Genomic DNA, 141672 nt, shown 5'->3' with positions numbered 1-141672 from the left:
GTGGGATCACGCAGCAAGGTGGGACATTCTGCATAGGGGCTGTGATATCCCCTGGCCCTCCATTAACCCCAGCACAACTGTCTGTCCTGCACCCCATGGACATGGCTGCAGTTCCTAAACCCCAGAGGGGGGAAAAACATCATCAACCTGCTCCTGTGTCTGGCTGGATGCAGCAAGATCCTGCCTCCTCTCACACAGCCTGCTCCCAGCGTCCTATATCACTACCAGGACCTGGTTCCAATGCTGGAGACTCTGACTCTAATTCATGTATGCTAGGGGAGGGCTCTCAAGCCATACTTCGCACCTTGCTTGCCCAACTACCTTCTAAGAATGACTTTTTCTCCTTACTCACTGAAGTTAAGGAAGCTTGCAGGGCAGAAATCTCTGCAGTACGAAAAGATATTCAACACATGGCTAACCGAGTGGATTCCCTGGAAGAGGAGCATGACTCCACTCGTTCCTATATTGCTCAACTACAACAAACGGTCACCTCACAATCCTCAGCCTTAAGCGAGATGCAACGTCACATGGAGGACCTTGATAATCGTGGTCGCCGCAACAACATACGGGTGCGGGGTCTTCCCGAAGCCACACATGATGAGGACCTCCATGAAACTCTTGAAGCTATTTTTAATAACATTCTGGGTGAACCCTCCTCTCATCATATTAAGTTGGACAGAGCTCACGAGCCCTAAGGCCGAAAATTTACTTCTGGCACTCCTCGGGACGTTATTTGTTGTGTGCACGATTTTGCCCTAAAAGAACGAATTATGTCTAAAGCAAGGAACCTCAGGAACTTCGACTTCGATGGCGCCCCGATCCAGCTCTTCCCCGACCTTTCGTGGATTACCTTGCAGAAAAGGCGCCTTCTACGCCCATTGCTGTCAGTGCTTAAGGATCATCAGGTGGCTTATAGGTGGAATTTCCCATTTGCTCTAAATGCTCGTAGAGACGGACGCTCTGCAGTTCTTAGAGATATTGCGGACCTTCCTGGTTTCTGCGAGGCTCTAGAAATCCCTACTCCACATATAACTGACTGGACGGTGGCTCCTCCACCTCCGCCGCCTCCTACAGTCTGGCAACAGGTTTCCCAGAAGAGACGCCGAAAGGGCCCGCAAGGACCATCACCTGCATCCTCCTCGAGATCCTCGCCTCGTCCTCCGACTTGAGCCGTGAGCTCCTGTGATGGCTGAAGCTCTAACATTACCTTGTTTCCCCAATATTAGCTAGGGTTCTCTTTTCTATTTTCTTTATAGTTATGTCTTGCTACACTTTTTCTATATACCCTCACTTATTTTACGCTATATATTACTGTGTGGACCGGTCTCTTGTTCTGGTCTTTACCTATGTTCTCTCTCGTCTTGGCTCTGTCCTGCCTCTTCCTCCCCCTACGGGACTCAGTTTCTGTACTTGAAGCTCAGATTGATCTGCATATTATGTGTGTTGATCTGCCTCTCCCAGTTCGCAGTCCTCACCCATACTATGGTAGTATGGGTTTACGGCCTTGTGCCGCAGTGCTGTCTTATGTCTCTCTGTGTAGTTTGTTTTGTCCATGTCTTCCCCCCCCCTTCCCCCTCCCCTCTTTCCGCGGTTTATCTCCTGGTTCTTTTAGATCGAGCATGGGTGAGCTGTCGTGGACTCGGCCAGTATGGGACGGTGATCATACCGAAATGAGTGAGTATATACATACTATAGGTTCTCTTCTTATTCGCCCTAATGGTTAAGTGTATTTCTCTTAATGTTAATGGCCTCAATTCTAATGTCAAAAGACGTCTGGCACTGAGAGAATTGAGATCATTACAGGCTGATGTAGCGTTTCTTCAGGAGACGCATTTTGATACATCTGCTACCTTCCGATTTGCCCGTCACTCCTTTCCCCAAGCCTTCTCGTCCTCCTCGGGTCATAAACGTGCTGGTGTCGCCATACTCATCTCCCGTCATTGCCCCCTGCAAGTTACTTCGTCCTACTCAGATCCTGGGGGGCGGTTTGTCATAGTGGAGGGTTCTTTACAGGGTAACCCACTTCTCTTATGCAATGTCTACGCGCCCAATTCCTCCCAAATTCCTTTTCTCCGTAGGGTCCTCAAGCGTTTGGCAGCGTATCCAGCTGCGCCCCGAATTTTGGGGGGCGATTTTAACCTCCCCTTTTCGGGCACTCTAGATAGACAGTCGGCCGCTGGACAGCCCCCGGCTCCTAGCTTGTTACGACTCTCCACAGAGTTCCGCAAACTTATCCGCCAATACCAACTCTATGATTTATGGCGTATTGGACACCCTACGGAGAAAATGTTTACATTCTATTCCCACCCACACAAAACGCACACCCGTATAGACTATCTATTTGGCAATATCCCCGCGGTCCGCCTCCTACGAGACACTACTATTGAACAGATCTCCTGGTCTGACCATAGCCCGATCACGGCCTCGCTGGCTTCCCTAACCACTCCTATACGTCAATGCCACTGGCGTCTTAATGAGTCGCTATTGAAGCACCAGGTTACGAGAGATTCTATCAAAGACTGCATCTCTAAATATTTCCTAGAAAATGAGGGAACAGTAGACTCTCATTCCTTGTTGTGGGAGGCTCACAAGGCCGTGATTCGAGGGCATTGTATTTCCATAAGCTCCAAAAAAAAACGGGACACCTTAGCCAGAATCACTGAGACTAAAGCTATTATCCGTACATTAGAACAACAATTGGCTGTCCGGGCAACCTTGGGGGTCCTGCGCAGACTGGTAGCCGCCAGAGCCCAGCTAAAGGACTTGCTACTACACAAAGTGGAGCGCTCGCTGCTGTATTCTAGGCAGCGCTTCTATGAAAAAGGAAACAAGGCTCACACACTTTTGGCCCGGATGCTTAGAGATCGGGTGGCGGCGCAGTCTCCACAGGCCCTGAGGGACCATTTAGGTACTACTAAATTTCACCCCAAGGACATAGCCTCGATCTTTCTTAAGTACTTTTCTCGGCTGTATTCTCTTCCCTCATCCCTACCCTCGGACCCGGGGGCTCGCACTCGGAAACTGAGGAGCTTCCTGGAATCCTGTAACCTGCCCACTTTATCTGCGGAGGCCTTAGAGTCCCTGAATGCCCCCATCTCGGCTGAGGAACTTCAGGAGGTTCTTAAATTCTTGCCGGCTGGGAAGTCCCCGGGTCCCGATGGTTTTACTTATCTCTACTATAAAACTTTTGCTCTTGAACTTTCTCCTAAGCTACTTGATCTCTTCAACTCTTTTCTCACCGGGGAGGCTGTTCCCTCTTCCATGCTCCACTCTTTTATCACACTCATTCCTAAACCTCATAAGGACCCGCTTGAGTGCTCCAACTATAGACCGATAGCGCTGCTTAATGCGGACCTTAAACTTTTCACCAAAATATTGGCCAATCGTTTGGGCTTCTGGCTACCCTCCCTGATAGACAAGGATCAGGTTGGCTTTGTTCTGGGGCGGCAGGGCGGTGACAACACTAGAAGGGCTATAGATATTATAGACGCAGTGAATAAACAATCTGACCAGGCTCTCTTACTTAGTCTGGATGCTGAAAAGGCTTTCGACCGCCTGGGTTGGCCTTTCCTATTCGAAACATTGAGGACTTATGGGGTGTCGGGGCCTTTTTTGACAGCGATTGGGAGTCTTTATTCCAATCCCACTGCGGCTATAAAACTGCCTCACCAGTTATCGGAGCGCTTTGCCTTGCATAATGGCACCCGCCAGGGCTGTCCGCTGTCTCCCCTGCTTTTTGTCATGTGCATTGAACCCCTGGCGGCGGCCATTAGGTTGAACCCGAACCCGGGGGTAAACATCCGGGGTCGAGAGTTCAAAGTCATGCTCTTTGCGGACCATGTCCTCCTCACCCTGTCGGAGGCCCTTAATTCCCCAAAAGTAGTTAGGAGACTTTGCAGGTTTGGCAGGGAAGTATCGGGGTATAAGGTTAATGCCACAAAAACTGAAGCAATGGCCTTAAACATCCCCGACCAGTTCAAAGCCCACCTCAAGACTACTTTCAATTATAAGTGGACCACAGACCATATCAAATATTTGGGGATCCGCCTCACACCCACATACCCATCGCTATATACTGCCAACTTTGTCCCTCTATTTCGGGAAATCAGGGCGCTGCTATCCAGGTGGGAATCGCATTATATTTCCCTTTTGGGCCGCATCGCCTCGGTCAAAATGACCATCTTGCCAAAAATCCTGTATCATTTTGAGACACTCCCTGTGAGGGTCCCCGTGAAAGAAATTAAGTCTATTCAAACTGCTATATTCCGATTCATATGGGGGGGTAAGAGGCACAGGATCCCCAAATCGGTGATGATGAGCGGAAGGTCTCGGGGTGGTATGGCGACACCAAATCTAATGCATTACTATTGGGCAGCTCATCTCCGTCATATCCCTTGTTGGGCGACGCACCACGCCTATAAAAAATGGACCTAGATTGAAAAACTCTGGCTAGCTCCCTTTCACCCTAATTCTTACTTGTGGAGTTCTTCCCCTCCTGCTTGGCCGACAGGTCCCCTGTTAGGGCCGATCCTATTTACAAAACAGATCTGGTCTTCCTGCGCAGACAAATTTAAGTTATATTCTAAGAATTCCCCATTGACCTCCTTTCTCCTGACCCCATTGTTCACTGCCAGCCTAGACTCCCATGTAGTTCGAACATGGGGAGACAAGGGATTGTTTCAGTTTGCAGATGTGGTGGACCCCTTGACGCGCACTTTACTCCCCTTTCCTAGACTCTCAGATAGATCTCACCTTCCTAGGACTGAGCTCTTCACGCACACTTGTTTACAGCATTTTATGACGTCCGCCATGGGAACCACCACAGTCTCTAAACCTACGGCCTTTGAGCAACTATGCAGGGCGGGCACCTCTACAAAGGGCCTGATCTCTGATATTTACAAAATTCTAAGTACTGAAGGCAGGGAGGAGGCGGTCAGGCATAAATATATGGATACGTGGGAAAGGACGTTATCTAAGTCCATTTCCCCTGAGTTATGGGAAATTATCTGGAGTAGAGCAGCCAAGTCCTCGATATGCACCACCTATAAGGAGGTACACTATAAGCTACTAATGCACTGGTACCACACCCCTGAATTACTAAACAGGCTCAATGGGTCGATCTCCCCACTCTGCTGGAGATGCCAGAGTGCCATTGGCTCTCTCTTTCACATTTTCTGGTCCTGTACAGGCATCTGTGGATACTGGTCGACCGTCCACACTCTGCTTACCGATCTCCTGGGCGTCCAGATTCCGTTAGACCCTATGGCTTATTTGCTCAACCTCACTCCTAAGACTTTAGGGAAAAAGCACACTAAGCTGGCACTTCAGGTCTTGACTGCTGCTAAGACCCTGATCGCCCGAAACTGGAAAAAAACTACGCCACCTTCAACCCTTGAGCTTGTTTCCAGGGTGAAGGAGATAAGGTCTCTGGAACATCTAACAGCGTCCCTGAATAATACGCTCCCCATGTTCGATTCTGTGTGGTCACCATGGGACGCCTATTGCTTGAGATCTGGTTACTCATGTTGAATGTAGACCCGACAGTCTCACCTACATGCGGCTTATCTATTCTCACCCCCCCTTCCCTCCCCGTTTCCCCTCCTTCCCTGAGTGTCAACTCCTATGTCCTTGTTATGTGTGGCTAGTGTTACCTTAGACTGAAGGTTATAGCATAAACTGTTGAACTTCAATTTGGTTTGCTACTGATTTCCTCATACTGATGGCTGTGTTCTAACCTGTGAAACTGTTCACGATATACTGTTTTCCTGCACTGAACACCTTCCATATGCTCTTCATTTTATATCCTTTCCTGCTAAGTTCCTCTTGCTGTCTCTGTATTGTTGAGGAAACTGCATTGTTGTTTCTGTTTTGATTTGTATTGTGTTGTCCATTTGTTCTCTGTTACTATAATGGAAAACTACTTAATAAAAATTACAATTTAAAAAAAAAAAAAAGTCTGTAGAGTCAAGATGGGTCTCCTGCAGGAGAGCCAGATCAGGCTTTAGTTTTTTCAGATGGCGCAGTATTGCAACCCTTTTGTGAGGAGACCTGAGGCCTTTGACATTCCATGTCACTATCTGAAACATGGTAAGGCCAGCAGCGAGGTATGCAGCCCCAGGGATTTCAGAAGGAGGAACCCACTTTGCAGGAAGACCCACCCACCCCTCCCTAACCCAACCCACCCCCCTCCCAACAGAATAACCAAAGTAAACAACATTTCACCCCCTCTAGAACTTTAGAAACCCAACGACTAGTTACCGAGAGGCTGCTATCAACGTTCCGAAACCCTGTCTCTAACTTCTCTTTTTTCCACACAGTAAAGGCAGAAGAACTCTTACTGCTCGTCAGTTCCTAACTTAGACCTGACTCCTGTGAGAGCACATTAGATTATAACTTATGTATATTCAATAAGCTAGCTATGTGCAGCATAACAGTAAAGAACCCAGAGCACGCCCTTCATATATGTAGGAGGGTAACGGCCCTCAGATCCCAACATCTGGCAGAGAGGATCGTCGTTTTCGCTGAGGCTGTTCTCTCGGTGTCGCAGCCCAGTCCAAGTCCCGCTGTGATGCCGGTCTTGAGATGCGTTCTCCCGGGCGATCTGGTTGGTAAGGGCGACGATTCCTATTATTTTGAGGAGGCTAGACAGTATCATCAAAATATTCTTGCAGTCCGACCTTAGCGTCTTCAGGGGTACGATAGTTAGACATCGAGCCATCCGGATGGAACACTCGCAGCACGGCCGGGTGGAGGAGAGCAAAACGGATTTGTTTCTCGAACAGCATGGTGCAGTATGGGGAAAATAGCTTGCGTCGCCTAGTAGTATCAGCGGAGTAATCCCCGAACATTAGCAATTTAGCTCCTTGAAGCATAAGATCCAAGCCCTTCCGTCTAAAGGCCTTCATAATGTCCAGGTAATCTACATAGTCCAGGTATCGTACAATTACTTGCATCGGACGTATTCTTTGCTGAAGTGCCGGGTGGGATACCTCTATGGGAGCTTCCGGTCTGGGCCTAAACGATGTGCCCGTTCCACCTTGCAGACACGGTCCAAGCCCAACAGTTTAGGAATGGTAGACTCACAGAGTACTGCAAGGTCTCGTTGTGCCACCGATTCAGGGAGCCCGATCACACGCAAATTATTTCTCCTGGATCGGTCTTCTAAGTCCTGGAGTTTGTCCCATAATCTGCGATTTTCTTCAGTAAGGTCAGACAGTTTAGTCTCCACCGAGGGTGACACTTCCTCCAGCGCCACGATTTGCATCTCGGCTTCATCGAGGCGGCGGCCATGATGGGCTATCTCCGTCTGCATCTGTTGCAAGGAGGAGGATACAGTAGCCACTAAGGTATCCTGAATATCGGGCGCTATTCTTTTGGCCACCTCGAGTGCCAACTTCTTGTAGTCAATCCTCACCGAATCTTGTTCCTCATCCGAATAGCATACGGAAGAGTGGGAGGGAGAGTTAGCCCGCGATTCTGGAGCGGAGGCTGGAGCAGCCATCTTAGTTCCCTGCGCCGCCTCCTTCTCGGACTTGCTTTGCCCTTTTCCTCGGACTTTCCCCATGGTCAGGACGAATCGGTCCATCCAACTTCTCACCCGGGTGAGAGTCTGGCGTTAAGGGTGCCTTTAGTCTTCCGTTGTGCGGGTCTAAAGCTAGGATATGTGAGGTCTCTCACGGAGCTCCGGTCCTGCACGTCTTTACAGTATGGCGCCGGAACCGGAAGTAAATCTCTATGTTTTGTTCCCTGAGCCATTTAGTTATCACCTTTTGCTTTATGGCAAGGTGCTCCATCATGCTGGAAAAGCCATTGTTGATCGCCAAACTGCTCTTGGACGGTTGGGAGAAGTTGCTCTTGGAGGACATTCTGGTACCATTCTTTATTCATATCTGTGTTTTTAGGCAAGACTGTGAGAGAGCCGATTCCCTTGGCTGAGAAGCAACCCTACACATGAATGGTTTCAGGATGCTTTACAGTTGGCATGAGAAAAGGCTGGTGGTAGCGCTCACCTCGTCTTCTCCGAATAAGCTGTTTTCCAGATGTCCCAAACTATCGGAAAGGGGATTCATCAGAGAAAATGACTTTCCCCCAGTCCTCAGCAGTCCACTCCCTGTACCTTTTGCAGAATATCAGTCTGTCCCTGATGTTTTTTCTGGAGAGAAGTGACTTTTTTGCTGCCCTCCTTGAGACCAGGCCTTGCTCCAAGAGTCTCAGCCTCACAGTGCGTGCAGATGCCCTCACACCTGCCTGCTGCCATTCCTGAGCAAGCTCTGCACTGCTGGTAGCCCGATCCGGCAGCTGAAACACTTTTAAGAGACGGTCCTGGCACTTGCTGGTCTTGGGCGCCCTGGAGCCTTTTTGGCAACAATGGAACCTCTCTCCTTAAAGTTCTTGATGATGCGATAGATTGTTGACTGAGGTGCAATCTTTCTAGCTGCGATAGTCTTCCCTGTTAGGCCATTTTTGTGCAGTGCAATGATGACTGCACGTGTTTCTTTAGAGATAACTATGGTTAACAGAAGAGAAACAATGATGCCAAGCACCAGCCTCCTTTTAAAGTGTCCAGTGGTGTCATTCTTACTTAATCATGACAGATTGATCATCAACACCCACACCTGTGTTAATGGAGCAATCACTGAAACGATGTTAGCTGGTCCTTTTAAGGCAGGGCTGCAATGATGTTGAAATGTGTTTTGGGGGATAAAGTTCATTTTCTAGGCAAATATTGACTTTGCAAGTACTTGCTGTTAAGCTGATCACTCTTTATAACATTCTGGAGTATATGCAAATTGCCATTTTAAAAACTGAAGCAGTAGACTTTGTAAAATTTAATATTTGTATCATTCTCAAAACTTTTGGCCATGACTGTATATTATTAGTAAGTGTACTCACTGCACTTACTGACCGCAGCTCCCTGTGTACCCTATAGAGCTATAATCAGCCCCCCCTCTGCCCATGGTGAGACTAACAATTCCCTCCATAGTGTTATTATCTATTCAGTCTCCTTCCCCCAGTACAAAATAACATGAAAAAAAATGTGAAAAAATGCATTTTTCCAACTTTGAAACTTTTCTGCTTATACAGAAAATGGTTATACCACATAAATTATATATTAAATAGCATTAGCAACATGTCTACTTTATGTTGGCGGCATTTATTAAACTATCTTTCTTTTTTTTTTTTTTTAGACAATAAAAAACTTAAAACATTAGCAGCAATTTTCCAAATTTTTAGTAAAATTTCAAAATCAGATATTTTTAGAGACCTGTTCAGATTTAGGCTGGGTTCACACTATGTATATTTGAGGCTGTATTTGGTCCTCATGTCAGGTCCTCATAGCAACCAAAACCAGGAGTGGATTGAAAACACAGAAAGGATCTGTTCACATAATGTTGTAATTGAGTGGATGGCTGCCATATAACGGTAATAAACTTCCATTATTTCAATACAACAGCCGTTGTTTTAAAATAACAGAAAATATTTGCCATTTAACGACGGACATCCACTCAATTACAGCATTATGTGAACAGATCCTTTCTGTGTTTTCAATCCACTCCTGGTTTTGGTTACTATACAGCCTCAAATATACAGCCTCAAATATACGTAGTGTGAACATAGCCTTAAAGTGTATTTGAGGGGACTGTATGTTAGAAAGCACCACAAAGCACCCCATTTCAGAAACTGCACCCCCCCCCCAAACTCTGCAAAAGCACATCCAAAAAGTTTTTTAACCCTTTAGGGGAATCACAGAAATTAACGCTAAGTGTGTAAGAAATTAGAAAATTTTAATTGTCTGTGCAGAGATTTTATTGTAATCCAATATTTTTCATAATTATAAACTTACCAGAGAAATGCACCCCAATATTTATTGCCCCATTTCTGCAGTTTATAGAAATACCCCATATGTGGCCCTATTGCGCTATTTGACGCAACCACAAGCCTCAGATATAAAGGAGCGCCTAGTGAATTTCAACGCCTCCGTTATACAGTATTTGGTTATTTTTGACTGTACCACTTCAGGCTGGCAGAGGCTCTGAAGTGCCAAAACACAAAAAACACCCCTAAAGGGACACCATTTAGAAAACTACACCCCTCAAGGAATGTAACAAGGGGTGCGGTGAGCATTTGGACCCCACAGGTGCTTCACAGATTTTCAGAACAATATGGTGTAAAAAAGGAAAAATTCTATTTTTTACACTAAAACGTTGTTCTAGCCTTTAATTTTCATTTTTACAAGGGGATAAAAGAAAAAAAAATACAAAACGTGTAGCGCAGTTTCTCCCGAATACGGAAATACCCCACATGTGGACATAAGGTGCCAAGCGGGCGCAGGATGAGCCTCCAAAGGGAAGAAGCCCAATTGGCTTTTGGAAGCTGGATTTCACTGGAATAGATTTCAAGGGCCATGTCGCATTTACAGAGCCCTCATGCTGCCAAAACACTGGAAACCCCCCACAAGTCACCCCATTCTGGAAAATACACCCCTCAAGGAATCTAACAAGGGGTGCAGTGAGCATATGGACCCCACTGGTGACGGGCACAAATGTGGAACAATGTGACGTGAAAGGGAAAATTTTCAATTTTTCACTTTCACGGCACAAATGTGCCCGTTATCAAGGGGTCCATATCCTCACTGCACCCCTTGTTACATTCCCTGAGGGGTGTAGTTTCCAGAATGGGGTCACTTGTGGGGGGTTCAACTGTCTTGGCAACACAGAGGCCTTTTAAATACAACAAGGCCCTTGAAATCTATTCCAGCCAAATCCAGCCTTCAAAAACCAAATGGCGCTCCTTCCCTTCGGAGGCTTACCCTGCACCCGCATGGCGCTTTATGTCCACATGTGGGGTATTTCTGTACTCAGGGGAAATTGCTCTACACATTTTGGGTTTTTATTTTATCCCCTTGTGAAAATGAAAAAAATCAAGATAAGATTAATTAAAATGAATTAATTAAAAAAATTTTACACTAAATGTTGTTCCAGCCTTTATTTTTTCTATTTCTACAAGGGCTTTAAAAGAAAATGAACACAAAACGTGTAGGGTAATTTCCCCTGAGTACGAAAATACCCCACATGTGGGCATAATATGCCATATGGGCACAGGGCGAGCCACCAAAGGGACAGAGCGCCATTTAGAGGCTGGAATGGAGGATGGAGGCCATGTCGCAATTACAAAGCTCCTGTGCTGCCAGGACAGTAGAAACCCCCCACAAGTGACCCCATTCTGGTACGTACACCCCTCAAGGAATCTAACAAGGGGTGCAGTGAGCATATTGACCCCACTGGTGACTAGCACATATGTAGGACATGTGGTGTGAAAATAAAAAATATTTTTTTTTCCATTTTCACAGCACAAATGTGCCCGTCACCAGGGGGCCATATCCCCGCTGCCCCCCTTGTTACAGTGCTGGCCAAAAGTATTGGGACCCCTGCAATTCTGTCAGATAATATTTAGTTTCTTCCAGAAAATAATTGCAATCACAAAGGCTTTGGTAATAATATCTTCATTTATTTTGCTTGCAATGAAAAAACACAAAAGAGAATGAAAAAAAAAAGTAAAATCATTTTACACAAAACTCCAAAAATGGGCCGGACAAAAGTATTGGCACCCTCAGCCTAATACTTGGTAGCACAACCTTTAGACAAAATAACTGCAAACCCCCCCCCCCCCCCCGCTTCTGGTGATTATCAATGAGTCTCTTACAATGCTCGGCTGGAATTTTAGACCATTCTTCTTTGGCAGATTGCTCGCGGTCCCTGAGATTTGAAGGGCGCCTTCTCCACGCGGCCATTGTGAGATCTCTCCACAGGTGTCTGTGGGATTCTGGTCTGGACTCATCGCTGGCCACTTTAGAAGGCTCCAGTGCTTTCTCTCAAACTGTTTTCTAGTGCTTTCTGAAGTGTGTTTTGGGTCATTGTCCTGCTGGAAGACCCATGACCTCTGAGGGAGACCCATGACCTCTGACCTCAGCTTTCTCACACTGGGCCCTACATTATGCTGCACAATGTGTTGGTAGTCTTCAGACTTCATAATGCCATGCACACGGTCAAGCAGTCCAGTGCCAAAGACAGCAAAGCAACCCCAAAACATCAGGGAACCTCCGCCATGTGTGACTGTAGGGACCGGGTTCTTTTCTTTAAAAGCCTCTTTTTTCCCTGTAAACTCTATGTTGATGCCTTTTCACAAAAAACTCTACTTTTGTCTCATCTGACCAGAAAACATTCTTCCAGGCTTTCTCGGGTAAGTTTTGGCAAACTCCAACTTTTTTATGTCTCTGGGTCAGAAGTGGGGTCTTCCTGGGTCTCCTACCATAGAGTCCCTTTACATTCAGACGCTGACGGATAGTACGGGGTGACACTGTTGTACCCTCGGACTGCAGGGCAGCTAGAACTTGTTTGGATGTTAGTCGAGGTTCTTTAGCCACCATCCGCACAATCTTTTGTTGAGATCTCTTGTCAATTTTTCTTTTCTGTCCACATCTCGGGAGGTTAGCCACAGTGCCCACATCTAGGGAGGTTAGCCACAGTGCCCACATCTCGGGAGGTTAGCCAATGTGCCCACATCTCGGAAGGTTAGCCAATGTGCCCACATCTCGGGAGGTTAGCCGCAGTGCCCACATCTAGGGAGGTTAGCCACAGTGCCCACATCTAGGGAGGTTAGCCACAGTGCCCACATCTCGGGAGGTTAGCCACAGTGCCCACATCTCGGGAGGTTAGCCACAGTGCCCACATCTCGGGAGGTTAGCCACAGTGCCCACATCTCGGGAGGTTAGCCACAGTGCCCACATCTCGGGAGGTTAGCCACAGTGCCCACATCTCGGGAGGTTAGCCACAGTGCCCACATCTAGGGAGGTTAGCCACAGTGCCCACATATCAGGAGGTTAGCCACAGTGCCCACATCTAGGGAGGTTAGCCACAGTGTCCACATCTCGGGAGGTTAGCCACAGTGTCCACATCTCGGGAGGTTAGCCACAGTGTCCACATCTCGGGAGGTTAGCCGCAGTGCCCACATCTCGGGAGGTTAGCCGCAGTGCCCACATCTAGGGAGGTTAGCCACAGTGCCCACATCTCGGGAGGTTAGCCACAGTGCCCACATCTCGGGAGGTTAGCCACAGTGCCCACATCTAGGGAGGTTAGCCACAGTGCCCACATCTAGGGAGGTTAGCCACAGTGCCCACATCTCGGGAGGTTAGCCACAGTGCCCACATCTCGGGAGGTTAGCCACAGTGCCCACATCTAGGGAGGTTAGCCACAGTGCCCACATCTAGGGAGGTTAGCCACAGTGCCCACATCTAGGGAGGTTAGCCACAGTGCCCACATCTCGGGAGGTTAGCCACAGTGCCCACATCTCGGGAGGTTAGCCACAGTGCCCACATCTAGGGAGGTTAGCCACAGTGCCCACATCTCGGGAGGTTAGCCAATGTGCCCACATCTAGGGAGGTTAGCCATAGTGCCCACATCTCGGGAGGTTAGCCACAGTGCCCACATCTCGGGAGGTTAGCCACAGTGCCCACATCTCGGGAGGTTAGCCGCAGTGCCCACATCTCGGGAGGTTAGCCGCAGTGCCCACATCTCGGGAGGTTAGCCGCAGTGCCCACATCTCGGGAGGTTAGTCATAGTGCCCACATCTCGGGAGGTTAGCCGCAGTGCCCACATCTCGGGAGGTTAGCCGCAGTGCCCACATCTCGGGAGGTTAGCCACAGTGCCATGGGCTTTACACTCCTTGATGACACTGCGCACGGTAGACACAGGAACATTCAGGTCTTTGGAGATGGACTTGTAGCCCTGACATTGCTCATGCTTCCTCACAATTTGGCTTCTCAAGTCCTCAGACAGTTCTTTGGTCTTCTTTCTTTTCTCCATACTCAATGTGGTCATACAAGGACACAGGACAGAGGTTGAGTCCACTTAAATCCATTTCAACTGGCTGCAAGTGTGATTTAGTTATTGCCACCACCTGTTATGTGCCACAGGTAAGTAACAGGCGCTGTTAACCCCTTAGGGACCAAGCCTGTTTGGGCCTTAATGACCAGGCTCATTTTTCAAAATCTGACCTGTCTCACTTTATGCGCTTATAGCTCAGTGATGCTTTAACGTATGCTAGCGATTCTGAGATTGTTTTTTCGTAACATATGGTACTTTATGTTAGTGGCAAAATTTGGTCACTGTCTTGTGTGTTTTTTGTGAAAAACATCAAAATATAATGAAAAATTTGAAAATTTTGCACTTTACGAACTTTGAAATTCTTTGCTTCTAAAAAAAAAAGGCACATGACAAAAATTAGTTAGTAAGTCACATTATCAATATGTCCTCTTTATTCTGGCTTCATTTCGTAAACATATTTAACTTTTTTAGGCTGTTATGGGGCTTAGAAATGTATCAGCAAATTATCAAATTTTCATGAAATTTCCAAAACTGATTTCTTTAGGGACCAGTTCTTTTTTTAAGTTGATTTAGGAGGCTTGTATACTGGAAACCCCCATAAGTGACCCCATTTTGGAAACTAGACACCTTAAAGAATTAATCTAGGGGTATAATGAGCATTTTAACCCTACAGGGGCTGGAGGAAAGTATTCACAATTAGGCCGGAAAAAAATGGAAAATAGAAATTTTCCAATAATATATTTGTTAAGATTAAAGTATCTCATTTTCATAATAAACATGAGAGAAAATGCACCCCAAATTTTGTAATGCAGGTTCTCCTGAGTAGAACGGTACCCCATATGTGGGCGTAAACCACTGTATGGGCACACAGCAGGCCTCAGAAGGAAGGGAGCACCTATTAGCATTTCCAGTTCAGATTTTGCTGAAGAAATTTCTGAGCGCCAGGTGCGTTTGCAGAGCCCCTGTAGTGTCAGCAGAATAGAACCCCCCCAAAAGTCACCCCATTTTGGAAAGTACACCCATCAAAGAATACATCTTGGGGTGTGGTGACCATTTTGACCCCACAGGTATTAGAGGAAAGTATTCAAAAGAAGACAGTAAAAATGAAAAAATAGAATTTTTCCAATAACATGTTTGTTTAGTTTGAAATTTCTCAATTTTACGAGAAACAGGGGAGAAAACTCACCCCAATATATGTAAGGCAGGTACTCCTGAGTAGAACAGTACCCCATATGTGGGCATAAACCACTGTGTGGGCACACAGCAGGGCTCAGTAGGGAGGGAGCGCCAAGCATTTTCAGTGCATGATTTTCCTGAAGAAGTTTCTGAGCGCCAGGTGCGTTTGCAGTGCCCCTGTAATGTCTACAGAATAGAACCCTCCCCCCCAAAATCACCCCATTTTGGAAAGTACACCCCTCAAGGAATTTATCTTGGGGTGTGGTGACCATTTTGACCCCACAGTTATTGGAGGAAAGTATTCAAAACTAGACCGTAAAAATGAAAAAAAATGAATTTTTTCAATAACATGTTTGTTTAGTTTGAAATTTCTCAATTTCACTAGGAACAAGGGAGAAAAAGCACCCCAAAACTTGTAATGGAGGTTCTCCTGAGTACAATGGTACCCCATATGTGGGCATAAACCACTGTATGGGCACACAGCAGGGCTCAGAAGAGAAGGAGTGTCATTTTAGTTACAGGCAATATGTGGGTGTTTACTGGTTATCTGGGGTGGTAATAGACAATCTCAGGGTGTTTACTGGCTATCTGAGGTGGCAGCAGGCAATCTGGTGGGGTTATGGGCAATCTGGGGTGGTTACGAGCAGTCTGTGCCAATCTGGGGTGGTTACGGTCAATCTGGGGTGGTTACGGTCAATCTGGGGTGGTTACGGTCAATCTGGGGTGGTCACAGGCAATCTGGGGTGGTTACGGGCAATCTGGGGTGGTTACTGGCTGTATGGGGTGGTTATGGGCAATCTTGGGGTGTTTACTGGCTATCTAGGGGTGGTTACTGGCTATCTGGGGAGGTGACGGGCAATCTGGTGGTGTTCACTGACTATCTGGGGATGCAACTGGCAATCTGGGGTGGTGACGGAAAATCTGGGGTGGTGACGGGAAATCTGGGGTGGTTGCGAGCAATCTGTGGTGGTTACAGGCAATTTGGGGTAGTTACAGGCAGTCTGTGGCAATCTGGGGTGGTTACGGGCTGTCTGGAATGGTTATGGGCTATGGGTGGGGATACGGGCAGTCTGTGGAGATTACGGGCAATCTGTGGAGATTACGGGCATTCTGGGGTGGTGACAGGCAATCTGGGGTGGTTATGGGCTGTCTGGGATGGTTATGGGCTGTCTGGGGTGGATACGGGCAATCTGGGGTGGATACGGACAATCTGGGGAGGTTACAGACAATCTGGGGAGGTTACAGGCAATCTAGGGTGGTTACAGGCAATCTGGGGTGGTTACGGGCAATCTGGGGTGGTTATGGGCAATCTGGGGTGGTTACGGGCAATCTGGGGTGGTTACGGGTAATCTGGGGTGGTTACGGGTAATCTGGGGTGGTTACGGGTAATCTGGGGTGGTGATGGGTAATCTGGGGTGGTTACAGGTAATCTGGGGTGGTTACAAGTAATCCAGGGTGGTTACGGGTAATCCAGGGCACTTGACTTTGGTGACAGGCGTAAAAAAGTGCCGGCACCATTTGGAACAAGCGATCAGTGGTATATAGTATATACCGCTGATCACTTGTACTGGGACCACATCGGGTGGTCACCGATCATTGCCCCATGCTCTCCGCCACCTCCTGTGGTGGAAAGAATGAAGCTTGGATCATTTTTAGGAATCCATCACTGTGAACAGAGTCTGTTCACAGTGATGACGGCGGCCATCTTGGATCAGATGGCCGCCCAGGGAGGGGAGGGTCAGTGGCCAGGTCACTAGGGTTAATTCTGGGGATGGGGGGGACATGTTTTCATCTCCTCTCACTGTGGATTCACGGTGAGAAGAGATGAAAGCGTTCAGCTGCGCTGGCAATGCCCGTTACCGGTAGCCGCCTTTATACTGATAATAACGGCGATCACCGGTGAGGGTACTGGCCGGGACTGACCCCACACTCTCCCCCAACCCCTCAGCGACCTCCGATAGCTGAGAGGAGGAGGCTGCGGGCATTACCGGCGCCGCTGCACTATTCTGCACCATCGCCATAAAGAGCTGATGGCAGAAGAATAGAGCCCATTAGTGATCGCCGTAAAAATCCGTATCGGCGGTCACTAATAACATAGCACATGTATTCTCTGGGTCGCTACGGTTACGGCGATACCACATTTGTATAGTTTTTTTTAACTATTACCGCTTTGGCGCAATAGAAACTATCTTCCTAGCCAAAACCCACAAAAACTGTCCCTGCATTGCAAGATCCATAGCGTTCTCATCTTTTGCGCGACAGAGCTGGTTTTGGGCTTATTTTTTGCGGGAAGATCTGTAGTTTCTATTGATACCAAGTTTTATATGTATATGACTTTTTGATCTCTTTTATGACGTATTTTCTAAAGTGGATTGATAAAATACAGCTATTCTAGTACTGTTTTTTTTATTTTTTTTTACAGCGTGTGTCGTGCAATATAATTATTGATATAGTTTTATAGATTGGGTCGTTACGGACGTAACGATACCAAATATGTATAGGATTTGTGTTTTTGATCACTTTTATGTAATGTTTTATAGTGTATGGGGAATGTAATGCATCTTTATTATTGGGGGGGCTGGGGGGGGGGCTGTGTTGTGTTTGGTGCACACTTTTTTTCACTTTTTTTTTACTTTTACACTAGTGTACATTACTGTACACTAGTGTAAAATACTTTGATCACTGATACAATACATTGCAGTACCTGATGTACTGCAATGTATTGTATCATGCCTCATGCTGACAGGCAATAGCCGCGGCCACCCCTGTCAGCATCAGGCATCTCCATGGTGACCCCGGGGACCTTCATTAGGACCCCGGAATCACCATGGAGACATCGGGACCCCGGACGGCGCCGCGGGACATCGCGATCATGTAAGTGAACCACGGCGCCGTCCGGGATCCACCGGGACCCGTTAGATGCCGCTGTCATGGTTTGACAGCGGCATTTAACAGGTTAAACTGCCCGGAGCGGAGAATCCTCCGCTCCGGGCAGTTATAGGAGGGTGTCAGCGGTCACACTGACCGCTGATCACCCGTCCTGCAGCCGCCGCCGGGCGGTAATTTATTCCGATGCGCCCGCCGTTAAAAGGCATACGCATCGGAATAAAGCCCATTAGTGGCCGCCGTGAAAAGGCAGCATGGCGGTCACTAAGGGGTTAAAGGGGATGTTTCACCTTTTTTTTTTTTTTTTTTTTTTCAAATCAACTGGTCCCAGCAAGTGCCAGAGATTTGTAATTTACTTCTATTAGAAAATCTCAAGTCTTCCAGTACTTATCAGCTGCCGTATGTCCCACAGGAAGTTGAATTATTTCCAGTCTGGAGAGCAGGAGAGAGGTTTTCTATGGATATTAGTCCTGTTCTTGACATTTCCTGACATGGACAGAGGTGGCAGCAGAGAGCACTGTGTCAGACTGAAAAGAATACCACTACTTCCTGCAAAACATACAGCAGCTGATAAGTACTGGAAGACATGAGATTTTTTTTAATAGAAGTACATTACAAATCTCTGGCACTTTCTGGGACCAGTTAATTCGAAAGAAAAAAAAATATGGTGAACAACCCCTTTAATTACACAAATTAGAAAAGCATCACATGATTTTTCTAAGGATGCCAATACCTTTTTTATGTTTGGTGTGGAATTATATCCAATTTGGCTTTTTGACAATTCTTTTTGTGGTTTTCCATTCAAGACAAATTAAATGAATAGATTAATACCAAAGCATTTGTGATTTCAATCATATTCTGGAAGAAATTGAGTAGTATCTGACAGAATTGCAGGGGTGCCAATACTTTTGGCCAGCACTGTAAATTCCTTATGGGGTGTAGTTTCCAGAATGGGGTCACTTGTGGGGGGTTTCTACTGTCCTGGAAGCACAGAGGCTTTGTAATTGCATCATGGCATCCTCTAATGGGAATGGCGGCCATACCTACTTAGCTGGGGAAAAGGGACAATTCTAATTTATTTGGGGGTATTAGGCCAATTATTAGTTTATAAGGTTGGAAATGACAGGTGTCCATCAAACTCAATCTGTGTTGATCCAGAGGAAGGCAAAAAAAAAACCTCATAAGGCAGACGACCGTAGCCTCATCACTGGGGAAAAATTCCTTCCCGACTCCATAATGGCGATCAGAATAATCCCTGGATCAACGTGACCCCTGAAATAGGAATAATGGACAGAATTTAGATAATGTAGAACCCCAGTGACGTGTGGTGCGCCTTGGAGCGATCCAGTATGCAGAGGCCGGGGGGATCAGGACAGGTGTCACACTGGAAAATGGCGTCCTTCCTGATCCCCCTATTACCTCACATTCTGCACTTCTTCTGGGGTCTCCCGTTCTCCAGTGTGGGGGACGTCACCTGGAAAATGTTGTCCTGGTGCGATACGGGGTCCTTCATATCCAGAAGTGCTGGGTCCGCTCCATGGCTGCTAAATATTAGGGCTCTATTACTACTTCTGATATGTTCGGATCGTGCCGCAAGCTACAGGGCAGCGAGGGACCGGAAGAGGGGGCGCTGGTATAAAAGTTATCCCCGTACAGGTGGTGACCTTTATCCAGCAGTGGGAAGATCAGTTCCCGGACGATGTCCCCACTAACTCCGAGGATGGGGGACGGGACGGGGGTCTCCACCCGTGTCCATGACTCCATTTTATGCACGGGCGGATTCCGCCCTCTGTCCAAAGAATGAACGTGTTCATTCTTTGGACGGAGGATGGAATCCGCAGGTGTTTAGAATAAGAGATCACGGTATGGCACAATACAGACGTTCTAGTGTAACTTTACTAATACTGAGCTGGTGTTGTGTATTATACATTACTAGGAGACCTCCAAGTATAATATATATAGATATATATATAGAGAGAGAGCTACATGTACATTACACACATACAGCTCAGCTACATGTACATTACACACACACAGCTCAGCTACATGTACATTACACACACACAGCTCAGCTACATGTACATTACACACATACAGCTCAGCTACATGTACATTACACACATACAGCTCAGCTACATGTACATTACACACATACAGCTCAGCTACATGTACATTACACACATATACAGCTCAGCTACATGTACATTACACACATACAGCTCAGCTACATGTACATTACACACATACAGCTCAGCTACATGTACATTACACATATACAGCTCAGCTACATGTACATTACACATATACAGCTCAGCTACATGTACATTACACATATACAGCTCAGCTACATGTATATTACACACAGGGCTCTGCTGCAGGCATATATAACACACACATACACAGCTCTGCTCCACACACATCACACACACACAGCTCTGCTGCATACACACAGCTCATCCAGCACAGCAGAGTCCTGCATACACTGAGCAGCAGCCCCTGATCATGTGACTCCTCCTCCATGTGACTGATCACATGACTGTGACATCATGGCAGGTCCTGAAAGCACACGGCTCCTGTACAGCTCTGCAGGCTGCTTCCTGACTTATCAGCTGCTGCTGGACTGCCCCGCCCCCTGCCTCCTGAGCACCAATCACTGGAGAGGAGGAGGGGCCAGACACAAGGTACATGTGGAAATACTCCCTGCCCCTCCCCCTCCTCCTGCTAGTGTGCTCTGCTGCTGCCTCCTGGGATCTGCCCACTGGCTGCCAGACAGGTAGGAGATTTACAGTGTTCAGGGGAGAGGGGGCATCTAGCTGTGCTAAGGGGGAGGGGGGCAGTATGGGGGGATCACATTGGATAATCCCTTTAAGCGCTCCCAGAGTTATATTTGTTAATTTCCTTTCTCTGACATCACAGGAGCTCAAACATCTTACACATTCATAACTTGTTTCTTTCTATCGCTGTGCCGGGTTTGTTGTACTTTTTCTTCCCATTCTTTATTATACATTGTATCCTCTACTTTCTATTCATCTCTCCAGGATCCTCTGCTGATATCTTCTATATAAGAGACCGACCCATCAACCATGGAGAGAGACAGAGACAAGATGGCCGAGAGGATAATAACCCTCACCCTACACATACTCTTCCTGCTTACTGGGGAGGTGAGGGATTCTGGGAGTGATGTCATCATGACATCATTCTTATCTATGGAATAACAGATGGATAGGACTGGAGAGGTGAGGGATTCTGGGAGTGATGTCATCATGACATCATTCTTATCTATGGAATAACAGATGGATAGGACTGGAGAGGTGAGGGATTCTGGGAATGGATGGAGTGATAGTAATGTGTCTCTCCATACACAGGATTACACAGTAGTGAAGAAGTCCTCTAGTGGGCGCTGTGGGGCCCCTGGGTGTGAAGGATGGGGAAGAACCCTGAGCCCAATCCCGGGGCCCCTGATACATGAGGAAATGGAGGAAGAGAAGATCCTAGAAGTCACCAACAAGATGGTGGAGCTGCTGAGTGGAGAGGTGAGACTGTGGCTGCTGGGAATGCTGGGACATTATACAGTAACACCACTGGAGGGGTGGGGGGGATGACTGTGTGACCATTGTGTGTGTCAGGTTCCTATAAGGTGTCAGGACGTGGCGGTCTATTTCTCCATGGAGGAGTGGGAGTATGTAGAAGGACACAAGGATCAGTACAAGGATGTGATGCTGGAGGATCAGCAGCCCCTCCCATCAGCAGGTAATAGACAGGACTATATACACACCTCCTCTCTGTATTATCTGGATGGAAAGAATGAATTCAGTCTCTGTATGTGTTCCCTCCAGTCAGATCCAGTAAGAGAACAGCACCAGAGAGATGTCCCCATCCTCTTCTTCCACAGGATCAGGATCAGGTAGATGGAGATGTTCCCTATGATCTGTACATCCCACCTGACTTCTCCTACTGTCTGATGACTTTTACAATATTTCTCTCACATCTTATGAATCAGGGGGGAGATCTAATTAAGATCAATGCTACAGATATGACCATGAAAGAAGAAGAAGAGACAGATGACAGCAGTGATAAGCAGTATAAGGAGAACATTACTACAGGGAAGGATCTGAATTCTATTAATGCTAAAAACATGATGATAAAAGAAGATGAAGAGACATACGTAAGCTGTAATGAGCAGTATAAGGAGGAAGTTACTAGAGGGAATAATCTGAACTGTTTTAATGCTGCCGACATAAGGGTAAAAAAAGAGGCAGAAGAAGAAGAGACAGATGTGAGGAGTAATGAGCAGTATAAGGAGGACATTACTACAGGTAACCGCCCAGGTGAGTAGTGACCACTAAATGCAGAGAACAGTCACACATTCTCCTCAGTCACCGGCTGTAACTATTCTGTGTGGAATATTATAAGCTCTGTGTCCTGTCAGTTTTGGCATATGAGAGGGATTCATTGGGAGGGTCAAGATATTGTATACAAATGCAAAAGCCGTGGTGAGCGTCAATGGAACTCATTCTAGGATGTTTAACTTGTACCGTGGAACTCTGCAGGGTTGTCCTCTCTCCCCTCTATGTATTGAGCCTTTGGCAATACTGGTTAGATCCTGTCCAGAGTTGGAGGGGTTTGGGGCGAGGGGGGGAGGGGACAGAATCTCTTTATATGCAGATCCGCTGGTAGCAATTCCCAGAGTAATTGATATAATCCAGGAGTTGGGCTCATTCTGAGGCCTTAAAATAAATTGGGCCAAATCGGTACTGTTGCCTCTAGAAGTAAATGAGGGGTTATCCTTCCCGCCCTTACGTGTGGTGGAAGAAGGGGGTAGCTTCTCATACTTGGGTATTCATGTCTGCAGAAATATTGCTGACTATAATATGTTGAATGTTAAAGAAACGATACTTACCTTAGAAAGAAAGGCCAGAATTTGGTAGAGATTGTGGCTTTCTAGAGCGGACAGAATAGTCCTGATAACGGCCATAATCCTTCCGAAATTGCTGTATGTTTTCGGAGCGGCTCCAGTGTGGTTGGAGAATAAATACTTTAAACAGATTGGAGCTTTGTTTAACTCTTTAATTTGGGGCAGGAAGAGAGTAAGGATGAAACTTGGGGGATTGTTTGTCCCAACGGCTAAAGGAGGGTTGAGGGTTCCCGAAGTTGTTCCCCTACTGGCAGGGGATGGTGATATCTTTTATATATTGGAGGGGGGTTGGCTAGAAGGAGATGAAGGGAGGAAGTTGGTGATGGCCAAGGCTATGGTTAAAGGGGTTATCCAGCGCTACAAAAACATGGCCACTTTTCCCCCTCTCGTCTCCATGTCAGGTGCGGTTTGCAATTAAGCTCCATTTACTTAAATGGAACTGAGATTGAAAGCCCACCCAATGTGGAGAAAAGAGAGGGGGAAAAGTGGCCATGTTTTTGTAGCACTGGATAACCTTTTTAAGTTCTGGAAAGAATTGAAGTAAAAATTTAAACTAGAAGGGGTTATGGGCTTTGCACCGTTACGGAATAATAATAACTTGTTGGAAGTAATGAAACTGGGATATTTGAAGACATTACAGGGAGCTGGGATAACTGGTATAAGAGACATATGGGCGGGTAATAAATAGAAAAATTGGGAACAAGCCCGAGTAGAATTTGAACTAGCAGGGAGCGCTTGGATTTACTATGGGCGCTTGGGGCATGCAATTCAAACTACTCTGAGGTAAAGAAAAATCTAGATTTGGGCGCTGAGAAGGTATACATTGTACAGATAAGAAAGCATACTATTAGGAAAAAAAAGGTCTCCGTGATATATAAATACTTGAACAGCTTCACAGTGGTCGGAACTAAAAGGAAGCAGAAGTGGCAAGAAGAATTAGGGGATATCCGCGAAGAAAGTTGGGAGAAGATCTATGGAAATATGAAAAAAGTCTCGATGCGGGGGACATCAAATTGCAATTTAATATTCTACAACGTTTGTATTATTCCCCTAGATTCTTATTCTCCATTATTATGAGCCATAGTACCTGCCCGGGATGTAGTGTAGAGGATGCAGGGGTAAAGCCAACTTAGCTAAAGGGAAGCAACCGATCACTAACATAGCCCAATTGCGTGACTCCGCCGGCTCTCTGGTCTCACACCCCGTTCGGATAAACAATTATCCAAATTGTATGCTGAGCCTAGGGCAAGGGTACATTCCTCGGGCTTCCTGTTGACACCCATTTCACTCCAAAGGGGCACGCGACAGGGGTGCCCACTGTGACCCCTTGTAACGGTCTAGTCTGGGTTGGAGCCCAATAGCAATAACAACGCTGGATGTCGACAAAAGTACAAGAGACTAACCTTGGTCAGTAGTTAGTTGGAGGTCGGTAGACAGGTTGCAGTGACGTGGTGGAGACAAGCGTGGTCTGCAATCAGCCAGAAGTCCATACACGAGTAGCAGCAATGTGTTTGGAGGTTTATACAAAAGCGTAGTCAGATACTTAGCCAGAGTCCGGTGCACAGAGAGCAGCAATATAGTTGGAAGATAAGGCAGAATCGTAGTCAGATAACTAGCCAGAGTTCGGTACACAGATAAGTAATAATAGCAGCAAAGCAGGGGAAGGAGTAGCTTGATTAAGGGCAAAGCACAATAATCTCACAAGGAGGAAGTAGAAAGGCGGGGCTTATATAGGAAGTCCAGGGGTGGAGCCAATTAAGGATTCAAGACTGGAAACTAAAGAGACATGATCTTGTCCAATATATTCAGAACTGGAGCAAGGTTCAGTGGCTCAGTGAGTAGAGCTGCAGCCTTGAGTGCAGGAGTCACTAGGTTCAAATCCTGACAGTAGTCCCCTCCTTCCAAGATGGCCTCCGGACATCCTTGGAGCTGGTTTTTCAGGATGCTGTTGGTGAAATGCTTTTGTTAACGTAGGAGCATGGACATTTTCCTCTGGCTCCCAAGAATTTTCTTCTGGCTCATATCCCTTCCATTAAATGAGATATTGCAATTTGTTTCTAAAAATTCTAGAGTCCAGAATCTTTTGAACAATAAATTCTTCCTCACCTTAAATATTTACAGGTGGAGGAGGTGGCTGGTTTCTTCCTGGAAAAGGATTTTCATTATATGGTTTGAGCAGAGATACATGAAATACAGGATGAATTTTCAGTTTGTTTGGAAGCTCTAAACGAAAAGCAACTTGATTGATTTTTGCAGAAATCTTAAAAGGACCGATGAATTTTTGCCCCAATTTAGGAGATGGTACATGAGCCTTCAAATTCTTTGTGGACAACCAGACCTGATCACCAACCTGAAATGTAGGTGGAGCTTTCCAATGTTTATCTGCTGCTATCCTGTAGTCCTTTTGGGCTTCTTGTAATATCTCTACTAGTTTTTTGTGAGATTTTTGCAACATTGATAGTCTTTCAGTAACAGCAGGGATTGGAGTATTGAGTGGGAGGTTAGGAATGAACACAGGATGCAAACCATAATTAGCATAGAATGGACTTTGAGAGGTAGAACTATGTTCAGAGTTGTATGCAAATTCTGCTGTAGGTAGATAATCTACCCAATCATCTTGAAGATATGAAATAAAGCAGCGAAGGTACTGTTCAAGAGTCTGGTTGGTCCTTTCAGTCTGACCATTAGATTGTGGATGAAAGGCCGAAGACAAATTAACAGTTACTCCTAAGGCTGTACAGAAACTTTTCCAAAATCTTGAAGTAAATTGTACACCTCTGTCTGAAACCACATTGTCAGGAATTCCATGTAGTCTAAATATTTCTTTGGTTATTAATTCTGCTGTTTGCTCAGCAGTTGGAATCCCTTTAGTTGGAATAAAATGGGCCATTTTTGTAAGTCGGTACACTATCACGAGGACAGCAGTCATTTCTTTAGAAGAGGGGAGATCAACAATAAAATCCATGGAAATTGAGCCCCAAGGCCTGGATGGAATTGGAAGTGGTTGAAGAAGTCCTAAACGGGGGTATCGTGGGGTCTTGTTTCATGCACATGTCAAACAAGAGGATACATATTTTTTAACATCTTTTTTGCAATTAGGCCACCAAAATGAACGGAGTAGTAATTCATTAGTTTTATTGATTCCAAGATGTCCAGCAAGTTTGGAATCATGGACTAACTTGAGGATTTCAAGTCGAGCAGATTCGGGGACATATAACCTATGTTCTTGCATCCAAAACCCCTCCTTAAAAAAGAGATCCACATCATTAGGAGGATGATTAAGGAAAAAAATCATCTTGGTAGCCATCTTTAAGGATTTTCAAAAATTCTTTGAAGTCAAGTATTCCTAGAAAGTTTTTAGGAGACAAAATGGTACCCTCTGACTTGTATCTCTCTTGAGACTCAGTAAAAGTCCTGGACAAGGCGTCGGCTTTGCCATTTCTTGAACCTGGACGATAAGAGATGATGAAGTTAAATCTAGAGAAGAATAAGGCCCATCGTGCTTGTCTTGCAGATAGCCTTTTTGCAGTACGTATGAATTCTAAATTTTTGTGGTCTGTAAGGACTGTTACTGGATGATTGGCTCCCTCCAAGAGATGTCTCCATTCTGAGAATGCAACCTTTATGGCTAAAAGTTCTTTATTTCCAATGTCATAGTTTCTTTCTGCAGATGACATTTTATGAGAAAGAAATGCACACGGGTGAAGCTGCATCTTGTCACCGATTCGTTGGGATAATACTGCTCCCACTGCAGATTCTGAGGCATCAACCTCAACAATAAAAGGTAATTCCGAATTTGGATGAACTAGTAAGGGTGCAGAAGTGAAAAGAGTCTTTAGTTTCTCAGATGCAACCTGTGCTTCTGGAGACCAATTAAATTTTTTTGCTTTCTTTGTGAGATGAGTGATTGGCAAAATGACTTTTGAAAATTGTTTTACAAATTTTCAGTAAAAATTTGCAAATCCAATAAAACGCTGAACTTCTTTTAAATTGCTTGGAGTAGGCCAATCAACGACAGCCTTGATTTTACTGGGATCCATAGTCAGACCTTCTGGAGAAATTATATATCCAAGAAACTGAATCTGAGTTTGTTCAAATTCACATTTTTCCAGTTTGATATAAAGGTGATTTTTCTGTAGACGTTCCAAGACTAAATTTACATGTCTACGATGCTCATCCATGCTATCAGAAAATATGAGGACGTCGTCAAGATAAGCAATAACAAATTGATCCAAGAAATCGCGAAACACATCATTGATGAAATGCTGAAAAGTGGCGGGAGCATTACAGAGGCCAAATGGCATTACCAGATATTCATAATGTCCATATTTACTTGGAAAAGCTGTTTTCCACTCATCCCCTGGGCGAACGCGTAGTTTGGTCTAGTTTGGTAAAGATCTTGGCAGAGCGAAGGCTTTCCAACAGCTCAGGAATTAAGGGGAGAGGGTAGCGATCTCAGACACTTTAATGAATTCAGAAACATTTTTCTGACAACTGCTCTTACAGTACTCAGAGGGAAAAGAGATTGTCCTTGATTCCCAGTTGATAGATGGGTTGTGGATGGAAAACCAGGGAATTCCTGGAATAACTGGAAATTTAGGAAAATAAATCAGATGGAAACTAACGGTTTCTTTATGGTCTGAAGTTCAACAGTCTCATGGGTTACAGGCCCAGATGATAAGGGTGATCCATCTACGGTTTCCATATCAACAGGCATGGATTTATTTCTCCTCTCAATGCTATGATTAAGTGCAAATTCCAAGTCCATGAAATTTCCTCCTGCACCAGAATCCAACATGGCTGAAGAATGCACCTTATGATTTCCAATGGTGATTTGTATGGGAATGATGAAGTGAGAGATGGTGAACATGCCTTTACATTATCTAGAGTTATAGAGGAAATAGGATATGTAATATAGTCCAGATGTTTAAGATCAGAGTTACTTACAGACTTGGCACCAGTAAAGGCTATGGTCCTTTGAACTTTGTTAGGACAGTTGATTGCATAATGACCTTTACTCCCACAATAGAGGCACAAGTTTTCGGTACGACGCCTCTCTTTTTCTGCTATAGAAAGGGGCTTCCGTATGGCATCAATTTGCATGGGTTCAGGTGCACTTTCTGAATCTTTCTGGGTGTTTAATGGTAGTTGATTAAAAGAGAAAGTAAGATTGTTTCCAAATACCTGCAGTTTTTCCTTTCTTCTGTCTGGTCAATTCGAATACACAGTTGAATAAAGGCTTCCAAATCATCTGGGGTTTCAACTCTGGCAAGCTCATCCTCCACTTGCTCGGATAGTCCTCGGCGAAACTGGCTTCTTTGTGCTGCTGGATTCCATGTAGTATCAGTCACCCAGCGTCAAAATTCGGCTGTATATTCAGCAACGGAGCGTCTACCCTGACGTAGATTGTGCAATTTACTCTCAGCAGTGGCACAACGATTTGGATCATAAAAAACTTGATTCATAGCAATAATAAAGATTTTAAGGTCATTGAGAATATCACAGTCCTTTTCCACCTATGGAGAAGCCCATGCAAGAGCTTCATCTGTCAAGAGATTAATGATAAACAGAACTTTTTTCTTGGCACTAGAAAATGAGGCAGGTTGCATTTGAAAATAAATAGGGCATTGGTTAAGGAATCCTCGGTAACGTTGACGGTCACCATTGAATTTTGATGGTAGTGGCATGCGTGGATTTGAGTCAGAGCCACGTATCTCCAGAAGTTGTCTTTGTAGCTCTATAATGTCCTTTTGTTGATCCAGTACAACAGTTTGTAATTTAGAAATTTTTTCTTGATAGGTAGCACCAAATGCTTGTAATTCAGCAACTTGTTCCCTCAACGTTGTCAGAGCAGACTCCATATTTTGGGTCAGATTATTCTGTAACGGCCTAGTCTGGGTTGGAGCCCAATTGCAATAACAACACTGGATGTAGACAAAAGTACAAGAGACTAACCTTGGTCAGTAGTTAGTTGGAGGTCGGTAGACAGGTTGCAGTGACGTGGTGTAGACAAGCGTGGTCAGCAATCAGCCAGAAGTCCATACACAAGTAGCAGCAATGTGTTTGGAGGTTTATACAAAAGCGTAGTCAGATACTTAGCCAGAGTCCGGTGCACAGAGAGCAGCAATATAGTTGGAGGATAAGGCAGAATCGAAGTCAGATAACTAGCCAGAGTTCGGTACACAGATAAGTAATAACAGCAGCAAAGCAGAGGAAGGAGTAGCTTGATTAAGCCCTTAGCGACCCATGACGTATCTGATACGTCATGGTGCCGCAGGGGGTGTTCAGAGCGGGGTCCCGCCGGGACCCCGCTCTGAACGGCACCGATCCCGGCTGCAATCTGCAGCCGGGCAGTGCCTCTATTAGCCGGCGCGGGTCCCGTTGCCGCGCAGGCTAATTAAGCCCTTCAATGCAGCTGTCAAACCTGACAGCTGCATTGAAGTGCTTTCCTCCGTGCATCCCTGGTGTCTAGTGGCACGGATCTCCGTTCTTCTGCCCGTGCCGGGCCTCAGCGTCGGAATGACGCTGATCCCGGCTCGGCAATAGATTGCTATGGCCTGCAGCAGGCCATAGCAATCTATGACCGATCTAATGGATCTTTGCTGTGTATATACACAGCATTGATCTCTATGAGAGAACAGTGCTATGTATATACAAGCCCCCCAGGGGGGCTTCTAGTTAATGTAAAAAAAAAAGTAAAAAAGTGTTTTTATTAATAAAAAATCCCCTCCCCTAATAAAAGTCCAAATCACCCCCCTTTTCCCATTTTATAAATATAAATTAATAAATAAATAAATTAATAAACATATTTAGTATCGCCGCGCGCGTAATCGCCCGAACTATTAATTAATCACATTCCTGATCTCGCACGGTAAACGGCGTCAGCGCAAAAAAATCCCAAAGTGTAAAATTGTGCATTTTTGGTCGCATCAAATCCAGAAAAAATGTAATAAAAAGCGATCAAAAAGTCGTATATGCACAATCAAGGTACCGGTAGAAAGAACACATCATGGCGCAAAAAATGACACCTGACACAGCCCCATAGACCGAAGGATAAAAGCGCTATAAGCCTGGGAATGGAGCGATTTTAAGTGACGTATATTTGTTAACAATGGTTTGAATTTTTTATAGGCCATCAGATACAATATAAGTTATACATGTTATATATCGTTGTAATCGTAACGACTTGAGGAACATGCATAATAAGTCAGTTTTACCATAGGGCGAACGGCGTAAATGCAAAACTCCCCGAAATCAAAACAAATTCGTTTTTTTTTTCAATTTGACAGCGCAAATGATTTTTTTCCGGTTTCACAACATATTTTATGGAAAAATTATGCCTGTAATTGCAAAGTACAATTGGTTTCGCAAATAATAAGCACTCATATGTCTCTAGGTGAAAAAATGCAAGCGCTATGGACTTTTAAACATAAAATGGAAAAAGCAAAAGCGCAAAAACGAAAATTGGCTTTGACCTTAAGGGGTTAAGGGCAAAGCACAATAATCACACAAGGAGGAAGTGGAAAGGCGGGGCTTATATAGGAAGTCCAGGGGTGGAGCCAATTAAGGATTCAAGACTGGAAACTAAAGAGACTCAGAAGTGGAGCCGTCCAGCAAGGTTCAGTGGCTCAGTGAGTAGAGCTGCAGCCTCGTGTGCAGGAGTCACTAGGTTCATATACTGACACCCCTGCTGTTCAATATCGCATTGGAACCCTTCTTGAGATGGCTGGCGACTAGTGAGATACGGAGAATCAAAGTGGGACGTGTAGAGACGAAAATTACAGTATTCGCAGACGACCTCATGTTGTTCTTGGCCTCGCCAAAATCGGATCTACCAATTAGATTTCAGATGTTGGAATCCTTTGGGGAGTTCTCGGGTTTTAAAATTAATCTATCTAAAAGTGAATTCGACTAGAATAACCACTAAACCGATTAAATATCTAGGGATAACCATCGGTCACACCCAGAATCATTATATCACTTAAACTACCCCCCGCTTTTTCAAAAAATATTAACCAAACTTAAGAGATGGGAGGGACTACCCCTTTCTTTTTTGGGATAATGCTATTTAATTAGAATGCTTAGCTTTTCCAAACTACTCTATCATCTACAAGCCATACCACTACTGCTGCGTCATCAGGACGTTGCGAGGATCCAGTCTGCCTTCTCGAGATATATATGGTCAGGTAAGAGACCTCGGATAGCATTGGCCAAATTGCAACTCCCCAGATCCAAAGGGGGGCTGAACTTCCCGGATTTGCGGAGATACAATGTAGCTTGTTTGTTAAGACACTGCATTGATTGGATACAGGGCTCTAACTTTTATTCTAATGTTGCCTTGGAAACGGAACTTGCCGCCCCTTGGTCATTAATAGCTTTGTTGCACACCAAGTACGCGGCGCTACCATCTCTGATTAAACAACATCTCATTCTAAAAGATACCATAGCGACTTGGAAGATTGTGAGAAAGTTGTATGGTCTTCCACAATTATTTTCTAGATGGGGACACCCCGACTTTAGTCAGGGTAGAGAGAATCTGATGTTCAGGAAGTGGCATCCATTCATTACACCAGTTGTTTCACCACCAAGAACATAGATTTCTCACCTTTTCTGAACTCTGTGCCAGGTTTTCATTACCACCATCCCAGTTTCTGGCCTACTCTCAATTCATGGGGTTTCTGACTTCACGACTAAGAGATATATCCCCCTTGACTAAGTCTACGGAGATGCACGTAATGATTACTGAGCCCCCAGCTAACCCATCTGTATCTTATTTATACTATAAGTTGGGAACCCGACCTAAGACCCCCTTAGTTGGGAACCCGACATAAGACCCCCTTTTAAAGATACTGACTTACCGAAAAATTTTTAGAGGGATGGGCAGCTATACGAAAAGCGGTTCCTAGTGAGTGATTGCGCGATACACAGTACAAGCTCATGTATAGGGCAATATATGGCTTTAATATACCTCCACATCCCTTAGCGCCAGACAGACTACTGACATGCCCGAAGTCTTAGCCTTGTTTGCCTTCCTACTTGTTGCCAAACGGTGTATCTTACAAAAGATGGTTACAACCAACATTGCCTAATATAATGGAAGTGTTGGGGCAGATGAAACACTGTCTATTCCTTGATAGAGTGGAATGTGAGAGAGTGAAAGAGGCAAACACCACAAAATTCTTTAAGAAATAGAAGCACTGTATTGGAAAATTTCTTTCTGACCTGGAAATAAGAGAATTGATGGCACCATGTGTGGGCACGAAATGGTACTTAATGTCCGAGCTGACAGGGTCTCTGGGTCGCCTGAAAATCTCAGGTTGTCAGGGGTAGATGTCAATTCTGAACCATACCGACTTCCTATAATCCTAATTATGGTATTTAGTCCACCGCTGCACCTGTGAAGGGGGGGAGGGGGGTAAATGGGTTTAGTTGGTACGGTTACTGAAAGGTTTCTTATATCTTATGTATTATATCACTTTGGACTTATGATGTCCAAATGCTGTTTTGCATTGTCTTGTACCATTTTCTAAAGGAAAAATTAATTGAAAAAAGTATTTAAAAAAAAAAGAGTAACTTTCCATGTCTGCAATATGTTTAAGCTTCTATTACTGGGAAATAAGAGAAATGGTGTTTTCTCCTTTGCAGATGATTCTACCAGGAGCTCAGGGGGACATCAGATCTCCTCAGAGGATCATATCACACAAGATACATATGAGGAGCCGTCCACTATCCCAGATACACCCTCAGCCCCTCACAGCAAAGATCTCTCATCTCATCCTGTTATACAAGTCCCATCTTCTGATCCATCACAGCAAGCTGACATTTACAGAGAAGGCGATGGACATCAAAGAGAAAATACAGTAAAGTCTCAGTTTTCAGATTTACAACATGAAAAATGCTTTACTCACAAAAAATATCTTACAGGGAAAAAGGCATTATCATGTTCAGAATGTGGGAAATGTTTTGCTGAGGAATCATGTCTTGTTAAGCATCAGAAAACTCACACAGGGGAGAAGCCATTTTCATGTTCAGAATGTGGAAAACAGTTTCTTAATAAATCATATTTTGTTAAGCATCAGAGAACTCACACAGGGGAGAAGCTATTTTCATGTTCGGAATGTGGGAAATGTTATATTCACAAATCAGATTTTGTTATGCATCAGAGAACTCACACAGGGGAGAAACCATTCTCATGTTCAGAATGTGGGAAATGTTTTAGTAATAAATCATATCTTGTTAAGCATCATAGAATTCACACAGGGGAGAAGCCATTTTCATGTTCGGAATGTGGGAAATGTTTTATTCAGAAATCAGATCTTGTTGTGCATCAGAGAACTCACACAGGGGTGAAGCCATTTTTATGTTCGGAATGTGGGAAGTGTTTTGCTCTGAAAAAAAATCTTCTTTACCATAAAAACACACACACAGGCGAGAGGCCATTTTCATGTTCAGATTGTGAAAAATGTTTTTATTCTAAACCAAATCTTGTGATCCATCAAAGAATTCACAAAAGGGAGAAGCCATTTTCCTCTTCACAATGAGGTTAATGAAAATAAAGAATTCTAAAGAATGATGAAGGAAAATTCTATAGTGAAAAATACAGATGAGTGAATTTACAGTAGGAAGGAAGAGAATGGCTTCTTTCCTATCTGCATTCTGCTCATCAGACTGTCGGCTTTGCAGTCTGCTTAAAAAGATGGATCCAGTCCTGGGAAACTTCTCCCACTTTCATAGGACTGGATCCATCTTTTCCCAGCACTTGGGGAGGAGCGGAGTAGACTTAAAAAGGGAAGTCCGGCCAGAAGTATTTTTTGATATGTTATTACTTATGGAAAGTTAGACAAATTTCTAATGTACATTAATTATGGGAAATGCACATATAGGGCTATTTCCCGTTATTTAGTAGATCAGGGAGACTTCAGATTCTCTGAAATACTGTGACGTCACAAACCAGAGGTGTAATTCCAATGGAGTGTCCAGCAGGGGGCGCACTATATATATAGAAGTCAATGAGTATCCGCCACCACTCACCGCTCCCACATACCGCCTCCCGGTCCGCACTGCATGCCAGCCGGGGACAGGAAGCACCCCCACCCCGCAGGGTGCACAGCACTCCCGGTGTTTCCTGTCCCCGGCCGACATGCAGTGCGGACCGGGAGGCGGTATGTGGGAGCAGAGAGCTGCGGCGATGAGCGTCGGTGAGGATAGTTAGAAATTGTTAGCTAGGAGGGGGAGTGGTGGAGGAGGCATGCTGAAGTCCTTGTGAGGAGCAGCTGTGCTTCCCAAAGTATTCCATAAATGTATTCAATCAAAAACATACTGTATATTACATTTACATACACATCCATTGTAATTCCAATGGAGTGTCCAGCAGGAGCGCACTATATATAGAAGTCACTCATTGACTTCTATATATAGTGCGCCCCCTGCTGGACACTCCATTGTGATTACACCCCCGGTTCGTGACATCACAGTATTTCAGAGAATCTAAAGTCTCCCTGATCTAGTAAATAAAGGGAAATATACCTATATGTGCATTTCCCATAATTAATGCACATTAGAAATTTGTCTAACTTTCCATAAGTAATAACATATTAAAAAATAGTTTGGGCCGGAATTCGCCTTTAAAAGATTGCAGCCTGATGAGCAGATGTCAGATAGTGATTCCCTTCCTGCCTACTGTAAATTCGCTCATGTCTAGTAGAATAGTTCTGTGTATAGTATTAGTAACTGTACTCACTGGACTTACTGACAGCAGCTCCCTGTGTACCCCATAGAGCTATAATCAGCCTCCCCTCTGCCCATGATGAGACTAATAATTCCTTCCATACTTGATATTATCTATTCAGTCTCTTTCCCCCAGTTCTCAGCTGCTGCTTTCTGCTGAAGACACAAAAATCTGTGTGTGAGCTTTTCTCTCCGTCTCCCCCTCCCTTCTATGACGGCTGATGTAAACAAGTCCCTATCTGCAACTTCTGCATTACAAAGAAGCTACAGAGTTGCAGATAAAGGCTATGTTCACAACAAGTAAAAATGAGAGAAAATGTGTCTACTTTTTTATTTTATTCGCTGACGTCTTTTGCAAACAACGGACAGCTCACACTCAGATTTTTGTGTCTTCAGCAGAAAGCAGCAGCTGAGAACTGGGGAAAGGAGACTGAATGGATAATAAGTATGGAAGGAATTGTTAGTCTCACCATGGGCAGCAACATATGAAAAGTTATGTATCATCGGAATACCCCTTTATGTATGAATTACGATAAATATTTCTTTCCTCTTGTGTTTTATCCCCTACAGGTTTTTTGTGTAAGTCCAATTGGGGGAAAAATAATCCAAAAAAACACCAATATGTATATAGAAATGGCGTTTTATCCCCTTTGTATTATTCTATGGGGAAAAAGGAAAAATGTGGAAAATGCAGCGTAGTCTGTCTATATCTGCATGTGGTGCGATGCTAAAAATAATAATAAAAAAGACTTTGGGAGCGGTAACGTCTTCTGTGTGAACTAGTCTTTAGAAATGGTAAATTACACTTGGTGAGAGGTGAGGATTTCGTCACTCCTCAATGTAACACGTCCAAAGAGACCTCTGCCCGGCTCGCTGCCATCCTCCCGGGGTGATCTCCCACTTCCCCGAGCTCCGAAATACCAAACAATGGAGAGCGAAGGTGACATCAGATGAAACCGTAAGTAAGTATCATTATAGAAGGAAGCGCGGAGGTTACACTCAGGAGGGGAGTTCTGGAACGCTCCCCCTCCCCCCCCACCTCCAGGTTCTCGTTCTGATCCCAGCGGACGTCCATATCAGTCTCTGCTCCCTGTAACATCTTTCAGCATCTGGAGAGAAACACTGGGACATCCGAATCAGTAACTGGTTCAGTATATTCTTCACTAGGTTCTATTCATATCCCAACACGTATCAAGATATCACATCACTTTCTCAAGGACAAACAACGGCCGAAGGCGACACAGAGGGACCTCGATCTCCACCATCTACTTTACACACATACAGCTCAGCTACATGTACATTACACATATACAGCTCAGCTACATGTACATTACACACATACAGCTCAGCTACATGTACATTACACACATACAGCTCAGCTACATGTACATTACACACATACAGCTCAGCTACATGTACATTACACATATACAGCTCAGCTACATGTACATTACACACATACAGCTCAGCTACATGTACATTACACACATACAGCTCAGCTACATGTACATTACACACATACAGCTCAGCTACATGTACATTACACACATACATCTCAGCTACATGTACATTACACACATACATCTCAGCTACATGTACATTACACACACATATACAGCTCAGCTACATGTACATTACATATATACAGCTCAGCTACATGTACATTACACACATATACAGCTCTACTGTGTACACATACAGCTCAGCTACATGTACATTACACATATACAGCTCAGCTACATGTACATTACACATATACAGCTCAGCTACATGTACATTACACATATACAACTCAGCTACATGTACATTACACACAGCTCAGCTACATGTACATTACACACATACAGCTCAGCTACATGTACATTACACATATACAGCTCAGCTACATGTACATTACACACATACAGCTCAGCTACATGTACATTACACACATACAGCTCAGCTACATGTACATTACACATATACAGCTCAGCTACATGTACATTACACACATATACAGCTCAGCTACATGTACATTACACACATATACAGCTCAGCTACATGTACATTACACATATACAGCTCAGCTACATGTACATTACACATATACAGCTCAGCTACATGTACATTACACATATACAGCTCAGCTACATGTACATTACACACATACAGCTCAGCTTCATGTACATTACACACATATACAGCTCAGCTACATGTACATTACACATATACAGCTCAGCTACATGTACATTACACACATACAGCTCAGCTACATGTACATTACACACAGGGCTCTGCTGCATGTACATTACACACATACAGCTCAGCTACATGTACATTACACATATACAGCTCAGCTACATGTACATTATACACATATACAGCTCAGCTACATGTACATTACACATATACAGCTCTAGGCTATGTTCACACTACATATATTTCCGTCCGTAGTGCGAACCGCAAATATACGCACGTAGTTTTGAGGTTGATGCGTTCGCTTAAAAGTATACGATATACGGCCACACAGTTCACACTACGTATGAGCTTACGGCCGTATCGTATACGGCGCCGTGAAAAATGAACAAGACCATTGTTTGAGGATGGAAATGTTGTAACTCACGGCCGTGGATTTCCATGCGGTCCCGTACAAAGTACTTATTTCAGCCAAATTGGACTTGACTTTTCGATCCAAAAGGTTCTGTGTGTTTTATTGGGCTGTCCCAAATGGCGCTCCTTCCCTTCGGAGGCTTGCCCTGCACCCACATGGCGCTTTATGTCCACATGTGGGGTATTTACAGACTCAGGGCGAATTGCTCTACACATTTTGTGTTTTTTTTTCTCTTTTAACCCCTTGTGAAAATGATAAATTCAAGGCTAGACCAACATTATAGTGTAAAAAATGTAATATTTAATTTTCACGCCACATTGTTCCACAAATGTGCCCGTCACCAGTGGGGTCCATATGCTCACTACACCCCTTGTTACATTCCTTGAGGGGTGTAGTTTCCATAATGGGGTCACTTGTGGGGGGTTCAACTGTCTTGGCAACACAGGGGCCTTTTGAATGCAACATGGCCCCTTGAAACCCATTCCATCCAAATCCAGCCTCCAAAAACCAAATGGCGCTCCTTCCCTTTGGAGGCTTACCCTGCACCCGCATGGCGCTTTATGTCCACATGTGGGGTATTTCCGTACTCAGGGGAAATTGCTCTACACATTTTGTGTTTTTTTTTTTTTTTTATCTTTTAGCCCCTTGTGAAAATGAAAAAATCAAGACAAGATCAATGATTTAGAGTAAAAATTTTTAAAAAATTACACTAAATGTTGGTCTAGCCTTGATTTTTTTCCATTTCCACAAGGTGTTAAAAAAGAAAATAAGGCAAAACGTGTAGGGTAATTTCCCCATAGTACGGAAATACCCCACATGTGGGCATAATTTGCCATATGGGCACAGGGCAAGTCACCAAAGGGACAGAGCGCCATTTAGAGGCTGGAATGGAGGATGGAGGCCATGTCGCAATTACAAAGCTCCTGTGCTGCCAGAACAGTAGAAACCCCCCATAAGTGACCCCATTCTGGAAACTACACCCCATAAGGAATCTAACAAGGGGTGCAGTGAGCATATGGACCCCACTGGTAACAGGCACATATGTAGAACATGTGCCGTGAAAATAAAAAATACCATTTTCATGTCCCAAATGTGGCCGTCACCAGGGGGCCATATACCCGCTGCCCCCCTTGTTAGATAACTTATGGGGTGTAGTTTCCAGAATGGGGTCACTTGTGGGGGGTTTCTACTGTCCTGGCCGCACAGAGGCTTTATAATTGCATCATGGCATCCTCTAATGGGAATGGCGGCCATACCTACTTAGCTGGGGAAAAGGGACCATTCTAATTTATTTGGGGGTATTAGGCCAATTATTAGTTTATAAGGTTGAAAATGACAGGTGTCCATCAAACTCAACCTGTGTTGATCCAGAGGAAGGCAAAAACCCCTCGTGAGGCAGACGACAGTAGCCTCATCACAGGGGAAAAATTCCTTCCCGACTCCATAATGGCGATCAGAATAATCCCTGGACCAACGTGACCCCTGAAATAGGAATAAGGGACAGAATTTAGATAATGTAGAACCCCAGTGACGTGTGGTGCGCCTTGGAGCGATCCAGTATGCAGAGGCCGGGGTGATCAGGACAGGTGTCACACTGGAAAATGGTGTCCTTCCTGATCCCCCTGTTACCCCACACTCTGCACTTCTTCTGGGGTCTCCTGTTTTCCAGTGTGGGGGACGTCACCTGGAAAATGTTGTCCTGGTTCGATACGGGGTCCTTCATATCCAGAAGCGCTGGGTCCGCTCCATGGCTGCTAAATATTAGGGACCTATTACGGCTTCTGATATTTTCGGATCGTGCCGCAAGCTACAGTAGCTTGGGCAGCGAGGGACCAGAAGAGGGGGTGCTGGTATAAATGTTATCCCCGTACAGGTGGTGACCTTTACCCAGCAGTGGGAAGATCAGTTCCCGAACGATCTCCCCACTAACTCCGAGGATGGGGGGGGGGGGGCATCTGGGGTCTGGATTCGGGTGTCCCTTCCTTCATACACTCTAAGGGTACGTGCACACTGTGGAATGGCGAAGGATAACCCTTTGTGCATTCCGCAGCTGGCACCCACCGGCGGACTGATGCAGGCGCACGTCTCCGTCCGTGTCGTAGACTCCATTCTATGCACGGGCGGATTCCACTCTCCGTCCAATGTGTTCATTCTTTGGATGGACGACGGAATCCGCCCGTGCATAGGATAGAGTCTATGACACGGGCGGAGACGCGCCCCTGCATCAGTCCGCCGGCGGGTGCCAGCTGCGGAATGCACAAAGGGTTATCCTTCGCCATTCCGCAGTGTGCACGTACCCTAAATCTGTAAGTGTACCCAGAGGTACTCTCACAGAGTTTGTAGATTTTCACGCCATACCGTCATCTCTTATTGGGACGGTACTGGCGGAAAAGACGTGTCTGGGGGGCAGTGTACGCTACGCTACCCCCAGACACGTCACTGGATGATGAGGAGGATGATGAGGATGAATGGAGGAAAGAAGGATCCCCCCCATTCATCCTCACTGGCTGTTTCGGTGTCGGAGGCAATAATAACGTATGCGTCTAAAACCAAAAACACGCCGGGGGCCACTTTTATACGGGGACTAGTATATGGGGTATGTAGTGGTGTAGTGTCAAACTTTATTCAATGTAGTGTGGTGTAATGTAGTGTTTTTTACGTGTTTTTTTACAGTAAGTATGAAAAAAAAAAAAGCTACGCCAAAAATGGTGTTGCTGATAAATGCCGCACTTATGTGCGACACTTATCAGCAGACCGTGGCAGTAGAATATAGGGAAAAAAACACCCTACGCCAAAAAGGAGGAGTTGCTGATTAGCAGCGCACTTTCGAAAATAGAAAAAAAAATTGGAAAAAAAACACAAAACTTTTACTACATACTGATCATCCCTATAGCTGATGATAAGTGTATTACACTTATCAGCCGCTAGAGGGCAGCAGAGCGCAAAATCCGGAAAAAGACGACGCTGGAGCTGAAAAAAGCCGAAGGGGACAGCATGGAAGAAGCCAAAGACCCGAAGAGAAGACGAGGACGCCGCGAACCCGGAAGGCGCCGATCAGGACCCCGGGACAAGTGAGTAATGTACAAATACCTGCTCTGGACCCCTCAGCTAGGTAGCTGAGGGGTCCAGAGCAGGTATTTATTACTTTTGGGGACTTTGATCGCCGTGAACGGCCGGCCGGTACCGGATGGCCGTTCACGGCGATCGGGCCGGTGGCACCGTGGCCACCATTACTTTTTACAGTAATGGCGGTCGGTGCCGTCCTCGGACAGCACCAACCGCCATTTTTTCCGGGTCACCGATGGCCCGAAAAGGTTCCGATCGAAACTATTGGCTGATCTGAACTGATCAGCCAATAGCAGCGATCGTCGGCATGGGGGGGTTAACAACCCCCCATGCCGACAGGGAGAGATGGCCTGCAGTGTATTTCAGCAGGCCATCTCTCCCGATCGTATGCGGCCGGTCCACGGCGCCCTCTGAAAGGTCATGGGTCCTTAAGAGGTTAAAGGGGAACTCCGGATAAGAAAAACTTGTTTTCTATTAAAAGTACATTAAAAGTTATATAGATGTGTCTATACAATGTATTACCGTATCTGTACGGTTCTGCCACACTGGTAGCTGACAGAAATCCAGGAAGTGAAGAAAAATGGCCTCTGTGCCAATTCACATTGTCTCCTGCTCCTTCTGCTCTCCAACCTTAGGAGACAAATATTCCATGCCTCTGTCTCACATTGTGTGTGTTTGCTGAGCACAGGCTGATTTTTGGTAGTTTCAAAACTAGGATAGACAGGTAAGTAATGCCATATGCTTCTGCAGAACTTTCATTTTTTTAAAAAAGTTCCCCTGGAGTTCCTTTTTAACCCTTTGAGGACCAGGCCCAAAATGACCCAGTGGACCGCGCAAATTTAGATCTTAGTGTTTCCGTTTTTCCCTCCTTCCCTTCTAAGAGCTCCAGCACTCTCAGTTTTCTATCTACAGGGCCATGTAAGTGCTTGTTTTTTACAGGAATAGTTGTACTGTGTAATGGCATCTTTCATTTTACCATAACATGTATGATGGAATCCCAAATATATTATTTATGAAGATATAAATAGGTGAAATCGTGAAATAGAATGCAATATGGTAAGGTTTGGGTGGTTCCTGTGTCTACGTAATGCACTATATGGTAACAGCGACATGACACCATTATTCTATAGGTCAGTCCGAACACAACCATATGCAGGTTACACAGATTCTCTAATGTTATTTATATTTTTTTAATGCCATGATCTCTAGTTTTTATTAATACCATATTTGTGAAGATCGGACGTTTTGATCACTTTTTATTGATTTTTTTTTAATATAATGTAACATAAAATCGGTAATCCGCGCACTTTTTTCCCTCTTTTCGTGTACGCCGTTCACCGATCACAATGACGCTTGTTATATTTTCATAGATCGGACAATTACGCACGCTACGGTATATTATATGTTTATCTATTTATTTATTTTTATATGTTTTATTTATATAATGTGATAGGGGGGGTGATTCCAACTTTTATTGGGGGAGGGGCTTTGGGGTAGTGTGTTAGTGTTTTGAACTTTTTTTTTTACACATTTGAAGTCCCTTTGGGGGACTTGTACATACACTACTTGGATTTTTACACTGATCATTGCTATGTCATAGGCATAGCATTGATCAGTGTTATCGGCGATCTGCTCATTGAGCCTGCCTGTGCAGGCTCAGTGTAGCAGATCGCCGATCGGACCGCGCGGAGGCAGGTGAGAGACCTCCGGCGGTCCGTTTGAACGATTGGGACCGATCGGTAAGTGACAGGGGACTCCCCCTGTCACACTTAAACGTCGCGGTGGCGCGGCGTTTAAGGGGTTAATGACAGCGCGATCGCTGCAGCGTGTCATTACCGGTGAGGTCCCGGCTGCTCACTGCAGCCGGCCCCCACCTGCTATGAAGCGCGCTCCGCTCCGGAGCACACTTCATAGCGGGAGAAACACCCAGGGCGTACAGTTACGCCCTAGGTCGTCTGGGGACAGACTTCCATGACGTAACTCTACGTCCAGGGTCGTCTAGGGGTTAAGCTCCATTTACTTCAAGGGAACTGAGTTTGAAACCCCACCCAATATGGACACAAGAGAGGGGGAAAAGTGGCCATGTTTTTGTAGCGCTGGATAACCCCTTTAAAAGCATCATTGTGATCAAGTTAACACAGTCTACATCTGTTCACAGCTCCTGCATACACTGAGCAGCATTGCCTGATCATGTGACTCCTCCAACTCCATGCGACTGATCACATGACTGTGACATCATGGCAGGTCCTGGAAGCACACGGCTCCTGTACAGCTCTGCAGGTGGAGGAAAGGAGCTGGGGGACAGCGGGAGGATTAACCCCTTCAGGACTGGGTAGTTTTTTTGCCCTGTCTTGAAAGATATATATATATGAAGTTTTACTTTTTGGCTCACATTTGTGATGAGTTGTGTTTACATTGTCTGCTCTTTTATCCAGATTCTTACACTCCAGGATCCTCTGCTGATATCTTCTATATAAGAGACCGACCCATCAACCATGGAGAGAGACAGAGACAAGATGGCCGAGAGGATAATAACCCTCACCCTACACATACTCTTCCTGCTTACTGGGGAGGTGAGGGATTCTGGGAGTGATGTCATCATGACATCATTCTTATCTATGGAATAACAGATGGATAGGACTGGAGAGGTGAGGGATTCTGGGAGTGATGTCATCATGACATCATTCTTATCTATGGAATAACAGATGGATAGGACTGGGGAGGTGAGGGATTCTGGGAGTGATGTCATCATGACATCATTCTTATCTATGGAATAACAGATGGATAGGACTGGGGAGGTGAGGGATTCTGGGAATGGATGGAGTGATAGTAATGTGTCTCTCCATACACAGGATTACACAGTAGTGAAGAAGTCCTCTAGTGGGCGCTGTGGGGCCCCTGGGTGTGAAGGATGGGGAAGAACCCTGAGCCCAATCCCGGGGCCCCTGATACATGAGGAAATGGAGGAAGAGAAGATCCTAGAAGTCACCAACAAGATGGTGGAGCTGCTGAGTGGAGAGGTGAGACTGTGGCTGCTGGGAATGCTGGGACATTATACAGTAACACCACTGGAGGGGTGGGGGGGATGACTGTGTGATCATTGTGTGTGTCAGGTTCCTATAAGGTGTCAGGACGTGGCGGTCTATTTTTCCATGGAGGAGTGGGAGTATGTAGAAGGACACAAGGATCAGTACAAGGATGTGATGCTGGAGGATCAGCAGCCCCTCCCATCAGCAGGTAATAGACAGGACTATATACACACCTCCTCTCTGTATTATCTGGATGGAAAGAATGAATTCAGTCTCTGTATGTGTTCCCTCCAGTCAGATCCAGTAAGAGAACAGCACCAGAGAGATGTCCCCGTCCTCTTCTTCCACAGGATCAGGATCAGGTAGATGGAGATGTTCCCTATGATCTGTACATCCCACCTGACTTCTCCTCCTGTCTGATGACTTTTACAATATTTCTCTCACATCTTATTAATCAGGGGGAAGATCTAATTGAGATCAATGCTACAGATATGACCATTAAAGAAGAAGAAGAGACAGATGTGAGCAGTGATGAGCAGTATAAGGAGGACATGACTACAGGGAAGGATCTGAATTCTATTAATGCTACAAATATGATGTTTACAGAAGAAAAGGAGACATACGTGAGCGGTGATGAGCAGTATAAGGAGGAAGTTACTAGAGGGAATAATCTGAACTGTTTTAATGTCACAGACATAAGCGTAAAAGAAGAGGCAGAAGAAGAGACAAATGACAGCAGTGATGAGCAGTATAAGGAGGACATCACTACAGGTAACCCCACAGGTGAGTAGTGAACACTAAATGCAGAGAACAGTCACACATTCTCCTCAGTCACCGGCTGTAACTATTCTGTGTGGAATATTATAAGCTCGGTGTCCTGTCAGTTTTCCAGCTATATAATCATTCATGGGAGGTAATGAAACGGTTTGGCATAGGGGAGGGATTCATTGGGAGGGTCAAGTTATTGTATACAAATGCAAAAGCCGTGGTGAGCGTCAATGGAATTTATTCTAGGATGTGTAACTTGTCCTGTGGAACTCGGCAGGGTTGTCCTCTCTCCCCTCTATGTATTGAGCCTTTGGCAATACTGGTTAGATCCTGTCCAGAGTTGGAGGGGTTTGGGGCGAGGGGGGGGGGGGGGGGGGAGGGGACAGAATCTCTTTATATGCAGATGACCTGTTGATGTTTTTGAAAAATCCGCTGGTAGCAAATCCCAGAGTAGTTGATAGAACGACTTCACATCGGTCGGAACTAAAAGTAACCAGAAGTGGCAAGAAGAATTAGAGGATAGTTGGGAGGAGATCTATGGAAATATGAAAAAAGTCTCAAGATCCGGGGGACATCAAATTACAATTTAATATTCTACAATGTTTGTATTATTCCCCCAGATTCTTATTCTCCATTATTAGGAGAAGCCATAGTACCTGCCCGGGATGTAGTGTAGGGGATGCAGGGGTAATGCAGAGGTTGTGCTCCTGTGGTGAGAGAGAAGAATTCTGGAAATTCTTGTTAAATTAAGTGGGTACTAAGGAGATTGGCAGGAGAAGTGTGTGGGGTGTTATACACAGAGTTAGTAAGTAGCCGGGGACTCATGGTGCTACTGTATTTTTGCGGTGACTTTAGGGAAGTGTATTGGCCCACACATCACATGAATAATTTATGTAATAATGTAATGGACATAGGGCTGGGAGACATGGCCAAAAAATAAAATCTTGGATGATTCTTAAATCTCGATTTAAATCTCGTTTTTTTTTCCTCTTTTGCTAAATAAACATTTTTCTCCTTGCAGCGTCAGATACTATTCTAATGACGTTTGAGACGACTGTATTGCTTCCCAGTGTAGCAGGGCTCCCTCTCTGCCCCCATGTAGTAGACAAGCCCCCTCTGTGCCTCATATAAGTAGGTTTGCCAAATATGCGCCACTCTGTGCCCCCATATAGTATAGGAGATCTTATTTGTGCCTTGATCTAGGTAGGGGGTAGTAGTGGAGGTATAGTGGATAAGGGTGTAGTAGTACAGGTATAGATGAGGGGTGTAGTAGTACAGGTATAGATGAGGGGTGTAGTAGTAGTAGTACAGGTATAGATGAGGGGAGACTGGGGCAGCTGGGGATGACTGAAGGGGAGTAGGGGTGACTGGGGCAGATTTGGGCGACAAGGGCAGACTGGGGGTGACTAAGGGGGACTGGGGGGAACTGGGACAGACTGGTGGTGACTAAGGGGGGACTATGGCAGACTGGGGGTGACTGAGGGGGACTGTTACAGACTGGCGGTAACTGAGGGGGAATGGGGCAGCTGGGAGTGACTAAAGGGAACTGGGGGTGACTGAAAGGGATTGGAGCAGACTGAGGGGGACTGGGGTTAACTAAGCAGACTGGGGATGACTGAGGGGGACTGGGGCAGCTGGAAGTGATTAAGGGGGACTGGGGCAGACTGGCAGTGACTGAGGGGGACTGGGGCAGCTGGAAGTGACTAAGGGGGACTGAGGGGGACTGGGGCAGCTGAGCACATCCCCCCCCTTCCTCCTCCTCCTCCTCCTCTCACTGGAGTCTCTGGAAGACTGCAGGATAAGGTGATCAGGAGCTGTACAGTGGTAACGCGAGTCTGCACTGCACCCACCAATCCCGCTGTACAGCTCCAGCACCCACAGCAGCGCTATCAATCACCTTATCCTGCAGTCTCATCCAGAGACAGGGGAGCGGGACGCAACGTGTAAGGGGCAGGTCAGCGGCGGCTCTGCTACCTTATGCAGCTAAACACCGCCCGACCGCCGGTACACCTCACGTCCTTCTCACTGGCACACTCCTGACCGCTCGTCGCTGCCACACACAGCACCACCCGCCCACTACAGCCCCACAGAGCGCCGCACACCACACTGCCCGCCTGCTACAGCCACACGGCGCGGCGCCCCACCGCCTGCCCACCGCACATGGCACTGCCCACCTGCACACCCATCGCACACCGCACCGCCCACTGTGGTTTTATGTGAAAATCGAATTTATGATTTTCACAAAAAAATCTAATCTAGTTCTGGCCAAATTAATCGAATTAATTAAATTAAATCTCTGGTTGCACCCGTTCTGTATGGGTTTAACTGTTATTACTTACACTACCGTTCAAAAGTTTGGGGTCCCCCAAACAATTTTGTGTTTTCCATGAAAAGTCACACTTCTTCACCACCATACGTTGTGAAATGAATAGAAAATAGAGCCAAGACATTGACAAGGTTAGAAATACTGATTTGTATGTGAAATAACATTGTTCTTCCATCACACTTTCCTTTGTCCCAGAATCCTCCTTTTGCAGCAATTCCAGCATTGCACACCTTTGGCATTCTAGCTATTAATCTGTTGGGGTAAGCTGGAGAAATTGCCCCCCACGCTTCTAGAAGCAGCTCCCACAAGTTGGATTGGTTGGATGGGCACTTCTGGCGTACCATACGGTCCAGCTGCTCCCACAACAGCTCAATGGGGTGGTGATCTGGTGACTGCGCTGGCCACTCCATAACCTATGATAGAATACCAGCTGCTGCTTCTGCTGGAAATAGTTCTTGCACAATTTGGAGGTGTGTTTAGGGTCATTGTCCTGTTGTAGGATGAAATTGGCTCCAATCAAGCGCTGTCCACTGGGTACGGCATGGCGTCTGGGCAAAATTGAGGGATAGCCTTCCTTATTCTTTTTTTTATTTTTTTTTATGGGTATATATCTACTTTATAGCTATATATACACCATGTCAGTACTTTTTTTTTCTTCTTTTTTTCTTTCCCCTTTTTCTTTCAAAATATAACATATATTTACTTCATCCAAGATATCAGTACATAGAAAGAAAATAAAAAAAATAAACACCAATATCATCCAGATTTATATAATCCCCCATTACCCCCCTGCCCCCCCCCCCCCACGCTTCACCCCAGGGGGTTGATGACTTAAACTAAGAGACACCTCCCTACAATTACGTACGACATGTACCCATTCTTCTACCGAGATAGGACCTATTTCTATCTCCCATTTCTTTTTGGTTTCTTGTATCCTTCCTAATTCTTCAATTATTGCCATGTAAATTTTTTTAATATCCCCTTTCCCACCCCCCGTGAGCTTATCCAACAGTAGAACTATTCTGCAATCTTAAATAACTAATTTGTCTTTATTCCCTATTTTTTTGTGACAGATGTGACAATTTTATATAGTGCAACCAATTTTCTTTTTTCAAGTTATATTGTGTCTGCAGGTCTTTGAAAGCTTTAAGCACTCCATTCTCATACATGTGACTAATTCTATATATACCCAAATCCTTCCAAATACTTTTTCCCTGAAAGGAGTCCATTTCCTTTAAATATTGATTCTCCCATAGTGGTGCGTATAGTAAACTATGTGTAATTTTAAACCAACTCTTCCATTTTTCCCACACCCTGTGCCACATCCCAAAGATAGGGAGATGTCTCAAGGCCAAGTTCTCCCCATTCCCAGCTTCCAAGGCCTCAAACAGTGTACAGAAATGTCCCCCCAGAGTCTCCAAGATATACTCTCCAAGCCATGTCATAGACACAGAAGTTTGGCAAACCCATCCCTCCCAAGTGCGGCGGTACTGCGAATCTCCCGCATCTAGCCCTCACTCTCCGATTACCCCATAACAGCCTACCCAGAATACCTTCCAACTGTCGAAAATACTTTTCGGGAATCCAGATAGGAGATGCCCGCAAGAAATATAACACTTGTGGTTGTAACACAATTTTAATAAGAGCAGCCCTGTCTGCCATGGAGATTTCCAGTCTAGACCATATCACCACCTGTTTTTCCAGCTTCTTCAAATAAGGTCAACTCCTTATTTTCTCTGGCCTTTTTTAACATAACATCTCTGTCCCTAGATAATGTAATCTTCGAAAGAATTGTCCTTGGTGGTGCACCCGGAGGAGGTCTCTTCCTGGGGACCCTATGTGCTCTTTCAATATCCCATTGAGGAGACAATACCGCTTCTGAAATATTTTCTTTGATCCAATTTTGGCAGAATTTAAGAGTGTCTTTCCCTTCCACACCCTCAGGGAACCCAACCCATCTAATATTAGATCTCCTCATTCTATCCTCTAGATCGTTCACCTTATCCTGTAAGGGAACAGTAGTTCTTCTCTAAGGCTTTAATTGAAGCGCAGGATAATTTCACTTGGTGGAGATCTGGGACCACTTTTTCAATATCTGTAACTCTGTCCCTTATTTTGTTACAGTCTTCCCTTATTAGTGTTATATCGCAGGCAAGTCCCCCAATCTGCGTTTTAACATCCAGCAGACCTTTATTGCATTTCTGAACTTCAGCTAATATCTGGTCTAACGTCGGGTTATTATTCTCCTCTTCCTCACCCTCCTCGACAGCCGTACCTTCCGGGTCCAATATAGCAAATCTCGACCCCTTATTTGATTCAGTTCTCGTGTTAGGGGATACATTTTTATTATTACTGCGAGATTTCGTTTGTACATTCGGAGATTTTAAATATTTTTCTATTTTCAGAGGGTGTCCTAACTCAGCACTCCCCCCAGATTTCCTATTGACAGCTTTAGGCGGCATGCTGGTCAGCTACAGTTCAGTTACAGACAGTACAGAAGATTGAAATGGCTTTTACTGGCCACGCAGCTCTGCTCGTCCTTCCCGTGCCCCTGCACACTGTTTGCACCGCTCTGATGATATATATCTTAATTACATGTCACTCTTAACAATACTCGTTCCTTCTGAGTGTCCCGGGGCCTGGGCTATCTCCAGGTGATCAGTTCAACAGCTATTATTACCACTGTCGAGTGCGCTTCTCCCGTTCATTTAAGAAAATTTAAGGTATACCGGCTGGCAGATGTCTTTCTCGCAGCCCCGGCCAGTCTCTGTTCATATGTGGAGTCGGCTCCCACAGTAATGGTGCCCGCTCCCACCAGACGCTGGAGGTCTCCAGCTCCTGCCAAATAGTGCTTTCTCCACCCGCGGTCCGGGCTTCCAAAGGTGGCACATCCCTCTCTTGCTCGCCATCCTCCGACATACCGAGGCCGCAGATCACCTCACCCACCTCTCCTCCCCAACTCGTCCATCCATTGCCGCGCCGCATCACTATCACTCCATCCGCAGCTTTCCACCGGCGCATGCATCCTGCGCTCCGCTTCCGACCAGGACTTCCCCATTGCTGAGGCCGCTCACCAGCACCACCACCCCTTTCCTGGGCATTAGACCGGCTATCACCCGCTGAACTTGGGCCACATGGAGAGACGGAGGTACAGAGCACCGGCGGCTAGCACATCCTGCCGCGTGGCCACGCCCCCATCCCCAATAGCCTTCCTTATTCAGAATCCCTTTTACCCTGTACAAATCTCCCACCTTACCAGCACCAAAGCAACCCCAGACCATCACATCACCTCCACCATGCCTAACAGATGGCGTCAGGCATCTTCCAGCATCTTTTCATTTGTTCTGCGTCTCACAAACGTTCTTCTTTGTGATCCAAACACCTCAAACGGATTCATCTGTCCACAACACTTTTTTCCAGTCTTCCTCTGTCCAATGTCTGTGTTCTTTTGCTCATCTTAATCTTCTTCTTTTATTGGCCAGTCTCAGATATGGCTTTTTTTTTGCCACTCTGCCCTGAAGGGCAAAATCCCGCAGCCGCCTCTTCACTGTAGATGTTGACACTGGTGCTTTGCGGGTACTATTCAGTGAAGATGCCAGTTGGGGACCTGTGAGGCGTCTGTTTCTCAAACTAGAGACTCTAATGTGCTTATCTTCTTACTTAGTTGTGCAATGCGGCCTCCCACTTCTTTTTCTACTCTGGTTAGAGCCTGTTTGTGCTGTCCTCTGAATGGAGTAGTACACACCGTTGTAGGAAATCTTCAATTTTTTAGCAATTTCTCGCATGGAATAGCCTTCATTTCTAAGAACAAGAATAGACTGTCGAGTTTCAGATGAAAGTTCTCTTTTTCTGGCCATTTTGAGTGTTTAATTGACCCCACAAATGTGATACTCCAGAAACACAATCTGCTCAAAGGAAGGTCAGTTTTGTAGCTTCTGTAACGAGCTAGAGTGTTTTCAGATGTGTGAACATGATTGCACAAGGGTTTTCTAATCATCAATTAGCCTTCTGAGCCAATGAGCAAACACATTGTACCATTAGAACACTGGAGTGATAGTTGCTGGAAATGGGCCTCTATACACCTATGTAGATATTGCACCAAAAACCAGACATTTGCAGCTAGAATAGTCATTTACCACATTAGCAATGTATTGAGTGTATTCGTTTAAAGTTAGGACTAGTTTAAAGTTATCTTCATTGAAAAGTACAGTGCTTTTACTTAAAAAAAAATAAGGACATTTTAATGTGACCCCAAACTTTTGAACGGTAGTGTATATTTATATAATACGTATTTATAAATCTGAGATATGCCTTATATAAAATTAATAAAGAAGAAATAACTGATAGGACGTCATCTCCCCGGCCTCCAGTTTCTAGATTCTTCTCCCTGACACTTCCTGTGGATGGGAACAGATCTGATCATTCTTATTATGTTACATAAAAAAGAGTAACTTTCCATGTCTGCAATATGTTTAAGCTTCTATTACTGGGAAATCAGAGAAATGGTGTTTTCTCCTTTGCAGATGATTCTACCAGGAGCTCAGGGGGACATCAGATCTCCTCAGAGGATCATATCACACAAGATACATATGAGGAGCCGTCCACTATCCCAGATACACCCTCAGCCCCTCACAGCAAAGATCTCTCATCTCATCCTGTTATACAAGTCCCATCTTCTGCTCCATCACAGCAAGCTGACATTTACAGAGAAGACGATGAACATCAAAGAGAAAATACAGGAAAGACTCAGTTTTCATCTTTACTGCGTGAACAATGCTTTAGTCACAAAACATATCTTACAGGGGAGAAGGCATTATCATGTTCAGAATGTGGGAAATGTTTTACTCGGAAATCAAAACTTGTTGAACATCAAAGAATTCACACAGGAGAGAAGCCATTTTCATGTTCAGAATGTGGAAAATGTTTTACTCGAAAATCAAATCTTGTTACCCATCAAAGAATTCATACAGGAGGGAAGCCTTTTTCTTGCCCAAAATGTGGAAGATGTTTTGATCAGAAATCAGTTTTTGATAGACATCAAAGATCTCACAAAAGCGAGAAGCCATTTTCATGTTCAGAATGTGGGAAATGTTTTAATAAGAGATCAAAGCTTGTTACCCATCAAAGAATTCACACTGGGGAGAAGCCATTTTCATGTTCAAAGTGTGGAAAATGTTTTACTCGGAAATCGGGTCTTGTTATCCATCAAACAATTCACACTGGGGAGAAGCCATTTTCATGTTCAAAGTGTGGAAAATGTTTTACTCGGAAATCGGGCGTTGTTATCCATCAAAGAATTCACACTGGGGAGAAGCCATTTTCATGTTCAGAGTGTGGAAAATGTTTTACTCGGAAATCGGATCTTGTTATCCATCAAAGAATTCACACTGGGGAGAAGCCATATTCATGTTCAGAATGTGGGAAATGTTTTAGTGATAAATCATGTCTTGTTAACCATCAGAAAATTCACACAGGGGAGAAGCCATTTTCATGTTCAGAATGTAGAAAATGTTTTATTAGTAAATCAGATCTTGTTAAGCATCAGAGAACTCACACAGGGGAGAAGCCATTTTCATGTTCAGAATGTGGAAAATGTTTTACTGGGAAATCGTATCTTCTTAAGCATCAGAGAACTCACACAGGGGAGAAGCCATTTTTATGTTCAGAATGTGGGAAGTGTTTTATTCAGAAATCAGATCTTGTTACGCATCAAAGAACGCACACAGGGGAGAAGCCATTTTTTTGTTCGGACTGTGGGAGGTGTTTTGCTCAGATATCAAGTCTTCTTTACCATAAAAGATTTCACACAGGGGAGAAGCCATTTTCATGTTTGGATTGTGAAAAATGTTTTAATTCGAAACCACATCTTGTAGTCCATCAAAGAACTCACAACAGGGAGAAGCAGTTTTCGTCTTCACAATGAGGTTGATGAATATAAAGAATTTTAAAGGATGATGAAGGAAAATCTGCATTTTATAGTTAGAAATAGAGATGAGTGAATTTTCAGTAGGAAGGAAGGGAATGGCTTCTTTCCTATCTGTATTCTGCTCATCAGACTGCCGGCTTTGAAGTCTGCTTGAAAAGATGGATCTAGTCCTGGGGAACTTCTCCCAGTTTCGTAGCACTGGATCCATCTTTTCCCAGCACTCGGTGAGGAGCGGCATGGAGCGGAGCAGACATAAAAGATTGCAGCCTGATGAGCAGATGTCAGATAAGAACAATGTGATTCCCTTCATTTCTACTGTAAATTCGCTCATGTCTAGTAGAATAGTTCTGTGTATAGTATTAGTAACTGTACTCACTGCACTTACTGACCGCAGCTCCGTGTGTACCCCATAGAGCTATAATCAGCCCCCCCTCTGCCCATGGTGAGACTAACAATTCCTCCCATACTTGTTATTATCTATTCAGTCTCTTTCCCCCAGTTCTCAGCTGCTGCTTTCTGCTGAAGACACAAAAATCTGTGTGTGAGCTTTTCTCTCTGTCTCCCCCTCCTCCCCCTCCCTTCTGAGACGGCTGATGTAAACAAGTCCCTCTCTGCAACATCTGCATTATAAAGAAGCTACAGAGTTGCAGATAACGGCTATGTTCACACCAAGTAAAAATAAGAGAAAAGGTGTCTGCTTTTTTTTTTTATTCGCGGTCGTCTTTTTCAAACGGACGTTATTTTTTAGTTGTTCACACACAGTTTTTCACCGTCCTTCCTCTTAAATTTAATTATAGAAAAAACAAAGGGCGACAGCGCTCCATGGCGAGGATCAGAAGGGCAAGGTGAAAAAGGGATAGGGGTGCACGGCAACCCTCACCTGATGTGGTTGTGCAAAGGGAGGCACAACACTCTGCAGCGTATATATCAAGGACCGCAGCCACTCCCGATATCCAACAGGAAACAATGATGCAAACAACCTCCAACTCCAGACTACACGGATTATGGGGCGCAGGTCCAACTTGAGATCGAGGCACAGTGAGTAATAAAAATATATATTTTATTGTGGAGACTCAACACGTTTCGGAACCGCACCGGTTCCTTTCTCAAGAGTCATGATACTGATAAAACAGAACAGCACTATATATCACAAACCAAGATGACATTAAAAGGGGAGGAGGACTCAGAACCTCCCACTTCAATCAACACAGACACCTGTAACACCAATAAAGAAAGGCATATGGCTATATACTACATTGCATTAAAATACAATAATATATAAGAAGAGTATATAAAACGAATATGTATATAAATAAAAATAATAATATGTGTAGAAAATGTATAAAAAAAAAAATAAAAAAAAAATTTCCTTTTTTCTTTTCTTTTTCTTTTTTTCTCTTTTCTCCTCTCTTTTTCTTTCTCCTCCCCTTTCTTTCCCCCTTTTTTCTCTTCCTTTTTATATATTTATATATATATATATTTAAAAATAAGTATATAAAGTTAAAAAATTATACCTTCGTATTTTCTAGTGTCTCATTTAAGCCATCTGGTGACAAAGAGCAAAGTTTAAAAATCCAGTATGATTCCCTATTAGTGAGCTGCTTGTATCTATTGGGAACATTCTCTCCTATACGTTCCAAAATAGTGAGTCTCAAACTACTAGGGTCAGAATTATGCTTAAGAAAAAAGTGTCGAGAGACACTATGCAATAAAAATGAATTTTTAATATTAGCTCGATGCTTGTTCATGCGGCACCGCACCGTCTGAATGGTGCGTCCCACATACTGCAGGTGACATGGGCATTCTAGGAGATAAATAACGTACTGTGATGAACAAGAATACATTTCACGGACAAAAAATATCTCATTGGTGACTATAGAGGTAAATGTTGATGCTGGGGTATCTGTTATCCAATTGCAGCATAAGCACCTCGCTACATTGCAGCGTACGGTGCCCACAGCTCTAGTTTTTGTATTATTATTTTTGTTTGTATTATTACTATTTTCCATATCTGAAGTAATTTTACGGAGTTTGCTAGGTGCTAGATGGCTACGTAATGTTTTAGTTCTACGGAAAATAACATTAGGTTGTTTGGGAAGAATTGATTTTAGAATAGGATCACTGAGAATAATACCCCAATGTTTCGTTAAGACCCTTTTAATTTCCTGTGTACCACAATTATATTCTGTAACCATAGAAATGCCATATTTATTGAGATCTTCAGAAGTAGTTTCATGTTTGTGGTTATTAGTCATCTCATCTAAAATCTTTTTTTGTGTGGTACATTTATTTTTACTGTAAGCATTGGATAGTAATCGTTTGGGATAGCCTTTGTTGGTGAAACGATCATATAAAATTTTTGATTGTTCCTGGTAATCAGTATCAAAAGTACAATTTTTTCTTATACGTTGGTATTGCCCGCATGGTATATTTTTTATCCAATTCGGAAGATGGCAACTCTTATAATCTAGGAAGCTGTTAACGTCCACTTTTTTTAAAAAATTAGAGGTGATGATACTGTTAGATGGAATATCTTTCTTAATTAAAAGATCCAAAAATTCTATACTAGTTTCACTATAGTTAAGGGTAAATTTAATGCCCCATTCATTCTGGTTTAGAAGATGCACAAACAGAAGCGCATCATCATTAGTCCCCGTCCACACCATGAATAAATCGTCGATATACCGACGGTAAAAAAACACAAATTTACTGTACAATTCAGAGACTTGGGACTGTGCGATGAGCTCTGCCTCAAAACGACCCATGAAAAGGTTGGCAAAACTTGGGGAGAAACGAGAGCCCATCGCACAGCCCTTTATTTGACGAAATATATTATCTTCAAAAGAAAAAGCATTATGTTCCAAAATAAAACGTATATCCTGTAATATAAAAGTGGACTGAGCTGACGGTAAAGAAATATCATTGGTGAGATAATATTGTGTAGAATTTAAACCTAATTCAATGTCAATGTTGGAATAGAGTGCTCCTACATCTAAAGTGATAAAGGAAAAATTAGAAGGTAAAGAAAGTGACTGTAATTCAGTAATCAATTGTGAAGAATCTTTAAGAAAAGACGGTAGTGTCCAAACATATTTTTGAAGAAATAAATCAATATAATGGGAAAGATTAGATGTGAGGGATCCCACCCCCGAAATAATAGGTCTCCCTGGTGGTTTCTTCTCACATTTGTGCACTTTAGGAAGATAATAAAAATAAGGAAAATTAGTATTAATAATAGACAAAAAAATCTTTCTCATTTTTGTTCAGAAAACCTTCATTCATCGCTTCTTGTATTAGAATATTGTAAGCAATAGTGTATTCATGGTTAGGATTAGTATCTAATTTAATATATTAATCAGTGTCAGATAATATTCTGTATGCCTCCTCAAGATAATCCGTCCTGTTCAAAAGAACAGTGCCCCCCCCCCCCTTATCAGCCGGGCGTATTACTAATTGAGTATTGGATCTCAGAGAGTCTAAAGCATTTCTCTCACCTCTTGTTAGATTATCCCTATGAGTATCATTGTAAACTGTGCTATTAATATCTCGTAGCTCATTAAGAACTAGTGATTGGAAAGTTTCAATAAAGTGACCCTTATTGTGTGCTGGATAAAAATTGGATTTATTTTTAACCGGGACATGGTGGTATATATCAGGCGGGGCATCAACACTACCACTAGAGAGAGTGGGCAGTAGATCATCAGATTCTTTTAATTTAAAATGCCGCTTGAGAGTCAATTTGCGTATAAACTCATTTATATCCAAAAAATTTGTAAAATTATCGGGATATGACACTGGACAAAAAGAAAGACCCTTACTAAGTAAGCTAATTTCGTTCTCCCTTAAATTATGTGTAGATAAATTAAATAGTTTAACAGTTTGTGATTGTGTTAACAGAGGTCTATTTTTCCTTTTTTGTCCTTTTTGTCTAACCCCTCCTCTGCAGCCTCTAGGTATGTTTTTCTTTTTCTTTTTGCTTCTGACTGGGGGGACGATGTTGGATTCGGAATTTTCTGAAAATATTTCAGTATGTTCTGTGTGTTGTTGTTCACAATTTGTGGAGCATGTATTGCAGCCTCTACTATTACAGGTCGGGAGTCTAAAAAAATAGATGTATCAGATAAATTGGAAGAAGTAGTACTAATTCCTGCGGCATTATCTATATCTGATCCCTGGAAAGGCAATGTCAACGGATTTTGTGACGGTGTGCCATATATGGAAAAATCAAAAACAGTATCTGCCTCAGATATTGTCTCAGAGTCAGACATCGAGGAGTTCGGCAATGCATCGCAATTGGAAACAAACGCATCGGACAAAATAATACCAGTTGAAGCTGTAAGTACCGCATGGTGTGAACAGTCTCCCACCGATTCAACTGGGGCAGCAGTCACAAGGGGTTCCATATTAGTAGTAACAGTAGGGTTAGAAGGTAACTTTTTTTTTTTTTTTTTTTTATACATTTTCTACACATATTATTATTTTTATTTATATACATATTCGTTTTATATACTCTTCTTATATATTATTGTATTTTAATGCAATGTAGTATATAGCCATATGCCTTTCTTTATTGGTGTTACAGGTGTCTGTGTTGATTGAAGTGGGAGGGTCTGAGTCCTCCTCCCCTTTTAATGTCATCTTGGTTTGTGATATATAGTGCTGTTCTGTTTTATCAGTATCATGACTCTTGAGAAAGGAATCGGTGCGGTTCCGAAACGCGTTGAGTCTCCACAATAAAATATATATTTTTATTACTCACTGTGCCTCGATCTCAAGTTGGACCTGCGCCCCATAATCCGTGTAGTCTGGAGTTGGAGGTTGTTTGCATCATCTTAAATTTAATTGTCTTTTTAATTAAAGACTCATCCAATGAGCGATCAGTCCACCTGAACTGGAATAATGTACTAATAGCCGTCATTGCACTGACAGGCGGCCAAACCGCAAAATAACAGATGTAATTTTAAAAAATTTGGACAGGAGGGGGCGTGGCTTGCTGATGGAGGAGTGAGGACGCACTGAAACTTAGCTCCGGGCCCGACTTCCTCCCTGCAGCTCCGGGCCCGACTTCCTCCCTGCACCCCCTTTCAGCTTAACCAGCACTATTTTCTCACCCCCATGACTCGGGAGAGACGGAGGGGAACCCGTACAACTTCTTCTGCCTCAAATCCGGGCTCGATTAAGAACTTTTTTGGCGATCAGAAGAAAGCCGCGCAGAGGAGCTCCGGACCTAAAATGGCCGCCGACACCCGTGCAGTCCCAGGACCACACAGGGGCTGTGTCCCCGGTCCCCTCAAGCCGCTCTTGCCACTCTGAGTTGGAGGAATCGGATGAGGAGTGGGACCTCAAAACTTATCTTAAAGCGTTACCCACAAAGACAGACTTTGAGAACTGTGTCACGCGCCTGAAGAACAGCTATAAGAAGGAGGTGGACGCCATTAGAGGGGAGATACGCTATATAGACCAGCAGGTGTTGGAACTAGATAAACAACAGGAAGATATCCATGACAGACCTGCATACCCAGATCCTGCAGGACCACTCTGCCAAGATCCTAGACCTCCTCACCATGCAGAAGGATATCGAGAACTGCCACAGGCGGAATAATATACGCCTGAGGGGAATCCCTGAATCCGTGTTACCGCCGGACCTAGAGTCTACAGTGCAGCGTCTTTTTACCATGCTTCTGGGGCCTGACAACGTTGAACTGGTGGAAATGGACAGAGTCCACCGCTCCCTGGGCGCCAAACCTCCGGACAAGGCACCACCCCGTGATGTGATCTGCAGGGTCCATTTTTACAAGGTGAAGGACAGGCTCATGGCGGCTGCCAGAGGTAAGGGCCCCTTAGACCTTGATGGCGCAACAGTCATTCTGCCCGATTTGGCTCCGAAGGGCCCTGAAATTCTACTCACTGTCCTGAAAGAGAAAGAAATCCCTTACCGCTGGGGATACCCCTTCCAACTGATTGTGAGGTTTAAGGGCAAATCTGCTGTGTTCTGACACCTGGGGGACCTCCCTGCATTTCTTGGAGCGCTGGACCTGCCGATGATTGCATTGCCAGACTGGCCACCGGTAGACCCCCCAAGACGTGAGAGATGGCAGACAGTTGCCCTCAAGAACCGTTCCTCAGGCTCGTCGTCTTCCAGGAGCCCGGTCACCTGAACTGGTGTAATTGACTGCGAGTGAATCCTTACCCTGCAGCCCGAGATACGGGTCCTTGACTTTTCTTCCTTTGTCTAGCATGGTTATGATTACTGCCATGCTTACCTGAATGCTGGTTGAGTATTACATGTGTTTTAAGTTGGTGTCAGTTGGGGGGGGGATGGGCAGGTGGCTGGGGTTGGGTTCCTATGGTTTTTCTCATAACTGTGTTGGCTCTAATTGCCGGCTGACCACATACTAACAGCCTTTGATTGCTTTAGGCCGCAAGTGTTAGGCACCACTCTGCAGCTGTTGTGTGCTATGTATTGTTTGGAAAACAAAGGCTGGAGATGCACTGCTCTAGACATTCAAAGTATATGTAAATAACTGTAAAAAAATGGGTGCACAGAGCCCGCATACCACACAAAATACTGAGCACAAGAACACTAGTAAGTATGCAAATAGGGGCAATGGCACACCGATGTAGAGAGGATAAATATCTTTATTTAACAAATCACAAAATATAAAGGGAAAACACTTGAAAAAAGTTTAAAAACACTTAAAAAACATAAGAGACCATGATTGTAATCATGTGCTCAGAGCCAATAATGGAGAGTAATCTACTCCAGATACAAGTCTCCAACCCCATCCAACAACAATATGTAGTTCCCTAATTACCACAAAAAAGTCGATCTCAAAAAAACACACATATACGTACAAGTAAGGTGCACATGCATGAAAAGATGATGAGAACTATGTGACAAGCACAACAAAACAAAAAGGACTACCATGCGACACCTGGATAAAGTAAGAAATTTCGGCGATCTTCTCCTTATGTCCCAGCACGGACAAGCGCTCTATATTGTGTTTGCGCATGCGCATCCTTTTGATCAGCGTCTCGTTTGTGAATAGTGCATTTCGCGCATGCGCAGTGCGATATACCACACATATTCTAGCGCCTGCGCATTACTAAGTGGCTTGTGTCATGCTAGCGCACGCGTATATGGTGTGATTGATACCGTGGTGGCCTTTGATTACTCTGAATCACTGCGCATGCGCACGCTTTTGATCAGCGTTTTCTTTGTGAATAATGTATCCCGCGCACGCGCAGTGCTGACTACTGCACGCCGAGTCGGCCATTGTCTGCACAGCATGTTCTACTGAGTCCTCCCCCGGTCAGCAACAGGTCTGTTAGCTTATTTCCTGTTTTACTCAGGTATTTTTTGTATGCTGATTATTGTATATGTATATAAGGAACACTTGTAAGGTACTCATCCCTGAGGAAGTCCTGGGAGCAGGACGGAACGCATGGGACGTCACTGAGCCATAGATACTGGTTACTTGCCTCTTCCCCCCCCTTGTCCCATACCACATCCTGTCTTGATCTCTCGCACCTTACTTTATCCAGGTGTCGCATGGTAGTCCTTTTTGTTTTGTTGTGCTTGTCACATAGTTCTCATCATCTTTTCATGCATGTGCACCTTACTTGTACGTATATGTGTGTTTTTTTGAGATCGACTTTTTTGTGGTAATTAGGGAACTACATATTGTTGTTGGATGGGGTTGGAGACTTGTATCTGGAGTAGATTACTCTCCATTATTGGCTCTGAGCACATGATTACAATCATGGTCTCTTGTTATGTTTTTTAAGTGTTTTTAAACTTTTTTCAAGTGTTTTCCCTTTATATTTTGTGATTTGTTAAATAAAGATATTTATCCTCTCTACATCGGTGTGCCATTGCCCCTATTTGCATACTTACTAGTGTTCTTGTGCTATGTATTGTTTGGCACACCTTTCTCTGTGCCTCCTTTTTTCTTCTCTCTTCTCTTCCCCCCTGTTTCTACTCCCCTCTTCGCCTCCCTCGGCTTTCCTTTCCCCCCCCTTTTCTTTTCCCCATCCCCTCCCCCCACGCAGTAAAGGACTATGGATACTTTTTCTGTATGCACCTTTAATGTAAAAGGCTTAAATGTGCCCCAGAAACGCAGCCAAATACTTTACTACCTTCAGAAGCGTCGAGTCTCTATTGCTCTCTTTCAGGAGACGCATTTTCAGACCTCTGCATGCCCTAAGCTACTAAATAAATGGTACCCAACTTGGTATCACTCTACTAACGATGAGGCTAAAATTAAGGGATTATCCATAGCCTTTCATAGATCCTTCCAACCTGAGGTTCTTAAAATTCAGAGAGACCAGTCTGGTCGCTACGTGTTGCTCCAATGTATGTACGCTGGCCAGCAGCTCACCCTTGCATCTGTTTATTTTCCTAACCAGGGGCAGGTGTCTTTTGCCCTCGACTTCCTGCAACAACTTGATGAGTTTGCTGGGACATCTCAGGTGATATTGGGAGGCGACTTCAACTGGATCTGGGACCCGAATAACGATTCCTTAAGTGGTAGGTCCTCTCTCTCCTTCTCAGCACTCTAGGTTGAGGAAAGAGTTTCACTCCAGACAGGAGATCTCTGGAGGGTCTTACATCCAGGCGTCAAAGATTATACATACTTCTTCCCATCTCACTCCTCTTATAGTCGCCTGGACATGATTTTTTTTAGTCACCCGCTGTTGTCATATGCTCCTAGAGCCTCCATAGACTCAATTGTATGGTCTGACCATGCGCCTGTTCTTTCTAGTTTGCCATTTTTCCCCTAGACCTTTCTCCTGGCGGCTAAATGATAATTTGCTCAAAGACACGCTGTGTCTAAAAGAGATCCAGAGCACAATTTCCACATTTGTGTTAGAGCATCGCTTAGATGACACTGCCGCTTCTATGAAATGGGAAGCATTAAAATGCTCCCTTAGGGGAGTTTTCATGGCGCATGGTGCACGCCTTAAAAAAGCGAATGCCCTGAAGCTCAAGAAGCTCTTTCAGGAGCTTGCCGGATTAGAAGCCCAAAACAAACGGTCCTACCAGCCTGAAACTCAGGCCCAAATCTCCATGACGCGGCAACAAATCTTATCATGCCTAGATAAGAAGTATGCTTGTTTAAGAGACAAGCTACACAGAGGTTACTATGAGTATGCTGACAAAAGCGGGTCATGGCTTGCTAGAGCCCTTCATAGACACAAACCCTCTACATTCATACTTTCCCTACACTCCCCTACCAAGGGGAAAATACACACTACAGGCCATATAGTGGAGGAGTTCCACTCCTACTACGCAACCCTATGCCATCTTAAGAATAAATAGGCAGACCTTCCCGCCCCACAACTGGTAGATAAAATTAGGCTATATCTTGCTAAACAAACTCCCTACCCTTCCCGACGACAGCTGGTCCGCACTGGAGACTGGAGTTTTTGGAGACCTGGTCATCAAAAACCTTAAGAATGGCAAATGCCCAGGCCCAGAAGGCTATACTGCCCGTTTCTACAAAACCTTCGGAGGTGCCTTGGCCCCCCGCTGCTGTCCTTCTTCAACTCTGTCTCCCAGGGATCGAGCTTCCCCCCTCAGGCCCTTATGGCGCACATTTCGGTAATTCCCAAACCAGGAAAAGATAGGGAGGTCTGCGGCAACTATCGCCCCATATCCCTAATAAACTTAGACATCAAAATCTTTTCTAAAATGCTTGCCATGCGGCTGGGTCCCTTGCTTCCCTCCCTGGTGCATTATGACCAAGTTGGGTTTGTGCCTGGGAGGGAGGCCAGGGACAACACGCTCATGACCTTTTCCCTTTATGGCCGCCGCCAAACAGCATAAGATCCCCACCTGCCTTCTCTCAATTGATGCTGAGAAGGCATTTGATAGGATCGGATGGGACTTCTTAAAGCTAGCTCTGGAGGGCTTGGGGATGGGACCCGCTCTTTTGCATACTGGCCCTCTACAACAGCGCCTCTGCGCAGGTGAGGGTAAATGGCACTCTGTCTTCCCCATTTGCCATTTGCAACGGGACAAGGCATGGTTGCCCCTCTCGCCCCTCCTATACGTTCTTGTAATGGAGCATTTGGCGGTGGCTTTGAGGGGGAATACCTCTATCCCTTGCCGGACCTTCTCCCTTTAGGCGGACGACCTACTTTTATACATCACGTTCCCACACATCTCCCTACCCGCGATATTGGCAGAGTTTGAGGAGTTCGGATCACTCAGCAATCTAGTGGTTCGGTAAGATGGCAGCACTTAAGATGGACATATTGCCGAGACTCTTGTATCTGATGCAGGCCCTACCTATGGCACTCCCTAGAGCCTTTCTGGACAAGATCTTTCATGATCCGTTTCGTATGGGACCCGGGGGGACCCTGCATCAAATACCAGAATCTGACAAGGGCTAAGGATATGGGAGGCACGGGCCTTCCAAACATCCTGTTATACTATTACTTGACTGTTGACACAAGGATACTGGACCTTTGCCATCACCAGGTCACGAAGGGTTGGGTCTCGTTTGAATCAGCCCTGTCCCCATGTGCCCTCCTACACTACCCTGGCTGCCCCCGACCGATAGACCCTCTTCCATACTGATTCCGGACGTGACCAGGGTGCTGCTACCCATATGGGACCGCATATTTCACAAACAGGGGCTATCATCTAGGCCCGGACCGTAGACACCCTTATATAGTAACCCTCAACTCGCTTGGGACCAGGACACTCGCTCTATTCTGGGGATCCCCCTACATGACAAGCCCCGTCTCCATCAGGTCCTGGCAGGCACCCGGTTACGTCCTCTCGCAACTGACCTGACACCCTCCCCTGGGGCTTGGCTTTTCCATAGCAGGCTACAACATTATTACAAACACACTAACCCCCGCATGCCAGATTCACAGAGACCTCACGTCCTTCGAACACCTTTGCATCCAGTCGACATCACCTACCCACACAATTTCTTTGATCTATGGAGCGCTCAGGGGCAATCTAGAGATGGACCTGAAACCTTCCTTTATCCTGCAATGGGAAACTAATTTAAACAAGACATTTTCAGAAGACGATCTCTCTAGGATTTTCCTTCTTACTCACAAGACGTCTATCTCCAGCAGGATACAGGAACGTAATTACAAAATCCTCAGTCGGTGGTACCGATGTCCGGACTGGCTGCATGCTGTATTTCCTTCTGCCTCCCCCATGTGTTGGAGGTGCGGTGGAGCCCAAGGCACTTATATCCACATTTGGTGGAACTGCCCAATTATCCATTCTTTCTGGACATCGGTCTTCCAACACTATAATAAGGTTTGTTCTGCATCCGTGCCGGCTACGCCTGAGATCGCTCTATTGTCCCTTATCCCAGGCTCCCTGCCTCTGGTTAAGAAAGGCCTACTGAGGCAATGGTCATTCCGAGATATTGGAAGCAGTCCTGCCCCCCCTCTAAAGTAGAGCTGGTGGAAACTCGAAAAGATCAGGCGTATGGAGGAACTGGTGGCGGACGACTCAGATAATTCAGCCCTATTTGACAGAACCTGGTTTGCCTGGGACGAGTTCAGGGCTACCCCGGACCTTCAGGCCTGGTTAGTGTGAGTCCCAGGTGTGGCTCTCCATACCTTTTCCTATTCCCTCCCCCCTCCTTGAACCTTTTACCTCCCCCCTTTCTTCTTCTGCTTCTGTTCCTCGTATCTCTCCCCTCTCTTCTGCCTACCCAGAGGGCACTATGCCCGTTTTCACTTTCTTTTATTCTTTTCTGCTTACATTGGTTTATTTGATGTAAAGTGATGTTTTACTTGTCTGTGTTCCGGCATGTTGATAGCCCCTTGCCCACACCTCTCAATGGTTTGTCAACTAGTTACTACACCCCTTGGTGCCACAGTACCAGAAATCGGATGGATGACTTTCCTTTTCTCTAGACAACATAAACTAGCCTTCCCTGTTGGATCTCACTTCCGGAAGAGACTGGAACTGCGATCATGGAGCACCCAGTTATGTTTGTTTTTATGCTGTGTAATAGAAGCTCACTTTATCTCATGTACACGCTCATGTTTTGGGCGTTACTTAGTCCTGTTGTATTTCTTAAAACTTTGTGTTAATAAAAACGATTTACCACAAAAATTTGGACAGAAAAAATGTAGTGAGAACAAAGCCAAAGCCTGCCAGGGACTTGTTTACATTGGCCGTCTCAGAAGGGAAGGGGGGAGGAGGTTGAGACAGAGAGAAAAGCTCACACTCAGATTTTTGTATCTTCAGCAGAAAGCAGCAGCTGAGAACTAAGGGAAGGAGACTGAATAGATAATAACAAGTATGGAATGAATTGTTAGTCTCACCATGGGCAGCAACATATCAAAAGTTATGTATCAGCGGAATACCCCTTTATGTATATAGAAATGATGTTTCATCCCCTCTAATATTCTATGGGGAAAAGGAAAAATGCATTTGGTGCAATGTTATAAAAAAAAATAATAATAAAGACTTTGGGAGCAGTATCGTCTATTGTGTGAACTAGTCTTTAGAAATGGTAAATTACACTTGGTGAGAGGTGAGGATTTTGTCACTCCTAAATGTAACACGGCCAAAGAGACCTCTGCCCGGCTCGCTGCCATCCTCCCAGGGTGATCTCCCACTTCCCTGAGCTCCGGAAAACCAAACAATACACAAACAATGGAGAGCGAAGGTGACATCAGATGAAACCGTAAGTATCATTATAGAAGGAAGCGCGGAGGTTACACTCAGGAGGGGAGTTCTGGAACGCTCCCCCCCCCCCCCCTCTCCCCCACCTCCAGGTTCTCGTTCTGATCTCAGCGGACGTCCATATCAGTCTCTGCTCCCTGTAACATCTTTCAGCATCTGGAGAGAAACACTGGGACATCCGAATCAATAACTGGTTCAGTATATTCTTCACTAGGTTTTCTCAAGGACAATCAACATCCAAAGGCGACATAGTGATCCCCAATCTCCATCATCTACTTTACACACTTGTGGGGGGTTAGCTCCATCACAGGTATCACAGACACAGCAGAGTTAAAAATAAGTGGGTTTTATTTCACAAAGTCCAAGCAGTAACAAAATAGCTTTTCTTCAGCAGGTGCAAATAACATAAGGATAGCCTGAACAAAGGGTTAAATGAAAACAGGATTTCTCACCAGAACAGTCTTTTTAGGCTACAGCAGATTCTCCAGCTTCTCTGCCTGGAACCAACACAGCAGAACCTCCAAACAAGCTCCAGCCCTGGAGTTACACACCACACACAGCTCACCTCATTTCCTGGCTGTTATAGGGAAAACCGGGATGGATACGTGGGAGCAGTCATCCCACCCAACTCTGAGACTGCTCCAGTAAAAGCCGGCCCGGAACAACTACTTGAAAGCAGGTATACTAAATTTGAAAAAACCTGTTAGTAACCTATGTCACCAACCTCGGCCTACTCTACTGAGGCCTTGAACCACGGTGACACGTATCTATCATCGACCACCATACCTTGTGCCTTGTCACAACACATACAGCTTAGCTACATATACATTACACATATACAGCTCTGCTGTGTACACATACTGTACAGCTCAGCTACATATACATTACACATATACAGCTCTACTATGTACACATACAGCTCAGCTACATGTACATTACACATATACAGCTCAGCTACATGTACATTACACATATACAGCTCAGCTACATGTACATTACACATATACAGCTCAGCTACATGTACATTACACACATACAGCTCAGCTACATGTACATTACACATATACAGCTCTACTGTGTACACATACAGCTCAGCTACATGTACATTACACACATACAGCTCAGCTACATGTACATTACACACATACAGCTCAGCTACATGTACATTACACACATATACAGCTCAGCTACATGTACATTACACATATACAGCTCAGCTACATGTACATTACACACATACAGCTCAGCTACATGTACATTACACACATATACAGCTCAGCTACATGTACATTACACACATATACAGCTCAGCTACATGTACATTACACACATATACAGCTCAGCTACATGTACATTACACATATACAGCTCAGCTACATGTACATTACACATATACAGCTCAGCTACATGTACATTACACATATACAGCTCAGCTACATGTACATTACACACATATACAGCTCAGCTACATGTACATTACACATATACAGCTCAGCTACATGTACATTACACACATACAGCTCAGCTACATGTACATTACACACATATACAGTTCAGCAGGGGCGTAGCTAATGTCTCCTGGGCCCTGGTGCGAGAGGCCAACTTGGGCCCCCCCCCCCTCCTTTCACGACCAAGTGATGCTATTGTTGTGTGTGTGTGTATATATATATATATATATATATATATATATATATATATATATATATATATATATATATATATATATATATATATACACACAGTGGTGCCTTGGATTATGAGCATAATTCGTTCCAGGACCGTGCTTGTAATCCAAATCCACTCTTAAACCAAAGCAAATTTTCCTATAAGAAATCATGTAAATGCAGACAGTTGGTTCCACACCCCAAATATATTTATTATTCTGTACTGTACAGTAATGGAGAGGATGGGAAACACAAGGGCTGACAGAGACTGCAGGGAGCAGGAAGGAATGAGCAGGACAGATGTGGGCACATACATGCAGCACTCTCTGTCCGGGGAGAGAGGGGTTACAGCTATGGAGAGATTACCTCCACAGTCCTGTCCCCTGATGTAAGCCCCAGCCTGAAGGGGATCTGCTATGATTTGGAAGGTGTTTAGAGTACAGTGCTGTAGACCCCGCTATGCAGGCCATGCCCCTTCTCCACTCGCGCTCCCACCCAATACAGGAAGTTCTTAAACCAAAGCAATGCTCTTAAACCAAGTCACAATTTTGAAAAACTGTGAGCTCTTAAACCAAAACGCTCTTAAACGAAGTTACTCTTAAACCAAGGTACCACTGTATATATATATATATATATATATATATATATATATATATATATATATATATATACACACACACACACACACCAAGACAGATATTACCTATTACCGCCATACTGTTACCGACCAAATCCTGTATACTGAGACCAATATTACCAGTAATACCAGTATATAGGGAGGAAACATTACCGCCACACCACAACCACTACCATCACCACCATATTGTTACTGACCAAATCCAGTATACTAAATCACCTCATCCAGTCATATAGAGGTGGCCCCAGCTCTACACAGGTTCTATACACCATATACATTACAGTGCAGTTATATCAGGTGACTCACAGGAGACATCTTTTCTGATCGGAGTTCTTCCCTTTTCATCATCTTCTCCATCCGTCCTAGGCCGTTATGAGAACTTCTCCGAGCCACGAATCCACAGAATCTGCCAGACAGACATATTAGGCTCCACACACTGACACCATCTCCATCTCTCTACACACTGCACATTTGTACTGTCCCCTTTACACCCTCATTTAGTGGGTAGCCCTGACTCTATGTGACCTCCTAATAATATATGCCCCCCTCTGTGTATTCCCTCTCCCCCTATGTTGCCCCCCCAAATAGATGCCCCCCTCTACCCCCTCCCTTATAGATGGCCCCCTCTACCCCCTCCCTTATAGATGGCCCCCTCTCTCCTCACCCTCCCTTATGGATGGTCCCCTCTCCCCCCACCCTCCCTTATAGATGGTCCCCTCTCCCCCCCTCCTCCCTTATAGATGGTCCCCTCTCCCCCCCTCCTCCCTTATAGATGGTCCCCTCTCTCCTCACCCTCCCTTATGGATGGTCCCCTCTCCCCCCCTCCTCCCTTATAGATGGTCCCCTCTCCCCCCACCCTCCCTTATAGATGGTCCCCTCTCCCCCCACCCTCCCTTATAGATGGTCCCCTCTCCCCCCCTCCTCCCTTATAGATGGTCCCCTTTCCCCCCCTCCCTTATAGATGGTCCCCTTTCCCCCCCTCCCTTATAGATGGTCAACTTTCCCCCCCTTTATAGATGGTCCCCTTCCTCCCTCCCTTATAGATGGTCCCCTTTCCCCCCCCTTTATAGATGGTCCCCTTCCTCCCTCTCTTATAGATGGTCCCCTTTCCCCCCCCCCACCCTCATAGATGCCCCCCTCCTTTCCCCCCACCCTCATAGATGGCCCCTCTTTCCCCCCCCCCACCCTCATAGATGGCCCCTCTCTTTCCCCCCACCCTCATAGATGGCCCCCCTCTTTCCCCCCACCCTCATAAATGCCCCCCTCCTTCCCCCCCACCCTCATAGATGGTCCCTCTTTCCCCCCACCCTCATAGATGTCCCCCTCCTTCCCCCCACCCTCATAGATGCCCCCCTCCTTTCCCCCCACCCTCATAGATGCCCCCCTCCTTTCCCCCCACCCTCATAGATGCCCCCCTCTTTCCCCCCACCCTCATAGATGGCCCCCTCTTTCCCCCCACCCTCATAGATGTCCCCCTCCTTCCCCCCACCCTCATCGATGGCCCCCTCCTTTCCCCCCACCCTCATAGATGGCCCCCTCTTTCCCCCCACCCTCATAGATGCCCCCCTCCTTTCCCCCCACCCGTACAGGCTGATAAAAAAACAAAACTTAACTCACCTGACATCGCGCTCCCACGTTGATCCTCACTCCTCCTGGTCTGTCCCCGGCTGCTGCGCGGCTGCCGGGGGTGTCGCGTCTTATCCCCGGCAGCGCGCGCATCCCAGAACTCCCTGCGCGCCGGAAACAGGAAGTCAGGGCCCAAGGCGCGCAGGGAGTTCTGGGATGCGCGCGCTGCCGGGGGTAAGACGCGACACCCCCGGCAGCCGCGCAGAAGCCGGGGGAAAGACGGAGCCAGTCTCTTGTGACCGCAAGCAAAACAATGCTTGCGGTCACAAGAGTGATTGATCGGGGGGCCCCGCGGGCCCCCCTTGTGGCGGGCCCGGTCGCGGCGGCGACCCCCGCGACCACGGTGGCTACGCCACTGCAGTTCAGCTACATGTACATTACACATATACAGCTCAGCTACATGTACATTACACACATACAGCTCAGCTACATGTACATTACACACATACAGCTCAGCTACATGTACATTACACACATACACAGCTCAGCTACATGTACATTACACATATACAGCTCAGCTACATGTACATTACACACATACAGCTCAGCTACATGTACATTACACATATACAGCTCAGCTACATGTACATTACACACATATACAGCTCAGCTACATGTACATTACACATATACAGCTCAGCTACATGTACATTACACACATACAGCTCAGCTACATGTACATTACACATATACAGCTCAGCTACATGTACATTACACACATATACAGCTCAGCTACATGTACATTACACATATACAGCTCAGCTACATGTACATTACACACATACAGCTCAGCTACATGTACATTACACACATATACAGTTCAGCTACATGTACATTACACACATACAGCTCAGCTACATGTACATTACACACATACAGCTCAGCTACATGTACATTACACACATACACAGCTCAGCTACATGTACATTACACATATACAGCTCAGCTACATGTACATTACACATATACAGCTCAGCTACATGTACATTACACACATACAGCTCAGCTACATGTACATTACACATATACAGCTCAGCTACATGTACATTACACATATACAGCTCAGCTACATGTACATTACACACATACAGCTCAGCTGTAGGCATATATAACACACTAGAAAATGTACCCGGCGCTGCCCGGGTATAAAGTGTCAGTGTGTTAATTAGATTTGTTCCAAGAGTGCTCAGGAGGCAAATCTATACCCTTTTTTTGTTCTTTTTTTGTTTAAGGGGAAATCTCCAGGAGCCTTATATACCCCTATATACCCGACAGTTCTGCACTGTTCGCGTAAATTGTAGCTTATGCACATTAGAAAATAACTAAAAACTTTAAACATCCTAAATACCTAATAGTCAAACTGATATGTCATGTGATCAGACTGTATACAGAGCCTGGTTATATACAACATTGGCTGTGTTTTATACAGCCTGGTTATATACAACATTGGTAGTGTTATACTGAGCCTGGTTATATACAACATTGGCAGTGTTATACTGTGCATGGTTATATACAACATTGGTAGTATTATACTGAGCCTGGTTATATACAACATTGGCAGTGTTATATACAGCCTGGTTATATACAACGAGATATTCTAGTGTAAGAACTCAACCTAATAGCACAGTTAGGGTGAGGGGTGTGTAGCGAGTGCACTACTTGGTTGGCACCAAAAACCAGCAATTGTAAATAGTGTTAATAGTAGGCTCTCTAGCATAACCCCCTTTAAAATATCTAAATTAGTATAGCATAGGTGATTAAGGATAATATTGTAATTCATATACACTCACCGGCCACTTTATTAGGTACACCTGTCCAACTGCACGTTACACAGCTCTGCTCCACATACATCACACACATATACAGCTCAGCTACATGTACATTACACACATACAGCTCAGCTACATGTACATTACACATATACAGCTCAGCTACATGTACATTACACACATACAGCTCAGCTACATGTACATTACACACATACAGCTCAGCTACATGTACATTACACACATACAGCTCAGCTACATGTACATTACACACATACAGCTCAGCTACATGTACATTACACATATACAGCTCAGCTACATGTACATTACACACATACAGCTCAGCTACATGTACATTACACATATACAGCTCAGCTACATGTACATTACACACATACAGCTCAGCTACATGTACATTACACACATATACAGCTCAGCTACATGTACATTACACACATATACAGCTCAGCTACATGTACATTACACACATACAGCTCAGCTACATGTACATTACACATATACAGCTCAGCTACATGTACATTACACACATATACAGCTCAGCTACATGTACATTACACACATACAGCTCAGCTACATATACATTACACACATACAGCTCAGCTACATGTACATTACACATATACAGCTCAGCTACATGTACATTACACATATACAGCTCAGCTACATGTACATTACACACATATACAGCTCAGCTACATGTATATTACACACATACAGCTCAGCTACATGTACATTACACATACAGCTCAGCTACATGTACATTACACACATATACAGCTCAGCTACATGTACATTACACATATACAGCTCAGCTACATGTACATTACACACATATACAGCTCAGCTACATGTACATTACACACATACAGCTCAGCTACATGTACACTACACACAGGGCTCTGCTGCAGGGATATATAACACACACACATACACAGCTCTGCTCCACACACATCACACACATACAGCTCTGCTGCATACACATCACTTCAGCTCATCCAGCACAGCAGAGTCCTGCATACACTGAGCAGCAGCCCCTGATCATGTGACTCCTCCTCCTCCATGTGACTGATCACATGACTGTGACATCATTGCAGGTCCTGGAAGCACACGGCTCCTGTACAGCTCTGCAGGCGGCTTCCTGACTTATCAGCTGCTGCTGGACTGTCCCGCCCGCTCCCTGCCCACAGTATGTACTAATGCTGGGTCACTGCTCACCTCTCTGCCCCGCCCCTTGCCTCCTGAGCACCAATCACTGGAGAGGAGGAGGGGCCAGACACAAGGTACATTGGAAATCCTTCCTGCCCCTCCCCCTCCTCCTGCTAGTGTGCTCTGCTGCTGCTGCTGCCTCCTGGGATCTGCCCACTGGCTGCCAGACAGGTAGGAGATTTACAGTGTTCAGGGGAGAGGGGGCATCCAGCTGTGCTAAGGGGGAGGGGGGCAGTATGGGGGGATCACATTGGATAATCCCTTTAAGCGCTCCCAGAGTTACTTCCAGAGACAGCAGCACTCTGGTCTCCAGTTTTGGTGAAGCTTATTAGCAAACTACAGCTGAACTGGTGACAAGAGTTTGTTGTTGTTTGCCGGACAAGTTGTACTTTTTATTCCCATTCTGTATTCTACATATACATATTATTATACATTATTATTATTATTATTATTATTATTATTATTATTATTATCCATTGTATCCTCTACTTTCTATTCATCTCTCCAGGATCCTCTGCTGATATCTTCTATATAAGAGACCGACCCATCAACCATGGAGAGAGACAGAGACAAGATGGCCGAGAGGATAATAACCCTCACCCTACACATACTCTTCCTGCTTACTGGGGAGGTGAGGGATTCTGGGAGTGATGTCATCATGACATCATTCTTATCTATGGAATAACAGATGGATAGGACTGGGGAGGTGAGGGATTCTGGGAGTGATGTCATCATGACATCATTCTTATCTATGGAATAACAGATGGATAGGACTGGAGAGGTGAGGGATTCTGGGAGTGATGTCATCATGACATCATTCTTATCTATGGAATAACAGATGGATAGGACTGGAGAGGTGAGGGATTCTGGGAGTGATGTCATCATGACATCATTCTTATCTATGGAATAACAGATGGATAGGACTGGAGAGGTGAGGGATTCTGGGAGTGATGTCATCATGACATCATTCTTATCTATGGAATAACAGATGGATAGGACTGGAGAGGTGAGGGATTCTGGGAATGGATGGAGTGATAGTAATGTGTCTCTCCATACACAGGATTACACAGTAGTGAAGAAGTCCTCTAGTGGGCGCTGTGGGGCCCCTGGGTGTGAAGGATGGGGAAGAACCCTGAGCCCAATCCCGGGGCCCCTGATACATGAGGAAATGGAGGAAGAGAAGATCCTAGAAGTCACCAACAAGATGGTGGAGCTGCTGAGTGGAGAGGTGAGACTGTGGCTGCTGGGAATGCTGGGACATTATACAGTAACACCACTGGAGGGGTGGGGGGGATGACTGTGTGACCATTGTGTGTGTCAGGTTCCTATAAGGTGTCAGGACGTGGCGGTCTATTTCTCCATGGAGGAGTGGGAGTATGTAGAAGGACACAAGGATCAGTACAAGGATGTGATGCTGGAGGATCAGCAGCCCCTCCCATCAGCAGGTAATAGACAGGACTATATACACACCTCCTCTCTGTATTATCTGGATGGAAAGAATGAATTCAGTCTCTGTATGTGTTCCCTCCAGTCAGATCCAGTAAGAGAACAGCACCAGAGAGATGTCCCCGTCCTCTTCTTCCTCAGGATCAGGTAGATGGAGATGTTCCCTATGATCTGTACATCCCACCTGACTTCTCCTGTCTGATGACTTTTACAATATTTCTCTCACATTTTATGAATCAGGGGGAAGATCTTATTGAGACCAATGCTACAGATATGACAGTAAAAGAAGAAGAGGAGACAGATGTGAGCAGTGATGAGCAGTATAAGGAGAACATTAATAAAGGGAAGAATCTGAATTCTATTAATGCTAAAAATATGATGATGATGAAAGAAGAAGAGGAGACATACGTGAACAGTGATGAGCAGTATGAGGAGGAAGTTACTAGAGGGAATAATCTGAACTGTTGTAATGCTACCGACATACGGGTAAAAGAAGAGACAGATGACAGCAGTGATGAGCAGTATAAGGAGGACATCACTACAGGTAACCGCCCAGGTGAGTAGTGACCACTAAATGCAGAGAACAGTCACACATTCTCCTCAGTCACCGGCTGTAACTATTCTGTGTGGAATATTATAAGTTCTGTGTCCTGTCAGTTTTCCAGCTATATAATCATTCAGCCTAAATTCTAATATACAGCACAGTCCCAGCGGACAATATATCACTATCAGTCTCCTGCTGGTAAGAAGGTTAAGGTTATAGATATATATGACCGTCCTCATCTTACAGCGTACGTGTTGTGAAAAAATTTGTTTAAATGCAATTAAATCAAAGTGTCCCTGCTCCTTTGTGACGATATTTGGTCTTTTCTTTGTTCAAAAGAAGAGACCAAACACAGATAGTCCCAGCGCTCACAGACATGGCTCAGTAATGACTGACAGTGATGTTCAGCGAGAACTATAATGCTGGAGTGCTTGTTACTAGAGTTGGGAATTTTTCAGTGATCCAGTTCATGACCCCTCGTGACCTTTGACCATTATACTTAGTGTAGATCCAGGAAAGGCCTCCGACAAGACCTCATGGCCCTTTATTCCCACCACTATTCAGCGTAGACGGTTTGGCCCTATATTCTCCCAATATATTATAGCTTATTCACAAACTGACAGTGACTCCAGATTAACAGACGTAATACTTTGCCCTTCGACATCTTCACAGGAACAGCACAAGGTTGCCCCCTCTCCCCCTTCTCTCTAATCGCTCAGTCTCTTACTATACCACATACCCCTTGTAACACCCTCCGCACAGTCACCACCATACTCTGTGATATTACCATGGCTGCATTAACAGAGGATGTACTTCTTATCATCAGGAACCTTCTCTCTACTCTCTCCCCTTTGTTGGGCGACCTCCAGGCTTTAGGTAATGTAGTGTCCCAGTACAGCTGAGCCACCACATCTTGTATACCACCTGTCTATAGGTGACTCAATCTGGGAGGTGTCACACTCTGGGATGATGGCTGCCTTTCTGCAATATCTCCACTTGGTGTCTCACTCTCCCCTGTCTGTTACGCACAGCTGGAGGGAAAAAGGTTAATAGACAAGTCCGGCAAAATTATTTATAACAGTATTGTTTTGGCCCCCCAAGAGTTATACAAATCACCAATATACACTTATTATGGGAAATGCTTATAAAGTGCTTTTTTCCCTGCAGTTACTACTGCATCAAGGCTTTACTTCCTGGATAACATGGTGATGTCATGACCCAACTCCCAGAGCTGTGCGGCTGTGGCTGCTGGAGAGGAGGATGGCAGGTGGATGCTCAGTGTCCCTCCAGTGCCCTGTGTCCCTCAGTGTCCCCCTGGCATCAGAGAAAAGAGGAGAGAGACATCTCTAGGCCAACCCACAACTTAGTGGAAGTAGTGGAAGAATGGTGGTGTCAGTCTATCACTCTGGACAGGTGACTAGCGACATAATAATGGAATAGGTTAGGGAGGACCAGGCCTCCACGTAACTTAGGACGGCACAACACAGACTTTGCAATCCTTGGCTGCTTATGAGCCCAAATGAATTTAGCCAGGAGTGCAGAGAGTTGTCGAAAATAGCTCAAGGGCACCATAACTGCAAGGGCTTGGAAAAGATACAAGGGTCTAGGGAGGATATCGAGCAACGGCCAAACCAAGTAAAGGTGCTCTTGTGCTATCTGGACAAGTCGGCCTCAATAGTTTTTAGCATGGGGGAAAGTTAGTCTTGAACAAATCAGAAACAGAGGGCGTCAGCTGGACCCCCAAATAGGACAAGGACAAACTCAACCAGCGAAAGGGGAAAGACATGGCAAGGGAAGGGGGAAGAGAGAGGTTGAGTGCTGCCAACTTCTGGAGGTTAATTTTATAGTTGGAAAGAGCCTGATATTTGGACAATTCAGAAAGAAGGTTAGGGAGAGACACAGAAGGCTGCGTAAGAAAAAAGAGAAGGTAATCCGCGTACGCTGCAACCTTGTGGTCAGTGGAGCCTACACGCTAGGGCTGGGCGATAATGGCCTAAATCAATATCGCGGTTTATCGTACATGTAGCCGCGGTAACGATAAATTGAACGATAATTATGACACGCCCCTTTTAAAAGCCACACCCCTTTTGAAAACCCCATTTTCCGATGGTAATACAAACGTGAATTTATTCCATATCACAATGTGCAGCAAACTTCACAAGTAATACACAATGTTTTGGCGTCTCCTACACCATTTTCAAGTGCCACTTAAGATTGGCATAAGAGACGCCAAAACGTCATATATTACTTGTGAAGTTTGCTGCACATTGTTATATGGAATAAATTCACGTTTGTATCACCATCAGAGTGCTGCAGAGTATTTTTACTAGCCGACTTGGTATTCGACTGCTGGCCTCCACAGTTCGTTTAGTGTGCTGCCTATATTGTTTGCTCTATCTATCTATCTATGTATATATCTATATATATATATCTATATATATCTATATATATATATATATGTGTATGTATAGATAGATCTATCTCCTCTATCCATTATCTATCTATCTATCTATCTATCTATCTATCTATCTATCTCTCTATCTATCTATCTATCTCCTATCTATCTATCTCCTATCTATCTATCTATCTCTCTATCTATCTAACTCCTCTATCTATCTCTCTATCTATCTAACTCCTCTATCTATCTCTCTATCTATCTAACTCCTCTATCTATCTCTCTATCTATCTATCTATAGACCAAAAAATACGGTTCCAGCTTGAAAACAGTGCTGATTGTGGCATCGAAACGTTGCTGCTGCATGTTCCTTTGAGCAAATAAACTACACTTTTCTTCCCTATTGGAGTGCCGGAACCCTATTTTTTAGTCTGTATATGTGCACGAAGGATACTTAGTGCGGGGTGGCACCCTATACCTTTACTGCAGGAGTGCTGTGGATTTTCTGATTGCTCTATATCTCTCTCTCTCTCTCTCTCTATCTATCTTTCTCTCTTTCTCTATCTTTCTCTCTCTATCTCTCTCTATCTATCTTTCTCTCTCTCTCTCTCTCTCTCTCACTCAGTGGCTGCGGGGGGTCAGGTATAGGTGGACACCTCCTTCCTCCCCCAGGCACCGCTCTCTCTCTCTCCCGCACAGGAATCCTCGGCCCCTGTCACTCGGTGCTGTAGCACATGTATCTGTGTCCCGGACTGAGCGTCACACATGGCCGCTTCCAGCACTGACAAAACATAACGGGGCTCCGAGGATTCCTGTGCGGGACAGAGTGCGGTGGCCAGTGAAGCATGGAGGTGCCGACCCATACCTGACCCCAACTATATATGCGGGAGAGGGGGGGCAGGGCTCACCGTGCAGCTTCCAGAGAAGTTAGGAGGAGAGAGCCGCCCGGCAGCAGCAGCGCTGAGCACACACTGGAGGGGGAGATGCCGTCTGTGTACAGCCTGTCCTATCTCCAGCCTTTTTCTTCAGCCCCCACAGCAGGATCTCTTGCCCTGCAGCAGTATATGTGCGTCCTGGCTCGGGAGGTGAATCGGAGCATAAGCTGGCACCCCTCTCTCTCTCCCTGCACCAGAGCATGCGGCCGCCGGGTGTGGGGGGAAAATACCGCAGATACCGTCCTGGCAGAGTTGAGGTCGGTTAACCGACGCCAGTGACGGTATCGGTATTTTTGCGGTATACCGCCCAGCCCTACTACACGCACTCCCGAAATGTCCGGGTTTTGTCTCACATGATGGAGAAAAGGTTCAAGGGTCAGGATAAAGATGAGAGGAGATAGAGGGCAGCTCTGGCGTGCGACGTTGCATATAGGGAACGTCGACGAGAGAAGGCCGTTGACAGAGACTTGAGCCAAGGGATCAGAGTACAGGCACCCGATCCACGCCAACATACGAGGACCAAGACCAAGATGTTAAAGCTTGACAAGGAGAAACGGCCAGACAACTCTATCAAAGGCCTTCTCGGCGTCAGTAGACAGAAGCATCGTTGGGAAAGACTTGGAGCGCACATAGTGAATAATATTAATAGCCCTAGTTGTATTGTTGCGGGCCTCGCATGTGGGCATAAATCCCACTTGGTCTTAATGGATGATGAGTTGAAGATGCGGGGTAAGACGGGCCACAAGAATTTTAGAGAAAAGCTTAAAGGTCAGGGTTAAGGAGAGAAATAGGACGGTAGTTCTGGCAAAGGGAGGGATCCTTACCTTCTTTAGGAATGACCGTAATATGTGGGAAGAGAGTTATAAGCAGATAGGAAGTGATCACAGAGGAGGAGAACACCTTATAGTAAGGAAGAATTAGGCCATCAGGGCCCGGGGCCTCACCAGAAGGAGAAGACCTAATTGCCCAATCCCTTTCCGTGGAGGTAATAGGGGATTTAAGCATAGAGATGCTCTCTCCTGGCAAGGAGGGAAGGCCAAAATTGGAAAGGTAGGAGGAGAGAAGAGAACCCGGATCTGGGGAGGCCGTAGAGGACAGAAGGTCGTAAAGACCTTCATAATAAAGACGGAAAGCATCCGCAATATGAGAAGAAAGAGTGATCTTTGAGCCCAACGAGGAGGAAACAGACAGTATAAAAGAACGAGCCCTTTGAACCCGAAGAGCGCTGGCCAAGGTCTTGCCAGGCTTATTGCCAAACTCAAAGTAATGACATTGGCAACGCGCCAGGGAGGCCTTGGCATGCGACAAGGTTAGATCCCGTAGTTTGGTATGCAAAATGGCCAGTTCCGTTCCCGTAGCCAGCGTGAGGGTCCTCTTATGTTGTTTGTCCAAATCAGCGATCTGGGAGACCAATAATTTAATTTTGGCAGAACGTTCCTTTTTACGATGGTGAGTATGAGGTCCTCTTCTAAACGAACAAAAAAGAAAAACAGGCAGTCGGCACTTACTTTGCTTTGCACCAGTAAAAAGTCCAGAGATAGTCAGCTGTGTGAGCAGTCAGCAGTGGGTGGTGCACATGTGGCGGCTAAGCAAAGCAAAACAATCTGAACAAGTACTAAAAAGAAAATGAAGTCGCAGCAACTCACCAGCTGGTGAGTTGCCGCAGCTTCATTTTCTCTTTAGTACTTGTTCATGAGGTCCTCTTCTTATTCAACACTAGGCTACCTTACACAGCCATCCTGGCAGAGTACTGCACCAATTAGCCAAGGTCCCCTAGACAGTCCCTGAAACTAAAATCAAGCAACACTTCTACTATCAGTCACTACCTCAAGCACTATCACCTGTACCTGCACCTACAAAAGATATTTCTCCTGGATTGCACTGAATTTCTCAAGTAAAGTCATCTTCTGGTTAAGTACTGGACTCTGCGCACTCGCACCTGTACGCACCTGGTCCTACCCTTTTCAAAGCCTAGTGGTTGTGTACCTGGGGGTGGGAATCACCACTCCTGGTTACTGTGACAAGTGCCTAAATAATACCACCACACTAGCCGACTGTAACGCCTGGACTAGTGGATCCACTGGACCGTCACCAGCGATGGCACTAACCTCCCCAGGGAGCGGAGTCTAAGGGGCCGCTGGTTTTCACCAGAGCCCGCCGCAAGGCGGGATGGACTTGCTGCGGCAGGCGACCCCCAGGTCGCTACCCCTGGCTTGGTTGCTGGTGACGGCAGGCGAGGCGTGGCAGGAGCAGTAGGCAGGAGATGGTGCTGCAGAGGTCAGTGGACGTAACCGCAGGTGACAGGCAATACACAGGAGCAATAGTGATGCAGGGGAACAGGAACCAGGAACAAGGACTAGGGACAAGGTGGCGGATAGGAATCAGGAACAGGGACTAGGAACCAGGTAACGGACGGGAATCAGGAACAACAGGGAGCTGGGCCAAACGCTATGGGAAGCATGTAGAGGCTCCAACACCAGGGACAGGGCATGCTGGGATTTATAGGGGAGTGATTGGGTGCAACTACCAATTAGGTGCGGACTGGCCCTTTAAATCTGAGACAGCCGGCGCGCGCGCGCCCTAGGAGGCGGGGACGCGCGCGCCGGCCGGCACAGACGGAGGCAGGAGCGGGACCAGGTAAGGCGCCCCCCGGGGCCGAACATGTAGCAGCGCCGGGTCCCTGCACCGGGACCCCGGCAGCTGCATGGAACCTGCAGGAACCTCTTGATGAGATCTTGGTCCAGGATGTTAGCCTCGGGTTCCCAGGACCTCTCCTCAGGACCAAATCCTTTCCAGTCCACCAGGAAGAACCTTCTCCCTCTGACAGTCTTCATGGCCAGAATGTCCTTAACAGCGTAGACGTCGTCAGAGACGGCTTGTGGAGCAGAGAATGAAGACCTATCGGAGAACCGGTTCAGGACCACTGGTTTTAAGAGGGAAACATGGAAGGAGTTCGGAATCCGCATAGTGGGGGGTAGGCGGAGTTTGTAGGTGACAGGGTTGATGCGTCTTAGCACTGAGAAAGGACCGAGGAATCGAGGGCCCAACTTGTAGCTGGGGATCTTGAGTCGGACATATTTGGCCGAGAGCCAGACTTTGTCACCTGGGAGAAAATTCGTGGCAGGTCTCCTCTTCTTATCAGCCTGGTCCTTCATGCGTTCGGAGGCTTTGAGTAAGGACTGTCGAGTTTGTTCCCAGATCGATTGCAGGTCAGATAACAACTCCTCCACGGCTGGGACTTCAGAGGATGGAGAGAGAGGCAGAGGAGGACGAGGATGATGCCCGTAGACCACATAGAAAGGGGACTTGCCTGTGGAAGTCGAGTCCAAGTGGTTATATGAGAATTCTGCCCATGGGAGTAGATCGGACCAGTTGTCTTGGCGGCTGGAAACGAAATGGCGTAGGTAGTTACCCAGAATCTGATTGACTCTCTCCACTTGCCCGTTAGTTTGAGGATGATAGGCCGATGAGAAGTCCAGCTTCACTTGGAGTTGCGAGCATAGGGCACGCCAAAATTTAGAGACAAATTGAGAGCCTCGGTCGGACACAATGTGAAGAGGAAGTCCATGCAGGCGAAAGATGTGTCGGAAGAACAACTGAGCCAGACGAGGAGCAGAGGGCAGACCAGGAAGGGCCACGAAGTGAGCCATTTTAGAGAAGCGGTCCGTCACCACCCAAATAACAGTATTGCCCGCAGATGGAGGTAGGTCTGTGATGAAATCCATCCCAATGTGGTGCCAGGGATGATCCGGGACTGGCAAGGGCAATAGTAGGCCGGCAGGTCTTAGACGGGGAGATTTATTCCTGGCACAGACTGCACAGGAAGCCACAAAATCCTTGACATCCTGGAGGAGATTGGGCCACCAGTAGTGACGGGAGATCAATTGCCCGGTCTTTTGGGCTCCTGGATGCCCGGCTACCAAAGAGGAATGCCCCCACTTCAAGATGCGTTTACGGAGTGCGGGGCGCACATAAGTCTTCCCGGGAGGCAGTCTCTGCAGAGCAGAAGTGGCAACTGGCACCAGGCGGTCGGGAGGTATTATGTGACGAGGAGATTCCTCCTGCCCCATGACATCGGATGCTCGGGATAATGCATCGGCCTTCAGATTCTTCTCGGCTGGACGGAAGTGGATGGTATAGTTGAACCGAGAGAAGAAGAGGGACCACCGAGCCTGCCTGGGATTGAGGCGTTGAGCCGATTGGAGGTAGAGGAGGTTCTTGTGGTCCGTGTAGATGTTAACAGGGTGTTTAGCCCCCTCTAATAGATGACGCCACTCCTCCAGTGCCAACTTAATGGCCAGGAGTTCACGGTCCCCAATGGTATAGTTCCTCTCGGCAGGGGAGAAAGTCTTAGAGAAGAACCCGCAGGTTCTGGTCTTGCCTGATGTGTCCCTTTGCGAGAGAACGGCTCCTGCGCCCACAGAAGAAGCGTCGACCTCGAGAGAAAACGGCCTGGAGACATCCGGGCGGACCAGAGCAGGAGCAGAGGCAAAGGCAGACTTGAGGCTATTGAAGGCTTGTTCGGCCTCTGGAGGCCAAATTCTGGGGTCCGCCTTCTTTTTAGTGAGAGCCACTATGGGTGCGACCAGGGTAGAGAAGTGAGGGATGAATTGCCGATAATAGTTGGCGAAGCCAAGGAAACGTTGGATGGCTCTAAGTCCCACCGGGCGTGGCCATTGAAGGACAGCTGCGAGCTTGGCTGGATCCATTTGTAGACCCTGGTCGGAAACAATATAGCCAAGAAATGGAAGACTGCGCTGATGAAAAACACACTTCTCTAGCTTGGCGTAAAGATGGTTGGCCCGTAGTCTTCGTAGGACCTGACGCACTTGTGCCACATGAGTCTGCTGGTCCGGGGAGAAGACCAAAATGTCGTCCAAATAGACAATGACGCAGACATAGAGGAGGTCTCGGAAGATGTCGTTCACGAATTCCTGGAAGACCGCTGGGGCATTGCATAGGCCGAATGGCATGACCAGATATTCGTAGTGCCCATCTCTGGTGTTGAAAGCGGTCTTCCATTCGTCTCCTTTACGAATACGGACCAAGTTATACGCTCCCCTGAGATCCAGCTTGGAGAAGATCTTAGCTCCACGAAGACGGTCGAATAGTTCAGGAATAAGCGGGAGAGGATAGCGGTTCTTAACAGTCACCTTATTCAAGCCCCGATAGTCTATGCATGGGCGGAGGGAACCGTCCTTCTTCTGGACAAAGAAAAATCCAGCGCCAGCTGGGGACGTGGATTTACGGATGAAGCTTTTTTGTAAGTTCTCCTGGATGTAGGAGGACATGGCTTCAGTCTCGGGCACAGAGAGAGGGTATACTCGACCACGTGGAGGAGAAGCCCCTGGAAGAAGGTCTATAGGGCAATCATAGGCTCGATGAGGTGGTAGTGAGTCCGCCTCTTTGGCCGAGAAAACATCGACAAAGTCTTGGTAGTCCTCTGGTAGCCCGGATAGAGGCTTGACATTAGCAGGAGACCTTGTAGAGCACTTGGATTGAGGAGATCTCAGACACCGGTTATGACAGTTCTGGCCCCAGCTGAGAACCTCCCCAGTTCTCCAGTCCAGCCTAGGGGTATGGAGTTGCAGCCAAGGAAGACCCAGCAGGAGGTTGGAAGAGGAATGGCGCAAGACATAGAAGGAGATCCTCTCCTGATGCAAGGCTCCCACCTGGAGGACTAAGGGTGCCGTCTGGCTGTACACCGCTTCGGTAAGAACCTCCCCTGTAACCGAAGAGATAGACCGGGGTTGGGCTAGCTGGATCACGGGTAGCCGCCATCTTTGGACCAACGAAGCAGAGATGAAACTGCCAGCAGAGCCAGAGTCGATGAGGGCAGTAGTCTGGAAAACTTGCCCAGAGGGTGTCTGGATGGAGACGGGCATAGTCAACCTTGGAGAGGTGGCATTCACACCTAGGGAGGCCTCTCCCACCGGACCTAGGTGCGAGCGTTTCCCGGACGCTGAGGGCGTTGAGGACATCTCTGTCGATAGTGATCCGCGCCACCGCAATAGAGGCAGAGATTCTGGTCCAGACGACGGTTCCTCTCATCAGTCGTCAGGCGAACACGTTCCACCCGCATAGGAACTTCTGGAAGCGGCTGGGACATAGGAGCAACGGGATTCTGGAACACCGGTGCCAGCCGAGGATGGCGACGGGGCAGACTCAGACGCCGTCCTTGCCGGACCTCCTCCTCTCTCTCGAAAAACCTGGTGTAGACTCTGGTAGCCAGTAGGATAAGTTCGTTCAAGGAGGTAGGCAGGTCCCGGGCAGCGAGCACATCCTTCACTTGGCTGGACAGGCCCTTTTTAAAGGTGGCAATCAGAGCGGCCTCATTCCAGTCTAGTTCCGCAGCCAGGGTGCGGAACTGGATGGCGTAATCACCAACGGAGGAAGTACCTTGGGATAGATTGAGAATAGCAGTCTCAGCCGAAGACGCACGGGCAGGTTCCTCAAAGACAGAGCGGAACTCGTCCAGGAAGATTCGAAAATTGGCAGCCACCGGATCATTACGGTCCCATAGTGGCGTGGCCCAGGCCAGAGCTCCTCCTTCCAATAGGCTGATAATGAAAGCCACTTTAGAGCGCTCGGTGGCAAACTGACTGCTTAAAAGTTCGATATACATAGTGCATTGGGTCAGGAATCCTCTGCACAACTTGGGGTCACCTCCATATTTACTTGGGAGAGCCAGTCGTAGTTTTGAAGAGGCTGCCGGAGGTGATGACTGCTGAGCTGTGGTATGCTGCTGAACGGCTGCAGTCAGTTGTTGAATCAGCTGTGACTGTTGCTGAATCTGTTGAGCCTGTAGGGCGACCACTCGGGCTACCTCGCGGATATCAGGCACCTCGCCGGGATCCATGGTTGGAGCCTACTGTAACGCCTGGACTAGTGGATCCACTGGACCGTCACCAGCGATAGCACTAACCTCCCCAGGGAGCGGAGTCTAAGGGGCCGCTGGTTTTCACCAGAGCCCGCCGCAAGGCGGGATGGACTTGCTGCGGCAGGCGACCCCCAGGTCGCTACCCCTGGCTTGGTTGCTGGTGACGGCAGGCGAGGCGTGGCAGGAGCAGTAGGCAGGAGATGGTGCTGCAGAGGTCAGTGGACGTAACCGCAGGTGACAGGCAATACACAGGAGCAATAGTGATGCAGGGGAACAGGAACAAGGACTAGGGACAAGGTGGCGGATAGGAATCAGGAACAGGGACTAGGAACCAGGTAACGGACGGGAATCAGGAACAACAGGGAGCTGGGCCAAACGCTATGGGAAGCATGTAGAGGCTCCAACACCAGGGACAGGGCATGCTGGGATTTATAGGGGAGTGATTGGGTGCAACTACCAATTAGGTGCGGACTGGCCCTTTAAATCTGAGACAGCCGGCGCGCGCGCGCCCTAGGAGGCGGGGACGCGCGCGCCGGCCGGCACAGACGGAGGCAGGAGCGGGACCAGGTAAGGCGCCCCCCGGGGCCGAACATGTAGCAGCGCCGGGTCCCTGCACCGGGACCCCGGCAGCTGCATGGCATGGAGGGAGGTCGCGGCGGCGGCCCGGAGCACGGGACGCCGCCGCGGCCGTGACACCGGCTGCTAACCACACCGAGCGACCCCAGGTCCCAGCACTAAGCTTTCAGGTTATACCATATACATAGACAAGTCAGAAGCCCTATTGCTTCCAGGTCCCCCAGTTCCATGCTGGACCTGTGTCTACCCGTTCCACTGGTGTTCCTCTACAATCACATATCTGTGAATCGCTCCTTCATCTGGAAGAACAACAATCCTCTTCCATCTTCTATAACAACCCAGATCTAATTGGGGCCAGAACTTTCCAGGTGTTCGGGCATATAACATAGCAATAGCCTCCAGTCCAGCTTCCTGATACCATCTGCAGTGACCAGACATGGAGGGAAGATGGATCAACCTGTCACAGCTAGATTTCATATTTTGGAATCCATGTTGAAGACATCTGCCCCTCCCCCCTAAGCAGCAAGGTATGCCCCATTTGTCCCCCTGTATGTGTGCATATATATATCATACACTCATACGCACACTGTCCCCTCGGAGCAGTGCTATATACTTACCTTTCACGTTCTAGCACTGTCTCCGGCCTCACACACAGAGCGTCTGCCAGCTGAGAGCACTGCTGCTGGAATAGGCACCGAGTATAACCTTCTCCACCCTGACAGTATAGGCCCTGGACCGGGGAGTCACTGTGACGTTTCTTGTTTGGGGAGGGTCATTCAGAGAGCTGTGTGGAAGGCTCTGAACACTTACCAACGACGTATGTAGCCAGAGGCCGGCCGGGTCAGGGACGTCACTGCACCACGTGACTTATGCAGAAAATGAAAGAAAAGGTCGTGATCTGCCCCCAGTAACGCCATGCTGGTTGGGGTTCAGCAGGTTATCAGTATGTAGGGGGTCAATAGTCCTATTTTTTTGTTTGAGAAGAGTTTCCGTTACTTTTCCTACTAAGGACGTCATCTCCCCGGCCTCCAGCTTCTATATTCTTCTCCCTGACACTTCCTGTGGATGGGAACAGATCTGATCATTCTTATTATGTTACATAAAAAAAGAGTAACTTTCCATGTCTGTAATATGTTTAAGCTTCTATTACTGGGAAATAAGAGAAATGGTGTTTTCTCCTTTGCAGATGATTCTACCAGGAGCTCAGGGGGACATCAGATCTCCTCAGAGGATCATATCACACAAGATACATATGAGGAGCCGTCCACTATCCCAGATACACCCTCAGCCCCTCACAGCAAAGATCTCTCATCTCATCCTGTTATACAAGTCCCATCTTCTGCTCCATCACAGCAAGCTGACATTTACAGAGAAGACGATGAACATCAAACAGATAATACAGGAAAGTCTCAGTTTTCATGTTCAGAATGTGGGAAATGTTTTACTCATAGATCAAAGCTTGTTTCCCATCAAAGAATTCACACAGGGGAGAAGCCATTTGCATGTTCAGAATGTGGAAAACATTTTACTTGGAAATCAGTTCTTGTTACCCATCAAAGAATTCACACAGGGGAGAAGCCATTTTCATGCCCAAAATGTGGAAGATGTTTTGCTCAGAAATCAGTTTTTGATAGACATCAAAGTTCTCACAAAAGTGAGAAGCCATTTTCATGTTTAGAATGTGGGAAATGTTTTAAAAGGAAAATAAAACTTGTTGAACACCAAAAAATTCACACAGGAGAGAAACCATTTTCATGTTCAGAATGTGGGAAATGTTTTACTCAGAGAACAAAGCTTGTTACCCATCAAAGAATTCACACAGGGGAGAAGCCATTTTCATGTTCAGAATGTGGAAAATGTTTTACTCAGAAATCAACCCTTGTAAGACATCAACGAACTCACACAGCGGAGAAGCCATTTTTGTGCCGAAAATGTGGAAAATGTTTTGCTCACAAATCAGTGCTTGATACACATCAAAGATCTCACAAAAATGAGAAGCCATTTTCATGTTCGGAATGTGGGAAATGTTTTATTCAGAAATCAGATCTTGTTATGCATCAGAGAACTCACACAGGGGAGAAGCCATTTTTATGTTTGGAATGTGGGAAATGTTTTACTCAGAAAGCAAGTCTTCTTAACCATCAAAGAATTCACACAGGGGAGAAGCCATTTTTATGTTCAGTATGTGGGAAATGTTTTAATTTGAAATCACATCTTGTGGTTCATGAAAAAATTCACATAAGGGAGCAGCCATTTTCTTGTTTACAATGAGGTAAATGAATATAAAGAATTCTAAATCATTATGAAGGAAAATTTTATAGTAAAAAAATAGAGATGAGCAAATTTACAGTAGGAAGGAAGGGAATGGCTTCTTTCCTATCTGCATTCTGCTCATCAGACTGCCGGCTTTGAAGTCTGCTTGAAAAGATGGATCCAGTCCTGGGAAACTCCTCCCACTTTCATAGGACTGGATCCATCTTCTCCCAATACTCGGGGAGGAGCGGCACGGAGCCGAGCAGACATAAAAGATTGCAGCCTGATGAGCAGATGTCAGATAGGAACAAAGTAATTCCCTTCATTCCTTCTGTAAATTCGCTCATGTCTAGTAGAATAGTTCTGTGTATAGTATTAGTAACTGTACTCACTGCACTTACTGACAGCAGCTCCCTGTGTACCCCATAGAGCTATAATCAGGCTCCCCTCTGCCAATGGTGAGACTAACTGTTCCTTCCATACTTGTTATTACCTATTCAGTCTCCTTCCCCCAGTTCTGAGCTGCTGCTTTCTACTGAAGACACAAAAATCTGTGTGAGCTTTTCTCTCTGTCTCCTCCTCCCCCCTCCCTTCTGAGACGGCTGATGTAAACAGGTCCCTATCGGCAACTTCTGCATTACAAAGAAGCTACAGAGTTGCAGATAACGGCTATGAAGTAAAAATAACAGAAAAGGTGTCTGCTTTTTCTTTTAAATTTGCGGACGTCTTTTTCAAGCAACAGAGGTTATTTTTTTAGTTGTTTACAAACAGTTTTTCTTTTTCTATTGTCTCTACTATTAAATTCAATGGACTTTTCAATTAAAGACTCATCCAATGAGCAATCAGTCCACCTGAACTGGAATAATGTACTAATAGCCGTCATTGCACTGACAGGCGGCCAAACCGCGAAATAACAGATGTCATTTTAAAAAATTTTGACTGAAAAAACGTTGTGGCAACATAGCCAAAGCCTGCCAGGGACTTGTTTACATCAGCCGTCTCAGAAGGGAGGGGGGGTAGGAGAGGGAGACAGAGAAAAGCTCACACTTCAGCAGAGAGCAACAGCTCAGAACTGGGGGAAGAAGACCGGATAGATAATAACAAGTATGGAAGGAATTGTTAGTCTTACCATGGGCAGCAACATATCAAAAGTTATGTGTGAGTAAAGTACCCCTTTAAGTATAAATGACTATAAATATTTCTTTCCTCTTGCGTTTTATCCCCTACAGTCATGTGATTCTTTATCTTGTGCCAGAATTTCTGTTGAAGAATTGGGGGAAAACACTCCAAAAAACAACAATATGGATATAGAAATGATGTTTTATCCCCTCTGTATTAATCTATGGGGAAAAATGTGGAAAATGCAGCGTAGTCTGTCTATATCTGCATGTGATGCGATGCTAAAAATAATAAAAAAGACTTTGGGAGCGGTAACGTCTTCTGTGTGAACTAGTCTTTAGAAATGGTGAATTACACTTGGTGAGTGGTGAGGATTTCGTCACTCCTCAATGTAACACGGCCAAAGAGACCTCTGCCCGGCTCGCTGCCATCCTCCTGGGGTGATCTCCCACTTCCCCGAGCTCCGAAATACCAAACAATACACAAACAATGGAGAGCGAAGGTGACATCAGATGAAACCGTAAGTATCATTATAGAAGGATATATAAACAGAAGCACTGCACTTCCAAAGGTTTTATGCTCGTGACAAAATTGCCATGGGGTCCAATGTAGCCCCTCCATATGCGAACATTTACATGGACTACTTTGAGAATCACTTCATCTATACCCACCAGTCATTTGTAGATTTTGCCCACACCTTGCACCGCTATATTGACGATATTTTTTGCATATGGAGGGGCTCATTGGATTCCCTTCAGGAATTTCATACCTACCTAAATTCGATCTACCCAGAGTTACAGTTTACATTGCATTATGATCATTACGAAATTAATTTTCTCAATACCCTTGTACTTAAAAGTGCTTCTGGGGACCTGTCGGTTGACTTATACACTAAGCCAACGGACAGAAATAGCCTACTCCATTACAGTAGTAATCATCCGCCCAACGTTAAGGAGTCTTTGCCATGCTCCCAATTCAGTCGTGTAAAAAGAATAGTCTCAAACTCTGAGAAACTTGAGACGAGACTTAACGAGATGACACCAAAATTTTCTCAACGAGGCTATCCATCTAAAATGTTGGACAAACTGAGGAAACCCACTGAGAGACCACGTAAGCCCGTAAGATTGGTAAACGTATATCTTTCATTCACAAATTCCACCCCTATAGCAACAAAATCACTAGTGTAGTCAAGAAACATTGGTCAATTCTACACCAGGTCTTACCCCAAGTAGAGGCGTTTGCGAACCCACCACTCTTATGTTATAAGAGAGAAAAGAACCTTCGTGACCATCTAGTGAGAGCTGATATAGGTACACTTAGTCGTAGACCAGTGCAATGCTTCTTGGGTCCACCCCAGGAGAGCACTTTTCCATGTCACGAACTGGAGAGAATGGAACGGCTGCACATCCCATCTATGGCTGATACTAATGCCGCTGGGCCTATATTAAAAATCAACACCAGAGTGTCTGTATATGAATTGATCAAGCCATATTGCCCCGTGTACCACCGCGCAGGTCCTCTGGTCCACACGGGTCCCTACGCTAACTCCACACCGTGTCGGTCAGCGACCGCCAACCCCGCAAAGCGTGCACGTGCAGGGAAGGGAGGCCATGGAACGGCCCTGCAACCCCAATGTCACAGGACCAGACCCAAAAAGCCCCACCAAAACCCAGCCAGCACCACCGGCAGGGAAGGCTGCCCCCAAACGACACAAGTATGGATATGGTATTACACTTACCATTGCTGCTCTCACAGAATGGGGAAGACATAGGGTCCAGACATGTGAGCACAGGCATATCCTGCTAATTTAGGTCATGTGGGTCTTATAAAGGAGTGCGAGCTGTTCAGAGAGGGAGAACTGTAAAACACGAACTGGAGAGAATGGAAGGGCTGCACATCCCATCTATGGCTGATACTAATGCCGCTAGGCCTATATTAAAAATCAACACCAGAGTGTCTGTATATGAATTGATCAAGCCATATTGCCCCGTGTACCACCGTGCAGGTCCTCTGGTCCACACGGGTCCCTACGCTAACTCCACACCGTGTCGGTCAGCGACCGCCAACCCCGCAAAGCGTGCACATGCAGGGAGGCCCATTCTGTTTGCCACAGCTATGGTGAGTGCAACACCTCATCCAGACTTGTGCTGTTTGGGGGCGACCTTCTCCGCCGGCGGTGCTGGTCGGGTTCTGGTGTGGTGTTTTTGGGTCTGGTCCTGTGACATGGGGGTCGCAGGGCCGTCCCATGGCCCCCGTTCCCTGACTGTGCGTGCCTGCGGGGTTGGTGGCCACTGACTGGCACGGTGTGGACTTAGTGTAGGGACCCATGTGTATCAGATACCGGCACGAGGTACATGGGGCAGTATGGCTTGATCAATTCATACACAAAATTCTGATGTTTTTTATTTAGCCTAGGGGCATTAGTATCAGCCATAGGTGTGAGGTGCAGCACTCTTTTTCTTCCCTGAACCGCACTTTTCCATGTCTCCATTGCTCTCAGTGCTCGTCAGTAACCAAAGGCAAGACCTTTACTCACCCCCACACTGGAAAGCAATTTCCTATCCGTGGCTTTTTTACGTGTGATACCAATTTTGTGGTATATCTTATCAAATGTCCCTGCGGTCTTAGGTACGTTGGGGAAACCACACAGAATATCCGAGACCGCATCTCCAAACACAAATCCACTATCAGATGTGGCAATCTTCTACTTCCCATCCCCAAGCATTTTTCTGACCGAGGACATTCCATAGCTCAACTCAGATTTCAAATTATTGAACACATCCCTCCTCCCCAGTGGCGGTCTTTGGCACCAAGCACCCCAAGCGATCGCTTGGGGCCCCCAACATCCAGGGGGCCCCCACGCCCCGCTCTCGTGCTCAAGACCGCTGGACAGGCTCCAGCTCGCTGCTGCCATCTGAACTGTAACTATGAGCACTCGTAATGAGCGCTCATAGTTACATGTAGCAGCACTGACAGGGCGGGAGATATTGGCTCCCTTCCTGTCAGTCACTCTTGTGGTCGCAGGAAGGGTTTTCCCTGCGGTCACAAGTGGCAGCTTTGTCCTTGTGGTGTTGGCGCTCCAGTGACATCACTGCAGCAACGGCGCCAGGACAAGGGGAGTGCGGCCTCCGGTTGTTATCGCAGGGAAAACCCTTCCTGCGGCCACAAGAGTGAAGAGAAGAGGAGACGCCCGGACCCAGGTGAGTATAAGTGTTTGTTTTATTGTGTTATATGCTATATGGGAGGGGGAGCACACAGGGGTCTGTTAAACTGGGGGAGCACACATCGGGGGTCTATATAAATGGGGGGAGCACATAGGGGGGCTATATAACAGGGGGAGCACACAGGGGGGCTATAGACTACTGGGGCTTCACAGAGGGGTCTATATACTACTGGGGGCAGCACACAGGGGGCCTATATACTACTTGGGGCAGCAGAATGGGGTCTATATACAACTTGGAGAGCACACAGGAGGTCTATATCCAAATGGGGGAGCACACAGGGGGTCTATATACTACTGGGGGAGCACACAGGGGTCTATATACTACTGGTGGGGCACACAGGGGGTCTATATACTACTGGGGGAACATACAGGGGGTCTATATACTACTTGTGAGGCACACAGGTGGTCTATATATAACTGGGGGAGAACACAGGGGTCTGTATACTACTGGGGCAGCACACAAGGGGTCTATATAATACTGGTGGGGCACACAGGGGGTCTATATACTACTGGGGGAACCACACAGGGGGTTTATATATTACTGAAGGAGCACACAGGGGTCTATATCAAAGTGGGGGAGCACACAGGAGGTCTTTATCCAAGTGGGGGAGCACACAGGGGGGCCAAATACCACTGAGGGAGCACACAGGAGGGCTATATACTAGTGGGGGAGCAAACAAGGGGTATATACAACTGGGGGCAGCACACAGGGGGTCTATATACAACTGGGGGCAGCACACAGGGGGTCTATATACAACTGGGGCAGCACACAGGAGGTCTATATATTTCTGGGGGAGCACACGAGGGGCTATATATAACTGGGGGAACACACAGGGGTCTATATACTACTGGGGGAAGCAAACAAGGGGTATATACTACTGGGGGCAGGACACAAGGGGTATATACTATTGGGGGCATCACACAAGGAGTATATATTACTGGCGGTAGCGCACAAGGGGTATATACTATTGGGGGCAGCACACAGCGGTCTATTGTTTAGGAACGCGTGTCGAGGGGGGGCCCCTGACATAACTTTGCTTGGGGCCCCAGAAATGCCAAGACCGCCCCTGCTCCTCCCAGAAGAGGTGGTAACCGTATAGCCCTCTTGAAAAAACGAGAGTCGTACTGGATTCATACACTCCAGACGATTGAACCTAAGGGCATGAACCGAGAATATGATAGGAGTTTCAGTTTGTGAGTGCTCTCTCTCATAACACATTATTTTCTTTTTCTTCTATATCCTAGGTTCTGGCATGCAGCAAGGACTAAGCACATGTGGTAACTATGGCCCGGTCTCTATCTGCCTAGTCTCTTTTCCTAAACATTATCTATTATCTTATTTATTTATTACTTTATTTACTATTTTTCCTGCTACTCTTGTTTCCGTTCTTTATCTTTTGATACCACATCTCTCTTCTCTCTTAACTCCTTCCTTGACTATTCCGGACCGAGTTGCCCTATGTCTCCTATGTGTACCTTGTTTATGTTGTATAGTTTCAGTCTGCATGCGTATATTTGTAGCCTATATCTTATATTTTCTCTTAGCTTCTTGTTTTGTGTACAGCTGACTCTGCTTTAGTCTGCTAACCACTAGTTAGTCATTGTTTCTTTTTTGATGTCCATTAGCATATTTATCATCTTTTATCTATTTCTCTTTTTATTTCAATGGTTAGATCACAACCCATACCAATATTATACTTGTTCATGTTGACTATCCAATATATATGACATAGTGACACGTGTATACACTCTGCAGATACTTTTGTATCCTTATCACCATAGTATATTGCTATATGTCTTTATTTTGACTTTTTTATTCATTGTTGTATCTTTCTTTGTAGTATGGCTACATTGGCCTGAGGAAGGTCGGAAGCACGACCGAAACGTCGCCAGTAGCATTGCTTTCATACTCAATTACTTTGTACTTTGATCTGGTTGGATTGTGACACCTATTTCCATGTGAATAAAAATTTTTTCACGAGCATTAAAACCTTTGGAAGTGCAGTGCTTCTGTCTATATATATTTTGCGGGATTGAGGAATCCTTCTGCACTAGCACCCAATATCTCTACTAGGGAGTGCGGTTTGTTGCTGTTACTTTATTCATTATAGAAGGAAGTGCGGAGGTTACACTCAGGAGGGGAGTTCTGGAACGCTCCCCCCCCCACCTCCAGGTTCTCGTTCTGATCTCAGCGGACGTCCATATCAGTCTCTGCTCCCTGTAACATCTTTCAGCATCTGGAGAGAAACACTGGGACATCCGAATCAGTAACTGGTTCAGTATATTCTTCACTAGGTTCTATTCATATCCCAACACGTATCAAGATATCACATCACTTTCTCAAGGACAAACAACCGAAGGCCACACAGAGTGACCCCCGATCTCCACCATCTCTGGAGCCGGGAGACCGCCGCAGCCTCTCACATATTACATAACGGGGAATTGTTGAGGATAAGAAGTGTGAAAGTTTTATTGTCCTGATAGACGTCTGGTCCATGTACATATACAGCTCAGCTACATGTACATTACACATATACAGCTCAGCTACATGTACATTACACACATACAGCTCAGCTACATGTACATTACACATATACAGCTCAGCTACATGTACATTACACACATACAGCTCAGCTACATGTACATTACACATATACAGCTCAGCTACATGTACATTACACACATACAGCTCAGCTACATGTACATTACACATATACAGCTCAGCTACATGTACATTACACATATACAGCTCAGCTACATGTACATTACACACATACAGCTCAGCTACATGTACATTACACATATACAGCTCAGCTACATGTACATTACACACATATACAGCTCAGCTACATGTACATTACACATACAGCTCAGCTACATGTACATTACACATATATACAGCTCAGCTACATGTACATTACACACATATAGCTCAGCTACATGTACATTACACATATACAGCTCAGCCACATGTACATTACACACATATACAGCTCAGCTACATGTACATTACACACATACAGCTCAGCTACATGTACATTACACACATACAGCTCAGCTACATGTACATTACACATATACAGCTCAGCTACATGTACATTACACATACAGCTCAGCTACATGTACATTACACACATATACAGCTCAGCTACATGTACATTACACACATATACAGCTCAGCTACATGTACATTACACACATACAGCTCAGCTACATGTACATTACACATATACAGCTCAGCTACATGTACATTACACATATACAGCTCAGCTACATGTACATTACACACATACAGCTCAGCTACATGTACATTACACATATACAGCTCAGCTACATGTACATTACACACATACAGCTCAGCTACATGTACATTACACATATATACAGCTCAGCTACATGTACATTACACATATACAGCTCAGCTACATGTACATTACACACATACAGCTCTACTGTGTACACATACAGCTCAGCTACATGTACATTACACACATACAGCTCAGCTACATGTACATTACACACATATACAGCTCAGCTACATGTACATTACACATATACAGCTCAGCTACATGTACATTACACACATACAGCTCAGCTACATGTACATTACACACATACAGCTCTACTGTGTACACATACAGCTCAGCTACATGTACATTACACACATACAGCTCAGCTACATGTACATTACACACATACAGCTCAGCTACATGTACATTACATATATACAGCTCAGCTACATGTACATTACACACATACAGCTCAGCTACATGTACATTACACACATACAGCTCAGCTACATGTACATCACACATATACAGATCTACTGTGTGCACATACAGCTCAGCTACATGTACATTACACATACAGCTCAGCTACATGTACATTACACATATACAGCTCAGCTACATGTACATTACACACATACAGCTCAGCTACATGTACATCACACATATACAGATCTACTGTGTGCACATACAGCTCAGCTACATGTACATTACACATATACAGCTCAGCTACATGTACATTACACATATACAGCTCAGCTACATGTACACTACCATTCAAAAGTTTGGGGTCACATTGAAATGTCCTTATTTTTGCAGGAAAAGCACTGTACTTTTCAATGAAGATAACTTTAAACAAGTCCTAACTTTAAAGAAATACACTCTAGACATTTCTAATGTGGTAAATGACTATTCTAGCTGCAAATGTCTGGTTTTTGGTGCAATATCTACATAGGTGTATAGAGGCCCATTTCCAGCAACTATCACTCCAGTGTTCTAATGGTACAATGTGTTTGCTCATTGGCTCAGAAGGCTAATTGATGATTAGAAAACCCTTGTGCAATCATGTTCACACCTCTGAAAACAGTCTAGCTCGTTACAGAAGCTACAAAACTGACCTTCCTTTGAACAGATTGAGTTTCTGGAGTATCACATTTCTGGGGTCAATTAAACGCTCAAAATGGCCAGAAAAAGAGAACTTTCATCTGAAACTCGACAGTCTATTCTTGTTCTTAGAAATCAAGGCTATTCCATGCGAGAAATTGCTAAGAAATTGAAGATTTCCTACAAGGGTGTGTACTACTCCATTCAGAGGACAGCACAAACAGGCTCTAACCAGAGTAGAAAAAGTGGGAGGCCGCGTTGCACAACTAAGCAAGAAGATAAGCACATTAGTCTCTAGTTTGAGAAACAGACGCCTCACAGGCCCCCAACTGGCATCTTCATTAAATAGTACCCGCAAAACACCAGTGTCACCATCTACAGTGAAGAGGCGGCTGCGGGATTTTGGGCTTCAGGGCAGAGTGGCAAAGAAAAAGCCATATCTGAGACTGGCCAAAAAAAGAAAAAGGATTAAGATGGGCAAAAGAACACAGAGATTGGACAAAGGAAGACTGGAAAAAGTGTTGTGGACGGATGAATCCAAGGTTTGAGGTGTTTGGATCACAAAGAAGAAGGTTTGTGATACGCAGAAGAAATGAGAAGATGCTGGAAGAATGCCTGACGCCATCTGTTAAGCATGGTGGAGGTAATGTGATGGTCTGGGGTTGCTTTGGTGCTGGTAAGGTGGGAGATTTGTACAGGGTAAAAGAGATTGTGAATAAGGAAGGCTATCACTCTGCACCGCCATGCCATACCCAGTGGGCAGCGCTTGATTGAAGCCAATTTCATCCTACAACAGGACAATGACCCTAAACACCTCCAAATTGTGCAAGAACTATATACAGCAGAAGCGGCAGCTAGTATTCTATCATAGGTAATGGAGTGGCCAGTGCAGTCACCAGATCACCACCCCATTGAGCTGTTGTGGGAGCAGCTGGACCGTATGGTACGCCAGAAGTGCCCATCCAACCAATCCAACTTGTGGGAGCTGCTTCTAGAAGCGTGGGGGGCAATTTCTCCAGCTTACCCCAACAGATTAATAGCTAGAATGCCAAAGGTGTGCAATGCTGGAATTGCTGCAAAAGGAGGATTCTGGGACGGAAGCAAAGTGTGATGTAAGAACAATGTTATTTCACATACAAATCATTATTTCTAACCTTGTCAATGTCTTGGCTCTATTTTCTATTCATTTCACAACGTCTGGGGGTGAATAAGTGTGACTTTTCATGGAAAACACAAAATTGTTTGGGGGACCCCAAACTTTTGAACGGTAGTGTACATTACACATATACAGCTCAGCTACATGTACATTACACATATACAGCTCAGCTACATGTACATTACACACATACAGCTCAGCTACATGTACATTACACACATATACAGCTCAGCTACATGTACATTACACACATATACAGCTCAGCTACATGTACATTACACACACATATACAGCTCAGCTACATGTACATTACACATATACAGCTCAGCTACATGTACATTACACACATACAGCTCAGCTACATGTACATTACACATATATACAGCTCAGCTACATGTACATTACACACATACAGCTCAGCTACATGTACATTACACACATACAGCTCAGCTACATGTACATTACACATATACAGCTCAGCTACATGTACATTACACATATACAGCTCAGCTACATGTACATTACACACATATACAGCTCAGCTACATGTACATTACACATACAGCTCAGCTACATGTACATTACACACATACAGCTCAGCTACATGTACATTACACACATACAGCTCAGCTACATGTACATTACACATATACAGCTCAGCTACATGTACATTACACATATACAGCTCAGCTACATGTACATTACACACATATACAGCTCAGCTACATGTACATTACACATATACAGCTCAGCTACATGTACATTACACATATACAGCTCAGCTACATGTACATTACACATATACAGCTCAGCTACATGTACATTACACATATACAGCTCAGCTACATGTACATTACACACATATACAGCTCAGCTACATGTACATTACACACATATACAGCTCAGCTACATGTACATTACACACATACAGCTCAGCTACATGTACATTACACATATACAGCTCAGCTACATGTACATTACACATATACAGCTCAGCTACATGTACATTACACACATACAGCTCAGCTACATGTACATTACACACATATACAGCTCAGCTACATGTACATTACACACATATACAGCTCAGCTACATGTACATTACACACACATATACAGCTCAGCTACATGTACATTACACATATACAGCTCAGCTACATGTACATTACACACATACAGCTCAGCTACATGTACATTACACATATACAGCTCAGCTACATGTACATTACACACATACAGCTCAGCTACATGTACATTACACACATACAGCTCAGCTACATGTACATTACACATATACAGCTCAGCTACATGTACATTACACATATACAGCTCAGCTACATGTACATTACACACATATACAGCTCAGCTACATGTACATTACACATACAGCTCAGCTACATGTACATTACACACATACAGCTCAGCTACATGTACATTACACACATACAGCTCAGCTACATGTACATTACACATATACAGCTCAGCTACATGTACATTACACATATACAGATCAGCTACATGTACATTACACATATATACAGCTCAGCTACATGTACATTACACACATATACAGCTCAGCTACATGTACATTACACATACAGCTCAGCTACATGTACATTACACACATACAGCTCAGCTACATGTACATTACACATATACAGCTCAGCTACATGTACATTACACATATACAGCTCAGCTACATGTACATTACACACATACAGCTCAGCTACATGTACATTACACATATACAGCTCAGCTACATGTACATTACACACATACAGCTCAGCTACATGTACATTACACACAGGGCTCTGCTGCAGGCATATATAACACACACACAGCTCTGCTGCACACACATCACTTCAGCTCATCCAGCACAGCAGAGTCCTGCACACACTGAGCAGCCGCCCCTGATCCTGTGACTCCTCCTCCTCCATGTGACTGATCACATGACTGTGACATCATGGCAGGTCCTGGAAGCACACGGCTCCTGTGCAGCTCTGCGGGTGGATTAACCCCTTCAGAACTGGCTAGTTTTCTACCCTGTATTGATACATTACTGGAGCCAGAACTTTACTTTTTTGCTCTAATTTGTGCTGAGTTGTGTTACATTGTCTCCTCTTTTCTCCATTCATCTCTCAACACTCCAGGATCCTCTGCTGATATCTTCTATATAAGAGACCGACCCATCAACCATGGAGAGAGACAGAGACAAGATGGCCGAGAGGATAATAACCCTCACCCTACACATACTCTTCCTGCTTACTGGGGAGGTGAGGGATTCTGGGAGTGATGTCATCATGACATCATTCTTATCTATGGAATAACAGATGGATAGGACTGGAGAGGTGAGGGATTCTGGGAGTGATGTCATCATGACATCATTCTTATCTATGGAATAACAGATGGATAGGACTGGAGAGGTGAGGGATTCTGGGAGTGATGTCATCATGACATCATTCTTATCTATGGAATAACAGATGGATAGGGCTGGAGAGGTGAGGGATTCTGGGAGTGATGTCATCATGACATCATTCTTATCTATGGAATAACAGATGGATAGGACTGGAGAGGTGAGGGATTCTGGGAGTGATGTCATCATGACATCATTCTTATCTATGGAATAACAGATGGAGAGGTGAGGGATTCTGGGAGTGATGTCATCATGACATCATTCTTATCTATGGAATAACAGATGGATAGGACTGGGGAGGTGAGGGATTCTGGGAGTGATGTCATCATGACATCATTCTTATCTATGGAATAACAGATGGATAGGACTGGGGAGGTGAGGGATTCTGGGAGTGATGTCATCATGACATCATTCTTATCTATGGAATAACAGATGGATAGGACTGGAGAGGTGAGGGATTCTGGGAGTGATGTCATCATGACATCATTCTTATCTATGGAATAACAGATGGATAGGACTGGAGAGGTGAGGGATTCTGGGAGTGATGTCATCATGACATCATTCTTATCTATGGAATAACAGATGGATAGGACTGGGGAGGTGAGGGATTCTGGGAGTGATGTCATCATGACATCATTCTTATCTATGGAATAACAGATGGATAGGACTGGGGAGGTGAGGGATTCTGGGAGTGATGTCATCATGACATCATTCTTATCTATGGAGTAACAGATGGATAGGACTGGAGAGGTGAGGGATTCTGGGAATGGATGGAGTGATAGTAATGTGTCTCTCCATACACAGGATTACACAGTAGTGAAGAAGTCCTCTAGTGGGCGCTGTGGGGCCCCTGGGTGTGAAGGATGGGGAAGAACCCTGAGCCCAATCCCGGGGCCCCTGATACATGAGGAAATGGAGGAAGAGAAGATCCTAGAAGTCACCAACAAGATGGTGGAGCTGCTGAGTGGAGAGGTGAGACTGTGGCTGCTGGGAATGCTGGGACATTATACAGTAACACCACTGGAAGGGTGGGGGGGATGACTGTGTGATCATTGTGTGTGTCAGGTTCCTATAAGGTGTCAGGACGTGGCGGTCTATTTCTCCATGGAGGAGTGGGAGTATGTAGAAGGACACAAGGATCAGTACAAGGATGTGATGCTGGAGGATCAGCAGCCCCTCCCATCAGCAGGTAATAGACAGGACTATATACACACCTCCTCTCTGTATTATCTGGATGGAAAGAATGAATTCAGTCTCTGTATGTGTTCCCTCCAGTCAGATCCAGTAAGAGAACAGCACCAGATAGATGTCCCCGTCCTCTTCTCCCACAGGATCAGGATCAGGTAGATGGAGATGTTCCCTATGATCTGTACATCCCACCTGACTTCTCCTACTGTCTGATGACTTCTACAATATTTCTCTCACATCTTATGAATCAGGGGGAAGATCTAATTGAGATCAATGCTACAGATATGACAGTAAAAAAAGAAGAAGAGACAGATGACAGCAGTGATGAGCAGTATAAGGAGAACATCACTACAGGGAAGGATTTGAGTTCTATTAATGTTACATATGTGATGATGAAAGAAGAAGAGGAGACATACGTGAGCGGTGATGAGCAGTATAAGGAGGAAGTTAGTAGAGGGAATAATCTGAACTGTTTTAATGCTACCGACATAAGGGTAAAAGAAGAGGCAGAAGAAGAGACAGATGACAGCAGTGATGAGCAGTATAAGGAGGACATTTCTATGGGCAAGAATCTGAACTTTATGAATGCTACAGACATAAGGTTAAAAGAAGAAGAGACAGATGACAGCAGTGATGAGCAGTATAGGGAGGACATCACTACAGGTAACCGCCCAGGTGAGTAGTGACCACTAAATGCAGAGAACAGTCACACATTCTCCTCAGTCACCGGCTGTAACTATTCTGTGTGGAATATTATAAGCTCTGTGTCCTGTCAGTTTTCCAACTATATAATCATTTAGCCTAAATTCTTTTTTTAAACATGTTTTTATTGAGTTTCATCATAAAAAAAACAATAGACAACATTGGATAGGGTAGGGGAGGGGGTGGGGGGAGTAGGTAAGGGGGAAAGGAATGGGAATGGGTGGGGGATGTGGCAGAGGTTGCCAAAAAGAGTAGATACATCAACCAATTACACAGTTATACAGTGCACAGTCATGAAACCGTAACAGTACAATGCGAAGTACATAAACCAGGCTTTGTACATTGTGAAAAGTATGAGGGGATGTAGTAAACATGGCAACTTAAGATAGTTTACTATGGCTGTATCTCTGCCACCTCTAGGGGAGCAAACAATAATCATTGTGAACTGTCAACCAAACAAAAACAGAAAACCAATGAAATGCAAGCAAAGTAGTGCGGGAGCAACAGTCAGGGCATGAGCCGCCCTCCCGGAGAATGAGAACAAAAGGAGGGGATAATAAGCAATAGAAATTGAGCACCAACTAGCTCATATCAAATAGGGGGATTTGATGAAAGCGACTGCTCCAAGTACCAAGTGGTATTTTGGAACGTGGTCCGTAATTTCTGTTGTATTCTAGGGGGCATAATTTGGATTAAGGAATCCCAAAGTAAGAAAAAGGCCTTGACTTTGGACTCTTTGTGTAGGGTGGCCTCCCTCCAATCCATTCTAAAGAGAAAGGTTAGGGCACTATTTATCGTTCAGATTATCGTTAAATCGTTCGAATCTAAACAATAATCATTCGGTTGAAATGTAGTTAACGATTAACAACCGAACAAGAAATCGCTGATCGCTTTATAAAACCTGGACCTATTTTTATCGTTGCTCGTTCGCATTGAATAAGACGTCGTTTGGTTGTTCGCAGTAGATATGAACGCAATAGCGAAGAAAAAACGATCGTAAATACGATCATAAGTAACGATTATCGTTCCATGGAAATGAGTGAACGTTTTCAGGTCTTTCGCAATAGCGGTCGTTTGAGATAGTTATTTATTTTAACTCTTATTTTATTAAGTTTTTGGTTTTGCAGAAATAAGGGTTACAGACATATCAGCAGAAACATTATGAGAGCACTCAAAGCATACAATGACTGAAAGGGACCAACAGTCCAATGGAGAGCCCTGAGCTGTGGGAACCAGATAGCGTCCATAGGGCCCTGCTGCCGTGTATGCATAACTCAGGAGTTCCAAATGAAATGCTCAAACTACTGCAAAAACATATATACATATATTCTCAGCATAATACCAGAAAACCAGAAGATAATACATGGCAACCATATAGAAACTGAGGTAGAAAGAAAAGGGTGGACAAACTAGACTAACACAGACAACAAACACAGGGGGTAATACAAAAGGGAACCGACAGAGTCAAGTGATGTACACAGAAAAGGACAGGCACTTCAGGAATGAGAGGCCTCTATCGTCATTAAACATACAAGGTGTGACCACAGAGCCCTCATTGCAGGAGAGAAAGAAAGTCGGGTGAGCTCTCAAAGAGGATCCATGGGGTCCATAGCTTAGATGCGTGTTCCATGCGATCCTGCACCTCGGCTACCAATTCCTCCGCCCTCTGTATGGCCCGTAACTCTTTTTTTTTTTTAAATTGTAAATTTTTATTAATTTTTCAACAATATATACAAACAGTAAAACAGGTTAGACAGATCATAAAAATTTCCCTGGAACAATTATAGTAGGACCGGATTTAAAAGGCACTTAACAGAGTCCAACTAGAGTACCCGAGCAGAGGAGAGATAGACATTTTCTAACTGAAGTACCTGACCCCTAGAGCTCATTCTGTACACAGATTGATAATTGTTGTCTAAGGAAGATCCAACGCAAAAGGAACTACTTAGCAATCTAGTCTTTTACCCGGACATAGGACATACAAAGACATAACATTGAAAGGGGAAGGGGAAAATAGTGGGTAAGGCAGGTAGGGGGAGGGAGGGGATTCTAGGATATACCGCTGGAGGATGTTGGAGGAGAGCTATAGGAGTCCCAAGGAGCCCAGATCTGGTCAAAGGCTACCATTTTATTGTTCAAGGATGCCGTAAGACGCTCTAGGGAACGCAGCTCCCCAATCCTTGCCCTAAAGTGCTGGATAGAGGGGGGGGAGGACTGTTTCCAGCATTTAGCGATCAGAGATTTTGCAGCAGTTAGTAAGACCAGTAATAACTTGGCTCTCTTTTTACGGAGGGTCTTAGGAAATAAATTGAGCAAACAAAGGCTGGGCTCACATGGGATACTCGTACCGAGGACCACCGACGATATAGCACAAACCTCAGTCCAGAAGGGCCGCACAAGCTCACACTCCCAGAAAATATGAAATTGGGAGCCCCGCTCTCTGGTACACCTCCAGCATAGTGGGGAGACTGAAGCATTAAGCTTATGGAGCAGCTCTGGAGTGTGGTACCAAAACATCATCACCTTGTAATGGGACTCTTTATATGTGGTGCATATCGAGGAAGTGGCAGCGCGGTCCCAAATGACAGTCCAACACTCCGGGGGCAGTGTCCGTCCCAGCCAGGATTCCCACTTAGCCATATACGAATGTCTCACCTGGGTATCCCCAGCGGGCGAACCCAGTATGCGGTAGATATCGGAGATAAGACCAGAGGTCGAAGTCCCCCTTCTGACTAGTTGCTCGAAAGCAGACGGCTTAGAGACCGCAAGGGACCCCAGGCGAGACATCATGAAATGACGAAGCTGGAGATATGTGAAACTCTCCGATGATGGGAGGGCGTGTTTATCCGTTAGCTTGGCAAATGGAAAGAGAGTGCGAGTCAGGGGGTCAACAATGTCAGCAAATTGGAAGAGGTTCTTTGAACCCCATAGTTTGACCGTTGGAGATTGGAGTCCCGGAAGAAAGTCAGGGAAAAGTAAAAAGGAGTTTAGGGGGGAGGCTGGGGAGGTCAGCCCAAACCTGGCATTACATGTAGACCATATATGGAGAGAGAAACGCATAGGACCCAGCAGGGAAAGATGAGTGAAACTGGGGGGCGTGGTGTGCCATAAAAAGGAGTTAGGGTGATATGGAGCCAGCCATATTTTTTCTATTTCCGTCCATTTCTTGTAAGCCAAGTATCTGGACCATGCTGGGATTTGGCGTAGGTGGGAGGCCCAGTAATAATGGAGGAGATTTGGGACCGCCAGACCCCCTTGGGATTTGCTACTCATCATGACCGAGCTGGGTATACGGTGCCTCTTAGAGGCCCAAATAAACTTAAATATGGCTCTTTGGAGGCTTCTAAGTTCGGAAAGGGGGATACGGACTGGAAGCGTTTCAAAATGATATAGAAGTTTAGGCAAGATAGTCATTTTCACAGCCGCCACCCTACCGACCAAAGAAATATAATGCGTGGTCCACTTGGACATAAGAGCCCGAATTTCCCGAAAGAGTGTGGGGAAGTTGGCAGAATACAATGTGGAGTATTTGGGGGTGAGGCGGACACCCAAGTATTTAATGGAGGACAGAGTCCACTTAAATTTGAAGTTGGAGCTAAGCTGGGTAACCTGAGACCCAGACAAATTTAAGGGCATTGCCTCCGACTTGGATGTATTAACCTTGTATCCCGACAAGCGGCCATAGGTATTTAATAACGCTCGGAGATTTGGTAAGGAAGTGAGCGGGTGAGACAGGGTGAGGAGAACATCATCTGCGAACAACATAATTTTAAATTCTTTCCCTCTTACCGAGACCCCTTTAATGTCAGGACAATTTCGGATCGCCGCCGCCAGGGGCTCTATGCACAAAACAAAAAGCAAAGGGGACAGAGGGCATCCCTGGCGGGTGCCATTCGAAAGAGGGAAGGTCTCCGACATCATATGGGGGAATTTGAGTGCTGCCGTGGGGCTTGAGTACAATGCTTGTATCGCTGTCAAGAAAGAGCCAGTGAAGCCGAAGCACTTCAAGGTCTCGAACATAAAGGGCCACCCAAGGCGGTCGAACGCCTTTTCAGCGTCGAGGCTCAACATGAGAGCACTGTCCTCCTGCTGATTAATGACATCTATAAGGTCAATGGCTCTCCTTGTGTTGTCTCCACCCTGTCTCCCCGGTACAAAGCCCACCTGGTCCGCATTGATAAGGGAGGGCAGCCAGTAGCCTAGTCTGGTAGCCAGTATTTTAGTGAATATTTTATAATCCGAGTTCAGGAGGGCTATGGGCCTATAGTTTGCACAGTCCATGGGGTCCTTGCCAGGTTTGGGGATAAGAGTGATGAAAGAATGAGACATGGTAGTAGGGATAGGGGAGCCCCGTAAGAAGGAATTAAAGAGTGAAAGTAGTTTAGGGGAGAGTTCTGAGGAAAAAGTTTTGTAGTAGAGGTAAGAGAACCCATCTGGTCCAGGGGCCCGCCCCGCTGGTAGGGATTTGAGAACTTCTGTAAGCTCTTCCACAGTAATCGGAGCATTTAGTTCCTCAAGCGCCTCAGCGGTCAAAGACGGGAGGCCACAATCAACAAGGAACTCCGAGAGGCAACGGGCACGGGCCTCGGGACCCGAGGGTAAGGAAGACGGGAGAGAGTAGAGTTTTGAATAGTACTGGAGGAAAATAGAGGAGATGTCAGAAGGGTGGTATCTCAGGGTCCCCGCAGAATCCCTGAGGACCTGCGGAGACCGGGCAGCCGCGCGGTCATTAAGCATCCGTGCTAGTAGGGTGTGGGCCTTATTTCCCTTTTCATAGAAGCGCTGTTTAGAGTACATGAGGAGTTTCTCTACTTTATGTAGTGAAAGCTCTTTAAGTTTAGCGCGCGCCGCCACAAGCCTCCGCAGAACCCCCAGGGAGGGCCGCCGGGCTAAAAGGCGCTCCAAGGAGGCAATGGAGGATCTGGTATTCTGAATCGCTAGCAAAGAATCTCTCTTCTGACGGGAGCTGACCGCTATACAATGACCCCTAACTACAGCTTTATGGGCTTCCCACAAGATCCCCTCTGAGGTAACCGAACCCCCATTTTCTAAGAAGTAGTTAGCAATACTCGACTTAATGGAGTCGCGGGAGGTTTGGTTTTTCAGTAATGTGTCATTTAAACGCCAATGACACTGCCTAGTAGGGGACAGAGGAGCTTTAAATTGCACTATTACAGGGCCGTGGTCTGACCAAGAAATAGGGTCAAGGGCTGCACTCTGTAGGAGTCGGACCGTAGGTATGTTACCAAAGAAGTAGTCTATGCGGGAGTGTAAATTATGGGGGTGAGAAAAGAAGGTGTACCCCCTCTCCGTAGGGTGATCGAGTCGCCATAGGTCATACAGCTTATGAGCACGTATGAGCTTGCGGAACTCGGTTGAGAGTCTGGCTTGATCTACCGGGGCAGGTCGGCCTTGTACTGAGTGTCTGTCCATCTGCTCCGAGAAGGGCAAGTTAAAGTCCCCACCCAAGATTCTAGGAGCCGGGGGATACTTTGACAGTCTATTAAGAACTCTACGGAGAAAGGGTATTTGAGATCGATTAGGGGCATAGATGTTACAAAAGATAAATTGTCGGCCTTGGAGAGTCCCATCTACAATGACAAATCGCCCCCCAGGGTCCACAAATGAGGAGGAGACCTGAATGGGGCATGTTTGAGAAAATAGAATAGCCACTCCAGCCGGGCCCGTAACTCTTTATGCCACTCAGACAGCGAAGGAACCACTACCGTTTTCCAGTGGCGTGGAATGACAGACTTAGCTGCAGCTAGTATGTGTCGGAGCATGCTCTTTTTCTGTGAGGCAAGGGTGCCAGGTAGTAGGGAGAGGAGAGCAATCTGTGGGGTGTGTGGAATCGTTTTGCCTGCGTACTTTTCATAGATGGTAAAGACTCCTTCCCAAAAGCGTTGAAGCAGGGGACACTCCCACCAAATATGGAGAAGGGAGCCCTCCCCACTATGACATCTCCAGCACCTATCGGACACCTCTGGATACATGCGATGCAACAAAGTCGGACACCGATACCAACGAGATAGAATTTTATAATTCTTTTCCTTGGAGTGTGAGTCGAGGGACAGCCCATGTGAGAAGGAGCATATTTTTAGTTCGTCCTCCGGAGTAAAGGTGACACATAGGTCCCTCTCCCAGGCGGAGAAAAAGGGCGGTCTATCAGTGTTGCTCAGGGCAAGAAGAAGAGCATACAATCTGGACAGTGTGCCCGACTCACCCCCCGAGGACAGAATCCAATCATCCAGTTCCGTGAGTTCCGGGCTCGTAGGAAGACCCACTGAGGAAGCATGGAGAAAGGAACAGAGCTGATTGTAAGCAAACCAGGACAAGGTTCTATCGGGACATTGTGCCTGCAAGTCAGGTAGAGTTGGAATCTTAGAGGCTATCAGGAGTTGATGTAACCTAGGAGAGTCGCCTACCCACCAAACCAGAAATGTAGAATGTGTCATACCGGGCCCGAAAGCCGGATTAGCAAACAAGGGGGTCATCGGTCCTGGGCGATAAGAAATTGCATGCCGAGCCACCCACAGGTCCCACACACAAAATACATGCTTAGCCAGGTATGGCCAACCCTGAACACAGTCCCGATCCGTCTGTATGAGCCAGGGCGAAGTGGCCAAAGTCAGAGGTGCTAAGGTCTCCTCAAGAGTCACCCATCGTTTTGTGGTCGAGTTATGGGACCAGTCAATTATCCTGGACATAACGGCCGCAGCATGATACAGGCGGAGGTCCGGTAGTCCCGTCCCCCCCCGCGATTTATGCTTAGTAAGGAGCTTGGCACTCAACCGTGCCCTAGTATTGCCCCACACGTATCTGGCAAAAGCACGTTGAAGCTGTCTAAAGTAAGAAACCGGGACATGAATTGGTACTGTCTGAAAGACATAGAGAAAGCGCGGTAATACATCCATTTTAATGACGTTCATCCGACCAAACCAAGAAAGGAAGGTACGGTGGTATGATTGGAGCATGTGTAATGTCTTACTCTGCAGTGGGAGATAGTTCAGCGGAAACAGCAACTCCAAGCGTGAGGGGATCTGAATTCCCAAGTAGGTAATACTCTCCTTCTGCCACTTGAAGGAAAAATTCTCCTGCAGCAGCGAAAGCTCATGAGGGGTCAGTGAGATGTTGAGACCCTCGGTTTTGGAAAGGTTCACCCTAAAGTTGCTGAGTCCGCCAAACCGCTCAAACTCCTTGAGGACTGCCGGGAGAGTTATGTGTGGGCGAGTAACATATAAGAGCAGGTCATCGGCATAGAGCGCCAGTTTATGATGATCACCCCTAACCTCTATGCCTGTCACGTCGGGATTATTGCGTAGCGCTACAGCAAGGTGTTCCATCGTGATGATGTAGAGCAACGGTGATAAAGGGCACCCCTGTCTCGTGCCATTTTTAATTAGGAAGGCCTCCGACAGGGATCCATTAGTCCTGACCCTGGCCGAAGGGGAAGAGTACAGGGCCATAACTCTGGTGATGAAGTCGGACCCCAGACCCATCTGGGTCAGGGATGCAACCAAGAACTGCCAACGGACCCTGTCGAAGGCCTTCTCTGCATCAACCGAGAGAAGACAAGACCCGGTGGAGGTAGCGGCAGCATGAGCTATCAGCGTGATAGTGCGCAATGTGTTATCCCGCCCCTCCCTCCCCGGGACAAAACCGACTTGATCATAATGTATGGTCTGGGGGATAATCGTATTCAGTCTAGTAGCCAGGACCTTTGAGTACAACTTAATATCACAATTGATGAGCGAAATCGGTCTGTAGCTACTACACTGAGACGGATCCTTCCCTGCCTTAGGTAAAACCACAATGTGCGCCTCCAGGGCTTGCTTCGGGAACCCATTAACCGCCGAGATGGAGTTGAATACCCGTGTCATAAAGGGGAGCAGCCGCTCCTTAAACATTTTAAAAAACCCCGCCGTATACCCATCCGGGCCCGGGCTCTTTCCATTTTTCAGCGCCGTGATAGCTGCCCCTAATTCCCCCTCACCAAAGGGAGAATCCAAATCGTCCTTAGCCTCCTGATTCACCCTCGGCAAAGCCGTGGCCTCAACGTAGTCCCGTATCTTCCCTTCCAGAGTGCGCGCGGGGAGATCAGAATAACGCCCAACCAGGGCATAGAGGGAGCCGTAATAGTTTCTAAATTCAGCGGCAATCAGCCGGGGATCATGAACTTGTGCTCCCGCGCGGTCTCTAAGGAAAGGGACATACGTAGGACCCGTGCGAGGATGTAGATATCGGGCCAAGGCCCTACCACATTTGTTAGCGTTGGCATAAAGATAGCCCTGGTACCTACTCTTCTGATTATTATCAATAGTGGTGATGCAGGTTTTAAGTTGTGTCCTAACCTCTGCCAGTTGTTGCAACAATAGTGGATCTGATGTTCGCTTATGGTGTTTTGACAGGTTGTCTAGAGTACTAAGCAACGCCCTAATCTTAGCTGTGCGTTCCCTTTTCAGCCGGGAGCCCTGCTGAATACAGATTCCCCTTACCACACATTTTAGTGCCTCCCACTGCAGAGGGAGGGGGGTCAAATCATGCTCATGAACTCTTAGAAATTCCGCTATAGCTTTCTCTATCTCTGACTTACAAACCAGGTCCTTCAGCAGCGACTCATTGAGTCGCCATGTCCATTCAGTAGGAACGCCGCCCGGCACAGCCACAGAAAGAAACACAGGACAGTGATCCGACCAGAGTGCTGTGCCTATGGATGCGCTCGGAGAATGAACCAGAGCATTATGAGAGAGGAACAGCATGTCTATCCGACTGTGGGAAGCATGGGCGGGGGAATAGTAGGAATAGTCTCTGTCCGTCGGGTGCAGAATCCTCCATACATCCACTAATCTATAAGTACGGAGGGTATTTGCCACCGAGGTCACAACCGATTTAGGGACGACCGACCTCCCCGTCGAAGTGTCCAAGAGTGGGTCTAGGGTCAAGTTACAGTCGCCCCCCAGGATCAATATACCCTCTAGGAACGTGTCAACCTCTAAAAGTATGTCACTGAGAACCCTGCCCTGGCCCGAATTAGGGAGGTAAATAGAACCCACCGTGTATAAGGTGGAAGCTATACGTATTTTAGCAAAAGCGTACCGACCATTTTTGTCCACGAATGTATCCAGAAGGTCGTGCGGAAGTGATCTGTGGATGGCTATAGATACCCCCTTAGACTTTGCCTCCGGGTTGGTGCTATGTAGCCAGTAGGTGTAATGTCGATTCTGCAGCCGAGGTACATGATCCGCACGGAAATGAGTCTCCTGTAGTAAAAGAATTTGAACATGTTGTTTATGCATAGAATATGTTATGTGAGACCGCTTCGCAGGCTCATTAAGGCCACGTACATTGAATGAGGCCACTTTGAGTGACACCGGAGCCATACTGGCATGAGGTCCAAAGACCAGGGGGGAGGACAGGAACACAGGGGAAAGGAGGGGGACACACAGACAGACAAGGACACCGAGAAACAAATACGAACAAAACACCATAGAAACAAGGGCTTCACAGAAGAAACCCTGTAACTGTAGAGATCTAGACTCTACAGAAAGAAAGAGGTAATTACCAACCAGCGCTCAACGCGCTAACCTATAAATGGAACCTGACTAGCACTGACAAGAGCGGCTCCCGCCGCGAGGTAAACATTAGTGAGTAAACTGATTACCATATCCATCCCCCCAATGAACAAGAAAATAAGTACAGATAGTGACCACAAAAGACAGAACAAACGGGTCATATAAAGACTATGTACCGGGCACCCAGCACTAAGATTCTACAGCCAGGGGCCGCAAAAGAGAGAGGAAAAAAAAAAAAAAAAAAAAAAAAAATGTATATCACATATGCATCATATTGAGAACAAGAGAATACAACAAACTCAAGCTGTAATCGTATAACGTGACAGCGAGGTAAAGTAGTGGCCACACATCCTTCTCAACCTTCAGCCCCCAAATTATTGGTCGGTGGCAGGTTAGCATATCCTGCATCAGGCATGGCCGGGACCAGAGACCACTCTGGTAGTCGCACTTCAGGTAATCCCAGGGCCTGTAGGAAATGAGGAACATCTGCAGGATCTTTGAGGATGTGGCGCTTGCCACCTTGCCTGACCACCAGCTGGAACGGGAACCCCCACATGTAGGGTATCTCTCGGTCACGCAGCATCTCCAGCACAGGACGCAGTGCACGGCGCTGAGACAAAGTATGCCGGGAAAGATCCTGTAGCAGGGTTAAAGAGGCACCATCAAAGTCAATGGATCCTTCCCCCCTAGCTGCCCGCATGATCTCCTCTTTTATGGAATAATAGTGGAGTCGACATATGACATCACGTGGTCTGTTAGGATCAGAGCTGACCGGGCCCAAGGCTCTATGGGCTCTGTCGATTTCCAATTCCTTAGATACCGGGCGTTTGAGGATAGAGCTGAACACCCCTTGCAGGGTAGGGATTAAGTCCACTGTTTTAGTCGCCTCGGGCAGACCCCGTATCCTAATATTGTTGCGCCTGCTCCTATTTTCGTTGTCATCGTGCAGGCGATACAGCTGAGCAATGTGATAATCATGCGCATCCACACGGGTCACAGCCTCCTCTAATTGCACAGAAACAGCAGCATGGTCTGCAGCTAACTCCTCCACCTTAGCATCAGTGGTTTGGATGGCTGTTCTAATAGATGTGAGCTCTTGTTTATAGGAGTTTTCAAGCCGCTGCACAAAATGTTCCAGCTCCTGCCGTGTGGGCAGTGATTTCATGTACTCCTGCCAGTCCCATGGCGGGGATGTCTGTGAGGGAGACTGGGTGAGGGCTGGGGTAGACCCTGGTGCTGTGAGGCCACCATGAGCAGGGAGGGAAGGAGACGCCATGTGCTCTGGGGAAAATGGCGCCGCCGCCACAGACAGCGTGCTGCTGCTGACTGCCTCCACCACAGGGGAAGCTCTTGGAGGAGTCTCCCCGCCACTCACCCTCGCCGGATCAATCCCGGAGTTCGCCGCTGCCACCGCACTGCCCGTAGCTGACCTTGGGCCCTTTTGCTTGCCCCGGGGCGCTTCCTGCACGTCCGCCCGACCGCCCCTCACTTCCGGCGGGGGAGCCCGCGGCCGCGCTCCGGCCTGAATAAAGGTGTCCAGGCTGCTCTGTCGGGGCGCCGAACGGAGACACCGGGTGCCTGCTTGTGTCTGCCGCCCGTTCCTGCTCATGTGGCCACCAGAAGAGCGAGTTGCAGGAGGGATGGAGCGGTGTAACGGAGCCTCGCGGCGGGAGCACTGCAGCTCTGCGTCCTCACTCCTCCATCGCTAGGCCACGCCCCCCGTTTGAGATAGTTAATCGTTAACGATTATGCGAACGATAATTGTCCGGTGGAATAGGGCCCTTAGTTTCTGTAGAAAAAGCCGCAGGGATGGGGGGGTCGGGGAGAGCCACTCGTGCAATATTGATTTCTTGGCGGATAAATAACAATAAGTCATCCGCGAAGGCCGATACTAATTTCCTTAGAGCCCGCCTAAATACCGTGGTAGGAAGAATTTGTGTGTAATAAACGAAGAAGGGGGTCTATAGAAAGGTTAAACAGAAGATGGGACAGGGGGCATCTGTGAGGAGTTGAGTCCGTTTATTGTAAAACAGGTTTGGGCATTTGTCTGGAGACAGGAAAAGGAGAGAAAAAACAGCTCCGCAATTGCGATATCCAAGTGATATCTCCAAGAACTGTGTTAAATTTTTCCAATTGTTTCTTTTTCCCGTGAGAGACATATGCTATGATCTGCCCTCTCAGAAACCAAGAAATTGTCTATTCTGGAGAAAGAATTATGGACATGAGAAAAGGTATATTCTTTGGAACCATTTTTCATGGGTCACATAGAGAAGATTGGGCCAAGACAGAGAATAGTGTTTGGTTGGCCTGCGTTGTATGTGACGATCTGTCTAACTGGGGGTCTAGGGCGACATTAAAATCTCCCCCCACACACACACACTAGAGCAGGGGTACTCAACAACATTTAGTGAAGGTCCACTTACCAGGGTCTATTGTCAGGTGAAGGTCCGAGCTTAACATCAGTAGGAAACGTGTTTCGTTAATTTTCACTAATGTTCTACTATTTACATACAGAATTGCTGCTTATTAGCAGGAAAACTGGCATTTTTTCTCTCTCACCAGCACCTTAATGTTGGGTACAAAGGTGGTGACTGGCCTTGTAGTATATAGCCCCCCTGTTGCTCCCCCAGTAGTATATAGCCCCCCTGTGCGCTCTCCTCCTGTAGTGAATAGCCCCCTGTGAGCTCCCCCCAGTAGTATATAGCCCCCCTGTGCTCTCCCCCTGTAGTATATAGCCCCCTGTGAGCTCCCCCCAGTAGTATATAGCCCCCTGTGAGCTCCCCCCAGTAGTATATAGCCCCCCTGTGAGCTTCCCCCAGTAGTATATAGCCCCCCTGTGCTCTCCCCAAGTAGTATATAGCCCCCCCTGTGAGGTCCCCCCAGTAGTATATAGCCCCCCTGTGCTCTCCCCAAGTAGTATATAGCCCCCCCTGTGAGGTCCCCCCAGTAGTATATAGCCCCCCTGTGCTCTCCCCCTGTAGTATATAGCCCCCTGTGAGCTCCCCCCAGTAGTATATAGCCCCTCCAGCAGTATATAGCCCCCCTGTGCGCTCCCCCCAGTAGTATATAGCCCCCCCAGTAGTATATAGCCCCCCTGTGCGCTCTCCCCCTGTAGTATATAGCCCCCTGTGAGCTCCCCCCAGAAGTATATAGCCCCCCAAGTAGTATATAGCCCCCTGTGCTCTCCCCATGTAGTATATAGCCCCCAGTGCGCTCTCCCCTTATAGATGGCCCCCAGACAAAAAAAAACAAACAACCCACAACTCACCTAGCACCTCGTTCCCCGCTGCGCCGTCTTCTTCTCTTCTCCTGTCGGTCCGGCCCCCGGCTGATACGCGCTCTCTGGGGACGTCACGGGGATTCCCCAGCAGAGCGTGCATCAGTGACCTCAGTGTACGCCGCCAGCCTGTACTTCCCGGAAGTACAGGCCGGCGGGGTACACTGAGGTCTGAGGTTTGCGCTCTGCTGGGGAATCCCCGGGACGTCCCCTAGAGAGCGCGTATCAGCCGGGGGCTGGACCGACACTGCCCCCAGCCCCACAGGCATACTGACATCTAAGGACAGTACGCCTATGGGACGGGAGGCAGTGTGGTGGGGAGCAGGACCTCCTAACCGCCCCGGATCCGGTCCGTCCCGGGCGGTTAGGAAGTCTGACCAGGGGCTCGGACCACGGTCCGCCAGTTGAGGACCCCTGAACTAGAGGATGTTGTTTTTTCGTGGTTAAGAGCTGTAGGATGTTAGAGTAAAAGGCTGCATTAGGAGCATATGTGTTCAGGACAGAGTATCTAGTGTCATGGATAGTAATGTCCAAAAATATATATCTAGCATCTGGATCTATGATTTGATCATGAATTGTGTGAGGAAGATCTCTATTTATGAGAATTGCCACCCCTCGTGATTTGTTGGAGTAGGGGGCCAAGATACAAGTGCCTATCCATGGAGCTTTAAGAGTGGATTTGTCCCCAGACTGCCAGTAAGTTTCTTGAAGTAGCGCTAGTTGTGGTTTAAAGCGATAGAGATGTGTCAGGACTCTTACGTTTAACCGGGGAATTAAGTCCCGCCACATTCCACGAGAGCAATTTCAGGATGAGTGTTGGCGCATTGGATTTTGGTGCTGTCATCCTATACCTGATCTGAAGAGACGATGAAACAAAGAGACAAACCAGTGGCTCCCCGACACCCGTCCCAGCGAACAGGAACCGCAGGAGCAAAAAGGGAGGAGGGTGACTCGCGCAGCCTGCCGCACACTGCATGAGGAGAAATAGGAAAAAATATGGTTATTAGCCTGCAGAGAACAAAACTTGCATAATGATGAGCAAAGAGCAATATGTACATATACAGTAGTACGCTCATCATTTAAAGAGGCAGAAGAAGTAGCAAAGAAAACAAATTATCATCATGGGATCTGCTATGAGTGAATATCATTAATCATTTGGAATAAAGTGATGTTTGGCAGCTGCTGAGGGTTCGGCCTTCTGAGGTGACTCTCAGACAAGCCGGATATTGCAGATAGAAGCAGATGCCATTGTCCACCAGGTGTCTGCAGACTTCTGAGAAGGTTTTGCGCTGAGGAAGAGAAATCTTGAAAAATCAGAATCCGGTGTCCTCGGATGGTCGGCGGGCCTTTTTGTTTGTAGGTATGTAGGATTCGTTCCTTGGTAAGGTAATGAAAAAATTTAGCAATGACCGGTCTCGGATTATTACGATGCTCAGCAGACTCTCTACTCAGACGATGGGCTCTTTCGATGGGAGGCATGATATGTTCCGTTGGTAGGTCCAGGGCCTTTATGAGGTCTTGTGCTAGGACTGTGAACAATTCTTCCCCTTTAATTGACTCAGAAATGCCAATGAATCGGAGATTATTCCTCCGATTCCTATTTTCCAGATTCTCAAGGCGATCTAGGAGTTGTTTCGTCTGAGTTTGTTGGGTGGAGAGCGAGGTTGGGCTAGAACCTATGTTATCTTCTGAGGCGCCGACTCTTTTTTCCAGCTCTCCAATACGTTGTGAATTGGATGTAATTTGGGATAACGCATTGTTAATCGAAGTGTGCAGGACTTCAAGGCGTTTGTCAAACAGTGGCAAAAGGATACTGGACTGCCTGGGCGACTGCTGTAGCCTGTGCAGGTTTGGCAGTAGTGAAGTCCTCTCCTCCAGGAGACAGAGAATTCGGGGAAGAAGAAGGCGGAGGGGTAGGCAACTTTTTAAAGGACATGGTGTCCGAAGAGGAAGATGGAGTTGCGACCTGATGGGGTAGCTTCCCTTTAGTTTGCTTGACTTTGTCTGTTTTTTGAGTAGGGATTGAAGGGAAGTTCGACTTGTTGGTGCGTCGAGATCGTCCCGTTGTCTGGGGAGTAAGGAATTTGTCCATATCCGAATGAGGATGTAAAATCTATTGGCGCTGATCCTTGGGAGGTAAGCTAGGCCATGTCACTGAAGTTGAAAAATCTTAGGTGCTGATGAGAGTACAGACAGTCTGGTCCGCATCGGACTTGGCCTCCGGCTAAGTGTGGGCCTCACAAACGTGCGAGTAATAGAAAGTGGTCACTGCGAGGTGTACCGCACCGGAGGTCAATTAATCACGGTACAAAGGGCTAAATGGTGGAGAGAGAGTCACTGCTTTTTATGGAGCTCCATCGTATATTACAGTATGGAAACATGAAGTGATTGGTGGTTTGGGTTTACATAGACTGGTTGTTGGCCACCAGTACGCCAGGGGGAGAGCTTGTGGATGTTTTAGGGCACACTGAGCAAAAGCAGCTGAATTTCTGCGCTGAATCAGCGCTGAAATTTCAGCTGTTAAAATAGGTGCAAAGCTAATTTCCATTGTGTTGAATGGAAATTCTGCTCTGCAGTTCACACGGTGGAATTTCCGCACTAAATGTTCCGCGGCTAATCCGCTTTCCGCCAGAAGAATGAACATGTTCATTCTTCCGCTAGTGGAAGCCTATACAAACCAATGGGGCTCTGATTTTCAGTTTCAGCGCGGAATGCGCGCGTATTCAGCGCGTAATACAAGCGGAAATTACGCGCTGAATCAGCGCTGAAATGGGGGAAAAAAGGGGGCGGGGAGGATTCTAGTATATATTTTGGTATAGTCTAGTTTACTCGCCAAATACTCGCTGAATGCATGCGGATTCAGTGCGGATTCCTCGAGTATTCCGCGCTGAATTTGTTGAGCTGATTACGAGCTGAACACTTTCCTAGCGGAATACGCAGGGATTCTGCTTACATTCTGCTTGGAATTCAGTTGATTTCAGGCGGAAATATTTCCTCGCGTAATCCACCCCTTTTGCTCTTTGTGAACGTAGCCTTAACACAAATGTTTTTCCACTGAAAGGCCAGCATAGCGGCACAAAATGAGGTAAAAAAATGTTCAAACAAGAGCACAAGTGTTGCAATGCAATTAAACATTCGGCCAGTAGGTGGCGCTGTGTGCTTGAATACAACTGTTGGAGGAACTTTGAGTACAGTAAATGATTGGAGCCAAAGGGAGGAAAGAGAAAGATAGAAATACAGTGGTGCCTTGGATTAGGAGCATAATTCGTTCTGGGACCGCGCTTGTAATCCAAATCCACTCTTACACCAAAGCAAATTTTCCCATAAGAAATCATAGAAATGCAGACAATTGGTTCCACACCCCAAATATAATGATTTATTATTCTAGTGGACAATAGAGGCTTCCTTAGAAATGGAAGCTGAGTGATCCTAGTTGTGGTGCTGCTGTGCAAGTATTATGTTCCTGGATTAGGAGTCAGGCAGGGGAAGGCTGCTATTGTTGTTTTCCCGCACTACGCGGTGAGTAGGGGGAAGGAGGACCCCAAGATGGCCCCCAGCCATGCGGACCAGGGAGCAGGGAGGTACAGGACGCCTCGATGGTGTGTGGGGTCTGCACTGGGGGTTTGAGAGCCGAGACCCCCGATGCAGCAGCAGAGTAACTCCTGGCGATGATTGGAGTCAGGTGCGGGGACCGCTCCCTCACAGTGGAGGGCCTGGCGGCGGGAGGGTGATATGCTTACTAACCTCCCTTTAGGTGCGTGCGGTGTCGGCCCCAGCCGGTTCCGGTGAGTCTCGTGGGGTAGGAGCTGTCTGACTGCGGCCGCCGGTCTCGGCAGCATGCCGCTTGTCTTTAGTGGGGAGCCCCTTATTATGGCTCAACTGCTGCCCCTTTCTGTTCCGGGTCTTGGGTGAGCAATTTCGGGTTGAAAGTAGGGGTATTCAGGGCAAAAAACACTCTTTTTGGGTGCCTCTCAGGACGGAGCTCCAGCCCGCGCGTCTGCTTTGGTTCTCTATTCAGCCTAAATTCTAATATACAGCACAGTCCCAGCGGACAATATATCAGTCTCCTGCTGCTGCATCTGTAGTGACTGGCCTAGTCTTACTGCGTACCTGTTGTGAATTAAAAAAAAAAATCGACAGCGGTTCTGATCGCAAGCAGTTATGTAATATACTCACTTTAATTTATTTTTTAAACTATATGTCTAAATCTAAGGGTCCGTGCTCCTTTGTGACAACATTTGGTCTTTTCTCAGTTAAAAAAAAAAACCAATCACAGAAAGTCCCGGCGCTCACAGACATGGCTCGGTAATGGCTGACAGAGTTCTTTGAGCACTAAAATTCTCAAGTGTTTGTTAGGGTTAGGAATTTTTAGGAAGAGTCGAGAATTTTTCAGTGATCATGATTTGACCATTACACTTAGTTTAGATGCAGGAAAGGCCTCCGACAAGACCTCATGGCCCTTTATTCTCACCACTATTCAGTGTAGACGGTTTGGTCCTATATTCTCCCAATATATTATAGCTTATACAGAAACTGACGGCAACTCCAGATTAACAGACATAATACTTTGCCCTTCGACATCTTCACAGGAACAGCACAAGGTTGCCCCCTCTCCCCCTTCTCTCTAATCCCTCTCTCTGTCTCTTACTATACCACATACACCCTGTAACACCCTCCGCACAGTCACCACCATACTCTGTGATATTACCATGACTGCATTAGCAGAGGATGTACTTCTTATCATCAGGAACCTTCTCTCTACTCTCTCCCCTTTGTTGGGCGACCTCCAGGCTTTAGGTAATGTAGTGTCCCAGTACAGCTGAGCCACTACATCTTGTATACCACCTGTCTATAGGTGACTCAATCTGGGAGGTGTTACACTCTGGGATGATGGCTGCCTTTCTGCAATATCTCCACTTGGTGTCTCACTGGAGGGAAAAGGCTTACATTTCTTCCTTTCTGGTATGTTCCCCACCAATAGGAGGATGGTCCCAGTCACCCCTATGTAGGTCCCTTGGTTCCTGGTGGGATGGCGTCAGTCAGTTGGATGGAGACTGTAGTATTTGTGAGAGTTTGAGAGAAAGTAACTGTGCAGTGTTAAGCCCAAAGCTGGGGTAACTGTCACCTGGGTTCCATCCTGCCTACGCCAGGAATCCGTCTAACCACTCAGGACAAACCAAAACAGAGATTGATCCATAGTGGGACAAAGAACCTAAGCTGAAGTATTCCACTGATACCTGCTCAGTTTTCTCGAGGAACCTTGAGGGGTTAGCTTCTCCCAATAGTTCAAGCCTGGGACTCGTGCTATCAAAGCTGACAGTCACTGGACTTGTTTGGTAAAAGGCGGTCTTATTCTCTACTTATTCTAACCGTGAGTATGAGGTCCTCTTCTTATACAACACTAGGCTATCTTACACAACCATCCTGGCAGAGTACTGCACCAATTAGCCAAGGTCACCTAGACAGTCCCTGAAACTGAAGTCAAGCAACACTTCTGCTTCTTCTACCTTCTACTATCAGTCACTACCTCAAGCACTATCACCTGTACCTGCACCTACAAAAGATATTTCACCTGGATTGTACTGAAGTTCTCAAGTGAAGTTATCTTTACTTGGCAGAACAAGAATCCTCTTCCATCTCCTATAAGAACCCAAATCTGATTGGGGCTGGAACTTTCCAGGTGTTCGGGCATATAACATAGCAATAACCTCCAGTCCAGCTTCCTGATACCATCTGCAGTGACCAGACATGGAGGGAAGATGGATCAACCTGTCCCAACTGGATTTCATATTTTAGAATCCATGTTGAAGGCAACATCTGCCCAACCTCCCCCCCTTCCCCCTAAGTAGCCAGGTATGCCCCCTGTTTGTCCCCCTGTATGTATTTATGTGTATATATAATATATACTCTCATACACACACTGTCCCCTCGGAGCAGTGCTATATACTTACCTTTCATGTTCCAACACTGTCTCCGGCCTCACACACAGAGCGCCTGCCAGCTGAGAGCACTGCTGCTGGAATAGGCACCGAGTATAGTAAGTAGCCGGGGGGGGGGGGGGGTTCAGTGTGTCCTGCATTGGGGAGAAACCTCCTCCACCCTGACAGTATAGGTCCTGGTCCGGGGAGTTGCTGTAACGTCTCTTGTTCAGGGAGGGTAATCCAGAGAGCTGTGTGGAAGGGTCTGAGCACTTACCAAGGACGTATGTAGCCAGAGAACGGCCGGTTGGTGACGTCACTGCACCACGTGACTTATGCAGAAAATTAGAGAAAGTCATGATCTGCCCCCAGTAACGCCATGCTGGTTGGGGTCCAGCAGGTTATCAGTATGTAGGGGGTCAGTAGTCCTATTTTTTATTTGAGAAGAGTTTTAATTACTTTTACTACTAAGGACGTCATCTCCCCGGCCTCCAGCTTCTATATTCTTCTCCCTGACACTTCCTGTGGATGGGAACAGATCTGATCATTCATATTATATTACATAAAAAAGAGTAACTTTCCATGTCTGCAATATGTTTAAGCTTCTATTACTGGGAAATCAGAGAAATGGTGTTTTCTCCTTTGCAGATGATTCTACCAGGAGCTCAGGGGGACATCAGATCTCCTCAGAGGAACATATCACACAAGATACATATGAGGAGCCGTCCACTATCCCAGATACACCCTCAGCCCCTCACAGCAAAGATCTCTCATCTCATCCTGTTATACAAGTCCCATCTTCTGCTTCATCACAGCAAGCTGACATTTACAGAGAAGACGATGAACATCAAAGAGAAAATACGGGGAAGCCTCGGTTTTCATGTTCACAATGTAAAAGTATTTTTGCTCGTAAACGATATCTAAAGAGACATCAGAAAATTCACACAGAAGAGAAGCCATTTTCCTGTTCAGAATGTGGGAAATGTTTTACTCGGAAACCAGATCTTGTTAAGCATCAGCGAACTCACACAGGGGAGAAACCATTTTCGTGTGCAGAATGTGGCAAATGTTTTACTCGGAAATCAAATCTTGTTATCCATCAAAGATTCCACACAGGGGAGAAGCCATTTTCATGTTTAGAATGTGGGAAATGTTTTGCTTATAAATCAAATTTTCTTGAACATCAACAAATTCACACAGGGGAGAAACCATTTTCATGTTCAGAATGTGGGAAATATTTTACTCACAGATCAAGTCTTCTTAAACATCAACACATTCACACAAGGGACAGCCATATTCATGTTCAGAATGTGTGAAATTTTTTATTGAGAAATCAGATCTTGTTAAGCATCAGAGAACTCACACAGGGGAAAAGCCATTTTTATGTTTGGAATGTGGGAAACGTTTTATTCAGAAATCAGATCTTGTTAGGCATGGGAAAAATCACTCGGGAGAAGCCACTTTCATGTTCGGAATGTGAGAAATGTTTTAATCAGAAATCAGAACTTGTTATGCATCACAGAACTCACACAGGGGAGAAGCCATTTTCATGTTCAGAATGTGGGAAATGTTATCAAAGGAAGTCAAAACTTGTTGAACATCAAAGAATTCACACAGGAGAGAGGCCATTTTCATGCTCAGAATGTGGAAAATGTTTTACTCAGAGATCAAAGCTTGTTACCCATCAAAGAATTCACACAGGGGAGATGCCATTTTCATGTTCAGAATGTGGAAAATGTTTTACTCACAAATCGGGTCTTGTTACTCATCAAAGAATTCACACTGGGGCAAAGCCATTTTCGTGCCCAAAATGTAAAAGATGTTTTGCTCGGAAATCAGTTTTTGATAGACATCAAAGATTTCACTAAGGTGATAAGCCATTTTCATGTTTAGAATGCGGAAAATGTTTTATTGAGAAATCAGATCTTGTTAGGCATCAGAGAACTCACACAGGGGAGAAGCCATTTTCATGTTCGTAATGTGGGAAATGTTTTATTCAGAAATCAAGTCTTCTTTACCATAAAAATATTCACACAGGGGAGAAGCATTTTTTATGTTCAGTTTGTGGAAAATGTTTTAATTTGAAATCACATCTTGTGGTTCATGAAAAAAATTCACAAAAGGGAGCAGCCATTTTCCTCTTCACAATGAGGTTAATGCATATAAAGAATTCTAAATGATTATGAAGGAAAATTCTATAGTGAAAAATAGAGATGAGTGAATGTACAGTAGGAACGAAGGGAATGGCTTCTTTCCTATCTGTATTCTGCTCATCAGACTGTCGGCTTTGAAGTCTGCTTGAAAAGATGGATCCAGTCCTGGGAAACTTCTCCCAGTTTCATAGATTGCAGCCTGATGAGCAGATGTCAGATAGGAACAAAGTGATTCCCTTCATTTCTTCTGTAAATTTGCTCATGTCTAGTAGAATAGTTCTGTGTATAGTATTAGTAACTGTACTCACTGCACTTACTGACAGCAGCTCCCTGTGTACCCCATAGAGCTATAATCAGCCTCCCCTCTGCCCTTGGTGAGACTAACAATACCTTCCATAGTGTTATTATCGATTCAGTCTCCTTCCCTAAGTTCTAAGCTGCTGCTTTCTGCTGAAGACACAAAAATCTGTGTGTGAGCTTTTCTCTCTGTTGTAAACAAGTCCCTATCTGCAACTTCTGCATTACAAAGAAGCTACAGAGTTTCAGATAAAGGCTATGATGACACTAAGTAAAAGTAAGATAAAAGGTGTCGATTTATTATTTTCTGACGTCTTTTGCAAACAACGGACGTTATTTTTTAAGTTCACACCCATTTTTCCTTTTTTCACCATTCTTACTATTAAATGGTAGCCAAACCGCGAAATAAAAGATGTCAATTTCAACAGAAAAATTGTAGTGAGAACATAGCCAAAGCCTGCCAGGGACTTGTTTACATCGCCGTCTCAGAAGGGAGGGGGAGACAGAGAGAAAAGCTCTTTAGCAGAAAGTAGCAGTTTAGAACTGGGGGAAGGAGACTGAATAGATAATAAATATGGAAGGAATTGTTAGTCTCACCATGGGCAGCAACATATGAAAAGTTATGTATTAACAGAATACCCCTTCAACCCCTTAAAGGTGTACTCCAGCTAAAAGCTTTTTTCACAGTAATTGAAACATATTACATGTAATATGCTCCAATCACCTATCTGTCCCCTTCCCTATTTTTCCCCCCTCAACCCCCCACCAGGAAGTGAAGTAAACTCATTCTTACCTAATGACTATTAACCCCAGGCTGCTCTGTGGAAGCCATTTTGTGACGAGGGAGGCGGGTCTAAGCCTTGTTAGGCCAGCCTACCTTTGTTAGATGACTTAGGTTGCTCAGCTCTGATTGGCTGAACAAGATGTAAGCCATCTAACTGTTTTACAGAGACAGTTAGACATTACAGGAGACCAAGTGTATCATGGGAAAGCCCAAACCAGGAAGTAAAGAAAAAATTAAGCCACCAACTGGAGCTTCAGGGACCTGCAAACAGCGGAAAATCCAAACTGAGACAGACTCTGGAGGGAGGAGATAAATGTAAAAACTATGATTGATTGATTTTTTTTGTTTGGGGGGCTTCCATGTTTACGTAATTCACTTTACGGTAAAACTGGCATTTTTTCTTTATTCTATAGGTCAGTCTGAACACAGCGTTTTTTAACCTTTTACTATTTTTATTAGCAGTAAAACTTTTTTTTTTTTTGCAAATAGTTGTATTTAAAATGGCCGTATTGTGACTCTTATAGCGCTTTTATGTTTTCATCTACAGGGTCGTATGGGGTGTCATGTTTTGCGCCATGACCTCTAGTTTTTATTAGTAACATTTCTTGCTTTCTAGATCAGATGCATTGATCACTTTTTATAAAAAATTTTTATACATAAAATGTCATTCTAAAAAAGCAATCTCTGCGTTTTTTTACCACTTTTTGTTCATGCCGTTCACCGTGTGGGAATAGTATTGTGTTATCTTAATAGATCGGACGATTACGCACGCTACGGTATATATGTTAATTAGCTTTATTATTTTTATGTGTTTTATGTATAGAATGGGAAGGGGGGGGGGTGATTTTCACTTTTATTGGGGGAGGGGCTTTGGGACATTTTTAAAACTTTTATTGATTTTTTTTTATTTTACACTTTTTAAGACCCCTTAGGAGACTTTTACATTTATACATTAGACTACATGCACTGATCCTTGCTATGCCATAGCATAGCAGGGATCAGTGTTATCTTTGATCTTCTGATAGAGCCGGACTGTGGGCTGTGGCAGACTGAATCAGAAGATTGAAGACCTGACTGCATGGAGGAAGGTAAGAAACCTCTGGCAGTCAGGCCATGCGATTGGGACCCCCGCAGACACACTGCGGGGGTCCCGATTGGTAAGTGACCGGAGATGCTGCCGTCTCTAACACTTAAACGCTGCGATTGTGGCACGATTGCAGCGTTTAAGGGGTTAATGGCGGGCGGCCATTGAGGGTGACTGCCTGGCTGCAGAAAGCAGCCGGTCCTCACCGGCTATGGAGCGAGCTCAGCTCATGAGCCCGCTCCATAGCCCGGGACTCTGGCAGGGCCTACATTTACGTCCTCCTGTGTTAATGCCTAGGCAGTGGGGGGTGTAAATGTACGTCCCCGGTCGTTAAGGGGTTAAGTATAAATTACTATAAATATTTCTTTTGTCTTTTATCCCGCATTTTATCCCCTACAGTCATGTGATTCTTTATCTTGTGCCAGAATTTCTGTTGAAGAATTGGGGGAAAACAACCCAAAAAACACCAATATGTATATAGAAATGATGTTTTATCCCTCCTATATTAGTGTATGGGGGAAAATGTGGATAATGCAGCGTAGACTTTGGGAGCGGTAACGTCTTCTGTGTGAACTAGTCTTTAGAAATGGTAAATTACACTTGGTGAGTGGTGAGGATTTCGTCACTTCACAATGCAACATGCCCAAAGAGACCTCTGCCCGGCTCGCTGCCATCCTCCCGGGGTGATCGAACACTGGGACATCCGAATCGGTAACTGGTTCAGTATATTCTTCACTAGGTTCTACTCATAGCCCAACACGTATCAAGAGATCAAACTCTTTCTCAAGGACAAACAGCGGCCAAAGGCGACACAGAGTGACCCCGATCTCCACCATCTCTGGAGCCGGGAGACCCCCGCAGCCTCTCACACATTACATAACGGGGAATTATTGAGGATAAGAAGTGTGAAAGTTTTATGGTCCTGACAGACGTCTGGTCCATAGTTGTGATGCTGTACATATACAGCTCAGCTATGCTTTCCTTTTTTTTTTTCTAAAGAAAATGGGGGAGTATTCAGATAAAGAATCAGGAGCGAGCACTCAGTGGGCAGAATTAAAAAATGCCATATTAAAGGCAACTGGACTACATGTACGAGAAGTTAGCAAAAGTAAAAGGAAGAAGAATCCATTGTGGTTTACTAGAGAGGTTAAGGCCATTGTAAAGGAAAAAAGGCAGCGTATATGAAGTATAAGGAGACTGGAAATGAGGCTGACAGAGAGACGTATAAAATTATACAGAAGGAGGCAAAGCAAAATGGCAAAATCTGTTAAGGAGGGGAATAAAACCTTCTTCAGATATATATGTGACAGGAAGAAGAAGAATGGCTGCAGCATTACTAAAATAAGTAATGGGGAGAATACGTTTATTGATGGAGATAAAGCGGTCGCTGACTATTTGAATAGTTACTTCTGCTCAGTGTTTTCAGAAGGAGGCCTTCACAATGACAGGATGGTTGGACACAGCATTGCCTCCAGTTATATGGGTTCAGCTCCAGTATTTTCAGAGGCTGAAGTTGCAGAGGAACTTGCCCGTATAAAGTTGAATAAGGCGATGGGTCCAGATGGGATCCATCCCAGGGTTCTTAAAGAACTTGGATCTGTGATTGCTGCCCCCCTGACAGATCTGTATAACCAATCCCTGCTAACAGGAGATGTCCTCGATAATTGGAGAATGGCTAATGTTATACCAATCCATAAGAAGGGTAGTAGAGATAAGCCCAGTAACTACAGGCCAGTGAGCCTGACATCTGTAGTAGTGAAAATGATGGAAACTCTTCTAAAAAAGAAGATAATGGATCACCTAAGAATCATCAATTTGATGGATCCAAACCAGCATGGCTTTACTGAGGGCAGATCATGTCAGACTAATCTCATTGATTTCTTTTATTATGCCACAAAACTGTGCAATAAGATTGATATTCCTGGAGGTGTCAGTAATATGGAAAATGATGGGGAGGAGGAATCCTCTATTCGAGTATCACATCAGCAGTACTGTGTTGGAAAAGACTTCAGAAGAGAAGGATTTAGGGGTAGTGATTTCTGACAGCCTTAAAATTAGTCACCAGTGCAACCAGGCGGTGGGGAAAGCAAATCGTATGCTGGGCTGTATAAATATATATAATGGTATGCTGGGCTGTATATATAATGGTATGCTGGGGTGTATAGCTAGAGGTATAACCAGTAGGAAGAGGGAGATTGTGATCCCGCTGTATAGAGCTCTGGTGAGGCCACATCTGGAATACTGTGTCCAGTTCTGGAGACCTAACTCTCAAACAATCCAAAACGCCTCTTCGACACCTTTAACTCTCTTCTTAAGCCCAAAGTTCAGACACCCATCACTGACCTCTGCGCTGAAGACCTGGCCTCTTTCTTCAAAACCAAAATTGACACCATCCGTTATGACATCACCTCCCAGCCCCAAAGTCCCATAGCTCCTATAACTTCTCTCATAGATCCCCTTCCTTCTCCCACTCCCTCATCGCTCTCCTTTTTTGACCCAGCGACAGAGGAAGAAGTTGCCAAGCTCCTCTCCTCCTCTCGTCCCACTACCTGCCCTAGTGACCCTGTTCCCTCACACCTCCTCCAGTCCCTTTCTCCCGCTGTCACTACTCACCTCACCAAAATATTCAACCTCCCCCTCTCCTCTGGTATCTTTCCCTCATTCAAACACTCTATTATAACCCCACTGCCGAAAAAACATTCTCTAGACCCCTCCTGTGCAGCCAACTATCGGCCTGTTTCTAATCTCTCCTTCATCTCCAAACTCTTAGAACGTCTGGTCTATTCTCGCCTTACCCGCTCTCTAATAACTTTCTTCTTGACCCTCTTTAGTCCGGCTTCCGATCCCTTCACTCCACTGAAACTGCTCTCACCAAGGTGTCAAATGACATCCTGAAGGCCAAGTCACAGGGAAACTTCTCCTTGCTGATTCTCCTGGATCTCTCAGCAGCGTTTGACACTGTGGACCACCAGCTCCTCCTCTCCATGCTCCGCTCTATCTGTAGTATCTGACACTGTGGACCACCAGCTCCTCCTCTCCATGCTCAGCTCTATCTGTAGTATCTGACACTGTGGACCACCAGCTCCTCCTCTCCATGCTCAGCTCTCTTGGCCTCAAGGACTCTGTTCTTTCTTGGTTCTCTTCCTACCTCTCTGACCGCTCCTTCAGCGTATCCTTCTCGGGCTCTACTTCTTCTCCCTTACCTCTCTCTGTTGGGGTTCCCCAGGGATCAGTCCTGGGTCCCCTCCTCTTCTCCCTCTGTACAGTCCCCATCAGACAGACCATCAGCAGGTTTGGCCTGCAATACCATCTTTATGCTGATGACACCCAGCTATACACCTCTTCCCATGACATCTCCCCTGCATTCCTGCAAAATACTAGTGACCGTCTGTCCGCTGTCTCTAACACTATTACCTCTCTGTTCCTCAAACTTAATCTCTCTAAAACTGAACTCCTTGTATTCCCTCCCTCTAAGAAACCTAAACCCGACATCTCCCTCTCAGTCTGTGGTACTAGCATCACTCCTGTATATCAATCTCCATGTCTGGGGGTTATGCTGGACACAGATCTATCTCTTACTCCCTATATCCAAGCTCTTGCAGCTCCTGTCACCTACATCTCAGAAACCTCTCCAGAATCCGCCAATTTCTCACCACTGACACCGCTCAGACTCTGACTGTCGCCCTGATCCCTTCCCGTCTTGGCTACTATAACTCCCTACTAATCAGTCTTCCTTTCTCTAAACTCTCCGCTCTCCAGTCTATCCTGAATGCAGCAGCCAGACTCATCTTCCTCTCCAGCCGTTACACCTCCCATTCTACCTGCGCTCTACGTTCTGCTAATGATCTTACACCAACATCCTCCATAATCAGAACCTCTCACTCCGGCCTCCAGGACTTCTCTCGTGCTGCACCAGTTCTCTGGAATTTATTACCCAAAGATCTCAGACTCATTTCCAACACTCACAGTGTCAAGCACGTCCTGAAGACTCATCTCTACAGGCTTATAGTGTTCCCTAAACTTGTTCCCTTCAGTTGTCTCCCTCGCTCTATATCTCTGACGGTTCCTGCACTTTATATGTTTACTTGCAATAAGATACTGGCATTGTTACTGGCTCATCCTGTATTTCTAACTATGTGCAATGGCTGCACCATGGACAAATAAAGCACTTATGCCTGGTGTCAACCCAAATTGTGGCCTGTAAGCTCCAACTTGCAGGTCTTGTTTGTACTTTTGTTATTTTTATTTATTCTAATTATTTCACTGTGTATTATGTACCTCTGTACTGTATGCATAGAAAAAAGCGCTGCGGAATCTGTTGGCGCTATACAAATAAATTTATTATTATTATTATTACCCCACCTATAAAAGGACATTGATAAAATTGAACGGGTCGAAAGACTAGCCACAAAAATGGTGGAGGGTGTGAGGCATAAACCATATCAGGAAAGACTTAAGGATTTGAATCTGTATAGAGAAAAGAAGGGAAAGGGGGGACATGATGGAAAACTTTTAGTATCTTACAGGACAAATAAGGTTCAGGAGGAAAGTATTTTTAGTAAAAAAACTGAGCTCAAGAACAAGAGGACACAGTGAGAGGTTATCTGGGGGAAAGAGCAGAAGCAACGTGAGAAAATATTATTTTACTTAAAGAGTAAGAGTAAGGGGAGTGTTTTTAGTAAAAAACTGAGCTCAAGAACAAGAGGACACAGTGAGAGGTTAGTTGGGGGAAAGATCAGAAGCAATGTAAGAAAATATTATTTTACTGAAAGAGTGGTAGATACCTGGAACAAACTTCCAGCAGAGGTGGTTGGTAAATCTACAATAACAGAATTTAAACACGCCTGGGATAGACATATATCTATCCTAAGATAATAAGGAAGAAAATACTAAAAGGGCGGACTAGATGGACCCAGTGGTCTTTTTCTGCCGACAATCTTCTATGTTTCTATGTTTCTAAGAGTAGTAGATGCTTGGAACAAACTTCCAGCAGATGTGGTTGTTAAATCTACAATAACAGAATTCAAACATGCCTGGGATAAACATACATCTATCCTAAGATAATAAGAAGGGAAGTACTTAAAGGGCAGACTAGATGGACCCAGTGGTCTTTTTCTGCCAAGAATCTTCTATGTTTTATGTACATTACACACATACAGCTCAGCTACATGTACATTACACATATACAGCTCAGCTACATGTACATTACACATATACAGCTCAGCTACATGTACATTACACATATACAGCTCAGCTACATGTACATTACACACATACAGCTCAGCTACATGTACATTACACACATACAGCTCAGCTACATGTACATTACACACATACAGCTCAGCTACACGTACATTACACATATACAGCTCAGCTACATGTACATTACACATATACAGCTCAGCTACATGTACATTACACACATACAGCTCAGCTACATGTACATTACACACATACAGCTCAGCTACATGTACATTACACATATACAGCTCAGCTACATGTACATTACACATATACAGCTCAGCTACATGTACATTACACATATACAGCTCAGCTACATGTACATTACACACATATACAGCTCAGCTACATGTACATTACACACATACAGCTCAGCTACATGTACATTACACATATATACAGCTCAGCTACATGTACATTACACATATACAGCTCAGCTACATGTACATTACACATATACAGCTCAGCTACATGTACATTACACACATATAAAGCTCAGCTACATGTACATTACACATATACAGCTCAGCTACATGTACATTACACACATACAGCTCAGCTACATGTACATTACACATATACAGCTCAGCTACATGTACATTACACACATATAAAGCTCAGCTACATGTACATTACACACATACAGCTCAGCTACATGTACATTACACACATACAGCTCAGCCACATGTACATTACACATATACAGCTCAGCCACATGTACATTACACATATACAGCTCAGCTACATGTACATTACACACATATACAGCTCAGCTACATGTACATTACACACATACAGCTCAGCTACATGTACATTACACATATACAGCTCAGCCACATGTACATTACACATATACAGCTCAGCTACATGTACATTACACACATACAGCTCAGCTATATGTACATTACACACATATACAGCTCAGCTACATGTACATTACACACATACAGCTCAGCTACATGTACATTACACATATACAGCTCAGCTACATGTACATTACACATATACAGCTCAGATACATGTACATTACACACATATACAGCTCAGCTACATGTACATTACACACATATACAGCTCAGCTACATGTACATTACACATATACAGCTCAGCTACATGTACATTACACACATATACAGCTCAGCTACATGTACATTACACACATATAAAGCTCAGCTACATGTACATTACACACATACAGCTCAGCTACATGTACATTACACACACATACAGCTCAGCTACATGTACATTACACACAGGGCTCTGCTGCAGGCATATATAACACACATACACAGCTCTGCTCCACACACATCACACACAGACAGCTCTGCTGCATACACATCACTTCAGCTCATCCAGCACAGCAGAGTCCTGCATACACTGAGCAGCAGACCCTGATCATGTGACTCCTCCTCCATGTGACTGATCACATGACTGTGACATCATGGCAGGTCCTGGAAGCACAGGGGAAGCACACGGCTCCTGTACAGCTCTGCAGGCGGAGGGAAGGAGCTGGGGGGCAGCGGGAGGATTAACCCCTTCAGGACTGGGTAGTTTTCTGTCCTGTTTGGATACATTACTGGAGCCAGAACGTTTTTTTTCTCAGGCCTGTGCTGAGTTGTGTTATATTGTTTCCTCTTTCATCTATTCAGATTCTTCCACTCCAGGATCCTCTGCTGATATCTTCTATATAAGAGACCGACCCATCAACCATGGAGAGAGACAGAGACAAGATGGCCGAGAGGATAATAACCCTCACCCTACACATACTCTTCCTGCTTACTGGGGAGGTGAGGGATTCTGGGAGTGATGTCATCATGACATCATTCTTATCTATGGAATAACAGATGGATAGGACTGGGGAGGTGAGGGATTCTGGGAGTGATGTCATCATGACATCATTCTTATCTATGGAATAACAGATGGATAGGACTGGGGAGGTGAGGGATTCTGGGAGTGATGTCATCATGACATCATTCTTATCTATGGAATAACAGATGGATAGGACTGGAGAGGTGAGGGATTCTGGGAGTGATGTCATCATGACATCATTCTTATCTATGGAATAACAGATGGATAGGACTGGAGAGGTGAGGGATTCTGGGAGTGATGTCATCATGACATCATTCTTCTCTATGGAATAACAGATGGATAGGACTGGAGAGGTGAGGGATGGTGGGAATGGATGGAGTGATAGTAATGTGTCTCTCCATACACAGGATTACACAGTAGTGAAGAAGTCCTCTAGTGGGCGCTGTGGGGCCCCTGGGTGTGAAGGATGGGGAAGAACCCTGAGCCCAATCCCGGGGCCCCTGATACATGAGGAAATGGAGGAAGAGAAGATCCTAGAAGTCACCAACAAGATGGTGGAGCTGCTGAGTGGAGAGGTGAGACTGTGGCTGCTGGGAATGCTGGGACATTATACAGTAACACCACTGGAGGGGTGGGGGGGATGACTGTGTGATCATTGTGTGTGTCAGGTTCCTATAAGGTGTCAGGACGTGGCGGTCTATTTCTCCATGGAGGAGTGGGAGTATGTAGAAGGACACAAGGATCAGTACAAGGATGTGATGCTGGAGGATCAGCAGCCCCTCCCATCAGCAGGTAATAGACAGGACTATATACACACCTCCTCTCTGTATTATCTGGATGGAAAGAATGAATTCAGTCTCTGTATGTGTTCCCTCCAGTCAGATCCAGTAAGAGAACAGCACCAGAGAGATGTCCCCGTCCTCTTCTCCCACAGGATCAGGATCAGGTAGATGGAGATGTTCCCTATGATCTGTACATCCCACCTGACTTCTCCTACTGTCTGATGACTTTTACAATATTTCTCTCACATCTTATGAATCAGGGGGAAGATCTAATTGAGATCAATGCTGCAGGTGTGACAGTAAAAGAAGAAGAAGAGACAGATGACAGCAGTGATGAGCAGTATAAGGAGGACATCACTACAGGTAACCGCCCAGGTGAGTAGTGACCACTAAATGCAGAGAACAGTCACACCTTCTCCTCAGTCACCGGCTGTAACTATTCTGTGTGGAATATTATAAGTTCTGTGTCCTGTCAGTTTTCCAGCTATATAATCATTCAGCCTAAATTCTAATATACAGCACAGTCCCAGCGGACAATATATCACTATGAATCTCATGCTTACCGCGTACCCGTTGTTGTGATTTTTTTTTTTTTTATTGACAAGTAAAGTCAGAAATAATAAAGCATACAATACAGAAAACATCTCACAGTAATGGTAACATGGCATATAGCATCAGTGGTACAAATCCCAGATATATGATGGTTAAACAACAACCAAGTTACAATATCACAGTTTAAATTGTCCAACAGTAATCTGCTCCTCACTCCAGCAGTGCAGGCCGCACAGGAAAAGCAGTTATGTAATATACTCACTTTTATATTAATTTATTTTGTATAATTATATAGTTACATGCGGCCGAGCTGTGCTCCGTGTTCCATGATATTTGGTCTTTTCTCAAAAAAAGAGACCAAACACAGAAAGTCCCAGCGCTCACAGACATGGCTCGGTACTGACTGACAGTAGAGTTCAGTGAACACTATAATGCTGGAGTGCTTGTTAGTAGAATCGATTTTTTTAATGCCCGAGTATATGACCCCTCGTGACCTTTGACCATTATACTTAGTTTAGATGCAGGAAAGGCCTCCGACAAGACCTCATGGCCCTTTATTCCCACCACTATTCAGCGTAGACGGTTTGGTCCTATATTCTCCCAATATATTATAGCTTATACACAAACTGACCGCAACTCCAGATTAACAATTATCCGACTTAAGGGACAACTCCGACGCTGATTAAAAAGAACAAGAACAATCACAAACATAGTTTTTACACTTACCATCCTTCCTGAGTCAATGTTTGAATTTCCCGCTGTTTGCAGGTCCCTGAAGCTCCAATTGGTGTCTTCATTTCTTCTTCACTCCCTGGTTTGTCTAAGCCCCGCCCCCAACACACACAAACGCTCCTCTCTCTCTTTCTTTTCAAGTTGTGATCTGCCCCCAGTAACGCCATGCTGGTTGGGGTCCAGCAGGTTATTGGTATGTAGGGGGTCAATAGTCCTATTTTTTGACTACCATCTGTATGCTGACGACAGCCAGCTATACTCCTCTTCCCGTTACATTATCCCTGTCTCTCCGTTCTCTCTAACACTATGACCTCTCCGTTTCTCAAACTTAATCTTTCTTAAACTGAACTCCTTGTATTCCCTCCCTCTAACCAACCCAATTCCGACATCTCCCTCTTACTCTGTGATACTAGCATCACTCCTGTGCATCAAGCTCCATGTCTGGGGGTTATGCTGGACTCAGATCTATCTCTTACTCCCTATATCCAAGCTCTTGCAGCTCCTGTCACCTACATCTCAGAAACCTCCCAGAATCCGCCAATTTCTCACCACTGACACAGCTCAGACTTTGACTGTCATCCTGATCCCTTCCCGTCTTGGCTACTGTAACTCCCTACTAATCGCTCTTCCTTTCTCTAAGCTCTCCCCCCTCCAGTCTATCCTGCATGCAGCAGCCAGACTCATCTTCCTCTCCAGCCGTTACACTGATGTCTCCCCCTGAACCAGTCACTCTCACCCATAAAGCTCTCCACAACTCTGCCCCTCCATACATCTCCTCCCTCATCTCCACCTCCCATCCTACCCGCGCTCTACGTTCTGCTAATGATCTTACACTAACATCTTCCATAATCAGAACCTCTCACTCCGGCCTCCAGGACTTCTCTCGTGCTGCACCAGTTCTCTGGAATTCATTACCCAAAGACCTCAGACTCATTTCCAACACCCACAGTGTCAGACATGTCCTGAAGACTCATCTCTACAGTGTTATAACATTCCCTAATCTTGTCTTCCCTCTGCTATCCCCTCGCCTTCTACCTTATATCTCCTCTTGTTCCATGTATGTTTTACCTGTACTCAGACATTGGTGGGTGACTGGCTCACCCAACACTTATAGACATTTTCTGACTATGTATAATGGCTGGACCATTGGCAAATAAAGCACTTATTGCGTCTTGTCCCCCCCCCCCCCCCCCCCAGTCCTCTTAGTCTGTAAGCTCTCGCCAGCAGGTCTCTCACCCCCTTTGTATCTGTATTTATATATTTTAATGTAAATGTGTAAATGTAACCTCTGTATTCTGTGTGTGTTTAAGAAAAAAATAGCTGAATCTGTTGGCGTTATACAGATATATTGTTTTTTTTATTTGAGAAGAGTTTTTTATTTTTATTTTAACTTTTAAGGACGTCACCTACCCGGCCTCCAGCTTCTAGATTCTTCTCCCTGACACTTCCTGTGGATGGGAACAGATCTGATCATTCTTATTATGTTACATAAAAAAGAGTAACTTTCCATGTCTGCAATATGTATAAGCTTCTATTACTGGGAAATAAGAGAAATGGTGTTTTCTCCTTTGCAGATGATTCTACCAGGAGCTCAGGGGGACATCAGATCTCCTCAGAGGATCATATCACACAAGATACATATGAGGAGCTGTCCACTATCCCAGATACACCCTCAGCCCCTCACAGCAAAGATCTCTCATCTCATCCTGTTATACAAGTCCCATCTTCTGATCCATCACAGCAAGCTGACATTTACAGAGAAGACGATGAACATCAAAGAGAAAATACAGGAAAGCCTCAGTTTTCATATTTACAATGTGGAAAATATCTTACAGGACAGAAGGCAGTTTCATGTTCAGAATGTGGGAAATGTTTTAATCTAAAATCAGATCTTGTTAAGCATCAGAGAATTCACACAGGGGAGAAACCATTTTCATGTTCTGAATGTGGGAAATGTTTTAATCAGAAATCAGTTCTTGTTACGCATAGGAGAACTCACACAGGGGAGAAACCATTTTCATGTTCAGAATGTGACAAATGTTTTAATCATAAATCCAATCTTGTTAAACATCAGAGAATTCACACAGGGGAGAGGCCATTTTCATGTCCGGAATGTGGGAAATGTTTTAATCAGACTTCAGATCTTGTTAAGCATCTGAGAATTCACACTGGAGAGAAACCATTTTCATGTTCAGAATGTGGCAATTATTTTACTCGGAAATCAGCTCTGGTTAAGCATCAGAGAATTCACACAGGGGTAAGACCATTTTCATGTTTGGAATGTGGAAAATGTTTTATTGAGAAATTTGCTCTTGCTAGGCATCAGAGAACTCACACAGGGGAGAAGCCATTTTTATGTACGGAATGTGAGAAATGTTTTCATCGGAAAGCAGACCTTGTTATACATCAAAAAAGTCACGCAAGAGAAGCCATTTTCATGTTCTGAATGTGGGAGATGTTTCAATTGAAAAACTAACAGGGAGAAGCCATTTTCTTGTTCACAATGAGGTAAATGAATATAAAGAATTCTAAATGATTATGAAGGAAAATCTGCATTTTATAGTAAAATAGTTCAGTGTATAGTATTAGTAACTGTACTCACTGCACTTACTGACAGCAGCTCCCTGTGTACCCCATAGAGCTATAATCAGCCCCCCCTCCTCCAGGCTGTGCCGTCCTGCTTTGTGGTGATTCTGTCCATAAGATGGCCGTGCCCATGCCCCTCCCCCAGTGTCCATAGATATATACAGGCTTAATGGGCCACAAATAACACATTTTGGACACTATAAGACACATAGAGGATGGAGGTAATAGAGAGGAACAGCTGGAGGGGAAAGAGGATAGAAGTGAGAAGTGTTGTGTGCAGGAGATGGTGTCATACTACCTGCTGGACCTTTATTCCATTCATCATATGGAAACAGTGACTACAAACATAAGGGAACAATCCTAAAGCCTGGATAAAAAAGAAATAATTCTATCAACATAAACTGCTAAAAAAATATAAAGGAAACCCTCAGATAACCCCTCCTAGGTCTGAGGGAATGAAATCTTCTCAGTGATACTTTGTTCTGTATGAAGCTGAATGTGCTGACAACAAAATCCCACAATCATCATCACTGGAAATCCCCTGTATTACCCAATGGCGGCCTGGATTACAGTGGGAAAACGCCCTCCAGGCTGATCCAACTTTGCTGTAATGTCTTTAACCCCTTAAGGACCGGGCCAATTCCTATTTTTGCACTTTCATTATTTCTTCCTTGTGCTTAAAAGGCCATAGCGCTTGTATTTTTACATCTAGAGACCCACATGAGACCTTATTTTTTGCGCCACTTATTGTACTTTGTAATTACAGGCTTAATTTTTTTCATTATTATTATTTGGGGAGGTTTCGTGTTTACACTGTTCGACCTAGGGTAAAACTGACTTGTTGTTCATGTTCCTCTAGTTAGTACAATTACAACAATATGTAAATTGTGTAACTTTTATCTTATTTGGTTGTTTTTAAAAAATTAAAACCTTTTTAAAAAATAAACTTTCTTTAAAATTGCTCTATGACCATCAGAAAGCTCAGTGTGCGTAGCCGGGACTTCCGGCACAGGGAGTGCATGTTAGAGACGCTCCCTGCACCGGAAGTACCGGCCCCGTCGCACACTGAGCTTCCTGATGTGTGCGCCGGCCGGGAATCCCCGGGACACCCCCAGGGAGCGGAGCAGCAGCCGGGGAGAAGAGAGCAGCGATAGGGGAACAATGTTAGGTGGATAAGGGGGATAACAGGGGGGGGGCATGTATAAGGGGGATAACGGGGGGACCATCTATAAGGGGGATAACTGGGGGGATAACGGGGGGCATGTATAAGGGGGATAACAGGGGGGCATGTCTAAGGGGGATTATTAGGGGGGATTATATAAGGGGACCATTTATAAGGGGGATAACGGGGCATGTATAAGGGGGCCATCTATAAGGGGGATAGCGGGGGCATGTATAAGGGGGCCATCTATAAGGGGGATAGCGGGGGCATGTATAAGGGGGATTATTAGGGGGGATTATATAAGGGGACCATTTATAAGGGGGATAACTGGGGGCATGTATAAGGGGACCATCTATTAGGGGGATAACTGGCGGGGGCATGTATAAGGGGGACCATCTATTAGGGGGATAACGGGGGGATGTATAAGGGGGATTATTAGGGGGACCATCTATAAGGGGCATAACGGGGGCATTTATTAGGGGGACCATCTTTAAGGGGCATAACAGGGGGGCATGTATAAGGGGAATATTAGGGGGGCCATCTATAAGGGGGATAACGGGGGCATCTATAAGGGGGATATTAGGGGGGCCATCTTTAAGGGGGACAACACAGGGAGGGGGGCATCTATACATGGGACATCATAAAGGGGAATTTATAAGGGGGACAACACAGGAGGCATCTATAAGGGAGAATACACAGGGGGGCCATCTATATGAGGGAATACACAGAGGGGGGCATCTATAAGGAGGCAGAGGGGGCATATACTATAAGTAGGCTACATAGAGTCAGCCTACCCACTATATGAGGGTGTAAAGGGGCCAATACAGATGTGCAGTGTGTAGAGAGATGAGGATGGTGCCAGAGTGAGGAGCCTATTATGTTTGTCTGGCAGATTCTGTGGATTCGTGGCTCGGAGAAGTTCTCATAACGGCCCAGGGCAGATGGAGAAGAAGATGAAAAGGGAAGAACTCTGATCAGAGAAGACGTCCCCTGTGAGTCACTTGATGTATCTGCACTGTAATGTATATGGTGTACGGAACCTGTATACAGTTGGGTACCTCTATATGACTGGATGAGGTGATAGTGATATGTGTACAGTGGATGTTAATCAGTAGCAGCGATGGTGTTAGTATGTGGCGGTATTATTTGTTACTTGTTATCTGGTACTGTGTTATTGGATTTAGTATACTTTTGGTCAGTAACAAAATGGTGGTGATGGTAGTGGTTGTGGTAGTAATATTTCCCCCGTGTATACTGGTAATATTGGTCACAGTATACAGGATTTGGTCAGTAACAATATGGTAGTGATGGTTGTGGTGTGGAGGTAATATTTCCCCCGTGTATACTGGTAATATTGGTCACAGTATACAGGATTTGGTCAGTAACAATATGGTAGTGATGGTTGTGGTTGTGGTAGTAATATTTCCCCCGTGTATACTGGTAATATTGGTCACAGTATACAGGATTTGGTCAGTAACAATATGGTAGTGATGGTTGTGGTGTGGAGGTAATATTTCCCCCCGTGTATACTGGTAATATTGGTCACAGTATACAGGATTTGGTCAGTAACAATATGGTGGTAATATGTGTGGTAATAATATTTCCCTCCTATATACTGGTATCATTGGCAATATCAGTCTTGGTATACTGTATTTGGTCAGTAACAGTATGGTGGTAATATGTGTGGGGATATCTGCTCTTTATATACTGGTGTTATTGGTAGCTGTATGACCTATGTATATAAGTATACAATCCAACATGCAAGAAACAGTGTACCGGCACTAATCAGTCGCACTACTGGTAATAATGGGCATAAATTCAGCTGGTTGCCTATGTAACGGGGGGGGGGGGGGGGGGGGGCTCTCATGGAAATGCAGTAACAGCAAAAATATATAATTCCAACAGTAGAGAGAGGAGAGAAAGCACTCGCTGTTTAAAAATCTTCTTTATTGGAATAATTCTTAAAACATCGTGCAGAGTGTGTAGCAGTCGACGGAGGACGCCATACAGCAGCTGACAGTGTAACAGCCGTTTCACGCGCGCATGCGCGCTTCCTCAGACACTTCTTCACTCGCTCACCTGTGAACCTAAATAGCTTCCTAGGTCACAGGTGAGAGAACGTAACCAAGTGTAATAAAACTAGACACCTCTTTATATCTGTGAAGGTACAGATTCTGTTATGGTTAACTTGGACAGAGAATTATAAGAACATACTCAGATCGATACGTTCGTTAAGATCACATTCACTTTGTGCGTTAGTTTGCAGGAGGAGCTTTGCTTCTTTTTTGTAATACTAACCTATTAGTGTCTGCCATTTTTTTGGAAAACACGTGTAAGTCCCATAAATTTAAGGTGGCGGACAACGCCTTTGTGCATCTCATTTATATGCTGTATTAAACGGGGAACACTTTTTTTTTGTTCTTCTAGATCTTATGTGTTTTGTTAAGGGGTCTGGTGGTTTTACCGACATAAAATACACCACAGCTACAAAGGATAGCGTATACAACATTTTTTGTTCTACAGCATATCATATCTGTAATCCGGGAAAAGACTCCTCCCAACGTTACACTTTTGCAATTACGGCAGTATTCACACCAGTTGCAGTTGCCGCATTTGTAGTTACCAGTAGGCATAGTTGTAGTAGGGATGCACGATGCACCGAAATTTCAGGCAAAAAAAGCGGTTCGGTACCAGGATTTCCTGGTATCGATACTTTATGTTAAAGCTGCACTATTTGGCAGCTTAATATAAAGTATAGCGCAGAGAACACGTCCGGCGGCTATCTGAGCGCCGTCCGTGTTCTCTGTATGCCTCTCACTGCCCCCTGCGGTCACCTCCGCTGCTCTACCTCCGCTCCCATTGGCGCCAATTTTAAATAGCCGGCACTTTGCGATCGCTAGTGCCGACTATGTAAGTGTACAGATGCCGCTGTCACAACTGACAGCGGCATTTACCCCTCCTGAGCCCGCTCCATATACAGCAGGGGTCGGCCACTATGTGTAACAGACCCCCGCTGCCGGTGTCTCTCTGATAATAGAGTCTGGCTCGGCCACACTCTTATATTAGGGAAATGATTTATGCTGAAGAGTCGGAGCTGAACGGAGGTATCCGAGGCTGAAGAGGGAGAGCGGGAGGTCCGGGAGAGGAAGACGGAGAAGGCTGGAGGTGGGGGAGGCTGAAGAGGGAGAGCGGGAGGTCCGGGAGAGGAGGACGGAGAAGGCTGGAGGTGGGGAAGGCTGAAGAGGAAGAGCGGGGGTCCGGGAGAGGAGGACGGAGAAGGCTGGAGGTGGGGGAGGCTGAAGAGGGAGAGCGGGAGGTCCGGGAGAGGAAGACGGAGAAGGCTGGAGGTGGGGGAGGCTGAAGAGGGAGAGCGGGAGGTCCGGGAGAGGAAGACGGAGAAGGCTGGAGGTGGGGGAGGCTGAAGAGGGAGAGCAGGAGGTCTGGGAGAGGAGGACGGAGGAGAAGGGGGACATGTGAGGATCCAGCCGGTTGGCAGGTGGGGGAGGTGGGCCAGGGCTGTGAGGAGCCGACATCAGCATAAGTAGTGTATAGCAGAGCTGACTAAGTAGTATATAGCAGAGCTGGCAAAGTAAGTAGTGTATAGCAGAGCTGGCTAAGTAAGTAGTGTATAGCAGAGCTGGCAAAGTAAGTAGTGTATAGCAGAGCTGGCAAAGTAAGTAGTGTATAGCAGAGCTGGCAAAGTAAGTAGTGTATAGCAGAGCTGGCTAAGTAAGTAGTGTATAGCAGAGCTGACTAAGTAGTGTATAGCAGAGCTGGCTAAGTAGTGTATAGCAGAGCTGGCTAAGTAGTGTATAGCAGAGCTGGCTAAGTAGTGTATAGCAGAGCTGGCTAAGTAAGTAGTGTATAGCAGAGCTGGCTAAGTAAGTAGTGTATAGCAGAGCTGACTAAGTAGTGTATAGCAGAGCTGGCTAAGTAGTGTATAGCAGAGCTGGCTAAGTAGTGTATAGCAGAGCTGGCTAAGTAGTGTATAACAGAGCTGGCTAAGTAGTGTATAGCAGAGCTGGCTAAGTAGTGTATAGCAGAGCTGGCTAAGTAAGTAGTGTATAGCAGAGCTGACTAAGTAGTGTATAGCAGAGCTGGCTAAGTAGTGTATAGCAGAGCTGGCTAAGTAGTGTATAGCAGAGCTGGCTAAGTAGTGTATAACAGAGCTGGCTAAGTAGTGTATAGCAGAGCCGGCTAAGTAGTGTATAGCAGAGCCGGCTAAGTAGTGTATAGCAGAGCCGACTAAGTAGTGTATAGCAGAGCCGACTAAGTAGTGTATAGCAGAGCCGACTAAGTAGTGTATAGCAGAGCTGACTAAGTAGTGTATAGCAGAGCTGGCTAAGTAGTGTATAGCAGAGCTGGCTAAGTAAGTAGTGTATAGCAGAGCTGGCTAAGTAAGTAGTGTATAGCAGAGCTGACTATGTAGTGTATAGCAGAGCTGACTATGTAGTGTATAGCAGAGCTGATTAGTGTATAGCAGAGCTGGCTAAATGATGGTAGGGGCTGGGAGTTACCTGTTGCTGCTTCCTCGTCAGTCCCGGTAACCCCCACCCCCGTCCCGCCCGCGATGGGGGCGAGGCTTCCTGTCATGGAGGCGGAGCCTACCAGGTCAGC

At 45.6% G+C, this 141672-nt stretch overlaps 3 protein-coding genes and 1 pseudogene across 3 annotated transcripts; all 4 read left to right on the top strand.

The window, feature by feature from the left end:
• Nucleotides 1-21759: 21759 nt before the first annotated feature.
• On the top strand, nt 21760-33656 carry LOC138786783 (oocyte zinc finger protein XlCOF6.1-like). Its single transcript, XM_069963831.1, has 3 exons — nt 21760-21849; nt 21946-22273; nt 32506-33656. Exons 2-3 carry the CDS (start codon nt 21979-21981, stop codon nt 33399-33401), a joined length of 1191 nt encoding a protein of 396 aa, XP_069819932.1. The 5' UTR covers nt 21760-21849; nt 21946-21978; the 3' UTR covers nt 33402-33656.
• A 17098-nt stretch (nt 33657-50754) lies between these two features.
• Nucleotides 50755-87974, top strand: LOC138786850 (oocyte zinc finger protein XlCOF7.1-like). The gene is made up of 3 exons (XM_069963921.1): nt 50755-52194; nt 63054-63059; nt 86088-87974. The coding sequence occupies exons 1-3, from the start codon at nt 50835-50837 to the stop codon at nt 86930-86932; spliced, it is 2211 nt and encodes a 736-aa protein (XP_069820022.1). The 5' UTR covers nt 50755-50834; the 3' UTR covers nt 86933-87974.
• On the top strand, nt 72827-136839 carry LOC138786775 (zinc finger protein 501-like). The gene is made up of 3 exons (XM_069963818.1): nt 72827-73478; nt 100656-101079; nt 134882-136839. The coding sequence occupies exons 2-3, from the start codon at nt 100689-100691 to the stop codon at nt 135751-135753; spliced, it is 1263 nt and encodes a 420-aa protein (XP_069819919.1). The 5' UTR covers nt 72827-73478; nt 100656-100688; the 3' UTR covers nt 135754-136839.
• Nucleotides 118846-122408, top strand: LOC138787592 (zinc finger protein 84-like; annotated as a pseudogene).
• Nucleotides 136840-141672: the final 4833 nt, after the last annotated feature.

Source organism: Dendropsophus ebraccatus, chromosome 3, assembly GCF_027789765.1.
Source record: "Dendropsophus ebraccatus isolate aDenEbr1 chromosome 3, aDenEbr1.pat, whole genome shotgun sequence".
In the NCBI taxonomy this organism is placed as follows: Eukaryota; Metazoa; Chordata; class Amphibia; order Anura; family Hylidae; genus Dendropsophus; species Dendropsophus ebraccatus.
Note: the sequence above shows the minus strand (reverse complement) of the source record. Positions and strands in the feature narration are given on the sequence as shown.

What these genes read in the sequence shown, in the direction of transcription:
- LOC138786783 (XM_069963831.1), top strand. Translation starts at nt 21,979, where the DNA reads ATGACCATGAAAGAAGAAGAAGAGACAGATGACAGCAGTGATAAGCAG. An exon ending in TACTACAGGTAACCGCCCAG is followed by an intron (nt 22,274 to 32,505) that starts GTGAGTAGTGAC and finishes TCTCCTTTGCAG; the next exon opens with ATGATTCTACCAGGAGCTCA.
- LOC138786850 (XM_069963921.1), top strand. Translation starts at nt 50,835, where the DNA reads ATGTTTAAGCTTCTATTACTGGGAAATCAGAGAAATGGTGTTTTCTCC.
- LOC138786775 (XM_069963818.1), top strand. Translation starts at nt 100,689, where the DNA reads ATGACAGTAAAAAAAGAAGAAGAGACAGATGACAGCAGTGATGAGCAG. An exon ending in CACTACAGGTAACCGCCCAG is followed by an intron (nt 101,080 to 134,881) that starts GTGAGTAGTGAC and finishes TCTCCTTTGCAG; the next exon opens with ATGATTCTACCAGGAGCTCA.